The sequence below is a fragment of the Neomonachus schauinslandi genome, chromosome 6, assembly GCF_002201575.2.
Source record: "Neomonachus schauinslandi chromosome 6, ASM220157v2, whole genome shotgun sequence".
NCBI lineage: Eukaryota > Metazoa > Chordata > Mammalia > Carnivora > Phocidae > Neomonachus > Neomonachus schauinslandi.
Window position 1 is genome coordinate 25,275,933 of NC_058408.1, and position 123,240 is coordinate 25,399,172.

Genomic DNA, 123,240 nt, shown 5'->3' on the forward strand with positions numbered 1-123,240 from the left:
CACACACACACACACACACACACACACACACACACACACACACACACCCTTCCTTGTTGCCCGTGTTCCACATCCTCTCTGATTCTGATTCCCTGTTCTGGCAACGCTGCTTCCCCAAACGTGGGCATCTGGAAGCCTCAGAGGAAGAGGCTAGAGAGACGTGAACATACAGGGGCCTCCTCACTGCCTTTCCTGGCCTGGATGCCAGGGACCCAAGGCTGCTTCTCCAGGGCAGGTTAGTGAGGGGAGCCCCGAGGGGAGACACCTTTCTGGGAGGGGTGAGAGCCAGTGATGGGATGTTCCACTCGGGTCTCTGGGGCTTGGGGATGTGGCAGACCGGGTCCCCTCTCCCTGGGCCTTCCTGCATCCCTGGGTCTAACACCCCAGCAGCTACCCACACCCCCTGCCTCAGGTGATATGGTCCCGGCCTGAGCTGTCCCCGACAGGGGGATAGTGCTGAGGACCCCCGGCGCCTCTCCTCTGCTCTCTCGGGGGTGGCTGTCTGCTGCCCTGTGCAGCCTGAGCTCCCCACCCCCGCGGCTCCTCTGGCCCTGGGTAGGGGTGGGAGGTGCTGGGAGGCTCCCTCCGGCCTTTGGGTCAGCCCCATTTCCCTGCAGCCTCACTGATTTGGGGGCAGGCCTGGGAGGCAGTTAGGAGGGAATGAGAACATCTGGAAGTGTGCCAGTGGAGTCCTCCCGGGTGAGACAGAACCTAAAACGGGCCGGCCGCAGTCTTGCAGGGGCGTGGGGCGGGGAGGAGGAGTGGAAGCAGCTAGAACTCTGGAAGGGGTGGAGGACGGGGACGCTTCCTCCCATGGAGGTCTTTACGGAGAAAAGAGGCGTCTATTGATCTGGGCTGGGGGTCAGGGCGGAGAGGCCAGGCAGTCCCAAGAGGCCCCCCAGGGCAGGAGCAGGTAGCGGGGGACCTCCCTCCAGCTCTTGGACTGGCTGGGTCTCCGGCGCCTCCTTCCCCGCATGCTCCCCAGGGGCCGGCCAGCCTGGGTCTGGGCCCCAACTGCCCTCTTCTGCCGGCCTCCCTCCAATGCTCTCCCTACCTCACGGCTCCCCTGGCAAGAGAACTCTTGCCTGGGTCCCTCCGGCCTTCAGCCTCGGCCGCCCCGTGCTCTGTCTCATGTCTTCTCACGTCCTGCGCTTGGTCTGTCTGTCAGGCCGCAGCGTGGCCCTGGGGAGCCCTCCTAGAGTTTTATGGTATCGATCCCTGTCTCCTCATGTCAGAGGACGCTAGAGTGGGAGGATCCGATAGAACTTTCTGTGATGATGGAAATGTTCTATAATCTGTGCTATCCAATATGGTTATTAGCTCTTAAAATGTGGCTTGTACAACTGAAGGACTAATTGTAAAATTTAATTTAATCTCGGTTTTCATAGTTCCATGTGGCTATTGGCTACCCTATTGGACACCACGGCTCCTTAGGGGTTGCAGCTGGAGGACAAGATCATGGAGATCTGATCGTGCCATAATCTTGCTGTGTGGCCCAAGGCAAGTCTCAGCCTCTCTGGATCGTGCTTCTTTCATCTATATTATGGTGGAGACTCATTCCTTCTGACCTCGAAGGGAAGGTAAGATCCACAAATGGGAAAATTTTAGCAAGGAAATGGCCTCAAAAATCTAAGTGCCACAGCAATGCAGGGTCAATGATTTCTGAAGTCATCACTAAAATAATAGCAATGATAGAGTAATAGAATCATCCTGCTGGGCTTTGGAGCCCCGATGAACCCTCATACCTGGAAAGGAGACAAGGACCACAGCGACCAGCAGCAGCAGGTGTGACTTCCTCCTGGTGGGTGTTCCCATGGTGGGTGTCCTGGGCGGCAATGGGGGGCAGAGGAGAGGAGGCTCAGCCCAGCGCGGGGAGAGTCCAGCTGGAGGCTGAGAAGGACCTGAGGAGGCAGAGGATGGGGAGGACTCTGAGCCGAGGAGAGCCCCTCCCGGCTCCTTCCTGGCTCCCCGGTAAGTAGGCAGTGCTTCTCCCCCCTGCCTGGGGAGAGGCCGGAATTGCTCCGCACTCACCCTCCCCAAGCCCCCAGGGGAAGGGGCTTGGCTGTTACAGAGGAGCTCTTCCCGGGCTGAGTGCCTACAAGGGGCCCCCTGGGAGTCTGACTCTGCCCTGTATATGCCGCCCCCCTCCCCTGCAGCCAGCAGGGGTTTGCTCGGGAAGTAAAAGCAGTAACTAATTGGGAGGCAAGAACCCACCTGCCCCTCAGTGGTAATAGCTCTTGATGTAGGGTCCAGAAGAGAACAGGGCCCTGCCTGGGTGGTGGGGAGCATCTTCCTCCTCCAGGGTTTGGGCCCCAATTTCCCCTGCCCCTCCCCCACAGCTGCCAGGGTTTGGGGGTGATAAGCCCCTCTGGGAGCTGCATTAAGTCTCTCAGGGTCGGGGTGCCTGGGTGGCTCAGTCGTTAAGCATCTGCCTTTGGCTCAGGTCATGATCTCAGGGTCCTGGGATTGAGCCCAGCAACGAGCGAGCCCCGCATAGGGCTTGCTGCTCAGCAGGAAGTCTGCTTCTCCCTCTCCCACTCCCCCTGTTTGTATTCCCTCTCTTGCTGTCTCTCTCTCCAAATAAATAAAATCTTAAAAAAAAAATGTCAGGGTCTTCCTTGTTTTTCTAGCAGTGAGGAGGAGTTTCACTGGTTTATTCACACCCTCTCACCTGGGCCCCAGGTGAGGCACTTATGTTCTGTGCACCATGGAGCCCTAGCCTTGGCCCCATCAGCAGCGCTCCCCAGCTAGGAGGGCTGATGGGCCCCCACAGGCCTTCTAGGATCCAAGAGTTAATGTGGCTCCCAGAGGAGCCTTCCTCTTATACAGAGACTTGGTTAAATCCTAGAGCTCTGGAGAACCTGTTCCCTGGGCGGGGGCACCCAGAACAAGTCAGAGCTCCCCTTCATCAGGAAGCGAGATGGGGCCTCATCCTGAGAGGGGCGGGCAGGCCCAGCCTTTCCATCTGCTCCGCATCTCCAGGCTGGCGTTCTGAGTTCTGGGGCTAGTGTGGAATCTCAGGGGTCTGCTTTTCGGTTTTAGAGGGAGCCTGGGTCACTGGGCTCCCAGGGCTCCCCGTCAGAGCTGCCATGGGGAGCAGATAACCCAGATGCAGATTCTGTTTCTCTTCCTTGCGCCTTTCCAGAAGCCTGAAAAGGGGGAGGGGGCTGAGACTGGGGGAGAGCCTGGCGGCAAGATCCACACCATCTCTGGGTCTGAGTGTCTTCATCTGTAAGATGGGTGCTCTAAGGTCCCTGCCGGCTCTGAAACTGCAGTGCCCCCAGAGAATGCAGTGTGGCTGAGGGCCTGGGATGCTGTCCCCTGAAGGGGGGGACAGTGGGGGGAGGGGAAGGCAGGCTGCAGATGACTTCAGAGTCTGCCGCCAGGGCCAGTGCAGGGTCTAAAGACCAAGGCAAGCCCAGGATCTCCCAGTCTCACTTCATGCTCTAGTCCTTTGGAAAGAAAGGGCTCCCAAACCCCTTTAAACCTCAACATCTGGCCGCCTGCAGCCTTTCTCAGCCTCCTTTACAGCCACGGCTGGGGGAGGGAGGGGGAGTCAGGGAGGCTGTGGGCTGAGAAGCTGGGTGTTGGTGGGGGTGGCGGTGGGGCAGTGGTGTTTAAACATCTGGCACTCCCTCTTCTGCCCCACGGCCAGCCTCATATCCACTTCCCTTTGTCAGGAAGGCGCCCAGGTGCCGCCTCCCCAGGCACCCCCTCTCTGTCCTCGCCACTTTCAGTTCCAGACTGGAGCGCAGAAATTCTGCACTGGCCAGGAAGCCCCTCAGAGGCCCCCACAGGCACACAGTTAGACTGCAGCTCTGCTCGAGACTAGACCCTTGGCGCCCACCCGTGGAGGTGTGGTTGCCTCCATTCAGAGCCTGTCGCTCCCCAAGGGCGGAGACGGGCTCCTTCATCTTGGTATGGCTGGTGCCCAGCAAAGTGCCCCGCGAACAGTAGGTGTGACTTGTGGGTCACATTTAACTGATGGCGAGCAGCTGTGACCAGCTCCTCCAGCAGTGGACACAGCTGTCACACACTCCCACTCTCCGCAGAGCTGATTCGGGGGCGCCAGGCTTCATGCTCCCCAAGGGCTGCCCGAGGGCCAACTCCCCAGGCCACACACCCTCACACACACTCCCTCTCTCATATACTCAGAGACTCACGGACACACTCACTCTGTCTCAGACACACCCTCTCACATGCACACACGCACACTCCGTCTCTTCGTCTCACATACTTTCTCAGACACTTTTATACACTTTCACACATACTCCCACTCTCTTACCCACACACCTTCACATACACACTCACACACCCTCACACACACACGCACACTCTTTCTCTCTCACACACACTCAGGTCTTTAAGGTCAGCAGGGTGTTTTGTCATGGAAGAATCTAGAAGTATGGCCCTGGATGCTATGCTCCTGATAGGGAGCCACGAGGGCACTGCGAACCATCACAGGCTTTGGAATCCACAGATAAGAGTCAGTGATATGCCTTCCTTTCCTCACAGCTTTGTGAGCCTGGACACGTTATTCCTCCTGGGGGAAGCTCGGTTTGCTCATCTACCACGTGGACGTCCTAACACTTAGGTTCCAGAGCTGTTCTGAATGCGAAAGGAGGTGATGGAGCGCCCTGCAGAAGTCCGGGGCTGTTTGGACTTGCCTTGGGGTCACAGTTTGGATGGGGGAGTGGAGAGAGGATGGGGCTCCAGATCCCTTCCCCATTTCAGCCAGAGCAGGTCCACTTGTACCGCTTCACCTCCTGGAAGTTCCCTTTAAACAAAGGGTTCCTTGGTTCCAAAAAGTTTGAAAACGCCCCTCTGTGCTGGTGCGGTGCGTCCTGGGGTCTGGCACAGAGAAGGTGCTCCATCATCGTTTGCTTCCTGCCCTTTGTCTGCCTGCCATTCCTGGGAGCTCAGGGAGTGGGCAGGGTGCGCGCGCGGGGAGGAGCCTGGGCTGGGCTCCGGGGCTCATCCTGAGTGTGCCCGAGCAAAGCAGAAACAAATGACCGAGGGAGCTGGGGCTGGGGCTGGGGCTGGGGCTGGAGGCTCCGGGGCAGGAGTCTGGTGCTGCCCACGAGCAGTGCTGGCGAGTGTGTGTGGGGGGGTGTGTGCACATGCAAGTGTGTGATGTTTTTTCGCATCTGTGTGCTGTGTCTCGATGTCCCTGCGTATATGTGTGGTTTGGTCTCTGTGTCTATGTGTGGGTCTGTGTCTGTTTACGTGTATGTCTGGTGTGTGTGTGTGTGTGTGTGTGAGTGTGTGTCCCCAGCACAGGGCATGACAACCCAGTTCCTGCCTTGTTTCTCTGTGACCTGCCAGGAGGACCACTCACCCTGGAGTACTTCTCACCGCAGTGGTCAGAATTACCTGTTAGCTCTTACCACAGGCATACATCATGAATAACACAATCCCACTGCTCATTCTACACTTCAGTTTAATCCAGACTTTTATCAGTCACCTTGGGCTGACGGGCCCTGGGCACCCCCTGGGGACTGAGACCTGCCTCAGAAGGGACATGGCCTGGGGAGGGGCTGGGATAGAGGAGCTCCTGGGGCTGCCTTTGGGGAGCACTAGAGACCAGTCAGGCCAATCAGATGTACATTGACTCCACTGTGTGCCAAGGACTTGTTTGAATACACACACACATGGAACCTGGGTGAAAGTTTGAGCTTCTTGCCTCCCTGAAGGTGACGCAGCCGGCGTCCAGGTTTGCCCCACATCCCTTTCCCTTCCAGCGTGTATTACCACGTGCCAGGCATGGTGCTAAGCCCTGGGGAGAGAGTGATGAACACACAGCCTTTGCAGAGCTTCCTGACCCACTAAGTGGCCCAGTCATTTCCCTATACCATCTGCCCTATGACACATTCTAGAATGCCCAGGGGGGAGGAGGCCTTTTTGTCGGGAGCAAGGCAGGAGTGGAGCTATGCCAGGCCCAGAGCCGGCCCTCTGAGCCCGGAGCCAGCCAAGCCTGGCCCAGGCCAGCTGCCCCAGTGCAGGGGTGCGGGGGTGCAGGCTGGCGCAGGCTGGCACAGGCGGGTGCAGGGACGCAGGCTGGCACCGTCAGGGGCTGGTCCTGTGCGGCGGCAGCACGGGAGGGAATGGGCTGCTTCGGGGTTCGGGGGCACCAGGGGAAGTGGGCTGAATTTCTGGGTGCAGGAAACAAAGGGCCTGGGGGACAGCTGCAGGACAGAAACCTGTGAGCCAGACTCCAGCACGCGACAGGGTTTTCTGGGCTGAGGACCCCTGCACAGAACCAGCTAGAAAATGACAGTTCCACTCTGCCTGAATGCGACCACTTGGGACACCCAACTCCTGGCCCTGACTCTGTCTCTCCTTCCCCTGGATTATGGAGATTTGAGTATCGAGGGGTTTGGCAACTTTCAAATGGGTGCTGGTAGGATAAGGGGAAGTTTGGAGCCCAGTTGAGGGCAGAGACTAAGTGACTTATTATAAGCCAAGAAGTACTGCGGGAGCCCGTCGGCTACCCACCATCCTCCATCCTGCGGCGCAGCACAGTGGTTAGCAGAGTGGGCTCTGTGCCAACCGGCCTGGCCCTTACTAGTTAGCATACAACTAACTAGCATAACCCAACTCTTACATTCATTACCTACCCTCTCCGAGCCTCAGTTTCCCCACCTGCAAAATGGGGATGAGAAGGGGCCCTGGGGAGGTCAGCAGCAGGCCTGGCCATAGCGAGTACTCAGAAGATCAGATCTTACTGCTGAGAACCCTCCCGGGACCTCCAGCATGGGCCCCGGCACACCGAGGGACACACACAGACGCCGCCCAAGGCAGACTCACTCCCACACGGTCATGACATTCGGGCGGCGCTCACAAACGTGTGGGACGCTGACGGATTCCCACGGTCTCCCTGGGCAGGCGCCTTCCTCCGCTCTGCCCCACACGTGCAACAGGCCCGGGCAGGTACTATGTGCTTGTGCCCACCCGAGACGAGGGCACAAGCACATAGAATCACACCCAGAGCGCGTGTGTTCAGGAGGGCACCTGGTGAGGACATGCACATGGGCACTCCCAGCAGGTCCTGCTCCTTGACCACCCCCACCTCCCGCCTGCAGGGTCCAGGATGGGAGGGGCACTCTGCCTAGGGAGGGAACAGCCACCCGGGATAGCATCACCGTCCTCCAGGAACGTCTGAACCACTCCACACCTCTCTGGAAGGACAGGGGTGCGGTGGCCTGGTGGGGCCACAGGCCAGGAAGGGACGGAGCTGCTGGGGGAGGAGGGTAGTGGTGGAAAGGTCTCGGTGGGAAAGGCTGGTGCCCTGAACTGGAGGAGGTCCTTAGGACAGATTTGGGTGGGATGGGGACCTCCTCAGTCCCCAGTGGGGGACAGGGACTGGGTGGGGACAGGGGAGCTGTGCAGCTGGGTCTCTCCCCAGCCCCCTCTATGTGCTCCCTCCCTTCCCACTCCCCAGTTTTCTCCGCAGGTTCTTTGTACTAGCAGCTGGTTCCGAGCCCCTAGCCCCGGCACTGCTGTGCCCTCTGGGGGTAGCTGTGACCCCAGGCTCCCGCATTTGTCTGAGCTTTCAGCACCAGGGGAGTCTGGCCCTTCCTCTGCAGCCTGGAGTCTCTGACTCTCCTGCCCTGGCTCTCTCCCCTGGAGAGACCCCTCAGAGTGGGGAGTGGAAGAAGGGAGAGCTTTGCATCCTCCTGGGAGGAGCTCGTAGTAAGGGGCAAGCCATACCCAGACCCAGATTTTCCCTACTGCCCTGCTAGTGTGGAGTGGGACAGATTGAGCAAGGGTTTTGGAAGGACCATCCCTTTTTGAGAGGCCAGGAGTAGGACGATTGTTTCAACTTGGTTCTAAAGAACCATATTAGGAAGAAATCAGCGGACCAATTTCCCTATGTCCCATGATCTCTGCAGAGGGGAGACTCCCCCCAATTCCTGGACAGTTTCCTGCAGGCTGGTTCAGAGCCAAGCCTGGTGGAGGTGCATTTGGACCTGCTCCTCCCCTCAGATTGTTTTCTGCTCCGGGGCCCAGATTAACTGTGTCTCTTGGGCGGTACTGCAGGAAGGCTACCTTCCAGCCAAATGCAGGATGGGGGGCCTCTTGGTCTAGGAGGCCGGCACACTTTGAGAGGATGTGGGCTAGGACTTGAGGAGATCCAGCAGGTTCATCTGGATGGTTGCAGGGTGGGGGTGGGCTCGTTAGATGAGAAGGGTGCTGAGGTGCACTTGGGCCTGCATGTGTCCTGGGGCAGGGGGCGCTCAGGTTTGGGTGACAGCGTCACACCTTTGCATCATCTTTGGGTAAACATGGAAACATGGGCTCATTTTGCACCAAGAGAAGTCATTAAGCCAAAGAAAGGACTTCTCTACTCCAAGATGGTTACCATCAGGGCACAGAGTCCACGGAAACTCCCATGAACTTTCCAGGTTCGCAAACCCCCCTGTGAGGCGAGTGGGAGAGGTTGGTCTAGATTAGGGTGGTTCAGAAGAATGAGAGATGGCCGGCCTGTGTAAGGGGCTGAAAAGGATGTCTATCTTCTTGTGAGTCACCCCGTTACCTTTTGAAAGAACATAACCTGACGCTGGAAGGAATTTAGAGGGCCGTCCACCCCACATCTGCCTCCAGTCAGGGCTGTCTAGCTGTGGACCAGACCCCAGTCGTCAAACCCTCTGAATAGTCCCTGGAGAGGAGATTGCCCCTCCTCCTCATGGCTCATCTTCCTGGCTAGGAGGTGTCTATGGCAGTCTGACTTCAATCCCTCCTGTTCCACTGGCATATTCTTTGCTCTGGTTCTTCTTTCCCTGTGTATCGCCCACCTCTTCCTCAGCCCCCTGGTTCTGCCCTAGGAATCTTCCCTAGATCACAAATACCACCCACGGTCAGGTTTAGAGATCATCTTTGAGATATGCTTTCTCACAAACATTTGGCTTGAGGATGTGGGGGCGGGGGTAGGACACATACATCCTCCCACCCACCCCAAATGTATTGCTTCCCTCATGGCCTCAGGGTCTGAGAGGGTGCCCTGGGGAGACCCCATTCTGCGTACTCACTCCTGAGGACTAAATTCGGTCAATCAGAGACAATATGTACAACCATCCCATTGAACACAGAAGCCTAACCTACATGTGTCTGTATTTGAACAACTGCCGGCAGAGAAGGTGCTGGAAGAGAGTTGCATAAGGAGTGAAATCTGGCAGGGCAATGGTGTGGAGGGAGGTTGAGACCTGAGGCTGGAGGGGTACACTCGGCCAGGGAAGGCAGTGTGAGCGAAGAGCTTGGCCAGGTGGGGAGTAGAGATGAACGAGTTGTAAGAGTTGAAAGAGCAGGGGACCCAGCTCCAGGCACCTGTCCGCCTGGGTGCCTCTGCTTCCCTTCCCGCTGGGGAGCACCAGAAGGACGGGTGAACCTTACGTGACTTTGATGCCCCCTTCCCATCTGTCTCCCACCTCCCTTCTGCTGGCTGAGGACTCCCGATAGATCCCATGGGAAATTAGGAATAACTCTGACCTTGTGGCAAAAGCCTTGCTTGAGTAGTTTTGCAGCCTGGCTAGAAAGGGGTTAACTGGTGAGGCACCCTGGGGAGGGGCTTGGATGCTGCCGGCTCTGGGGGTGGGGGGCAGAGGTCCCTCCTCCCAAGGCCAGGAGTCAGGGTGCCATTGCCCTGCTCCACCCTCAGGAGCCAGGGTCCCATCAGCCTCTCCCACAGGTGGCCCACTCTTTGCTGCCCTTGATCTCCAGTGGCTCATTTGGTTCCTCCGAGGGTGAATGGGAGGCTAAGTGGACAGAGCATCTCTCTGGCCAGAGGGTCAGGGGAGGAGCCCCAGGCTGCAGCCCAGAAGGAGATCTTGGGAGCCCCCTGAGGGACTGGGTTATTCGGGCTGTTCTTCTTCTGCCCCCCTCTGAACAGAGGGAAAAGGATGCTACCCGGGCTGGGAAGGGGGCTGGGCGTTCTGGGGGAGTCAGGCTGAAAGGAAGGGCAATGGGGTCTGACCAGTCACAGGCTGATTGTTGGAGAAGGGGGAACGTTAAAGGCAAGTACTTTGGGGGCCAGAGAACCTGCCCTTCTCACGGGCCACTCTCTCCTGGTCTGCCTGGATTCCCAAACCTCCAGACAACCTTGACTGACAGCTTTTCCTCCCGGGACACAGGCTCAGCCCCCAGTGTTTTGTGGCTGAAGGGTCCCGACTTTGTCTCCATGTAGCACCTGGACTGTCCCCTTCCACAGGCGCTGTGTCATCTCACCCCCTTTCTTGTTTCCCATACCTGGGAATCCCTCCTGGGGAAGGCAACAGGATTCAGCTCTGGACACCGGCTGAGGCTGCTTCCCCCACCTTTCTGGTGGGTGATGTAAGCCCCATGGTACTCTCTCTTTCTGGACCCTCTAAGATGAGCCCTCCCCCCTTCTCCCCAGGCCCCTTTCCTCTAGGGAAAGGCAAACTTGATGCCAATCCTTCTCTCCCACAGTGAGGAGGAGGGGAGGGATCTGGGGAGAAGGCAAGGTTGGGTGGGGAAGAAAAGGAATTTCAGCCCTGGCTTCCCAGCTTCTCACCCTTGGGGATTTGACTTGCCTCAGTTTCTCCTCCCTAAGTCCCCACTCCTGGACAAGCTTTTGCCCAAACTTGAGTTCCACTCCCCCCTCTCTCTTCCACAGCTTCTAACTGAAGCAAGAATTTGCAAAGGGGTCACCCCACAGAGGTAGACCCAAGGCCATCTCAGGTCTGGATGGTCAGGCTCAATTCCACCCAGGGACTCCTGGGGGAGGTGGCGGCGGTGGGGGGGGGGGGTTGTGCAGGCCAGAGTCTGGGGCTTGGCCTCATGGACCGTCTGGTCCTGTCCTGGGTGCCGGGCAGGCCCTGGGGCCCCTGCCCTCTCTGTAGGCAAGTGTCCGTACGGGCTGGAATTCCTGGACACCTGGACACCACTGGGGTCCAGCTTCCCGGCCAGGCTCGGCCTGCCAGGCCCCTGAGGATGCCACCCACGTAGACAGGGTGGAGGGGACCTCCGGTCCGGTGGCCGGTCCCCCAGGGGCTGGGCGAGAAGTCAGACTGGCCGCCCCGCTGCGGGGCCGGGGCTCCTGCTCTGCCCCTGCCCCCTCCCAAGTTGCAAGGAAACTGAGCGGGAGCCCCTGAGCCGGGGCAGCGCCGGGAAGCCCCCCTCCCCTCCCTCCCGGAGTTGGGGGAGACAAAAGCTGTTGGCACCTACCTGGGGAGAAAGAAGGGTGTTGGCTGGAGCAGGTGGACGCTGCCCGAGGCGGTGAGCCGGAGCCAGCCCGGCCGCTGGCCCCCGGGGCCGCCCTCCTCTCCTCCCCTGCTCCCCTCGGCCGCGGGCCGCGCTCCTGGGGCGGCGGGGGCGGCGGGGACGGCGGCGGCGGCGGCGGCGGCGGCGGGCGAGGGCGCCTGGTGTGCGCGCCCGCCCAGAGCCACTGCAGCATCTCTGCATCAAGATGTGCTCCTCCCTCTTCCAGGCTCCGCTCACTGGCTGGCTCCGGTCCTCAGCCAACGCTCGGGGGCCCCGGAGATGGCTTCCTCTGCCCCCCTCCCACCCCCTTCCCGTCCCCACCCTTCTGGCTTCACCTCATTTGCTGTCATTTAAGGACCAGGGAGCAAGCCAGGGCGCCCGCGGCTTCCATAATGCATGGGCGCTGTCTGGCCTGCCCGCCCCCGCCCCCCACCGCTGCCCAGCCCGGAGCCGAAGGCGCGCGCGAGCAGAAAGTGGCTTTTGCTCCTCAAGCCCTGGACACCCACGGAGGCAAACTCCTCGCCTCCCCCTGAAGTCCCCTTACTACAGGCAGGCGTCCAGATCAGAAATCTCCAGCTTGCTGTGCGGGGCAAGTGGGATGGAGGGGCTCTCCTTTGCCCGCCCCACAGGTTCATCTTTATTGTTCCCCTAGCTTATGAAAGTAACAGGGCTCTGTCAAAATATCCACACACTAGAGAAAATTTAAAAATAGATAGTGAAAGTCCCTTAACAAATCTGACTTATGAGCCCCCGGTTTATTATTTTCATGTATGTAAGTATGTGGGTTACTAGTATCATTTTATGAAAATGGGATCGCACACTACAGCATGACTGGCAAAATATTTTTAAACTGTCTAATAGATCTTGGACAGCTTTCCACATCAGTACTTATGGATCCAAGCCCACTTTTAATCAACCAGCAGTGTGAAGGTCATGAAGAGGTCACTAGATCGAGGGTCTGAATGTCTGAAGGGTAGTCTGGGCGCTGCTACGGACTGGCTGTGTGTGCTCGGCTACGTGTCCTGCCCTCTCTGAGCCTCACTGGTAATGTGAAGGGGTTAAAGACGGCCAAGCTTCCTGCCAGCGCTGAGAGGCTAGGTGCTCATCCAGGTCAGTGGCACACCTCTTCTGCTCTGTTCCTATCACGTGGGGGGCTGCGCCCGGGCAGGCTGGGGCCTGGAGGTGGAGGTACAGCCATTCGCAGCGGCAGTCAGCCCTGTCAGGTTGTCACTGTCGTCTCACTCCCCCCCTCTGCTCCACCTGCTGTCCAGCTCACATCGGCAAGACTAGGGAGAGGTCCAGATGCTGAAATAGCTGGCTGGGCCAGGCCAGCCTCGGAGTTTGAGATGGCCAGACCTGTCAAGCCTGGAACGCAGCTCCGTGGCTTCCGGAGTTGGGAGTGGGGGGGAGGGCGCCGGGGCTCGGGGCAGACCTGGGTTGAGTGAGAAGTCCCGGAAAAGGAGAGGACGTGGAAGGGGGGAGGTTCTGCTGCCCAGACTCCGAGTCGAGAATGCCTGCCCAGGTCCCATCTGCTCTCCCCTCCCGCCCTTCTGCTCCGCTCCGAGGGGCTCTCCCAGCTCAGGGTCTTCTTTGTTCCTGACGGAGAAACATCTGATCGTGCTGATGACGCTTCTCAGGGAACTTGTGCTGTTCATCCCTTCCAGGATGTCCTTCCCTTTCCTGCCTCTGCCCACACTGTCCTTGTCTGTCTGTCTGTCTGTCTCCCTAGGGCTGGCATGTCAGCCCTGAGCATCTGAGGTGAGCCTTGCCCTCTGATGCCATGCAGGTCAACTCGGGCTCTGAAGGGAGGGCCTCAAGTTCTCTACAAGCAGAAACCGGCTGCCAAGAGAAGAGATGGTGCATCTGTGGCTGCGGGGCTGATGGGCCAGGGGACGGGGTGACTCAGGGGCCGAGGGTCTGGAAATGCTTGCAAGGATTGCTTTCGATTGAGACAGCTGTCTTTGTGACTCTATTTTAGGACAGCTGCTGCCCTTGCTGTGAGGGCTGGGTGCTTGGAAAGGACACAGTTCCCTCCGGATCAGATCAGCCCGGTGACTTGGGTCTCAGATTCTCTGATTCCTCTGCCACCTGCCTGCCCCGTCCCAAGGGGGCTTTGCAGCCACAGCAAGAGCGCTTACTGAGTACTTACAAGCAAGAGTACTTACGAAGCTGAGATCTAGATGGGGGGAGACAATTCCCAAAGTTTCATCTTCTTGCCTGTTTCATCAGCTGAGCCTGGTCCTGATGGATTTGGGGGGTTCCTGGGGATTCTCACTGCCAGCTTCTAAGGTGCTCCTGCTCCTGAGGAGAGAATGGGGTAGACGTTTGGGGGTCCAGGCTGAGTTTTGCCTGTGGGGTCAATTTGTCTGGTAATAACAAAAGTATTTCATCGTATTATTATTAATCATTATATACATTATTAACAATAATTCAAGTGTCTCCAATGGGCCAGGAGCTGTGCTGAGTGCTTCATCTGACTTATCCCCCCGAAGGGTAAGTGTCATTATCATTGTTCTCATTTCACGCACGATGCCCGCAGAGGTTAAGGAACTTGCTCAAAGGAAACAGTGAACAATCGGAGAAGCAGAGGTTGCTGGTCTGCTCCCAGCATCCCATCCGTGCTTTAATCACTATGCCGTGTCCTGCAGTCACCAGCGACTGCCCTTCTGGTGGGGGCAGGGGTCAAAGTTGGGGACAGGACAATTTCCTCTCTTTTAGCATCTGCCAGATCCCGGAATCCTCACTGGTTGACTTAGGGGGCACCTCTCCCCTCTGTGGCTAATCAATATGTCTCTGTGTAGCCCAGAGTAGGGCACCGTATCCCCGAGTTGAGTCCCCACAGGCCCCCAGACGGCGCAGAGCGGGGCCAGTTGAGGACGATCAGGTGGCTCATCAAATGAGTCACTAATTTGCCTGTAAACATGTGGTGGCCCCTGGAGGGGGTGCCCCCAGAAGGCATCTTGAGGGCCACCCAACCCTTCCTAGACCATCTGCTCCTTCGCTTTACAGTTCCACCAGATCAATAGTGGAGTCCAGTGCATCTCTAAATGGTCGAGGAAGGCCGGGCTCAGAGCCCAGCCCCAGAGGACAAATGGGGAGGAAGCGGGGACTGATCGTCTTCAGGTCTCTTTCTTCATCAGTCCAAACCTCACTTAGGTTGACTTGGCCTCTCCAGCCACCGGCATCTTTACGTCTGGTTTCAGACTTCGGATCCTTTCCTAGAGCTCCCGGGAGACCACGTGTTTATGGAGCAGCATCTCTGCCTATAGGAGTGGCGGTTCAAGAGCCAGAGGCTGTGGTCTGTCTTCAACGTGCCTGTAACTTTCCGGGAAGCAGTCGGTTAGTGGTAGCAGACTTGACCGTACCCAGCTTTGGGGGAGGGGGACAAGGCAGTTCGGACAAAGCTCTGCAACCAGACCAGCTTGACGAGCAGTCCTGCGACTTTGAGCCCCGTGATCACGGCAAGCCGCTTCCCACCTCGAGCCCCAGGTTTCTCACCTGGAAAAATGGGGATCAAGACTCAAATTTCCCTGAATTGACGTGAGCATTGAATCACGCATGAAGTATCTAGCATGGTGCCAAGCCCATAGTAGGTGCTCAATAAATGCCAGTACTTCCCTTTGGGCCTCTTGGGGACTCAGCTTCCCCACCTGAATCACAAGGGCGTACACCTATGAGGCTGAGTCTTTCTCTGCCGCAGTGGTTGGTGTGGCTCTGGATTTGCAGTCAAGACAACTGGACTGTGTCTCAGCTCTGTCACTCTTAGCCGGTGACACTGGGCAGATCGCTGAAGGATACTTAACTGCTCTGAGAATCCACTTCTTCATCAGTAAAATGGGAATAATCCTATTCCTACTTAGGATAGTTGTGAAGACATGTGGATTAAACACAATGATTTTTAAATTTTTTAAAAGATTTTATTTATTTTGAGAGAGAGAGAGAGCACGAGCAGGGGAGAGGGGCAGAAGGAGAGGGAGAAGCAGGCTTCCCACTGAGCAGGGAGCCCGATGCGGGGCTCCATCCCAGGACCCCAGGATCATGACCTGAGCCGAAGGCAGTCGCTTAACGACTGAGCCACCCAGGCGCCCCCACAATGATTTTTTTGAAAGATTTATTTATTTATTGGCGGGGGGGTGGAGGGGGAGAAAAATCCTCAGACCTACTCCTAGCTGAGCTCAGAGCCTGATGCAGGGCTCAATCCCAGGACCCCAAGATCATGACCAGAGCCGAAATCAAGAGTTGGCGGCTTAACTGACTGAGTCACCCAGGTGCCCCTAAACACAATGACTTTTTAAAAGTGCTTTTTGTGTTGCCAAGAACCATGCAAAATACTGATCATTGTTCCCTCAATTGTGTGGTATCTAAAGGTAGGGCTTATCTCCTGAATGTCTCCATTCGCCCCCCCCACCCTCCTGCTGAGCACAGTGCCTGGTGCAGGCTCAGTAAATACTTGTAGGCTGGGAGTGCAGAATAACCGCCAGAAATTCAGATGTGGGGGAGAGAGGGTGCTGGGAGGGGTGAAGGGTTCGGTGGACGGGGGTGTGTGCCTCTGGGATGGGGCCTGGGTAGACAGAGGAAGTGAGGAGTGCATTCCTGGCAGGCGGGTATTGGGGATTGGAAAGAACGTGATTTGCATGAGGCCGGGAGGAGCCCAGTGGAACTGAGCAGGTGGAGCTGGAAGGGAAAGCTCACTAGTCTATCTACACTTGCCTTCCTAATTTCGCTTGAGGGCCAGAAGGGGTCTGTGGCCTGGAGGGGCCTAATTACTCTTTTAGCCATTTCGACCCAGGGCTCTTGGAGCTTCTTTTTCAGGCTTATAATAGACAATGCTAATGTCCTTATTAATATTTAATAGTAATGATGCTAATAATGCCCTGCATTTATGTGGTCTCTCCGAAGAGCTCAAGGAACCCTGAGTTCTTTTTTTTAATGGAACAATATGGCCAATGTGGGGGGCGGGGTGGGGGCAGGGGCAGTGGAGAGAGACTGAGTCATGGGGAGGGTGAAGCACAGAGAGGTCAGATGACTGAGCCAAGGTCACAGAGCGGGGGAGGTGGAGCCAGGACTAGGATTGGGTGCTTGGGATCCCTGCCTGGAGCTCTGCCCTCAAGTCCACTGGGGCATCGGGGTCTGAGAAGGACATACCTGGTGGGGCATCTTTTGGTCCTGGCAAGACCAAACTGTCCCTGGTTGGGGGCAGCTGTGACTTTGGACATGGGCTGGGCTGCAGGGAAGTGGCCACTGAGTATGGTTTATGACGCCTGCCTAGGGTGGCTAATGGGCAGCCATGGAACATGGGAGCTGGGGCAGGTGAGGACACTGGGGGCCCTCGACCAGGCTCTACAGGCCTCCCAGAGTCTCAGACCAGACCCCAGTTTTCCAGGATCCCTGGATATCTGATGCCTAACCTCTTAAAAGCAGCTTCAGTCAACCCATGTCAGCGCACAGACCCTCCCTCTAATTGCTCAGCCTACTTGTGCTGACTTTGCTATCTTTATGTTCCCCACCATAATTTGTTAGGGCCAAAAACATAACCCAAATCTATAGTTATGCAAAAGATGGTACATTAGAATTTTGCAGCTGTGGTGTGCTGGTGCGCTCCCCAGGGAGCTGTGTTTACGTAAGACCGGTGACTTGTGCCCCCTGGAAGGAGACCGTGCACAGCAGAGTGGAAGCCAATGGGCTTTGGAGTCAGACAAATATTGATTTCAGTTCCACCTACTCTACTGATTTGTTGTGTGACCTTAGGCTTCTCTAAGCCTCAGTTTTCTCATCTGTAAAATGGAGGCGAGACTGTCTGCCTTAAAGGGTTGTGTGGATCAGATGAAGTGACATGTACATGTGTTGGACAGCAGGAGAGGGGGCGGTGGAAGGTTCTGGCACCCTCATAGGAAGTGTCCAGTGTGGGCGATGCCAATGATGGTGTCCTGATCGGGCTGTTCTTGAGATGTGACCTCAGTGAGTCTCTGATGGCTAGTCTCCCTCGGTTTCTGCCCATTTCTGAGTCGTCTTCTTTAGCCATTGATTCTGTGATCCACGTGATAGCTGAAGTTCTTTTCTGCTTATGATGGCCAAAGTCTGCAACCGTTGCCTGCAACCAAGAACCTGGATTGATTCAGAACTTAAAGCTCCTAGTACAGTGCCTGGAACAAAAGAAGCATTCCACTGTGATAGCCAGGAATTATTAGAAAATTATATCCATTCATCCATCCATCCATCATCCATCCATCCACTTAACAAGCAAATATTGAGTACCTTTGTACTAAGCACTATACCAAATGCTGGGGATACGGAGGACAATAAGATATGATGCATCCTCTTGAGAGGCTCATGGTATAATGGTGGGATGATATGTACAAATAATCAAAATACAATCCAGTAAGAGCTGTCACCCAAGTTTGCACAAAATATCATGGAGGGGTAGCTGCCTTGGCCTAGTGAGGATCAGAAACAGAGAAAATATTTAACTTGAGTCCTGAAGGAAGTCTCTGAACTCACCAGGTAGAGGCGGCATGGGCTGGGAGGAGGTAGGGGCGGGTGGGGCTCCAGGAAGCCCTAAGAGCTTGTGCAAAGGCAGCTGCAGAATGTGGAGAGCTTAGAGAGCGAGGAGTCATCACGTCTGCACTTGAAGTTTCAAGGAAGGAAGGAGGCTGGAGGGGTAGGCCAGTCCAGTCCATGAAGAGCCTCATGAGCCCTAAGGGGCTTTATCCAAGAGCAGTCGGGAGCTACTGGGGGGGTCTGAGCAAGCAAGAGGCAGGCTGAGACATGTACTTTGGAAGTCCACTTTGGGGTGGTGGGGAGGGTAGAATGCACAGAGCAGATGCAGACCTGGAGGCAGGGAGGCCAGCTAGTCAGGCATGGGCAGAGGAGAGGTGATGAGCACGTAGAAGGATCCTTGGGGCTTCAACCTGCACTGGCCAGCCGGAAGTCTTCACTTGAATGCCTGTGGGCCTCTCACATCCCAACCCCCTACCTCACTCCCCTTGATGGTCAGTTTCACGTGTCAACTTGGCTAGGCTATAGTAATTTAATCAAACACTGATCTAGGGATTGCTGTGAAGGTATTTTGTAGATCTGGTTAACATCTACGATCAGTTGACTTTAAAGAGATTACCCTCAGAGCACCTGGGTGGCTCAGGTGGTTAAGCATCTGCCTTCGCTCAGGTCATGATCTCAGGGTCCTGGGATGGAGCCCCATGTCAGGCTCCCTGCTCAGCGAGGAGTCTGCTTCTCCCTCTCCCTCTGCCCCTCCCCCCGCTTGCACTCTCTCTCCCTCTCTCAAATAAATAAATAAAATCTTTTTAAAAAAAAAAGAAAATATTATTTAAAAAAATAAAGAGATTACCCTCCATAATTGGGGTGGGCCTCATCCAATCAGTTGAAGGGTCTTAAAAGCGCAACTGAGGTTTTCCTGAGGAAGAAGAAATTCTGCCCTCAAACTACAGCTTCAGCACTTGCCTGAGTTTCCAGGCTTCCTGCTCATCTATGGAAGACAGAGCCAGCCCCCACAATTGGATAAGTCAATTCCTTGAAATGAATCACATCTATGCGTCTATGTATACACTCATATATAGGACACCCGTGTACTAGACACACACATACACATATCCTACCTGTTCTGTTTCTCCGGAGAACCCTGGCTGATACACCTCCCCCGTCTACCTGCTGCTCCTCTTGGGTTCCCTGCCCCCATGAATGGCACCCTCCAGACCTTCCCATCCTCCCCTCCACCCCTGTGTCCTGCCGACCACTCAGCCCTGCAGTTCATGCCCCGCAGAGCCTCTCCTATGCGTGCCCCACAGTCTTGGCTCCGACCCTCACGGGCTTCATCTGAATTCTGACCACCTCGCCAACCTTCATTTCTAGTCTTAGCCTCCTATCCCCCCTCCAGACTGCAGCCAGAGTGAGCTCTCTAAAATGCAAATCAGAGCCTGTCACTCTCCTGCTAAAAATTCCTCAGCTTCTCCTGCCTCCAGGTTGGTGACGGGCTCCGTCCTATGACACAGGAGATCATCGGGTCTGCCCCCTCTTTAGCTCTGCCCTTTTCTCTAGCCTTGCCTCACCCAGCTCACTCCTGCCATGCTGACCTACCTGCCCTTTCTGGAAGGCGCTAGACTCTCTCATTTCACCCTCTTCATGCTGTTCCTGGTTTGGAACAGTCATCTTTCTCCCTTGGGTATACCTGCCCAAGTCCTCCGTGCTCTCAACAATTGATCCAGTGGTCACCGACTCCCTCTTAGGCCCTCGGCGGCGCTGTCCCTTTGTGGGCACACCTCTCCCGGATCTGTCCCGGGTGGCTGTTTCCACCCTGGATCTCCTAGCTTTGTGCTTTCGGCAGAGCGTCCAGTGTGCACTATATGCTTGTTAAATGAACTGATGAGTGGGGCATCCATTCCTCTGCGGTTCAGGATGGGGGTGGAGGAGCCCATGTTGGGGCGCAGCTGACTCCTTCTCTCCCAATCCCGGGTGTCCCAGAGGCAGGGCAAGCACCAGCCCATTTAGTGCAAGCTCCTTTGAATGGAGGCAGCACAGCCCTGGGGGCGCACGGCGTGCAAGGGGAGCGTGAGCTAGTTTGAAGCCCCCAGTCACCACCTCGGCCAGATGTCACGGTGCAGGGCACAGTCCTACGTGCTGGCCCAGCCTGAGGGCCTGTGGGAGAAGCTGCCCCCAGGGTCGGAGAGCCTGCCTGATGGGCCGGTCCTCTGCCTGGCAGAGGCTGCCAGGTGGGTGCAGACCTTCCCGGGAGAAGACTGAGGTCTGGGGCCGCCTCGGTGGGTGTGCAGTCTGTGTGGTCGCACGGGCTCTGTGCTCAGAATGTCCCTGCCGGTTCATGCTCTTCTGCTGCTGTCTTGGAATTATTAATAATTTTTGAAGAAGAGCCTTGCATTCTCATTTTGCATCAGGCACTGCGAATTATGTAGTCGGTCCTGCTGAGCTTAGTGGGGCTGCCCCACTGAAAACGGTACCTGGAGTTACTGGGCCAAAGGGACTGGGGGTGACTGGCTCCCTCCCCCTCCTCGGAGGACTAGGACCCCATTCACACGGTCAGCCTCTGCGCCTGACTTTGTTCATTTTGTAGGGGCAGGTCAGCAGGAACCTCAGTGTTTTGATTCCTCTGAGATCCTTGAAGCCAGGAACACGGTCCATGTGCTGAGAATGAATGCATTTGACGTTTTTAAATGGTTGAAAAAACTAAAGAGGAGACTATTTCACATGAAAATAATATGAAATTCAAATTTCAACGTTCATAAATAAAGATGTATTGGAACACAGCCATGCTTGTTCACTTATGTATGGTCTGGCCGCCTTCATGCCACACCGGGGGCCGTGTGGCTTCCAAAGCTGAAAATATTTACTATCTGGACCTTTACAGAGGAGACTTGCCAAACCCTAGCGAAGCCATCCCTCAGTTGCCTGGAGCCTGGTGGAGGCGTCAGTCACTGATGCTCAGGTTTTGGGTTTCCTTCTTGCCTTAGCTCAGTGGTTCTCAACCAGGGGACCTCTGGCAGTGTCTGGGGACATTTTTGGTTCTCACGAAGGGTGCGAGTGGGGCGGAATGTGTGCTAGCAACATCTAGGGGGAGGTCAGGGATGCCGCTAAACATCCTATAATGCACAGGGCAGCCCCCACCCCTAGGGATTACCCAGCCCCAAATGTCAGCAGTAAGGAGGCTGGGGATCTCTACGTGGAAGCTCAGGATGTGGGCATGGCAGATTCCTGCTAGGCCTTCTGGGCTAAGGAACCAGCCAGAACGTCCACTGCCCTGTAGATGAGCAGCCCAAAGACTGCGTGTACAGGGTGTGTGTGTGGGGGGGGGGGGGGGGCGGTGACAATGAGAAGGACCAAGCAAGGGGCTTCCCTTTCCTTGGCCCCCTAAAGCTCCTATACCTGTTAGGGCCGTCAAAGGGAGGACTAGCTTCCTTCCCTGAAGTCCCCCGAGGCACGGGACTGTGCTCATCTACTTAGGCGGGTGAGTTTGGTCCTGGAAGGGGAGATGGTTACTGAGGCTGTGGGGGGCCAGGGACACAGAGAGGACCTGGAGGTGTTCCCAGGGGACCAGGTGAGCAGGGTGCTCAAGCTGACGGAAGGAGCGTGAGGTGTCGGGAGCCTCAGGGAAGGGGCTGGCACGGCTCCCACCTGACCTTCTGGAGAGTGACAGGAACAGATGCAGTGACTGTCAAATGAGAGGCTCCCGGCACTTGGAGAAATTGCAGAATTAACAATAGGAGGGCTGCTTTCAGGGAACGCAAGCAGGGGCACGGTGTGTACAGCTGGGCTGGCCTCTGGGGACTTGCTTTGCTTGAAGGGCAGGGAGCAGGGGTCGTCCTGCCTGGCCTCTGGGCTGCTTGTGGGCTGGGAAAGGCGGGGCAGAGGCAGAGTTATCAGGCCTGGGGGCAGGAAAGGGTCAGGTTAGAGCCAAGGCCGGGGCCAGGCTGCATGTAGCCTGGAGTCTGGCAAGTGGCAGGGCTGTCTGGAGGTCATCTCATCTATCCTCCTGCCTCTAGGGCCAGCCCCAGCAGATGGCATCTTGCCAGCTGAGGATCCAAGCAGAGGGGCCCTCAGCAGGAATGAGAATTCACCAGCTGTTACTTGCGAAGCCTCCCGAAGAAGCAGCCAGCTCTCTCGGAAACTCCATGGACAAAGAGGCATGTGTCTGAGGGTCTGCAGGGAGCCCACGGCTTCTCCTGGTGGGGGGTAGGCCATGGGAGTGCCCCGAGTTGGTGTGGCCTTAGCCCCGAGGCTTACCTGGCCTGCCCCAAGAGGCAGGATGCTGCGATGTGCACTGTGTGGCCCGCAGGAACTGAGGAAGGTTCCGGGTAAGGCCAGTTAGAGGCAGGAGGCTTGGACTCCATGCTCCTAAAACCTATTAAGATCAGTAAAAGAGAAGGACAATAAGCCATTTCCCAAGTGGGGATGGTTTTAATTGTAAGGTGGAGCTAATTTAGACCCAAAGAAAACTCTTTCTAAGGCTGAGTTATGGGGTGCCAGATAGACAGGGAAGCTGTGGAATCCTTCCGAGGTGTCAGGGACCTGCCTGCTTGGTCTGGTGGCCGGGGCTTGGTTAAGGTTCCCCCAGCCAGATGGTCCTGGGCGCAGCTTTGTCCTTGCTTGGCAGACCCTCTTCTTCCTTGTTCCTGGAGCTGCAGCAGCTGAAGTATAGATGGGGGACCGGGGGGGCAGGGAAGCCGGGGGCTCCCGACGTTCCAGAGGCCCCTGGGCATTGGTTCCGAGAGCCCCCCACAGGAAAAGCCTGCCCTGTCCTTCCGGGAAGTGACTGGAAGCAGGAGTCGGAGCGGGGCTGGAGGGTGGAGGACAGCAGACAGATGCAAGGGGTCACTCATTTGCTGGAGTGCCATCCTTCACCCTGTCAAAGATCTGGGGTGGGGGCAGCCCGCCGACAGATGCGCTGCGGAGGTGGGGAGATGCTGCTGGCCTCCTCCCCACTGGCCAGCCATCCCTGGCTTCTTCCACCTTCCTTGCTGGTTTCCCCGGAGCCTGCCACATTGTTAGCTGGCACCCCAGGGGACAGACTTCAGATGGAGGGAAGTGGGTGTGTGTTTTGTTTTGTGGGGTGGGGAGAATCTCTGAACCAAGAACCTATTTGGCTAATGAAGTCGTAATTACTCCCAGCTCACTAATAGGATGAAAGCAGGGGCGGGGGGCTCCGTTAAAAGCCACTGATGGACCCACGAGAGGGTGCCTGACAGCCCTGAAGCGGGGCTGGGGGATCGGAAATGGATGTCAGGGCTGGGGGGAAGGAGGAAAGGGGACGCAGAGGCTCCCCCCTGGTCTAGGGCCTGCCTGTGTGTCTGGGAACTAAGGTTGCACCTCCACGGTCCTCAGTTTAGGATAGGATGAGATTCTGGAGAATGACCATGTTGCCTCTTCTGGCCCCCAACTTCCCCAGAGCAGCACAGCTCCCAGCTGTCTGCTTTGGAGGGGGTGTCGGCGGGTGGGGGCGGTGGGAGGCTAGAGGGCCAGGGAGAGTCTAGAGCGGCTGAAGCTCTCTAACTATTTCTGTTAGCTTTGGAACAAGTGTATTTGTAAGTTTGTGTATTTCTGCCCCCCTGGGAAAAACTCTGAGCCCTTTCAGATGCAGTCTGGTTGGCCATAGTCTGAAATGGGCACCTGCTCTCCCCGAGGAGCTTAGCTACTGTGGAAGGGAGGGGCGGTGCATTCGCTGGGTCCCTGGGTGGCTGGGGGGCTGGGTCGGGGGAGCCAGTTTGGGATTTAGCATTTGATGTGGGCAATCTATGGAATGAAGGGATGGGCCAGGGCTCACACCAGCCCTACCAGTCTGCAGGTCTGAGGCAGGTGCACGTAACTGAGGAGGGGGAGGGACTGGGCCTACTCCAGGGGGCCTGCTGACTGACCACTGAACATATGCCTTCCCCCCAACCCCTTGAGTCCAGAGCGTGTTCTCTCCCCAGCAGCGAGCCTGCAGCCTTGACCACCCCGGCTGGATCAGGGCTCAGCACCGCGGAAAACGTGGGAAGGAGGCCCAGGTGGCTCTACGGAGGGACTTTCTGTTTTGTGTTTTGTTTTTCAGGGAGGTGGCTGCTGGGCCTGGGGGTGGAGAAGGACGGCAGATTTTAGCCCTTCTGGACCTCCAAGAGGATTGAGTGGATGATGGTCTTTGCCAAACTCCCCTGCCCTGGAGAGAAATGCTGTTGGTGTTGAGAAGGAAGGAGCCGCGTGGCCTGGAAGAGGTGCTTTCTCCTACCCTAAGCTTGGGAGTTGGGCTCTGGAATCCGGGGGAGGCGGGGGTGGGGGGAATTCCTCCCTGACCCACTCAGGTCAGGATCAGGGCTGTGCATGCTCAGGAAGGGGGCGCTGGCTGAGTCCCTGTCTTTCTCTCTTAGGTCAAACCTGGACCTTCTGGATGTCTGGCCTCATCTTCCAAGCCAGGGACTGCCTGGTGGGTAGAGGGTCATGCTGTGTCTTAACCACCAGGCTGGAGCAAGAAGGAACGGGAGGGAGGGAGGTGGAAGATGGACAGTCCTTTCCGATAAATGAGAGTGGGTTCCTAGGCTTTAAAGAGAGACAAGAGCACTTAGGGGACTTTGGGAAAGTTAATTAATGGGGCTGTAGAATGAACCTCTAGCTCTCAATACCCATCACTGGCCCTTGCATCCAGCCACTCAGAACCTTGTAAACGTGCTTTTAGGAAGACAAATACTGCCTGCCCCCTGTGCCCCCTTGTCAATACCACACAGACTGAGCCACTAGCTGGGCAGTAAATACGGTAACGCAGCCGGCCTGAATACAAATAAGGCCTGCTCACTCTGTGGGGGCCACCTGCATGGGAGGGGCAGGGCTGGGTGCCACAAAGGTGCCAGAGGGCATGAGTACCGGTCCTGCCCTCCAGAGCGGATAGACTGGCCGGGCATAGAAGACACAAGTCCCTGCAGTGGCAGCGAACTGATGTTGAAGGCCAAGGTGTGTGAGGGTTGGCAGGGCGGGGGCGGGGGGGGGGGGGGGCGTGGGGAAGGTCAAGAGCAGCTCCTTGGAGAGAAACAGCCCTGGGGGCTAAGCTGGTCACAAAAGGTGGGATTTGAGCCTGCCTGGAAGGATGGGGAGGACTTTTGAAGGAAGCAGTAGAGGCTAGGGAGAACATTCTAGTATGCAGAAGAAGGGGAAAGCCTAAGGGGATTCATTCATGTACATTTAACGCATTATTATATAATACCTACCATGCATCAGGCACTTTTCTTAGAACTTTCCACATTTTAACTGATTTCATCCTTACACCAACCTACGAGAGAGCTACAGTTATAATCCTTGTTTTATGGATGAAGAAACGAAGGCAAAGAGAGGGTACGAAACTCGCCTGAGGTCACACAGCTGGTGCCGGACTTACCTTCAGAGTCCTGGCTCTTCTTTTCCTGGTACTCAAGGCAGACTTGGAGCAGGATGAGTCCCTGTGGCTTCACTGACCCCCATTGCAGGACCACTGAGCGGCCCGGCACCCACACCCCTCTCCCCTGGGCTCTCCCGGGCTGGGGTCGGGAGCCTGTGGGTGCTCCCCCCAGAAGAGCTGAGTAGTGAGGGGCAAATCGTGGCTGGGCCACGTTGACAAGCTGCCAGGGGCTGCGGGGGCACGATGTCTTTGCAGCACCAAGTGCCAGGCCTGTTAGTCACGGAGATGCCCGTTCATACCCGAGTGTCATGGCGCACGGGGAGGTTTTAGAGTCAGACAGGCCTGGCAGCGAGTTCCAGCTTTGTCATTTCCCCGGGCGTGGCAGTCAGCCCTTTGCCGCCGCAACTTCCTCCTGCAGGACCCGACCTGACACTAGCCGCCTCAGAGGGCTGGTGTGGGGGTCACGGGAGAGAATTTGCATAAAGTGCACATCACTCTCCCCGCACAGACCACAGACGGCGGGCGTCAACGTCATTAGTGGCTCTTCTCTGAAGTCACTTAATGTAAATGTATTGTGACCCAGATACCATCTGGTGCCCTCGTGCCTCTGACATGGATGAAAATGGATCAGTCCCCCTGCCAGTTCCATGCTCCGTGAAAGTCGAAGGCTCTCCCACGATGTTTGCTAATGCCTACGGGTTTGTGTTCTGACCCCTACATTCTCCTGCGGTCTCTGCTTCACCCTGCATCAATTTGGATGTAGAATTCACCAACTTGGCTGGTTTTTCTAAAAGATTCGCTCACGTGAAGCAAATTCATCCATTGGGTAGACACGACTGACACTTCGGGGGGCACGGGGAGGGGACGCATCCCAGAGTACCCAGTCTTGTCACTGTCCCTCTCATCTAGAGGTCCTCACACATTAGCCTGCATCAGAATCACCTGCAGGGCTTGTTAAACAGATTCCAGAGTTTCTGCTGCAGTTGATCGGGGCAGGGCCCAAGAATGTACATGTCTGTAAGTTCCCAGGAGATCCAGATGCTGCCGGTCTAGGGACCATACTAACAGAAGTACGAATCTTCCTGCTGCCTGTCTCTGCTCCTCATCTGCCCCCAACTCTCGCCCTGGGGCTCCAAAAGCTCCCCACTCTAATAACGCAGGACTCTCCCACTGCCTATCTGCAAACTCCCTACCCAGATCAGTCCCGGATCCTCCACTGAATTCAGCCTCGTTAGAGGGCAATTGTGATGTTAAATACTCACTAAGTAATTTCATTTGTTTGCTTCGGAGTGACTGTTCCCCTGTCTACACGAAGCCGTGCTCCTCTGCCTTGGGGTCCGGGGCTAATCAGCAGCAAGTTCAGGGGCGGGGGTGGGGGTGGGAGTGGAGCTTGGGAGCGGGGCTGTTGGGCCGCAGCTGTGGCTCCAAATTGCTCTGAGGCCCACTGCCTGGTCCTCGCTCCAGCAGGCGCCAACATCAAACAAATGGGCTCTGATGTATTAAGTGTGGAGGGGAGGCTGAAAAGGCCCTCCCCTAACTTCCTCCACCTAATATGGTTTTGAGCAGTAGTGGTTGCCTTGATGAGAGGGGCTATAATGAATTCCCAGATCCCATCCCTTTGGGGGCAGCTGGGCAAGATGGGTAGAGCCTTCACTCTTAATGAAGATTGGAAGATGACTTGTCGCCTCCCACTGGGTCGGTTAATCCCGCTCCATGCTGGAGATTAGCATTTCTAATGGGCTGGGAGGCACAGCCTTCAGGAGACAGGGATGAGGGATGACAGATACTCTGGGAATCCCTTGGGCCCTGAAGAGAGGCAGCCGCTTTGTTTGGCCTCAGCTGAATTGAGGTTGGCTTTCTTCAAATAAGATGCTTGCTTCATCTCTCCATTTCTATCCCTTTGAGTTGGGGGGGGGGTTCCTGCTCCAAAAGTGGGCCGGTGGACTGCCCACGGCCCCCCAAAAGTCATGCAAATCCAATATCCAAAGAGGATGACACAACTCTTGAATTCACCTAGCCACTTTTTTCAAAGGAAAGATGGTTCACCCATTCATTCATATTCATTCATATTCATTCGCTTTGTCGTTGCTGTGTGCCCGCCACTGGCCTGTGGACACACAGATGAAGAAAATCTCTCATACTCAGGATGTTCACGATTTCGTGAAACAAATAGGCAATACGTGCGTGAGGACTCTCTGGGAAAGACAAAACACAGATGTTCTGGGGGCAGAACAAGGGGGTCTGAACTAGACTGTGCAGCCCGCGTGCGCACACACACATACTTGCATGGGCTACATCAGGTAGTGGGGAAGACTTCACCTGAGCTGATTGTTAAAGATCAGCACTTTGTGACCCAGCACGAGGCCACTGCCTGCCTTCAAGGAGCCCGGGGGAGATGATCTGTAAGGAGAAAGGAGATTGGAGGGGTTTGAAATGGGAGAGAGGAAAAAGCCTGGAATCAGGTGCTGCAGGGGCTGGTTGTGAGCATCAACTCCAGTGATTATGAATTATCTAGAAGAAGGGGCGTATGGAAGGCCAGGAGGAGGGTGTACCAAGCAGACCCACCTTTGGGCCATCATTCATTTGTTGAACCCACATTTATTGAGCCCTTTGTCCTGGATACTATAACATTGATTTTTTTTAAAGTAAACTCTAGTCCCAATGTGGGGCTCGAACTCACGACCCAAAGATCAAGAATTGCATGCTCTACAGACTGAGCCAGGTAGGTGCTCCTATAACATTGCTTTTGCTTACTTGACTGTTTCTCATGACAGTCTGAACTTCCTGAGGACTGGAACTCTATCCTACTTACCTTATAGCATTCTTTGGCACAGAATAGGTTATTAATAGGTGCTTTTGAGTGTAATTGAATTGCCAACGCTGAGAAGTGTGAGAAATAATTGCATGTCAGGGGGAGCAGGAAACAGAATAGAATGGGAATTTAGGATACATGTGGAGGAGTGGTTAAAAACAAGGCTGCCGAAGGAGGGGTCAGATCACGAAAGGTCTAACATGCCAAGCCAAGGCGTTACGATTTTATCCTATTGTAGCAGACTGAAGGTATTGTAGCAAACTTGAAGGTCTTAAGTAAAGAAGGGACAGGATCACATTTGTATTTTAGCAGATCCTTTTGGCTGCAGTTTCGAGCAGGGAGTAGGTGCCAGGAGAGGCAAGGACTCTGTCAATTCAGGATGAGGGCTTGGGTCACTGGTGGGAGGGTGCACATGGACATGAAGGGCAGATTTCAGAGACAGCTTGTGAACATGAGAGTGATGAGAAAAAGATCTTTCACGTATTCTAAGGAGTGATCAGGGAGGTTCAGGGGTGTTACATGGCATACCCAATGAGATACCCAAAAATTCAGGAGGACCCAGACCCGGAAATAAGGCCTCAGGTCCCGATCTGTTCTGAGGACTTTTGAAGGAAGAGGAAACCCAGGTGGGTTGGATAGTTACCTGATGGTCCTTTATCCAGGAGAATGGGGCCTGCATTTTCAGGGGAATCCTTTGCCCTTATTTCCCATTCCTGCCTGTAAACCATCAGTTATCTTTCTACCCGAGCAGAGCCATCTCCCAGCCCTGCCCATTCCCTAACCCCCACACCACCCTGAGGATAGGGAGGGGAGTTACAACATCTGGGGGTCCCTTGCCATTCATCCTGCCTGGGTGACGGCCGATGGGGCACTCCTCAGTGAGAATTAGCCCAACTCAGGCCGAAGAATCAAGAAAGGATGCATAACTGTGGATCAGTACCCCTCCACCAACACAGCCCTCTCTGCCTCGTTCCTTCCCCTATTTGCTTGTTGGTTGAGATTCCTTTGAGTCTACTGAGAGAGGTTTTTGGTTTGTTGTAGGCAGTATTATTCATTCCTTCAACAATATTAAATGTGCTGGTATTCTCCCACCTAAGGGCAGGGGCACAGAAGAAGGTGGGGGGACGGAGAGCTTCATCGCACACTTCTCCCCTTCTCCCAGCATCCCCATGGCAGCACTCCTTAAATGGTTCCCAAGCACACATACCGTTGCGTTGAATCAGGCCATCTCCACGGCTGCACACATATCAGTCACTGTACGGTCAGAACACAAATTGTGCCAACGAGGCTTCCAGGATAAGACCAACTTCACGATGGGCCTTGCAGAATCCCCAAAGTATGCGCTGTCTGGTGCCCCGGAGAAATCCTTTTTGACCCTCTCTGTTTTCAATCCCAACACCCCTCTCCCTCTTCCCGTTAACTAAAGAAAATGAACAAATCACTTGGCCAGAGTCCATTTTGAACAACTTTTATTATACGTTTAGTGTTCTCTATACAAAAGAAATCAGTTGTTTTTTTTTTTACAGTGATTCCAAAAAAAAAAAAATTCTGAATAATTTGGCCTTTTCATTGCTCATGCAGTCAGTTTATAAGTCCATGTATTAGATGGTCCTCCGCGGCCCGGAAGTCTTCCCTGCTGAAGGTCGTGCGTGACACCCTCAGATCTGCATCTGTCGCTGACAACGTTGGTTAGTGCAAAATAACTTGCAAAGAGGAAAGAACATGATGTGAGACGGGTTAAAACAAGGTCTGCCATGGAGAGTTAAATCTTTAACCAATGGAAAAAAGATCAGACCACTCTGTAGGTGTGTGGGTGTGCGGGGAGGCATGGAGACGTCGGGGAAAAAATACCCCCCCCGGAAGAAACAAGGCGGCACGGTGTGTGTGTGGGGGAAAGGGGTGCTGGCGGGGGGGAGGCAGGGCGGGAGGTCCTCTTGGGCCAGGGTGGGCTGGAGGTGGGACCGGGACAGAAGGCGGCCACGTCACAGGCGACTGATGCTCAGCCCAGGAGGAGGGTGAAGGTGGCAAAGAGCTGGGAGCTGGGCAGAGGGACAACACTGACTGAGGATGTCCAATTGGGGGGATCAAAAACAAACAAACAAACAAAAAAACGGGCAGGGTCATCCGATTGGCATCGTTTTTGAAAAAGTAACAGAGTAGGGCACAAAATTCTGGATTTCTTCTCCCAGATTTTTGTGTTTATTGCTTCACTGAACTCTTCATGTGTGCTGAACTCCAGCCCAGTGAGCCCCGGGGTGGCCGAGCCTCCACGGCCGAGGGCCCAAGGGACGCAGACTGCTGGGGGTCCCAAGTATCACGAAACAAGAGACGCCACTCCAGAGTACAGTCGAGACTTCACAGTGACAAACACCAGTCAGCTCATCACTCTCTCCTGGCCCGGGTCTGCCCTGCGAGGCTGGCTTCCCCGTGGGCTGCCGCAGACGGCCTGGTCTTGGCCTCAAAGAAATTCTTTGTGTCTTTCATTTTGGGAGGCGTACGGAGGATGGGGGAGAAGTGATAAGAGGTACAGACAGATGTGAAGTTACACCTCTATTTCCAAGGAGGCCCCTGGGGGCAGGTGGAGAACCCTAGACAAGGACTCGGAGGCCCGGGTTCAAGCCCTCCCCTCACCCTGATTTACCAGCCGAGGGACCTCAGGGAAGTCCCTTCCCCTCCGTGGATTTTAGTGTCCTCGTCTGCACGAAGAGTCCTGTCCATGAGATCAGCTCTGTGATTCCTCCGCGTGCTGCAGTCTGAGGCTATCCAAAGCGACGCACCCTGGGACTGAGCTCGTTTCCAGCCTTAGCATCACAGGACTTCTGTTTAATACTATGTTGATAGAGGTGCGCTGGGTGGGCGTGTGGCGCAAGACACTGCTCGGTGGGGTCTCGTGGCTTCCCTGGGTGGTTGTCCTGTCCCTCTGATCCTTCTCTGAACCTGTCTCGGGAAGGCTGTTCTCAACAGGGGGGAGAAGGCAGGGCGCTGCCCGGGCTTGGGCTGGGCCGGCTGGCAACAGCAGCAACGTTGGTTCGAACTCCCAAGGGCTGGTCCCTGCCTGGTTTAGGGGACGGGACTGCCCAGAGTTGGCTCTGCCTGGGGCACTGTCTCCTCCTGGCATTTCAAGTTTGTTTCATTCGTCTCCTCCGATTTTTTTTTTTTTTTTAAATCAGCGACCTCCTACATGCTACTCCTAAGCCACCATGCGAAGCTCAACCAGGATCCGCCGGGTGATTTCTTCCTAGCAGACGTGTGTGTGTTTGGCAGGGGCTGTAGGAGTGGTGACCAAGGTGTCACGAATGGGGAGCACGCCCTGTGCCAGCATCCGAGGAACCTGCTGCCCACCCCCTGAGAGCCGGGGGAGCCTCCCCGCCTCAGTGTTAGCGAAGCAGCTTTGCTAAGACTGAGGCAAAGTGTTTTAAATCCCCACAGTCCCATGGGCTCTCTGTGACTCTCTGTGGCTTGGCTCGGATCCTGCAAAGGGCCCCATGACCCTTAAAGAACCTCTGCCCTGGGCTGTTCCCGGGGAAGCTTCCCTCTCCTTCGGATCAGACTTTCCCTCTCAGCTCTGCTGGCGGGAATCCCTCAAATGGGGTCCAACCTGGGCAGCCTCTTCCCCCTTGTCCTGAGCTGCACACTGCACCCCAGGCAGCCCTTCACATCTCGTCTCAAGCGGGTCGGGGTGTGAACTCACCCTAAGATGTCATAATCAGTACTGTTGCCCCTGAAAGTGCTGCCCTACTGTGTGGGTCGGCCCGTGCGTGGGTGCTGGGTGTGGGCGGGGGAGGCAGCCCCTTAGCTGGAAAACCCACATGTGTCCTCAGCCCTTCCCGAAGGCCGTGTTGGGGAAAGCTGTGGACGCAGTATCTGGCCAAGGTTACAGATACCCCTTGCAGGGTGAGCAGTGTTGGCACGCGCTGCCTCTTGGACAGGTGGACACGTCTCCAGACCTTGGGACTTGCCAGAAAGGGGTGGACCAGATGCCTCCCACCTCCCAGGGCAAAGGCAATGGACAAGGGAAAGAGCTAGTCTGGTTTTCCCCTCAACCGAACCTCAACCATCTCTTCAATAGCAAGGTAAGGAAAGATGGGTCCCCTCCACCAAAAGCCAGGCAAGGTGGGTGGCAGCTGTCCCCTGGCCCCGCAGCGCTCTACTCCTTACACGCTGGCCTTCCTGCTCCTTCAGGTGGGCCCCTGCCCCTCTGTGGGGAGAGGTATTCAAAGGATGGATGACATAGGGGAGACGGGGGCACCAACATATAGACAAGTTAAGCAACTTGCCCCAAGGGGCAGAGCAAAGAGGCTCAGGAAGCAGTACTTGTCCTCGACCCCACCCTGCAGGCTCTGACCGCTCCATCTTGCTCAGCCTTGTGGACCATGTGCTCTCCCCGAAGTGTCTCCCTTTGAGCCTGGAGCCATCGGTGGCTTAAGCACTCAGGGTGCTCCCAACCAATGCCCTCTCTGTCCTGAGCCTCAGCCCCAGGCCTGTGAGCCCTGGGAGGGCAGGGGCCACGCATGACTATGGCTCCGAGCCTGGCTCACTCTAGAAGTTCAGGAGTGTCTCCTGAGCCCACAGCCTGGCGGCCGAGCACAGCAGCTGGGCCCGCAGCACAGGCAAGGGGCTTCTGGGGTCGCTGCAAGATGCCCCCCACCAACAGCCAGGCAGGCGGAAGCGCCAGTGGTGTCCCGTCTCCTGGCTCCATGGTTGGTAGGTTTTCGGGGGGCTGCTTGGGCGCCCCAGCTGGCCAGGCGGTGTGGGCCACTACTGCTTTCCGGCTACGCGGGCTCGGCTCTGGCACGGGCCCATGGAAAACGGACATCCTCTTCCTGGAAGGGCTGCTCCCGAACCCTGCCAGCCACACACCTCTCTAAGCATCTCTGCTTGTGGAAGACTGCTTCTCCAGGCTCAGGCTGGCGCCCATCTGCCAGGGGTGGGCGGTGTGGTGGCGCGGGCAGCGCCTCTCCTTGTGGCTGCCGAGGGCAGCTGTGGCTCAGAGCCGGCAGGACACACACGAGGAGTGGCCGGGCTGAGGGACCCGCTCTCCTCCAGACCCCGCGCAGGCAGAAGCCCTTCTGCGGTCCTTGGCTGCGCGGCAGGCGGACTGGCGCTGTGACAGCGCACGGTCCCCTCACCCTACGAGCCTGTCTGCGGTACACTGAGCCCACTAGTGTGCGGGGTGTCCCATGGAGTGAGGGGCCCAAGACTGCTCTGCTCCGATCCAGAGTGTTTTCTGGAAAGGCTGGTCCTTTAATTCAGTGCACAGGCACACTTCCCTGACAGTCCCTTGAGGGACGCTGGGCTTGGGTGCAGGAATGCCCCGCTGTATGCAGGCAGGCGTCAGAGGAAAGCCAGGGGAGGGGACCCCTGAGCTCACTCCTAGCCCCCCATTATTCACCCTGTCTCCTTTCACCATGAGAGAGCTGCCCCTCGGGCTTCTGGGCCACAAGGCTGGCCACGGCTGGGGCCAAAGGCCCGTTACTTGCTCTCAGGTTCAAACAACATAATTGGCTCAGCTCTGGGCTATGGTTTCTTACCTGCAGACAGAGTACATGTGTCTACGGGCTTGACCTTCAAATGACTGATTACTAAGTGATGCAAGCATTGCTAATACCTTTGTGGTTTAAAACGTGTGGCAAACGATGCTTTAATCGAGCCTCTGAAGGACACAGCCCCGTTCCTGCCCAGGCCGCCCCGCAAGCAGCTGGAGGCTCGAATTAGAGGCTGTGCCAGAGGCAGGCCATCGCTAGGGGTCAGCTTCACCCTCCCGAAACGGACTCTAGCTGCAGCGACAGCCACCGGCTTGCTCTCAGGCTCAAGATCTCTCTCTGAGGCTAGGTACCTTTGGTTTCAGAAACGGATTAGGTGGGGAGGATGAAGGCCGCGCCTTCGGTCTCAGAGAACTGGAGTCGGCCAGGGTCTCCGGCGGGGGCAACGGGATGCAGGGCACGCGTCGAGTGGTTGCTCTCGTTCTGCGGTGACATTTGCAGGGGCCGCCCCACTCTCGAGACAGACATGGCTGGAGGCTTCGAGGCTTGCGGGCAGGGGCTGGGAACCTGGGAGCTGCAGGGCCAGATCAGAGCTGCCTAAGGCATCCGGAGGGCGCGGGGTCCTCAGGCCAGGCTCTCCGGCGGTCAGCGTGGTGTTCCCACGGGCTCTCCTGATATGTAAATACCCCAAGGAGAGGACACGCTGGTTCGATCTCGGGGCGGGGGGTGGGGTGGGGTGGTGGCACGGTGTAAAACACCACTTTCAGTGTCTTACAGAATTGACCGAGGAGATGCTCTCTGCTAGAGACAAGAGGGGGAGCAGCAAGTTACACCCCCAAACACACCAGCAAAGCTTCTGCATTGCCTGGTTCCATCTCCGTGAGGGCAGCAGCGGAGATCCCTGACCAGGTAGGGGGCACCCTCTCCCCTGCAGGCAGGGGGCATGGTCCTCTCTCCCACATCCTGGGTTTCATTGATGGGGAGGAAGGAAGTCCAAACCCAGCCCTTTCCTTCTCTCCTGAGGTGAGCACAGCTCCCCAGGGACCAGATGCCCGGTTTTCTTCTGCTTGAGGTACTCGGCCACGGGTGTCAAAGCTCTTCCCATCCATGGCCGCTCCTGTTCCTCAGACTCCTTCAGAGCTGGCGCAGCTCTTGTCTGGGACACTCTGGAGGAAGGGGCAGGGTGAGAGCAAGGAGCAAGAGGTAAGCCCACCCCCCGACTGAACCAGAGCGAGGCAAGCAGGCCTGCCCACTCTCTCCCTGCCAAAAATACTGTCATTTTCCAGAAAAGAGCCAAGCCCAGCTCAGCAACTGACAAGGCCAAGGCGCATGGGTTGGGGGCCCGGGGAGGCATCTGGCGAGAAAGGCATCCTTCGGAAATACATTGGCCAGGTGGCGGTGTGAATACGACAGCTTTTCTCGATGTTCTTTTACAGGTCAATCCTTTTGCCTATCTGGGGGAGAATCCACCTATTCTTTCTTTGTCCAGGGACATTTCTTTGAAAGGAAAAGAAAATGGAGATGCTAGGTCTGGATGGGGAAGTTGCACAAAGCAAAAATAAAGACAACATGAAGGGCCATAACCAACAGAAACTGGTGTGTGCGCTGAGGTCAAGGGCGGGCAGTGGGGGTGGAAGGCTCAAGGTGGCCATGAGGCTGAGCAAAGGGCTGGGTTCCCTCCAGCTGAGCTTAGCCTGGACTCTAGCTCTTCCACATGGTGGCACCCCAGGGGTGCAGGGGGGGTCATCGGGAGGGGGTTGGGGTTGGCTGGGTGGTCACTGGTCCTCACAGCTTGGCAGACCCCCTTGTTGTACCCTTCCTTGTCCCTGAAGGTGGTGGTGGCTGTGTGGTAGGTCTGCAGTGGCTTCATCTGCCCCTCTCCCCTCCTCCCACTTGCAAAGTAGTGGCTGTGCCCTGGGTTGGGGGGGGAGGGCTCCATTAGGCCAGAGAATAGATGGCGTTGACAGGCGACGTGGCCTCTGAGCTTTCATTGCCCTCTGTCTCCTCCTTGTCCTTTTTGACCGTGTACTGGCCGATGAAGGACCCGTCCTCGTTGAACTGCCCCTCGCCACCCTCGCCATAGTCCACCAGGCTATCGTCACTCTCCTGCTGCTTGATGGTGCCATCCAGGGACGTCTGGCTGCCCTGCAGGGGCTTGTTGTCCTCGTCACTGGCCAGAGAGAGACAGAGAATCAGGGTCTGGCCCAGTCCAGTGGTGCTTAAACCCAGGCGGGGTAGCACCAGGCTGCTGGTCTCTCACCAGGCATATGTGCTCTGCAGCTCAGAGAGGGGAGGACCTCAGAGGTCACCAGTCAGTGCCCCCAGCCCCCAGGCCTCCCCTGTCCGGCTGGGTTACAGAAGGGAACCCGAGGCCCGGAGAGGACCGTCTTCTCCCAGGTGAGGTGGCAAGGTGGTGCAGAGCTGGGCCTGGAGGCCACTCTTCCGGACTCCTGGGCTGGGGTCCCTGTCATGAGGCAGAGACAGCCACCCCACAGTGAGGAGAGCCAGCTGCTGTAAGACGAGGCAGGATGGGGTGGGCCAAGGAGCTGGGGGGCTAGAGCTGCATGCGTCACTGTGTGGTTCTGGGGTCTTGGGAAAGACTTTCTTCTCCCTGGGCCTTAGTCTCTCCATCAAGAGGGGCTGAACTTGCTTTGACTCTTTGTGATCTGGGTGGCCCTGTCTCGAAAGGCTCTGCCCTTGACTAAAAGCAACGGGTCTGGGCCACGGGGAAACAAACCTCTCCCCTGCCTCTCCCCTCCTCACGTGGTGTGGGTTCTGTCTGCTCTCTGGTTTACCGACGAGCAGATGCTGTTGCTGGGGCCTCGAGTGAAAGAGGGTGGGACGAGCGGAGGGGCACACACAGGAGTGCGAGGCCAGCACCCGGGGACAAAGCTCAGCAAGGCTCTGGCGACCCTGCCCAGCCTCCTCGGAGGCCCCCAGGTCCTGCCCTTGGGCTCCGAGGGGGGGCCAGGTGCTGCTGGCCCCATTTCAGAGGGGAGACGGCCCCCAGGCAGGAGGCAGCCGGGAGGCAGTGGGAGTCTGGGTCCCAGCCGGCGTGGCCACCACGGTGCCAGGCGTGGCAGACACATAATGTCCCCTCCCTGGCCCCCAGGCCGCACTTAGTCCTTCCTGGGTGTGTGTGTGAGCGGGGGGATGTGGAAACAGCCGGCCGAGTTGCCATTAGAGGGGGCAACGCATGGTGGCTTCCAACACTGGTGCTGGGCAGAGAGCTAGCAGGGGAGGACCTGGAGCCCGAGCCCGAGGGGGCGTCAGTCCACGCAAAGCTATGAGCCCTCCCTCTTGCGCCCCATTACCTCGGCCTGTTCTCTGAAGGCAGGGCTACGGGGAGGCGGCGGGTCTGCAGGGCTGCACTGAGTCTGTATGGAGAGTGGGGCTCACGTTTGGAAAATTAGCAGCTTCTTGCTGGTCCTGGTCCTACTCACGGGTCTTTTTTACACACACTCCCTCCCAGGAGCATGAGGATTGTGTCTGTGTGATTCTAGGGGATTCCAGGTACCTAAGCCAAATGCAGCCACTGGACAGGAATGGCCCAGCTTGGGCAGAGGGAGCGTCTCGAGTGTGTCAGGTTTTTACAGAGAAAGAGGATCTAGATCTGGAAAGAACAGACCTCTTCTGGGCGCCTGGGTGGCTCAGATGGTTAAGCGTCTGCCTTCGGCTCAGGTCATGATCCCAGGGTCCTGGGATCGAGTCCCGCATCGGGCTCCCTGCTCCTTGGGAGCCTGCTTCTCCCTCTGCCTCTCTCTCTCTCTCTCTCTGTCTCTCATGAATGAATAAATAAAATCTTTAAAAAAAAAGAACAGACCTCTTCTAAGGGAAGCTTGAAAGGAACCAGAAGGAGTAGGGGGTCCCTGGTCTAGTCACCTGTCAGCCCATCTCCCGAGAGACCCTGGAGACACAGGTGGGCAGATGAGGGAGAGAGAAGCAGAGAGACCCACCAGAGAGGTGCTTCGCTGCCGAGCCAAAACCGAGGCGGGTGTGTGTGCGCGTGTGCGTGTGCGTCCGCGGTGTGTGGGCCCGTGCATGCTCCTGTGTATGTATATCCAGCCTCAGTGTGGGTGGGACAGGGGAGTGGGTGGGGAGAAGGCAGATATTTTTGCCCAACAGCTTCCGTGCCTGGGGGAGGAGAGGTGCCTGAGGGAGCAGCTTCTCAGAGCACAGGGGGCCAGGTTGCACTGAGGGCCTGGGGAAGGGAAAGCCCCATGTTCTTTGGAACTGGTGGCCAGGAAGGAAATAGGGCTCAGCCCCTGGGGAAGACGGGCCCTGCCAGGGGTGCTGAGGACAGTCAGGGGAGGGGCCTCTCCTGCTTGCCGTTTTAGGAGGCCTTTGGAGATGTCGGGACTGGGCGGACGGATTTGATACATAAGTCTCCAGATAGGCTCCTGGCTGGGCAGTGGCTCTGGGCAGCGTCTGCCTGCCAGGCTGCTGATGAGTGGAGTGGTGGAGGCTGAGGGTAGGATAAGGAGAGGTCGGGGGAAGACGGGGTGATCTCGCCCCAGAGAGTAAACAGGGTGGGGGGTGGGGAAGTAGGGTTCTGATCAGAGCATCTCCTCCCGCCCGCCTTAGTCTGGGAATGAGGCCTCTGTGACCCACCCCGAATGATTCCTTAACTCAGGATACACTTGCCATCAAAATGGAGATTACAACTGTGTAATCTGTCTCTCTCACGCCAGCCACAAAGGCCCGTCCAGATCTGAGAGGGATGGATCGTGATGTTGCCCCGCTGGGAGTCAGGCCCTGGTTTCTCCAGCTCTGCCACCAGCTCGCTGGGCAGCAAGTATGGGTGGGGTTCCTGGGCAGGTCACTTCCCTGTCTGGGCCTCAGTGCTCTGATTTGGGACAGGCCCCGACCAGATGCTTCTCCAAGACTTGCTCTGGGCTAGGGCCCAGAGATATCATTCAAGTTCATGAGGAAAAGATCTAGAACCCCCCACCCCTGCCCCTCATCCCTCACTAAGTTGAGGTTTCAAGACAATACAGCTTCCCCAGGTCCCTGTCTTCAGGGTTAGGGTGCGGGGTGGGCAGAGAGGAAGCCGACAGCTCATTTCATGGCCACGGCGTTACCAGCATCTGCTTTCAGAGGAAAGAGATGGAAACACACATCGAAGGAGCTCAGTAAATTGGAGCTGTGCGGTTGAATGAATGGAACAGTGTCCCTCAAATCCATGTGAGTGTGCAGGGCCGTGTCCTCCCTGTGGGGAGGCAGCCTCGTCCAGCCCACTCAGCACAAGCAGAGGCTGTTGGAGAGGCAGAGGTGACGGCAGGATGGATGGGGGGGGGTGGGGACCAGGAGCCAAACAGATCACCCACCTGTAGTCAAAGGAGCCGTCCTCTTCCTTGGGATCTTCGGGGCCCAGGGGAACATCCTTCTTTTCTCGCACTTGGCCGATAAGAGAAGCAAAGACACAGACACAGCGATTATGTCCCTGCTCCACAGGACCCCGACTGTAGAGTTAGTGACACTCTCCCTTTCAACGAGGCACCATCGATGCCTCCCTCGTTCTTGCTTCCTGCACTTAACCAGCTGTCAAGTTGACGCCCCCGCCTCCTCCTCAACCCCGGCGTTTCCACACATCTCCGTTGACAACTGAAACCTCCTCCCACAAGGTCCCCCGCCACCTCTCCACGGGGTTGCCCCCAAACACCGAATGGATGTGATCCTTTCTTTGGCACCTTTCCTATTCTGCTCTGCAGGGTAATTTGTGCACGGTTGTAAAAGCCCCTACAGAGTGCCCTGAGCGGAGGGGGCACTCCGTACGCACTTTCGGGCTGGAAAATGCTCTCGTGTCTGTGACCTCACTAGTGTGTGGGACTCCCTTCTCCCACACCTGCTCTGTGGTTTGCACACACCCATCCCAGGCCTGTCTCCTGGGCTGTGATCTTCCCGCTGTGCCAACTGCAGTGTCTTGAGGGAGAGACCATCCCTCCTTCTCATGTCCTTCGCACCCAGCACAGAGCCCGGCACACAGGGACACTTACGCGAGTGACTATGTATCCTTCCTGAGGTATAGGGCAGGATAATCTCCCCCATTTTAGGAGAGGGAAACTGAGCCCTTCAGAGGTGAAGAACATATCCCAGAACTCATTAGTGACTGACTAAAGTTTAGCGTAAAGTCTAGAGCCCAGGCCTCATGGTTTGCTCATCTTTCCAGCGGACCAGGGCCTTACCTTGCAGCTGGAGGGAAGGAGGTAAGCTGTGAGAAGAACTTTCTGGAAAAGGACACTGTCTAAATGGGCAAAGGAAGCCTCCAAGCTTATCTGATGAGTTGGGGGTGAGCTCAGTAAGGTTGTTCTCCCTGACTCTGGCTTTCTCTTTTACAGGAGAAAAACAATCCCAACACAGCACAACAAAGTGAAAGAAAACGTCATTCGCCAATAAAGAATTATAATTTCCTGCCCTCCCTCACAGACATCTCCCTCACTTAAAGCAGAGGCAGAACTCTTTAGAATCCTAGGGTCTGAGGGTATGCGGCGGGGGGGAGGTGGGGAGAGGAAATGAAAGAGAATCTTCTCTCTGAGTTGAGTCTTAGGGGGACCCTGGAGGAGGTCTTGTTTAGAGGCAGAGAGAGGAGGCATTTGGGGAGCACGGCCTGTGCTTGGCAATGGGGTTTTGGGGGGCAGGGAGCAATTTCATTCTGCAGCCCAGCAGGATTTTCTCTCACTGGGTCATCCATTATCCTGTCCCCTGTCATTCTACTCACCCCATCCCAGACAGATGGCTTTGTTGCCCCTGTTTGAAAAAACAATCAATATTTCCAGAAGCAAGAATGCCAGAGGTCCTTGTCCTTGACCTTGGTCTGTCTGGGCTGGTGGATCTTGAGGCCCCCAGAAGAGCAACGGCTCTTTGGGATGCTAGGGAAGTCCAAAGCTCTTTCCCGATGGGGTCTGTACCAATGCAAGCCACCCCTCAACCTCTGCCTGCTCTTCAAGCAGGAGCTCCTGACCCTCTGCTGGAGGATCTGTCATTACAGCCCAGTCACCGAGAGCCTCTCTCATGGGCGTGCTTCTTCCATCCAGACCCTCCCCTCTCTGTTCTCTCTCATGGTTAGAGAAAATGCCTTTCTTCCTTCCTCCTTCCTTAGGACACAGGATCCTAATGAGATTCAGGCTGAAAAAAGCCAATTTACTGAGCAGACGGCCGGTGAGTCAAGGGGAGGGAAGGTCATTCTTAATAGGAGCCAGGGTTCCTTCTATCCCCTCTTTGGAGCTGCCTGGACCGTTTCATCCACCCACCTCGGACAAACTTAATTAACTCAAGTGCTTTCTGGCAGCTCTGAGATGCACGGACCAGGCGAGAGGACTCTATGTCCAAGCTTGGCAAGGGTTAGGCTCGCTGGGAGAACTGAGCCCCCTGGATCTGGTCAGGGTCCTGGTGGCTCCCAGGAAAGCTTGCCGGCCCCATTCCCCCAAGCCCATTCCTCCCATACATCCTACCTGGGTACTTGCCACCTCGACTCCTCTTGATGAAACAGACGATGAGCAGGATCAGCACCAGGAGGGCGATGGCACACATGAGCCCAATGAACCAGCCCTGGGTGGCGATGTCTGCCTGGTTGTTGGTGTAAGCTGGGGGGGGGGGGGAGGGCCAGAAGCAAACACACAAGTGATTTCCCATGGGCAGAGGTGAGGAGGGAGACGTGGGGGGAAGAATGGCTATTTCATGTCGATGTTCCTCCTTGAGCCTTATGCTACTACCTAGCAGCCCTCTGGCCCGAACCACCCCGCTACAGGGACAAAGAGAAAATAATTAAAGAGCCAAGTTCCAGAGGTCAGAAAAGAGGCACAGGAAAGGGATATAGGGAGCAGAATAAGCAGCAGAAGGCTGAACAGGTCCTTTAGGAAGGGGAAGTTTCCTAAGGATGGGGCATGGCATTCTTGCAAACCAGACGGCTGGTCACAGCCTGGTGGGGATGGAGGGAAGGCCAGGGATTGGCCCTGGAGGTACAGTTCCCCATCAGTGAGCCTGGGGTGAGGAAATGGGACTCTGCTACCCATCAGGGAATGGGGGCCATGGTTACATTGCAAAAACCTGTTCTAAGAACACCTTCACAGGCCTGCACAGGCTCTGAAAAGCAACCTTTCCCACCAATATGGCCCTGAAACCAACCAGGTCTCCTGGCCGTGGGTCCTGGGCAGGGTGTTGTTCCAGAATGCCGTGTGCTTTCTCACATTTCCCCAACTGGATTGTGTGCTCCCTTACAGCAGAGACAGTCCCTGCACGGGTACCCCCAGATGGGCTGGGGCCAGGCCTTCAGCGCACCCCATGCCACTTCAGACCACTTTCACGCATGGAGACCCCCCGCCCCTGTGACTGTGAGTCCCTCCCTAGCCCCGCAGGGAGCGCATGAAGACATGTCTCACCCTGAGCAGACCCCTTCACAATTCAAGGGGCATGTGAGTGGGCCTAGAGGACAAGAGCTCAGCTGCCATCTGACGGTGTCCTGGATGTCCCAATGGTTGGCATTAGGGTTTGGGAAGGGGTGTGGAGTGGGCAGGACCCCCTCACTCTTCTTTCTATGGACTAGAGAACACAAGCACCCACTCTTGAAACCCAGTCTGCCATGGGAACCAAGACTTGGGAGGAGAGGCAGGATCCAAGCCACCCTGAGCAGACCCAAAGTAACCCCGGAGCCCTCCGAGTGCGCCAAGGGGCATCTCAGAGTGCCAGTCGACAGCAGGGTCCCAGAGAGCCCACACAGCCCAAGCCAAGCACGGGGCCTCCTCCCGGGGTTGAGGGGAGCACAAGGAACTTGAGGGGTGACCCAGAGCCCTCGTGCCCCAGGGTCTTTATCCCATGCCCTCTTGTGGGGCAGGTGTCTGGGTGCAATCTTACCCTTTGCTCTTCTTGGACAGAGAAACTGTCTTTATAGCCTTCTCTGTACCTAGGCAAGGGCACGGCACCAGGAAGGGTCTGGACAAATGGGGAAGACTGATGAGCAAAGGCTTTCGTGCTCTCTGCCCTGGTTGTGCTCACCCGATCTGTGGATGTTGTGGGAGGAATCCCATGCCCCCCCCACTCCTGCTCCTGCAGGCCGTTCCCTGGACAGTGTCACAGAGATCCTCCCAGAACCCCACATACGAGCAAATTACTTCCTCGCTCCAACCCTCCAATGCTGCCCACTGCTACTGGGGAAACACCTACCTTCCTATCCTGTCCTGGCAGGCCCCACCCGAGCTGGCCCCGGACACTTCTCTAGGCCTGTCTCCCTCCCTCTCTCCTCCAGCCACACTGGCCGCCCACGGCCCTACCTCAGGCCTTTACATGTGCAGCTCTTCCTTCAGATGGCCGCCTCAGTCAACGTCCCGCCCCCCTCCCCAGACCTTCTCAGCTAAAGCCAAAGCCCTCTCCCCCAACCAGCCACCCTCTGAGGGCTCTCATTCCTCTTTCTCCTAGCACTCGTTCTCAGCCGGAAGCCGGAAGGCTTTATCATCCCCATTTTACAGATGAGACAACTGAGGCACAGAGAGTTTATGTGATTTGCTCAAGGTCACAGAGCTGGTAAGCTATGTGCACCTCAACTGGACCTCTGCTGCTGCCTCGCAATCCCTCCGCTCCCCTCTACCTGACCCCCAAACTGTTGCTCCCTCTCATGCTGCTCCACGCCATCCTTTCCCCATGCCGGCGACATCAGTGTGACCGCTGAAACCTCACAGCCTCCACAGCTGTCCCTGCCTCCAGAGCAGTGGCAGCAGCTCGCCGCTCCTAGGGGGGCTCAGTCCTAGAAGGATCTCACACCCTCCAGAGTCTTCCTCTTTGCTTTCTCCTCCCTCCTGCTATTAAACACATTGAAGCTTCCTGGATCTTAAAACAAAAACCCTGGAGGAACCCACCAGACTTTTCAGCTCTAGCTCAGGCACTGTCCTTTTCTAGGTGAACTCCTTCATCTTCCATGGTCTCCGGGTCCCATCAACTCCTTCCTCCAATCCCGTCAGGCCAACCTCAAGCCTCTCTCTACTCAGCAACTACCACCATGGAGTGGGTCTTTCCCAAACCTGCCTCTACCTCCTTGGCTCCTACCTTCCCCTGTCCTCCAGGCCTGACTTTCCAACCAGCAATCCCTTTACTCATCTCGCATTGTCCCTCCAGCCACGTCCGCAGCTGTAAGCCCAGTGTTCCCAGCCAACAACCTAACATCTCCTTGGATAGTCCATCTGCTTGAAATTCAACCCATGTCTTCCTGCCCCTCGATGCTCTCCACTCCCGCCAGTGGCTTCCCCATTCCTGCCATCCCTAAGGCTTATCCTTTCTCCTTCCAGTGTCCTTCATATTTGCCCCATTGCTCCAGGCTAGAGGGGTCCCCTCCTCACCCCGGGTCTATCAGGTCCCAAGGATACAATGGCACATCATGTCATTATGCTCTCAGGACACCTCCCATCATGCCTGGCCTTCCAGGTGCTCTGCGTGTCCCCTCCCTGCAGCTCCCCCCCTCCTCCGTGCCCAAGAGAGCCTGGCCTGCCGCCCTTCTTGCTCTCCACCTCCACACTCCACTCCTCCTTCCTGAATCTCCCACTCCTCCAGCTCACACCAATCTCAGAAGTCCGATTTTACCCGTTTACTCCGTGAAATGTAACATTCAATCGCTCTGTTTCCTGGGTCTGGATTTTTAATGATACTATTAAAGGCTTGAGAACAGGGGAGTCTTTGGGCCCCCTAGTGCTTAGTACGATGCTGGTCACATAGCAAGCAGGCAGTGACTACTTATTAAAGATCAGTTTAATCCTAATTCAATATGGTTAATTTGGGATACTTGCCGGGGTCACAGGGAGATTGGCTTGACCATGCGCCACAACTTGAGTTTGGATGGTGGTTCCCACCTTCTGCAGAACAGTTTGTTTTCTCCACTACCATCTTCCTGATGCTTGTTCTGATATGTCCTGACAAGCCATCTCCCCGAGACTCCCTTTCTCTTGGGACAGGAAGTCACAACCCCAGGGAGAGCGGCCATATGGGCAATCCGGAAAGTGAATGTAGCTCTCCATTCCTGACAGCACCTGAAGCTCAGATGTTACCTTCAGTCCTTACCAAAAAGGTTCAAAGAATGTTCTGGACCCAGAAGGCTGTTCAAATCCAAGTGGGTTTTGTAACTACGTGTGGTGCTGGTTGTTAACTAAACTTCTCATGGCCATGGCTTTGCAATATATACATATATCAAATCATTATGTTGTACACCTGAAACTAATACAATGTTGTATGTCAATGATATGTCAATAAAAACCAAAACCAAAACCTAAACCCAAACCAGGTGGGATCTGGGGTGAGGTGAGCTCAACAATACTCCAACAAAATGACTTAGTTTCTCAAGAACCAAAAGCAATTTAGGACAAGATGATCTCACTCACAACGTGACCCGACAGAGTGGACTCTGAGAGGCGGAAGGCCTTGCAGTGAGGCTTAAGCGCATTACATTTGTCTGCCAACATCATTCTTAATCGATCTGCTCAACATGTTTCAAGATTCCTAATGGAGACAGTAATGACAACATTCAAAGACTGGGGTGCATTTACACTCGCCACCTTCCACTGGAATGGGGAGCAGAACAGCACCCGCTCCTCCGGCCCACAAGGCCCGGCAAACTCAGGTCCAAATGCCTCTTACTCCCGACCAGAGGCCATATTTTGTGTGCCTCCCACACACCACAGCCTGCAACACTGCTCAGAAATGGGCCATTCATGTGCAAGGCAGGCAGTTCTCATGACTCAAAGGCCAGTCACTCAAAGTCCGCAGGAGAATTGCATTTCAGAAATAAGGGTAGATGAACATGCAGAACAGGGGTGGACTTCCTTCAGATGCATTTGGGCTTAGCTGCTCTTAGAGGCACCATCTGACGCCTCTGCATCACCACCGTGCCCCATGGTGGGATTCTTCCAAACACAACCGACAGAGGCTGACTACGGGGAGGTCCCCTAATGTCCCTCCTCCCGCTTTCCTGAGGTCTGAGGCAGTTCGCAGTCTGTCCTGTTGGCCCACCGTCAGCACCTCCCTGCTGCCGCTTGGCCCCATCCTGCCCACCCCAGGACAGAAGAGCTGGCGAGCCTCTGGAGTCCAGAGTTATGTGTTTGTGGCCCCTTGGGTCTCTTTGCCTTCAAAAGCTTCAAAGAGGTGATTAACTTTCCATGTGGGATCTTCCCGCTGAGGGTCAGGGAGCTGGTTAGCACCCCTAGTGGTTTTCTTCCATATCCCCCCTGAACCACTGCCGCATGTTTGAGTCTGTGGACTAAAGTGATGGCCTGTGGTCACCTAAATGACCTCTGGGTTGGACCCAGAGATGCTCATAAACTCTTGCTGTGATGAGACTCTGGGACCTAGGGGATCTTGTGAACTTGGCTCGGGAGTCCACCCACAGGATACACAGCGTGCATTTTCAAAGAATCCAGAAACACACAAACTTCAGAAAGTGAAAATATTTCCTTTCCCTCTGTGGTTTGCACATAGTAATTTCTAGCCAGCCAGCGATGTCAATGAGCAATATGTACTCAGGGCTAGGGTTGCAAACCTGCTCACCCCAGCTTGCACGGAGAGGAATCTGGGAAAACTCACTCACTCTGAAAGCAATCTATCAGGAAGAGTGTCTCCGAACAACCACAGGAAAAGAGAAAAGGACACTGAGTCAATGTTCAGAAGTGTATTATCAGTCGTCTTATTTTTCTTTTCTTTTCTTTTTTTCCCCTGTACCGCATGTTTTATATGGGGAAGCAGATTGGGATGTCCCCGAGGGCAGGGCCTGGTCCTTTCCTCTCTGGCTCTTTCTCCGCACCCCTCACTCACAGCCCCAGGACTTAGCGCTGGGAGAAGTCAAATTCTGGAAGTAGGCTGCCCTGGCTTTTGTAGCATTCCCTAGGAGGGGGCTCTAGCCTGGGATCTTATCTGTGCTTCCTGCCTCTGTGCTGGACTCAGGTTGATAATGAAGCAAACTCAAATGCACGCACCGATAAGCAACAGCTTGGGATCCTGACTGGGTCAGACAGAGTCCAGCCACCTGCTCTGCTCGATCAACTGTCCAGTTCCCTTGCCTGGCTCCCACGCTGGCCAGGCCACTTGCTCAGATGTCTTGCCTGAGTTGGCTGGGCTGGCCTCAAGCAGGCAGCTGGACTCTCAGACTCCCTGCGTCTCGACAGCCTGGGCATGGGCAGTAGAGGTGGAGGCATGGGGCGAGGACAGGACATCCAGACAGGAGGGACCAGGCCAGAAGGGGTGGAGTGAGACATTTATACAGATGGGTAGTGACTCTTAAGGTGCAGCCTACCAGGATGAGCCTGGCCAGGCGCAGGAAGAGCGAAGAATATTTCAGTCAACATTCAGAATGCCATATAAATCATTGTGTGGTTTTTTTCTCTATGCGTGTGTCTACTAACCCGCATCTGATCAGGACATCCTGGGGGCAGGGACTGGTCCTTTTCTCTCTCTGGCTCTTTCCCCAACACTCGCCCTTGGCCCCAGGGCTTAGCATGGCCACCTGCCTGGCCGACTGTGAAGATACACACGAACACATGAGCAGGTGCCCTCAAGTCTCCAAGCTGCCTGCCCAACCTGACCTTCTCCTGTTTCCAGAGCCCCTGCTGGCCTATTCCTTTGGCACGCTGAGGTTGCTTCTCTAGCGACAGCTGAAGTCCCTTTCGAGCCAGAACTCTGCTCCTACTGGAGAGCTTCCTCCTCTCCCCCAACTCGATGAAGATCAACTACTTTGAAGCCATGGCAAACTTGGGATAAAAATTAAGCCAAAAGAAAGCCCCCAACAGCTCGTGTCACACACTTTGGAATTTTTTTAACAGATGACAGTGGCAAGGCACGATATACATGCCGATGCTGGGAAGATTTCTAGGTCGAGACCCTTGGATGGCCCTATCTCTTAATGCCACGTGAGGAAGCAAGGTCCTGTGCACACGGGGCAGGCTGCCCTGTGCTCCTCCAGCCCCCAGACCCACACACAGGGCCCAAGTTTGCACCTGTGCCAAGCCCTTTTGTTTTAAGCACAGCGAGGAGGGCCAGGCGCCTCCTCCATCCTCAGCCTACAATCCTATTTCCTTCGAACTCCCCACGCACGCCTCGGGGTCAGAAGGGCGCTTCCTCGCCACTGTGCATGCACTCTGGCTCCTCTTGGCTTCCTGGGAGCTGTGGACTGATGTACAATAAGAGCCGAGACACGCCATGCAAGGTGGGGAATGGGTGGGATGAGTCTTCTTTCAAAGGAGGAGAGACAAGCAGGAAGCTGAGAATGGAATGAAATGCCCCATGCTTGCAGGGGGTGGCCAGGCCAGACCCCCTCTCACCTGTACTGGTCATAAAGGTGATGACGGTACTGCTGATGCCCTCGTTGTCCCGGGAATAAACGCGCAACGTGTATGTCATCCCGGGATAGAGGTCTGTCAGCTGTACAGGCTGGGCCTGGGCCTTAACAGGGACAGATTTTTTCGTATGGTTGCCTGGGGAACAGAAACCTCAGTCAGCCTAGGGCCAGGCACGAGGAGCTGGAGAGGCAGTGCTTAGGTTCCTGGTCACCGGTCAAGGGCAGAAGCATGGGGGGAGGGTCAGGCCGCTGCGCAGACCAGGAGGTCACTGGACAGCTCCACCAGCCCTTCCATGCGGTGCCGACTCTCCCACACAGCAGCCTTCCTGCCAAGGGCGCTCTTCTCTCTCCCCAAGCTTTCTTTCCTCACTACAGTCTTAAACACTAAACACTATGACCTACTTCCTGGGTGGGAGCTTTCCCGGTGAGGGTCTGAGAGCCACTCAGCATCCCTCCTGGTGAATGGAGGTGAGGCAGGACTCCACTTCTTGGCTCTCACTCCTGGTTTCACCTGTCTTTTCTCGCTGTGTGGAGGATTCACACAGCAGGAGAGGCCAGAATCCTGGCATCTGGGGTGGGGGGTACAGGTGGCTGCAGGAAGCTGCAATAGCAAGGACCAAAATCGGGGTGCCAATTCAATGGATGTGAACCCCTCCAACCACAGAGGACTGACAGTCGGCTTTGCTCTTTCCTTACAGATCTTTGGGGAGCTCACCCAGGCGGATCTCCTGGCTGGGTGAGCTGGTTTCATTCACTGCTAAGGATAACACCATAGTGGGTCTGAATCTTCAGGGGCAGGGCCCTTCCCTCAAAGAAGGCAGATATCTTGACCACACTCTACAGTCTGATAAATATGTACCCTTGATCCTAAGATCCAATAAAGAGTGAACAGCTCAGCTCCAGCCACCCGCTCTCTGCGACAAAGTGGCCCCGGTCAGTGCCTTGGATGGGAGGCCACTGGTATTCCTCTGTGAGCAAAGCGCAGCTATACTCAAAAAAGTCTGAACTGGCCTAGCCTGCCTAGTGGAGACACCAGAAACATGGATTGTGAGTTAAGGAACTCCAGGCAGAAGTGAGGTTTGGCTCATGGCTGGGGGGCGGGGAGTGGTGGTGCTTTCAGAACCCTCATCCTGGGCAGGAAGCAGACGCAGGGCCCCATAACCCAGGTCCTCCCCAGCACATGCAACCCTAGACCTCCACTAATAGCTTCAGAAGCCCTCTTCCTTCTCTCTCAGCTGCTCTTCCCACCCCACTGCTGCTGGAGCGTGTATCAATTTCATTAAGTCATAATTAAGCCGGGCTAACAGGCCCCTCGGAGCCTGGGGGAGTTCGCAGGATCTCTCTAATGGCGTCTACACTACCCGCCACAGCTGCTGCCACCGCCCCCCCCCACCGCTCAGCAATGCTTACTGTCGGTGTACTCAACCACAAAGTCAGTTCCGGGCCCGAAATTGTGCTTCCAGGTGATGTTGGCCCATTTACTGTTGGGGAGCACCGTGACGTTCCATATGGACTGCCTGTCGGGGGCTGGTGGGCAGGTTAGAAGAGGGGTTAGTGGTGAGGAGGGAGGCAGCTCTGGAGACACACACACGTGCACACACACATATATATACGTGCGCAGCTCGGAAAGGGAGGACTCAGAAGAGGCTGTGCACAGGGCCCGACAGAGCTCCAGGCTGCAGCCTCGGTGGCCAGGCCAGAGGTCACCACCCAGGTACGAGCGGGTGCAGTCAGGAGGACCTGTGAGTGCGGGAGAGCTGGAGACGGTCTGTGTGCCCACACAGGTAGGGGCAGGAACGAAAGAGTGGGTTTCGACCTATGCCACCGGGGGCTCGAACCTGGGCTCTTTCCCTTTTTAGATCCCTTGTCATGGATCGGAATGGGGCGGCGGAAGGAACCCGGAGAAAGCCCCGTTGGCCAGCATACAGACCGAGGGCGAGAGATGTGCCAGCCTCGTTCCCTTCAACCACAGACATTCTACAGGAAGGAGAGAGGGATCTTCCAAAGGCCCTCGAGAGTCGTGATGTGTAGGAAGGGCGGGACCAAACGTTGGAGAGCTTTACGGGGCTCCTGACACTGGAGGAGAACAGTAACCCAGACGGGTGTCTCTGGAGTCCCTGTGGTCCTTCTTGGGTCAGCAAGATCTTGGATTATGTGGAACATGGCCTTGGACTCTCTGAGGGGACTTGGGGTCTACAACCCCAGGGTCCCAAGTAGAGAGGAGAGGTATGAACCCCTCTTCTCCCTCTCCTGGGCTAGGTGGGACCCAAAGAAGGTAACTCCTTCTTGACCCCTCACCCTCGAAGGTTCAGACACCAGAAGAATCCAGTTCTTTTGGCTTCTCAGCACTAAATTGTCTTTGAGGCTTGATCTCCATGTAATACGGAAGACATTAATTATCTAGTGCCTACGAGCTGGGAGCTACTTTATCAAAGCCACGGCACTGTCTGAAACCATAGCCTGTGGACAGGAGAGTGGCACTAATCTTCAAACGTAATCATTTTTCACGAGTCCCAGCAGTCTGATTACCCCATTTCCCAGCAAAGATTTAATAGTGGAGTACTAGCATGAAGCCTTATATTTCAAAGACTTTACAAGTGTGGCTCCTGTATATTTTATTAGCATTCAAGGGGGCACTGTCACCAACTCACTTGTCAAAAATAAATGAATAGAGTACGTTGGTGATGCATTTATTCATTATCTATTTGACATGTGACTGAGTCTGCAGGGCTGGGAAGTGATAAAAGATCTCCTGGTCTTCACTTCAAAGAAGTGCCTTCTCTACTACAACCTTGTCAGTTGCCGGTTGCCCCAGGTGAATATGATTCATGTTAGGTGAGGGGCCAAGAAAGAGACTCCACTGATGGCGCCATGGGGCATTCTCTGTGGGAAGGGCAGAACACAGGCTTCTTTACTTATCTGCCTGGGGTCTCCATTGTACTGGTGGCTTTTAGCCACCCCAAATCCCAGCTCCTTGGAATCTCATGGTTCTTGCGAGTGGGAATGAACTAGGAGAACTCATGATTTGGGAACTTGAGCTTCTTCCTCCTCAGCTCTGGGGCCTGGAAATAGCCAGAGAATTTGGGTTTAAACAGTTTGTCCACCAATACAATACTGACCCAAATTTGACGGTCTCAAAGGTAGTGGAGATTGGGGCACTGCTAGAAAAGGTGAAGTGATGGGGAAGCAAAAGACTTAGAGGTGAGAGCTGGGGGAAGGCAGTGCCATGTAGAGAGACCTAGATATCGACCGCTAAAGAAAATGTTCAAAAAGAAAGACCAGGAAGGAGGGCTATCAATTGCTATAAAGAACAGAAAGTGTGAGAGGAAGTATGGATTGTTCTGCCGAGTCCTGGAATGGGAGAATTAGGGGTTATCCCTTGAAATCTGAAAGAAACAAGTTAAGGACAAATAAAAAGTCCCATTTCACCCTGAAAAAAGTAAACTTAGGAAATGTGGTCCTAAGGCATAAGACATGATAAAGATGAACGATCATTTAAAAAATCATGGATGACAGAGCCACTCTGCTGCATTAAGGGAAGTGAGGACGTTTGAGGGGTGTCCCCAGGCTCTAAGGATAAGTTCAGGGGCACGGGCAGGTCCTCCATGGTGTCTTGGGCAGTTAGAAGTTGCACGTGAGAGTCCATGGGGTTAGTCCTATGTGGCAGCAAGGCCGACCTCTCCAGAGGGCAAGTAACTCTGCTGGGGAGCAAGATCCAGTCCCTTCTTCATCCTTTGTGCATCTCCTCTGTGACCTCACAGCATTCATGGGGACACAGAGCCCTGTTATAAGGTAAAGATGCCTCCCTGTGGCCCCAAAGAACACCCATCACCAAACTACTGGTGGCAGCTTCTAATAGCCTGCCAGGCTTCCTCCTCAGCCAATGTCTTCCTAAAGCCCATATTGTTTAAATTCTAGATATTGTATCTTTAAAGCAAATCGGTGTTTTCAAGGCTTGAAGAACACAGTGTCAGTTATGTGTCCCCTTAGGGCTCATGTATCTCCATGTAACTGAATTCAAGATGATACTCACACGTGCATCAAGCCTCCATCCTCACTGAGGTGCTGAGAAGTGAGGCCCCGGAAGGTAAAGGGACTTGCCCAGGACACAGTGGGGGCCTACTACCCTACAGCTGCTGGCGGAGGGTTCTGGGTGCTTCCTGCCTGCCCTGTCAGCTGCATCATGCTGACTCTACAGCTGGCCTGTGGGCTCTGCAAGCTAGAGGCCCTCCCCTTGATGGTAATGAAAGAGTGTTTGATGCTTGGTTCTTAGAAGTATGGCTGGATTCCTGAGGGGTTGTCCTCATCCTGGAAGAACCGAGCTTCCTGGCCTGGCTGCAGGATGGAGGAACAGCACATTTTGTGGGCTTAGCAGGCCAGCCTGGAATCATTTCTTACCAGGGGCCCCGAGAAAGGCTGCGATTCTCCCTCCATGTGTGCATCTGGGGGTGTGGGGAATGCAAATGGGAAGAGGGACAGAGCACCCTCCGGCATTATGGGTCTCCCTAGCAATGCTCTTTCCTGGAAGCTCTTCTTTAAAAAAAAGGGGGAGGGCTGTAAATGTGCTTTGTTGGGAGAGGGGTGAGGGAAGAGCAGGGCTCTGGGAACAGAGCTGCCCGGCGGGGCCGACCACTCCCCTCTCCTCTATGTTGCAGGGCTGGAAGTGACATGGCCGGGGCGGGAAGCCCTCTCAGGCCAACTATCCAGGGTCAGGCCCCTGCCCTTGCCCACGCTCTCTCCCTTCCGGAGTGCTCAGCCCCAAGCCGCTGCTCCGCATGGAGGTGGAGGCAGCCCTCCCATCCGGGACCCAGGGGTCCTGCCTGAGGAGGGTGGGCCTCTGTCATCAAGGATCTGAGGCTAGAACACGGCTGTGGAGCCACTGAGGGCCACCCAAGGTGGAGAGCGCCTAGGGGGTGCTCTGTGCCCCCAGGCTCCCGGACTGAGAATCCCTGTGCGCTCTCCAGGTGGAAACAACAGGAGGTGTCGGCCAACGGCACCCCAGACCCGCCCTCGTATGCGGGGGGCCTCCAGTGGAGGGACGGGGCGCAGGGACAGTGGGCAGTACCGGATTCGGGCATCTTAGTCCCGGAGGTGGTGGTGGGAGGCCTCTCCGTGGTGGTGGCGGCAGTGGTTGTAGTCGTGGCGACGGTAGTGGTGGCCACGGTGGTAGGTGCGACACTTGGGATGGTGGGGACTGTTGTGGCTTCGGTGGTGGCAGCGGGGGCGCCTGTGGCACCCACCGTGGTCGGGGGCGACGTGGGAGGAGCTGGGAGGGAAATGTAAAACAGCCGCGTCCGGTCGGTCCGGGCGTCCCCCAGCCTGGACTCGCGGCCCCGCGTGCAAGGCAGGCAGCCCCGGGGAGGCGATGGGGCTCAGGGACCAGAAGCCTCCCCCAGCGTGACGGACCGGGTCGGACGGGTCACAGTGAGAGAACACAACCATGGGCCAGGAAGAGAATGAAGCCCTGTGTGTGTTTCATTTTCTTCTCATGGTCTGTGTGGCTCGAAGCACCCAGCATGCACCCCGCCCAGAGTGAGGATGAGGATGGGGAAGGACCCACCCCGAATCGCTCAGGCCCCAGGGACGGCATGGGGTCCCCGACCAGCACCACCCAGACGCAGGCCAGTTAGCAGCGCCTGGGTCCGGCCCTGGAGCTCCCGCCTTGGAGGGGGGCAGGTGGTGGCTGTGTCCTGCAGGAGCACTGGGAAGACTCCCATTCCCAGCCATTCCCTCCAAAAGTACCCTTTCTCACAGCTGTTTGAGTTCTAACACCCCCAAACCCAACGACAGAGCGAGAAGAGTCCCTACTCTGTGGGTCAGCCTCCCAGCGGGGTCTGTGTCTCCTGTCTCACTGTCTGCCCGTCCCCAGGCTCTCATCTCTTGTCCATGGCCCTGCCTCTCCTCCCTTCTTCCCTGCCCGGTGATGCTCCTTCCTGCAATTACCCCACTCCACCCTAACTCCTCTCTTCCGAGGACATCTGGGCTCCAGGAGTCCCAAGTCCTTTCCCTTCACGTTAAGACGTGGGATGGGCACTAATGCAGTCACAGCGTACTCTGTGCTCGGTTGCTGGAGAAATCCCAGGACGCAAGTGACACACATTTGTGGGCCTCTTTGTTGCATAAGTCTTCAGGGAGATTCGTTAAAATCTGTGCCCTCTCTCACATTCTCGTCTCCCACCCAAAGCTACCCGGGGTGTCAGTCAGCCCTGCGGGGCTAAGTCTATCCGTGTGACACTGTCCCCACAGGCCCGATTTCCTTCTACAGAAGGGTCGTGGAAGCTAACCGAGGGTGGCCCTACTACTCTCTGGTTCCATTATTACCAAAAGCCGAGAGGATGAGAAAGATGGGGGCAAATCTGAGAGAGGCAGAGCCCCTCTCCCCTTGCCATCTCCTGTCATCTGATCATCGTCCACTTTATGGGGCAGAAGGCAGGGACGTTAAGACATAAGAAGATACTTGTAAACCCCTGAGGAATAGCCACATCCCAGCCCTATCTCCAAGCTCCAGAAGTTTAGGAAGATAAGATCCCCACCGCCCAGAAGGGGGCCAGGGCAGGGAGGGAGCCAGAGAGCTTTCTCAGGGGGGGAATGAAGAGATCCGAGGCCTTTTCAGTAAGAGCCTGACCAACAAAGGCCCTTTCATTCCCCTGGGTCTCCAATATTACAAGTCCCCACAGAGAAGGAGGGAGTGTTCTGGGATCCCAGCCACTTCCCTAGTTGCAAGATCAGAGGCGGTACTAGACCCTGAGGGTGCTGACCACAGAAGTCACACTGGGTAGCCAGCTATGTCCCACGCATTCCAAACATTCCTGCGCAGGGTCAAAGCAGACCGCGCTCTAGTCCCTATACCCCAGTCAATGCAGACATCAGGAAGGTGTGGGGTGGGGACAACTCTCCCTGTCAAAGTCACTGTTCAAGGATGTATTAGTCCAAGGTGGCCCCAGGCCTGGAAAGCCCAGTGCTACAAAAGCTCTGCACGAGGGAATCCACCTATCCCATTCACCAAGACAGACAGACAAACACACAGAAAAGCCAGAGAGACCCACAGGGCAAAGGTCAGCTCTCTCCCAGGCCTGGCCCCTTGCAGCTCCCTTGGCCACCGACACACATGGGCTTTTCCCATGCTGCTGTGCTGCAGGAAGGACTCTGGAGAGTCTACCTGTGGGCAGGACCTGCTCTGACTTGGCTCCTTAACAATGGTGTATTTTCTAATCATTTCTGGCAAGTACAATGTTCACAGGGCCCTCCTTTTCTAAGACTATTTAAAAGGCATCATCAAAAAGCTTTGGCGGGGGTGGGGAGGGAGACTCTTTTTGAGTTAAAACCATCCCGCTCTGTGTAGTGCACACCTGGGCAGTGGTGTTACATTTCGTGGGCCCCCAGAATCAGTGGCATTTCCCCCCAAAGCTATACACGCTCTCACATGCCCCTTGGTTCTCGTAAAGCAGAGACGCACACACTACAGTCCCACAGGCCCACAGCTAGGCTCACACACGCTTCCCTGCGCATTCCAGCGAGCAGCCCTGGGAACAGAGATGCTAAGAGAGGCTAGGTTAGGGTGACTTACTGTACTTACAGTAAGAAGGGAACAGGAGGCAAGGAGTGGCTTCCCAAGTGTCCTCCCATTGGAGTCACTGTGGAGCTGGCAGCCTCAGCTGGCTGAGGTCACAGATGGAAAACCAATGCTCTCTCTGACCCACTCATTAGCTGTGTCTGTTGTCCCATGGCTGGACAGGGCAAGAGAGACAGGGAGACTGGGAGACAGGGAGGGCAGAGGCGAGACAGAAAAGCTCTGAGTCAGGGGAGTGAGTTGTTGGAGGCTCACATAGGCGAGAGGGGAAGGCAGGTTTCCATGGGGAAACTGTCCGGTGCTCAGGTCAAAGGGGACCCAGAGGATTTCATCCCCTGGGGCGGGGTTTGGGTAGAGGACAGAAGGGGACAAAGGGCTTAGAGACAGAGAGGCCCACAGGCTGGACAGGCACGTCGCTGAGCTCGGATGTCATCTCCAATTAAAGCAGGAATTATGGGCTGGAGAACCACCCTGGTCAATGATCGATGGAGAGCACCAGCCTGGCAACTGAGAGGAAGCTGGGGGTGGGGGGGGGGCCAGGGTGGGCCTAGAGCTGGAAGCACCTACCCAAGAGCCATGTCAGCCTAATGGGTTACCTCATGCACAATGGAAGGCACCCCAGCCGTGGCTGAGGGTTTGCCACCAGACTTTCGGGGAACACCACAGAAGAGATGGAGAAAATTGAGGAGAGAGGACTTGTCTTATTCATCTTCCTGACCCCAGAACTTGCCACGGAGCTGCCCAGCAAACATGTGCCGATCTGAGTCACAGAGGAGGCCAGCAGTTTCCAGACATTCCAAGGTGGAAGGTTCAGTCCAAAAATGGCCACATGGCGCATGGACTACCCTGGCCAAACCACAGATGGCCAGGCCAGATGGGCAGCCATCCTGAGAGGCTACAGACACGGGTGCGCGAGAGGGATTATTTTCAGTGGGTTAAATGTGAACAGAGTAGTGTGGGGAAAAAACACCCAGGCTCGGGGAAGAGGAGAGGGAAGGGAGCAGTGGGCTGGACAACAGACCCACATCAGAAATGTCGGACCTGGGCTCCATTGCTTGGCACCTGCAGATTGTGCAGAAGGTTCTAGAGCATTTACAGCTGAGAAGAGCCGAAGCCACGAGCACATCTCATTTACAAAGACGTACACCGTACCTCTACCACCATGTCACAGGGAAGCTGGCGCCCAGGAAGCACATTTGATGGAGGGTCAGAGACCGTGCACACATGGTCATGCCATGATGGGCCTGGATCTTTTCTAAATGGGCGGCAGAAGGTGGGGGGTTTGGAATGATCACCTCTCCCTCGCAGGTGCTGCTCATGAGAGGGGCAGCCCAGGCTGGCTCAGATGCTCGCTGAGCAAGGCGGACTCCCTGCTACCCGACCCACCTGCCTTGGGTCCCAGGGTGCCAGAAAGGGGGAGGCAGGCTGGGAGCTGCTTGACCAATGAGCTTCCGGAGGATTCTCTTGGTGTCCTGTGTCTCTACCTTCTATGTTTACTAAGCCTGCTTAGGCTACCCTGAGCACCTGCTAGAATAGTTCCAGAAGAGACCCTCGTGCCACGTTGCATCGGAAAGCCAGGGCAGCCCCCAGAGTACAAGGATGGCTTTCTCCACGGTTCCCAGGCCCAGGACATCTCTCTACCTCATATGCCAGTGGAGGTGTTCGGGCCCTGTGGGGAGGCACTGGGACCCACCAGCCTGGGTGATGATGTGGAGGGGGGATGGAGAGCTGGAGGGGTGGGGACAGGGAAGGATGATGACTGCGCACCACCCACAGATCTGGCAACACAAACACAAATTGAAGGAAGCAGGGTGTGCAACAGAAATAGAATCAACCTAAAATGGGGGTAGGAGGAAACCAGATCAGGCAGTTATCTTCATAAGCCAATCCCCCGGTTCCTCACCTGCTTCTCAGTCCTCCCTGCTGCCTAGAGCTTCAGGAGGCTCTAGTGATCCCCTGCCCCCTAGCCTTTGCTCTGCCAGGGTGCGCCTTGCCCTCAGCGTCAGAGGAGGACAGGGGAAGGAACCCTGGGGTTCCCTGCATAGCACCTCCAGCTTGAGGATAGGCCTTCTGCGGTGACACGCCCTTTGGTGTCCTCAAACCCACAACATGAGGGCTTGAGAGGACTGTGATCAGCAGGCCATTTCCTAAGCCGGGACCTGCCCGCCCACTCCTCACTTCTGCTATGCATTTACCTCCCAGACCCCGAGAGTGGAGGCTGTTCATGCTGAAGACTCTGAGGAGCTGGGTTTCTAAGGGGCGAGGGAACAATCAGCCCATGGTGCCCACTAAGACTCCAGGTCCTGGAGCACCTGGCCCTATCCAAGGACAAGATCACTCACGGTCACTGACCAGAACCCATGGTAGATGGCAGAGCTGGTGCTGGGCCCCCATGCAGCATGCATGGTCAACATGCACAGTGTTGCACAGTGTGCTCACCCATAGGTCACCCTTTCAGGGGATGGCAGCCTGACCAGAAGACAGGAGCCAGCTGCCTCCACTCACGGTACAGGATTCCTTCAAGGGACACGGCCGGCCACCCAAGGGCTGCAGACCCTCATCTCTCCGAGATGTCAAAACTAGGCAAGGGCCCAGGTCGGTCCGGGGAAGGAATCACTCAGCTTCCAAGAAAGCTGCAGGTGCAGAGGCTAGGTCTGGAGCCCATGTGTGTGTGGGGGCCCCTCCTAAGCCATCCGAGGGGGGCCAAGAGTATGTGAAGGGAAGAGGGGGAGGGTTTGAGCTCCTCTGGTCCCGTCCTCCGCATACATCCCTCTTGACAGTCTGGCTTCCCAACCCCTGAAAGGGTAAGTCTGGAGCATGCTTTCATCCCGAGCTTCTCCCTCCTTCTCCACCCTGGCAGGGCTGGGCTCCACCTGCATTGTCCCATGCCATGCCCATTACCTCTGCTGCTGGTACGGTACCTGCAGTTGGAGTAGCTTCAGAACACAGCGCCCAAGATGGCCAGAGAGAGGGAGAAAGGATGAGAGAGGGAAGACAAAACAGAGCACAGGTGAAACCACAGGACAAGCAAGCAGAGAAGCGTCTGGCTCAAACCTGACCCAGACAGGGTGGCCAGGTGCTGGCTACTGCCCCGAGGATGCTGACTGGTGTCCAGGGTTCGTGGTCAACTCCATGGGGGGTCTGGTATGTTCCTACAGAAAATTTTCCACCCGGATCTTGGAGACCTTTCTAATACACTCTGATTCTACCTCCACTCAAAGACTATCATCTAAGGGGTGGCCGTAGGGACGGTCTACCTAGAGTGCTTTTGTTTCCAGGTCTTTCCCCAAGAGTGTGCCCTTCCATAGCCAGGCTGATCTTTATGAGCAGGTTGGGTGACCTTTCAGGATGCCAAGAATTGAGGGCATAAGGTGTAGGTGGCATAGGAGGACATCAAGCGCAGTCAAAAGAATGGTTCCTGTATCTTTGGGGGAAGATGGTGAGTAGTGTTGGGGTGGATGGAGGAGGGGCAAGTGTATTTCGTGAATCCTCTCCCACACCATCTCGGCCTTGGAAGGCCCGGGAGCTGTCACAGATGGCAAGCCTGAGGCCCCTGCCTGGAGGGTCTGCTGCCCAGTTTTTTCCCACCAGCTGTACTTTATGAAATAAGAAACCCAGCTGTGGATTGGGAGCCCTAAAAAGAATTCCTGAATTTACTGCAAACCCCTAAATGGAGAAGAAAGTCTCCCTTTGTCCTCTTGTCCCCTAGGGCCCCAGAACGTACCCTGTGGTGGTCACCAGGGCTGGACAATGGGGTATTTGTTGATCTGATGTTCTGTATTGGGCTGGGGATGGGGAGGGACAAGAGGCTCTCTTTATGTCTCTCCTTATAGAATTAAGGAATCGGAAAGTGCACTATCCCCTGTCTGGCCAGGCTTTTGGTAAGAGGCATATTATCAGCCACTTACCCAAAGTTCCCCAGCCCTAATAAACTGCCCGAATGCCCAGGGGGGTTGATGAGCACACAAGGAGGGGAGCTTATTGTGTGGCTCACGCCTGGTTTACAAGACCAGAGAAGGAAGGACCGTTAGCCTTTCTCTAGTTTTTGCCTGTCCCCGCTCCCGCCTGCCTCAGCACCGGCCTGCCGGACCTCGGGGGCTAGGGGAGGCAGGGCTGGGGAGGGGATGCAGTGCAGCTCCGAAGCTGAGCTGGGAGCCCCGGCAGCAGGCCTGGCAGCCCCAGTGAAGGAAGCCCTGAAGCTCTCCTGGGGTGGGGAGGAGGTGCTCAGGAGGTCCAATCTGGGCCAGGGTCAGGCCATCGGACCTCAGCCTTCTGGGACAAGCACCGCACTGAGTAACCTGTTATCTGCTTCTAGAATCCCAGTTCACACTGCCTCTTCCCTTGCAGAACGGACCCCTCCTCTGCCCAGCCTCTGCCCAGCCACTGCACCTGCCTCAGCTAAACCTAACATTCCTCATGTTGAACAGCAAGGAGATACTCTTGTGGATGTCTCCCCTTCTAGACCTTATCCCTCGTTTTTGGCGCAGCATCCAGCACCTCATGTTGCAGGTGCTCAGGAAATGGCTGTTGAATACACCACTGCTCCTCCGAAGAGGCAGGGGGTCCCCTCCTTTGGTAGGGGGCCTGCCAATATCTAGACTTCTAAACCTGATATCCTGGAGCTTCTGGGCGCCAGCACGGGTATGAGTGGGCCTGGAGTCCCCCCTAGTGGACTTCTCAGGCAGGTGCACTCTGGTGGGGACGCTCTGTGGCTGGGAAGATGCCAGGAGCCAAGAGCTGAGCGCATTTGCTCTTGGGGAAGCTGGCTTGGTCAGTGGCTGTTTCCCAACACCCCCCCTCCCCACGGCCTGACACCCCACCAGCTCAGGCTGCAAGCAGGGACAACACCTCCGGCTCTGCTCATGATCCCGGCAGGTAGCCTCAATCAAGGCTGCTTCCCTCCCTCCTTGGCTCCATGTGTCCTCGGGAGAAGGGGGATCCCAGAGCCCTCCCCAGGCACCCTCAGTAACCCTGCTGCCCCTCTCGATGGGTGAACACTGCTGCAATTCTCTGAAGTTCATTAGCACGTTTACCTCGCACATGCTTTCCCTCATGTCATCTCTACTATGGACTTAGGCTCTCTTTCCTATCCCCCCCACGCGCCCCAGGAGGACAGATGATAGATGTTAGGTAGCTGGGCAAGTCAAGGCAAAGTGGCGATCAGGTCTGACTGCAATCGTCTAAGAAGATCTGAGTTTTCCGGATACATCGTCAGCACCTACCTCTCAGCACAGGAGATGGGTTCTCTTGTATCCTACTGGGGGGCTGGAGGACCTGCAGCCTTATTTTCTCTCCATCCCAGAAGGCCGTCTGGCCAGAAGGCCAGGTCAGGGTGTTTCTCTAGGCATTGGAATTAGCTGGGACCTTCCACCCCCAAGGCGCTGTGATGCACCTACCTTCGTTCGGGGGTGCCGGTGACTCCTCTGTGACTGCTTCCCCAGAGCCCACCTGCGTCCTGGCACTGAGGGTAAAGCGGTAGCGCGACACGGGGTCTGCTCTTTGCACCGTGAACTTGGTCTGATTGGGAGAGAAGTTTTCCACTATCTGCTTTCCTAATTTGGTTCCATTAACTGGGGAGAGATAGGTAAGTGAAATTGAACTTCAGCAACACTGACCATGGTGGGTTATATAATCTGCAGCTGGAAGGAGAAAGCCTTCCAGTGGAGCCTGCCCCAGGACCTTAGTGACCCGGGGGATTGGAGACTGGGGTTCAAGGGCAGAGACCTGGGCAAGAACTTTCCAGCTCTTCAATGACACACCAGTGTTAAGGTTTTTTCACTGATCTCATTATCTCCAGCTCACTGCAAAGTTATGTGGCTGATTCTGAAAGATTTAGTTTATAATCCCCAGGCCTTTCCAACAAGGACAAAAGTTTTGAGGTCCTTTCTTCCTTTCAAACAAAACTAGGGCAAAACCACTAGAGCTTTTGATCATTAATGCCTCCTTCATAAAAGGCCTGTTCAGTATACCTCAAAGGGGGACAGTCAGGTCCAGAGATCATTCAGAACAGCGTATAAGGACACAGCTGGCTATTAGAATCGTCAAAAACACAACACCTGGCCCTTTGAGCTTCCCAACGAGGTACAACATCGCCTACTTTAGAGGCTTTTCAAATGTAACGACATTCATGTTGCAGGGTGACACTAAGCTCTTTCGGTGAGGTCTTCCCTACCCAGGCTCCTGACCATGTCATTCTAGATACAGCCGCCTTACCATAAATGACACCTTATTTAGCGTCCCTGAGTGTTGTGTGGATTCCCTTGCATGTAGTCTACCCCATAGGATGAGGTGCAGAACTGTCTTTCCTAGACTCACTTGTACGTGTTGGAGACTCTAAGATCCTCGAGGGGCCGGGGTTGAATCCCTCATTAGATCAGAAGTTCCCTTTGTCTCATGAACCAACTAGAAGCTCCCTGCAGAAGGAGCTACATCAGGTGAGCGGGGGGGGCTGGGTCTCACCTGCCTCCCCTAATCCTCTGGGGAACTTTCTCTGTGGCACCTCCATCATTCTGCACCCATAGGCTTTCTACCTCGATTCCTTAGTGAAATGGTGAGAATGGGGTTTCTGAATCCCGGATTAAGAGAAAGAAGGGAAGAACGTACAGGCCACGTATTTGAGAGTGTATCCAATCAGGATCCCATTGGGGTGTTCTGGATGATCCCATTCCAGGTTGATTGTCTCCAGGTTGGGCTGCCGGACTCGGAAACGCCTGGGGGCGCTGGGTACTTGGGGAAGGAGGAGAGGGCAGGGGAAAAGAAGGGGAGGGCAGAGGCAGGATGAGGAAACACAAAAAAACAAAGCACAAGTGTGAAGGCATTGACCTCGGGGCAAGCCCCATGCTGGACAGCTGCTAAGCCAGAAGCCAGGAGAACCACAGGAGGGCCGGAGCCCTTTGCCCATCCAGGATGCTGTTCTCCCCACCTGTTTAGGACAAGCATGGCTCAGACTCCGTTTAAATGGGGAAGAAGTCAGTCAGGTTTTCCTTTAGCAACTACCGTGGATTCAGCACACGGTAGGCTCTGCCCCTGCAAAGATGCCTTCGAGCCAGCCGGGAACCAACCAGAGCTGTGGGCACAGAGGATGTGGTTCCCAGTCCTCAGGCGAGGAGTCTCAGCCTGGGGCCCAGCAGCAGGCCCAGGCTTCCGAGCTGAGAATGCGGGGCTCAGGGGTGAGGAGAAAGAAGCCCAAGATGGGGCTCATGGACAGGGCACCAGGAGCGGGGGTGATGGGCAGAGGCTGGAGGTGAAAAGCAAAACGAGGGGCGGGACAGATAGGAATAAAGAAAACAAGAGGGAAGAACAAAGAAGGAGGAAGAGAAGAAAAAGGGGAGAAAAAGCGGTTAAGAAGGGAGGGAGGAGAAACAGAAGAGGGCAAAGCAAACGCAAACGCAGAGCTGATAAAGGAGGATGTGAACTTCACAAGTGTCTGCCTCCCAGGCCTAGGGGGACCTGGAACAAGCAGCAGGCAGAGCGCCCCCTGCAGGGCCACCGCGCACACGGGCCAGCTGTCCCGACAGAAGCTTCTGGATCACAGTGCAGAGAGAATTCTGAATGAAGGTCCTGGGTGCTGGGGAACAAGCCGGGTGCTTCTGGTGGTCAGGGTGACCGTGCTTCGGCCTCCAGAGGTGGGGTGGCCCGGGCTCCCGCAGTGCCCTTGGCAGGGGGTGGGGGGAGAGGATGTCAGTCCGCTAGCCCATCTGGAATTTTGTCAGCGGGCGGCCCAGGTCTTCTCTTGAGACACAACGTCCTGTCAGGGCAGGCCACCCCGGTGATGGAGCACTCTGGGAATGGCAGGAGCTGCTCGGCTCGCAGGACTTCAGCGCCTTGGGGTCACGCAGAGGTCACCTTGTGCTGTCGGGCCCAGGCCCGCTGGGGCTGCTCTGGACCCACCTGGCTGTGCTGCCCTTGTCCTGCCCCACCCCGAAGAGCTGCAGGTCAGACCTACCTCCTTCCGGGGTGGTGAACTCCTTGGTTTCACTGCGAGGCCCATCGCCTCTCCCATTGACCACAACCATCTCCAGCTTGTAGTTACTGTAGGGGAAGAGGCGGGACACCACGCCCCGGGGGCGGTCACCAGGGAAGCTGGCTTGCTGCCTCTTCTGAGACACCCACAGGTTCTTCAGCAAGCTGCTCTCCCTCCAGTAGTAAGCCTTCGGGACAGAGGCGGGCCGGTGAGGGGACGGGCAGGCGGGGCTGGGTTAGTTGTTAGTGCCGGTGGTGGTGACTGGTCTTCGCTTTGCTTGCCACAGGCTCCAAGTCCCGAATGCCCTCAGCAGCCCCTCCTAGGGCTGGGGGAGCGGCCCGAGAGGCCCCGTTCATTAGCCCCTAGCGGGGACCAACTGACGTCAAACAGGAAACAGGGGCTTGGGGTTTGATCATTTTCTGAGCCACATGAGCTCTCTGGGAAATAGGCAAGTTGGCCAAAGTTACTGATGGAGTGGACACTTATTTCCAAGCTGGGGAACAAGGGTCCAGGCACGGAAAGCTCTCTTCTGGGCTCAAAGGCCACATCGCCTTGAGTTGGATTAGTATGGTTTAGATCGGCAGGAGGCAGGAGTTGAAAAGGAACAGGTGTCCCTCAGAAGTCTGAATAGGGGAGTTGATTTAATCCTTTGAAGTCAAATGATTTCTTTTAAAATTGTTTGAAGACCTTTAGAATGGGCTAGACACATGTCCAGGTCAGTGGACACCAGGCTGCCTGGTGGCAAGAGCTTGGATGGGATGGCCTTCAGAAGGTGGTGGTGTTAGGGGTAGAGTTGAGAGAGTTTGGGACACAAGGTACGGTTAGCAGTATGTAAGAAGGCCCAGGTCAGGCTGCCACACCAGCGTCACCTGGGCCTCCAACGGCAAAGGAAGGCGGAAGTCAATACTTAAGAAGGGGACCCCTTAAGAAGCGGACCCAGTGGGAGCTTTAGCCAGAAAAATCTCCGGGCAAGTAGGTTAAGGGTGCAAGTGCTGGGAAAGAGCTCATTCAAGTGTATACATCTTCTTGCCTTCCTTCTCCTACCTACCGAATTCGCGTCCCCAAAGAGACCGATCCCTTCCATTCTGCCCACAATTGTCCATCAGCCAACTCTCAATGACCTCTAAGTCACAGAACCTGCAGTATCCCATGCTTACAGCAGCCGTCACCTCCCAGACAAGTTTTAAATGAAGCTACGTGTAAGGGAGAGCCTAGCGTGGCCTGGTTTTCTCTCCCCCTTGCCCACCTCAGCTCCCCCTTGCCGAGAGGAGAGATACGTGAGCAGAAACTGCCCACAGGCAGGGAGACCAGAAGCCAAGGGCCTCGATAATCCATATGCCAGGTAATCCCGAGTTGGCTGTGACAACAGGGAAGATGTTTACACCTTTTGGTGGCTCTGCCTGTTAGTGAAGGTTTCATGAAACCAGACTGGGTGAGGCAAGCAGCCCAGTGGGGGCCATTAAGAGAGGGGAGGGGTGTAGCTCAGTGGTTCCTCAACACTGCTCCTAAGATCCCTGTGTGTCTACTCACACATGAATTATGAGCATAACGTGCCATATGGAGCATCAGCCCACCGCCCTCCGTGTGATTCTACTGCTGAGTAGAATCTCTCAGCATATCTGTTGCAGAACACACCTGCATATATACAAATAATTTTTTTTCTGGGTGTATTTTTGGACAGCTAATACTAGACATCATCTTCTTGAATCCACTCTGGATCCAACAACTATCCCTAGGACCCCTTCCAAGTAGCCTATGGCCCGCATCTGCTACCCCCTTGCCCTGGTTAGCAAGCTGGGTGGTTAGGCGGGGCTGAGAGCTGGTTTCCTCACTCGGTACTCTCTGAGTTGGCCCTGCACTGTGTCGGGGTAGACGCGGTTCCACTGAAGGCTGATGGCTGTGCTGTTCAGGACTCGGATTTTAACGTCAGTGGGTGCAGCCCTGGGATCTGCAATGTGTTGGGACAGAGAGCTAGTTAAGCAAGCAGGGCTGGCCCCTGGACTCTAGGGTCTCCTCAGACTTGTTCTCTGCTGGCTGGTGCCTCTACCCCACTCTGGACACGGGGTACTCCATGAGGGCAGGGGCTAGGACTGTTCCAGGAGATTGCCCTTGGGGGGATGGGGGAAGGCCAGGACAAAAAGGCGGCCATCTGGGTGGAAGGGATCTGCCTACATGTTTAGAGGGCAATTATTTGCTATCCTCCCAGCTGGGTGGAAGGGATCTGCCTACATGTTTAGAGGGCAATTATTTGCTATCCTCCCAGCTGGGTGGAAGGGATGTGCCTACATGTTTAGAGGGCAATTATTTGCTATCCTCCCAGCTGGGTGGAAGGGATGTGCCTACATGTTTAGAGGGCAATTATTTGCTATCCTCCCAGCTGGGTAGCCTCTGTTTGCCCCTCCATTCCATGTGCTACCCTTCTCCACCTGCTCTGTGTCCCAGCAGGCTGCCCTCTCTGGACTGTGTGGGCTGGCCCCCTGTTCACAGGCCAACAGATGGGTTTGCTCAATAGGTAAGGTCAACAGGAGGAGAAGGAGGGTGGGTACCTAGTCCCTGGCCGCGTCTGTGTGGGGCTGCAGGTCGACAGCATTGCACTTTGCTACCCAAGGTTCTACCCCTTGGTTGTGGGGACTCCCCTGTCTGCTGCCCCTTCAAGGCTCAGAATGTTATGCTGGGGTCCTGCTGTTGTTAGCCCTCTGGGTGATTTCTGATACCTTGCTGTTTTCCCTTGAACCCTGTCCTCACATTAGAGATAGTCCCCTTTGAGTGACACTCGTTTCCCACCAGGACCCTGCTGGAAACATCAGCCACAGGCTGAAGATGCCCTAACCTTGTTCAGGAGGGGATTCTGATCCTTGACTCCCTGAAGAGAGAGACCCACTCCCTCCCCCAGAATGAATTCTCGCCTCCATTTTCTCCACTCTGCTGCAGAAGAATTCTGCCCCACCCCTTGCGTCCAGCAGAGCACAGGCCCAGGGGGGGACGGCAGGTGCCACGGAAATTGTGGGCGGGTCCACGGAGTCCACGACTAGACACTGCTCATTCCATACTCACCAGCCGGTAGTTCCTGCCAGTCTCCTGTCTGGAAGTGTTTGCCACCACAAGACAAGAAGCAGGATGGACAGAGAGTCTGCTGATAATATCCACTTATTCCCGAGTGGGTCCAATCCATAATCACCTCCAGGAAAGTGGTGCATGGGGCCCACCCCTCACTTCTTCCTGTCTGTCATGCACAACACGGGCCCTACTCTTGACCCCAGCATTGGCCTTTGCAACTCCCTAAGACCCTCCTCCTCCCTGCCTTCTGATCACCCCATCCGCCTAAATGATCTTTTCTTGGGTCACCCTGACAGGGAGGAGCTCCACTGACCCTCCTGCTTTGCTCAGTAGCCTACTGATTGATGTGCTGGGAAGAGGGAGGCTGCCACCATCTTAAAAGCCAGGCAGATACTTCCACATACATGCCCAGAATCTTGTTGATTTACCAAGGCTAGCCTCCAAAGAACTTCTCTTTGCATGCTCAGTTCCAAGTGTTAAGAGCAACACTGGGATGCCAGCAGGTAGCTGGTCTGGATCATTCCAGTCTGGGGCTCTTCTCTATTTCTCCAGGTCTCCCCTGGGGAGCCAAGGAGGAGTCTGGCCTGTGGCCCTGCTTCCTGTGGAGGAGTCTAATTATGGCTCTTTGGGAGGGAGAGTCCTGAAGTCTTGGCACTAGCAAGTCTTGGCATTAAGGTAGATTAGAAGGCCTGGCCTCTGTTTTCAAGCCTGACATTTGCTATTGGGTAATATTGGCAAGGGTGTTCCTTTGCAGGGTCTCAGTTTTCACACCCGTAAAATGGGAATATTGGACCAGGCGATGATTGTTCAGTAATTCTAACTAGTGTTCGGGTGATACAGTTTGGCTCCTGACATTATCAGGGGCCTGTTTGCCCGAGGTCACCATAGGGGATTTCTCTTTCCTGGGGACCGGCTGTCCTCCCAGGATGTTCTTGGCAGTCCCATGACCCACCCTGAGGTTCCTGGTCTGTGAGGCTGGCTTTGTGCCGCCCGGCTGTGAGGATCCTTGCTCGGGGATGGGGGAGGGTACTCACAATCTTCCCCGGAGTAACCGATGACAGTGTCTGGCTCAGGGCCCTTCCCAAAGTCATTTTCGGCCTGGACTCGGATCTCATAGGGCACGTAGACGGGGGTCTGCCCCACCACGTAGCGGGAGCCCCATACTGTGACGTTGTTCCACGTCTCTCGAGTTTCTCTCCGCCGCCACTTGACGATGTATCGCAGGTTGGGGCCAAAGGCGGAGGTGGCGTTCATGGGCTGAGCAGGGAGAGATTGAGGGCAGGGGTGGAGCCCAGATCCACCCACAGCCTGCACTCTCCTTCTGTGCCAGGCACCCTGCCCCGATCTGCCCAGCACTGGCCCCCTTGCGGCATTGGGAGAGCATGCCACCCTCACACTGAGTCCCCCGAAGCCCAGAGTCTTACGAATTCAGCAGCCTGTAGATTTTCTGTGACAAAGGCTTCACCCGAGACCTAGTCACTCTGACTCCCAGAGCCACCCACATTTGTAAGTGCACAGGGAGCCAAAGATTTATTTTCAACAGGACTCCCCTGTGACTGATCGGTAAGCAGAACAAAACAAGAAAATCATAGAATATTCTTTAACATTGGAGAGGGATGAGTTTTGGTTTAGCCACAGCATGCTTACTGCTAATGAACTCAAAATTCCAGAACTGGCTTGGGTTCTACCGAATCCATGCGTGACTGTCCTGTCCTGTCCAGTAGCTAAGGGTGGGTGCAACTCTGTTCTTCATTTCCTAAGGGCCTAGTCCAGGAAGCTGTCCTCTACAGAGCTGTAGACCAGGAGCGGGTCCTTGCAAGGTCCTGAAGATGAGCCCCGGTGTCTTGGATCAGGGCTCAGCCCACCTGCCCAGGCTGCTGTGAGATTGGGCCCTCAGAAAGATGGGGACAGCCATGATCCCACACGTTGTAGCTCACTGCTTCTGTTACTCATGGTGACAGCACAGAAATGTTAATATTTCCATGGCTGAATGTGCATCTCTCAGACTTGGAATTGGTTTATAAAAAAAGTCATTTTGAGACCACATATCCCAATTCTGGTTTGGAAAACATAGTCAGTGAGCCAAGATGAAGATGGAATTTTTTTCGGTCCTGGCCCGGAGAGAAGCTTTTACATCCTCTCGTTCATTCTTGGACTAAAAGAAAGCCTGCACTCAAAGCAGCTCGAGTGCTGGTCTCCTCTCCACCCCCAACCATCCCCAGTGGGAGGACCCCAGAACACACCAACACTAGGCACCGATGTTTAGGCTAAATCTTTTTTAGACCCCTCCTTCGCCTAGAGAAGTCCATTTTCGTTTGCTGGTACTCTCTGATTTTGCCAGACTAGCTGTCTATGTTCCTCGGTCACCTCTGCTCCCATCTCCTGTCTGAAACCTTGCTCTTAGACAATGCTCCTGTTTTGTCCCTGGATGTCCAGTGCAGAGAGTGGCCTTGGGGCCTCAGGGGTGTAAAGAGCAAAAGGACTCCCAGGCGCTCAAGGCCAAGAGAGCAGGCCCATCGAGAGGTGGGCTGGGAGGGACCCTTACCGTCCACGTAATCTCCATGTTGTTCTTTCTGGTGCCTTCTCCCTTCACGTCAGCGGGATTGGACTCAGGGGCTGGAACCCAAGGGGATGCAAAGTTCAAGCCCGATGTGTGTTATGGGCACAGTGAGCAACTTCTCTCCCTTCTAGCTGACCAGCCCCTTCTGTGGCTGTCTTTCCTCAGCATTTCTCTGCACACTATCCCATAGGCAACCGAACTCATTCTGTGGTTTTCTCATGAGGAGGATGTGCCTTCCTAGCTAAGACCGAACCTCTCCCCCCTCCACCAAGCAGGGCTAATTTCTTTTGAATTTTAATCCCTCACTAGACAGCATTTATCATAAGGCTTTCCATACTTTGGGTGGTCCCAACAGCCAACTCAATGTGGATTAATTATCCCCTTCATGGATTATCCACTAAATAAGTTTAATGCCAGACCGGTTTATCCCCGGCATTCAACATTTTGGGGGAGCAGCTCCACTCTCAATGGGCTGGTATATTTTCGGAAATCTAAACATTACCCAAGCGTGATAGGAAAAGAAATCTGCCGTAACACCAGATTATATATTTCTACTACAAATCTTTGCCATAGCACTTCCCTTTAGAGCAGATGACCAAGAATTATTAAGGCTATTAGTAATAATAACCACAGTTAGCGTTGGCTGGGTGCTTACAATACGCCAAGCACCACGGGAGGTACCCAAACAGCATTTTCACACCCAAGCCTCCCGACGGCCCCGTGATGGAGGCAGTGTTGCTATCCTTCCCTGTCTCACAGCTGAGGAAGCCCAGCCTTGGAGCGGTTAAGTGACCCGCCCACGCTCGCGTGGCCAGGAACTGGGGGAACTCAGTGGGGCCTCGGGGCACCCGGGTTCAGCACGCTGGCCGTCAGCCCTCGGGTACTCACGCGCCCCGCTGGTCCGGTAGCGCTCAGAGGGGAGGCTGGGGTGGCTGCTGCCCACCTCGTTGATGGCAATGACCCGGAACTGGTAGTTGACATATGGGGACAGCCGGAGGACGGCAGAGTTGACACTGCCCGGGAACTTGGAATGGTCATGCCAGACCCCGGGCTGGAACTGGTCCTCTTCAAACTGGACGACGTAGTCTGAGTGGGCAAGGAAGACAGCGCTGTTTGGGAGCTGAGGTAGCGGAGTTCTGCGACGTACTCCCGCATGGTTGCCGCTAGTCTTTACACTCTCCCTTGGGTGGACAAAGGCACAGGGAGAATTCCTCCCCGGACACGGAGAGGGGAACCAAGGCCTGCATGTGCTCCGTGAATAGCCTGGGGCACACATCAGGTGAGGTGGAAGCCGGACCAGAAACCGGGGCAAGGCCTCTGGCTGCTACCACAAACCAGGCTGCCATCCATCCCTCTTTTCTGGACTGGAGTGCAGGGCCCCTGGCTGACCTGTGATGGGGCTGTTGTTATCATCCCCTGGGATCCAGGTCAGCCTCACGCTCCTCTCGGCCAGGTCCGTGAGCTCCAGGTCCCGGGGTCGGTCTGGCCGTCCTGGGAGCAGAGGAAGAAGACACCACGCGGGACTCCCCAGTTAGAGCCAGCCTGTCCCTGTGCGGGCCCCAGCCTTGGACACTGCCCTATGACAGGTCCCTGACGGGCCGAGGTCGGCACCCGCAGGAACCAGCCCTGGCCTGCCTAGAAGGGCCAGCACAGGGACCACCCCATTCCCTCAGGGGGCCTAGGAAGAACAAAGAGGAGACTTCAAATTCCACCACCCCAAAAAAGCATGAAAGGATGTAGGTAGGGCACAGAGAGGACCAGGACCAACCCATCCCATTTCTGTGGCTGTTCTTAGGGGGTGAGCATTTGGAAAACGCTGCCCTTTTCATGAGACCCATGCTTGCCACCTATAGGGAAGCTGGTGAGGAAGTGTGGGATTTGGTCTCATCTTCTCGGGATGATTACCTTCTACTCTACGTGCCAAGGCTTTGAGGGGGCAGGAGCCCAGGGGTGTGCTTGGAGCTGAGCAAGGCAGACCGGTTAGGAGTGTGGGAGGGACAGAGGCAGAGGACCAGGCCAAGGAGGACATAGGGACTTAGAGTTTCAGCGATGGACAGCAGGATAGAGGAGCCCCAGCAAGCGTCCAAACAGGGCTGGGGCAGCACCTTCGGGGGCTCCAGTCTCACTGGACTTCCTCAGTGGGTGTAAGGGCCATCCTGGCCTGGGGATAAGGCCAGCTCACCTCTGCCTAGTGGGGTACGTGGGATGTCTCCCCATCCCGGCTGCTTGAACCAGGTATTTCGGTACTCTGGCTGGTTACTGGGAGGATCTGGAAGGTGGGTCACGTGAGCCCACACTTGTGTATGTGTGCACGCGTGTGAAGGCAGACTGTGAGGGGGTGTGCAGCAGCAGACTCGGGGAGGCTGCAAACAAGATGGGCCTACAGGTAATCTGAAGTGAGTGGGCTTTCCCGACTGGACCCTCCATATTTCTGAGGCCAAAGCTGGGGAGAGAGAACAGGCCCCCACAAGGAAGTGGTGAGTGTGGCCAGAAGTAAGGGATGGGATGGATCGGCAGCCGAGGACTTCCGAGCCCAGCCTATGAAAGGCGCAGGAAGCCCGAGTGGGGCTGTGGCAGGGCTGCGAGGTGAGGGGTGTGACCCTTGAAAGGAATCGGATTTGGCAGCGAGTGGCCTCCACACGGTACGTCCTGTCCTGCAGCACCTTCCTCCTCAGACCCCACCCTCCCAGCCACCTAGAGAGGGCTTTGGCAGGGGTCCTGTGATTAGTATGAATTACCTTTGGGCAGGGCAGCCAAACGGTTAGTTGGAGTGGCCTGATCAGCTGCAAAGGTAAGACGGGTTATCCGGGTTAGCAAGTTATCCAGGGTTACAGGTGTTCTAAAAGGATGGGAGCAGGTGGCCGAGGGCTGAACAGCTGCCCTGAGCAGAGGTGTACTGGGCACAGCTTCACCTTTGCTTCCATGGAGACCCCCCCCCACCATGCTTCCTCCACGGCTGGCGGGGTGGAGGGGGGACTTGTCTCCTTCCCATCCCGATGCCCCTGTGTGCCTGGGACCACCATCCCCAGAGACCATGCACTGTCGCCACCAGAGAGACGGAGGGTACCAACGGTAATGGCAGTAGGGTGCCCAGAGAGAGGACAGAGGTGATGAGGGCACAGCAGGGGATGTGCGTCCCTGGATGGGCAAGACTATCTTCCCCTGGCGTTGGGATGGCTCAGTATTCACAGTCTGGCTTAGACACGGGCAGGACATGATGGAATCAGTTTGCTAAGTGCAGAGCGCCCTATAAAATCCCATCAGGCAACAGGAGCAGGGTGGCAGGGGGAGGGAGGCTAGCCGAGGGTGCTGGCGGGACAAACTCAAAATGCAGTCTTGCTTCAACAATGCGTTCTTTTAGCTGGTACAGAGGTCAAAACGATCACAAGAAGAACCCCCGTCCACCTTCCCTCTCTCGTTCACCCATCCGTTGAGGATTTGGGCGAGTTAATGGTTCCACTCAGAGGTGAGGTGCCTGGCCCACCTTGCTGGGAAAGGAGCGGCTTCCTAACCCTTAGATAGAAGCGGGGAGATCACCATGGCTGCCCAGCTCACTGGCCGCAGGCGATGGCCCGGGACCTGCCCAGGGCCCACGGCTCCTCTGGCCTCGGGAAGGGGTGGGGTGGGGGGAGTTCAGAGCACGCGTGAGCAGCGGCAGTTACCTAACACAGTAAGGGAGGCCTTGGCCAGGTCCTGGTCCAGCTCAGTGCTGGCAACGCAGGTGTAACTGCCCTGGTCCCGCTCGGCCACACCGAAGATGGTCAGGGAGTCGTCTTCCTTCTTCATCCTGCAAGGGCACCAGGGAGGGGTTGGGAGGAAGGCGAGTGGGCCGACAGTGGGGGGGGCGGGGGGTGCTCTGGGCACTGCCTGCTTTCTCCCTGGAGTGGGGATGGCGAGTGAGAGGGCAGCCACAGCCCCTGGCAGGGGCCACGAGGCTCCCTCCCAGTGGTTCGAGAGAGGCACGGTCTTCACTGTTACCTGGAGCACTGTGGTGCTTGATGGAGGGGAAAAGGCAAGTGGGTGAAGCAGAAGCGGCTCCGACTCTGTTCACTGTCCTCAAACTCCCTAGTGTCTATCCTCTGTGCCTTTCTTATGCTGCGCCCCCCTCCCAAATCAGGGCACAGTGCGGTCCACCGCCCGAAAGGCAGGCTGGTGTCCCTCCTCTTCCCCTACTTCCAGTTCCCCCTTCAGCCCAGGCCAGTCTGTGCACCCAGGCTCAGGCCAGGTGTCCTGGGCTCCTTTGAACTGTCTCTTGTGGAGGGGGGTGGGCACCACAGAGCAGGGTGGGCTGCGAAAGCTGTGGGTACCCACTGAGTGCACGGATACCTGTGCCTGCCTGCAGGGTGCACCCCTGGAAAAGCCAGATGAGCGTGCAAACAGCTGCTCCCTGTGCTGCCCTCAGGGCCCTGCACCACCAGCCCCCGAGACGTGAGGGGCTACGACAAAGAGCCCTGTGGAGGGAAAGGCTCGGACCAGCCCTCCCCATCACTGACTGCACATTAGAGACACCTGTCGGGACTTTTCGACACTACAGGTGCCTCCCCTCGCCCCACATCACTTAAATCTGGACAAGGGAGGCCGGTGTGGTCTAGTAAAAGCGTCCCAGGTGCCTCTCGGCTGAGATGCCCCACTGACACCCTGGTGGCCGGCAGCTTGGGTCGGCCCTGCCCTCTGCTGGAGAACAGGGGCACTGCAAGCGGGGCTGAGGCCGGAGCGCCAAGGGGACCCGGCAGCAGAAGAGGAAGGGAGGAGGAGTGCTCAGGGAGGAGGAAAGGGGTGAGGGGAGAGGGGGAGAGAAGTGAGGGAAGAGAGAAAGGAGTGGGAAAAAGAGGAGAGGGAGCGAGAAGAGAAGGAGAGAGGCAGAGAGCACGCAGGGTGGGGGAGCCGCTGGTGCTGCCGCCACCTCCGCAGCAGCTCCTGGGGGACATGCGTGATGCAGGCTCCCTGTCCCCGGGTTCCCTCAGTGTGTCACCGAGGACAAGCGAGAAGAAAACGGGCCCAGACTCGCGCCTGGAAGAGAGAAGGAAGGAGCAGAAACCTGTTTCCAATGTAGAGAGGCTCGTCGTCCTTCAGCCAGGAGACTGTGAGCTTCAGGGAGGGGTCGTGCTTCACCCGACACTCCAGCTGCACCGTGGTGCCCCGCTTGGCCACCTGGTCCTCAGGCATCCGGTAGATCCTGGTGGGGTCTGTGGAGAAGCCGAGGGAGCTCATCATTGGCATGGCCTCTGCCCACCACCCAACGTGGCCACACGGCGTGATGCACGTTAGACGGACCATGGAAGGTGGCAGAAAGAACACTCAGTTATATGAATGGTGGCGGGGCGGGTGTGGGCGATTCTAAGGAGGAAACAATCCCCAAGTCCTTTCTCTCTGGCTTGGGAATCTATGATGCCCTTCCTGGGCTGGTAGTGGGGTGTGGGTGGGGTCTCAGACTTCCCTTTCCAATCCCACGTGGACCGGGCTCCCAGCACCCAGGCCAGCCGGAAGCCCTGTGAGGACACGGAGGCCCACGGGGAGGGCCCCATTAGTGGTGCGTTTTCAAAGGGAATGGCACGCAGGAATCACTTTGAGGAGATGGCTTCCTCGGCTGTCCCACCCCTCACTCTCCCTACCAAACTCTCCTTTACCTTTGACCTCCAGGCGGACCTGGTTTTCAGCTTTGCCCAGGATGTTGGTGGCGACACAGGTGTAGATGCCTTGGTCCTCTTTGCGGATCATCTTGATTTCCAGACTGCCGTTCTCGTAGACGTGGTAGTTACCACCATCCAGGTTACTTCCCTGCCCGTTCTTAAACCTCACAACAGAGCAGCAGAACACACAGCACACTGAGACAGGACCGGCCCCCTCGAGCAGGGGTCTGCCTCCCGCTGCTGGGTGGCCCTGGCAAGTCTTTGGCCCTCTCTGGGCTTCGGTTTTCATCTCTGCACAATAAGGGGGCTGACCTCGATGATCAGGCAACTTTCTCCCAGTTTCGACCCTATAAGGTTACCTGGTCTTGCTGAATACCTATTTTGGGCCGGAGGGGAATGAGGACTCCTGGGGGTGGGGCTGGTCTCCTGGAACTTACCATCGGAGTGTGGGGATGGGGGACCCAAAGAACGGGCAGTCAAGCCGTGTCCGGTTGTACAGGATCACCCTAATGAGCTGGTTCCTGGGTGACAGCATCCGGGGCGGCACGTCTGCAATTCCCAGAGAACAGACCTTGGCTGGGGGGCCTACCTCCTCCAGTACCCCCCGACCCAGGTCTTCCACATGCCCTGGCAGCACAGTAGCTTTCCAAGCGCCCCGTCCCTTCCCCCATCAACCTCCCTCCTTTAAGAAGCCTCCCAGGGTTAGGGGAGGGAAGAGGAAGCTCACCCGTCTGCCTTCAACCTACCCTGTGTGCAATCCAGCTTTTGCAAAAGGTCTCCCCGGATTACCTAGCAGGTTCTGAAGCTGCCCCTCCACAGCCCCAAGGCATCTCTGAGCTGCCCCCGCCCTCTCCCTGATCTAGGAGTGACCCTAGTACTCAGAACCACTTCCTACCCTAGGGCCACCGAGAACGCAGGCAGAGTTGGCCTGGATATGCGGAGGGGGTGAGACAGGCCCCTCCCCCTCATCTGGAGACGTGATCCTAGCATGGAACTAACCGTCTGCACACCCAGCTCCATGGATCTGAAGTTCCCTACCCTCCCCGGCAAATTCATCTTCAGTCTCCATGCTTTCTCCGTCCCACGCTCTCCTACCCCTCCCAGCCTGGCTGACCTCCCCACGACAGGAGCAAGCCCCAGGGAGGCTCACCCAGCACGCTGACGAAGGCGTTGGCCAGCAGGTAGCCGTGCTCGTTGGAGGTGTTGCACTGGTACACAGCCCTGCTGCTGATCTGGGTGTCCCGGAAGATGATGGTGTCCCCAGCCACCTCGCGGTTTGGATTGGGTGGTGCCGCTACAGACGGGAAAGACGCCCCTCGTGAGAAACGGGCAGGGCGGGGTGGAGGGCACTTGGGGCTCTGGCCAGGGCTCCCTAAGACAACTGGAGTGCTGTGGAAGCAGCCGCTCCGGGTGGCTCCCAGGAGACCCGGCTTCTGGCTCTACCGCTGCCCAGCTGTGTGGCTTCAGGCCCATCATCAAACCTACTGGGGTTTGTTTCTCAGTCTGTCCAATGGGACTGTGAGTCCCTGCTGGACCTATGTAACAGCCAGGCAGGTGTGGTTGAAAGCATAAGCTGTGGAAACAGAAAGGGGTTTGAATTCCAACCACATCACCTGCCAGGGTCATTCAGCTCCTCTGAACTCCAGCATCCTTGTGTGCAGAATGGGGATGACATATCACCTTGCAGGGTTCTTATGAGGATAACCTGAGATTTTAATGCATGTCTAAAGTCATCAGCAGAGGCCCGGCACACACTGATTACTATTGTTGTTATTATTTTAATCCACTGTGTCTATACTTAAAGGTTTTGAAAAGGACAAAGGAATATACAACTGGATGAGACCCACCACCTTCCCATCCTCGGAGCAGAGCATTCTTCAAACATTCACAGAGTTAGACCCATAAGCCAATGCCTGTTGAAACTGAATGAGTCCTTAAATTTGCCAAAGCTACCTGATCGTCCCAAGAGATGTGTCCTAAACTGAGAGACGATATTTCCTCCCACAGCTCTCCCAGCATGGATGGCTTGGGATGCAGAGAGCAGAGGCTGGGGAGTGGCTGTGGGGTCTCAGTCCTGTTCACACGTCAATCTGGGACTGGGACAAATCAATAAATCTGGGCCTCATTTCCCACATCTGTCAAGTGGGGGAGAATTACTCCCATCCTTCTCCCACTCCGAGGAGCTTTATTAAAAGAATGACGAGCGGTATAAAGTTTTCTGGAAATGTAAAGAATCGCCACTTTTTTCATCTTTCACTGGAAGGTGACTTTCCTCTGTAAGGTTTCTGGACTGAGCCAGGTGACTTGGTTTGGATGGTCTGTGAACACATCCAGGATCGCTCAGACCAATAGCAGCAGTGGGCAGAGGACCACCTTGGGTCTGGTCCCCGAGGCACCACTCCACAGATAGCAAGTCTGAGCCCGGAACTGGGGAATCAGCAGGAGGTAAATGAAGATGAGGGCAGCATCCTTATCACCCGTCCCCAAGTCCCCACTCGGCAAAAAGGCACGAAGAAGTCCACGCCAGCAACTTCAATGCCTCCTTCCCTGGCAATTCTCATGGAGCCAACTTTCTTCTCAGCCACTTCCCTAAAGTGACAGGTGATCTTTCCAGGGCCAAGGCTCAGCTGCAAGTCCTGAGCACCATTTATTCAGTGGTGCTGTGGAGTCTGGGCCTCCCCTCAGGACAGGGAGAACAGCAGAGGGCAGGCAACGTCCGTATCTCTGCTTGTGCCCAGGGCAAGGACACGGACTGGGAGGGAGACCGTGTAGGTGTATGGTATTCTCACAGACACCCACAAGGACATTTTATAAAGTAAATGCAACTGGAGAGACTACGATGGGAAAACCTGACCGAGAGCCCTGGCCAGAGGGGCCCTGGAGTCACCTACTCCAGCCAGCGGGCAGGACTCAATTTCCCCACATCTGGGCATACCCAGTAACTGCATCAGTGCATCTCTGCTCTCATAGGGAAGTTCTTCCTTCTATCCAGCCTGGCTCTCATTTTGCCCTCAGCAGAGAGTGGGGCCTGGGTTACTGAGCTCTGTTCTACCTTCCACGCCCCACCCCCACTCAGAGGCCGGCTCTTCACAGACCTTGAACTGGGCTGTGTGGTTGTTTAGGGCAGAAAGCAAGATTCAAGAAAAACCCAAGGGAGTTTTATGCTCCCTAAATATGAGAACATAAGCATAGATTTCCTGTTCTCACACACAAATGAGGCAGGTTTCCTGCCTCTTGAGATGTCCAAAGAGCTGGGCTGCTCCAGAAGCAGTGGCCAAGGGGCTATTCTTTAACCTCATTCTGGTACAACTGGGGCTGGCCCATAGGGATAGGGATCTGGAGCCTCTGACAGGAGACGCAGCAGAGTCAGGTGGGACAATGGCTTGTTACTTACATTGCAGAGGTTCCCCGTTTACCATCCACTGGACAGTGGGCTTGGGGTTCCCATTGGCTCGACACACCAGTCTCCCGTCCTCGCCAGGAGCCAGGATAAGGTTCTTGGGCTCGTCCAGCCAGTAGGGAGCAGCTGGAAGACAAGCAGAGTGCAGGCAGCCGAGTTAGATGGCTCGGGGCGGGCAGGAGACAGCAGACCGGCTCCCGCTAGGAAGACAGGAGCCCCTGAGTGCCAGCTCCAGGCCCTCACCAGCTGCCCAGGACTCATCCTCGCGGGATGACTCCGTCCAGCCTGCCTTTGGCTGGCTTGGCACCACGGGGGCTGCCTGCTCTATTTTGAGTTCACAGAACAAGAGTTCTAAACTGGGGCTGCTCGTTAGACTCCTCTGAAGAGCTTTTAACAAACATGGACACTGGGGCCCGTCTTAGGCCTACTAAGTCAGAATCCTCAGGGGAGGCTGGGGCAGTGGATGCTTTTAGAGCCCCACAGGTGTCCACGATGGGCACCCAAAGGCAACAGCTGATGCAGTTGGTAAAGAGCGCCCAGGGCTGGCCCCTCTGTATTCCGTTGCTATTGCTGTGACATCAGACCATTTAGAAAAAGGCCTCATAGTCATTCTTAGGCATTGGGTTTGGTTAGAGCAGAGCTGGCTATCCCTTCCAATTGTGAATATGTGTATATGTGGATTTTTTTTTTTCCTGAGAAGTTCCTATGGATCAGATTCTCAAAGATCTTGATACCCCCAAAAAGGTTAAGAACCCCTGGTTTGAGTGTAGTGCCGAAACCAAAGTCATAAGGTCAATGGAGCATGCTCTTCGAAAGTTCTTGCACTCTTGGTATCAGACCTCATCGTCCCCATCATCTGGTCAGCCCCAGGCTGAGAAGGGACAGGTGTACCCCACCACCCACGGCCAGGACTCATAACGGCACGTGCTCTATTGCTTGCAACAGCTCACAGGGGCCATCTGCGCTGCAGAGGGAGGGAAGTGATTTAAAAAAAAAAAATAACTTGTGCCATGATAACTCCCCATTTTTAAGAAAGAACCACGCACAAGCACACAAACAGCACAGGGCTAAGACGACACACCGTGAACGGGAATGCAAAATGGAAGAAAGAAAAGGTGCTGCGTGAAATCTGAATGGCCCATGGGGGTACATTCACCTGCGGAGGGAGCCCCAGGCACCACAGAGAGGTGGGGGATGGTCAGGGTGGATCTCCTTCCCCTCATACCCATGGTGTGTGTGCGCGCGCGTGCACACACACACACACACACACTCACACACACACACTCACACACACACACTCACATCCAGAGGGTGACACTATCCCTGGCAGGTCACCGCGTGCACACACACACACACTCACACACACACACTCACATCCAGAGGGTGACACTATCCCTGGCAGGTCACCTTGGCCACTAACCTGTGTGTTATCGGCTCTCCCCTACTCCCCCTGCCCCTCCCCCACCCACAGACGGAAAGGTGGTCGTGGCGTGTAGGGCTGGCAAAATCATCATAATGAGAAATACACACAACGTACCCTTTACTCTCACCGAGATCGTGTGCCGGATGCTGCCCATCTTGTTGGAGGCCAGGCAGAAATACTCCCCAGAGTCTTCCTCGGAGACGTTGGTGATACGGAGAGCCTTGTTAAAGTTCTCAAACTTGGCCTTGTCAGATGGGAGGTCCCCACCCTTCTTGTACCACGCGATATCTGGTGTTGGGCTGGGACAGAGACCGAGCAGGAAACAGGGATTAGCACCAACTGCGGCCCTGCTCTTCTTCTACAGAGCCCTGGACACCCGGGCGTCCTTGAAGTGTAGGTGCAACCAGAAGGACCCACGTCCTCTGAGAGAGGCCCTCTCCTGTACACAGGGGATGCTTGGCCATAGAGCCCCAAGGGGCTGTTGTAAAGTCACACGGGGTGTGAACACACGTGCGGGACGCCTACCTGTCTCCCTTCCTGGTCTGTTACCCATAAAAGAGACAGCCAGAGTGGGATGGGAATGATGATGCTTTGCAAAGGCCTTGCTAGGGGCTGTCTGTGTCTCTTTTTGCCTCCCCATACTGTGGCAAGAAGAGAGCCTGTGCAAATTCCCAGCCCCATCCTCCCGGGGAGGGACCAGAGTGGGGGTGCAAGCTGTACGTACACCCCGGAGGCGATGCACTCCAGCAAGAGATCCATGCCACGCAGCACCATCTGACTGCTCGCCGTGCCCTGGGGATACATGAAGCTGGGTGTTCTTTCTGCAACTCCTCGCGCTGAAATAGGATAGAAGACGCTCTCATGAGCCTCCTGCCCAGAGCTGATCCAGCTAGGCCCAAGCAGTCAGGCCAGGAAGAAGTGTCATCACGCCCCCTACTTACCCCCTTACCCTCAGAGGCACCAAGTCCCAGACCCTCCCAGCTGAAACCGCCCCCCCCCCCCACCAGGGCCAGGGCATCATTAAGAGAGGTGTGTTAGGAAGCGCGGGGCTCCCCGGCCCCATTGGCACATGTGTGTGAGCAGCTCTAAGATCTGAAAGGATCTGCCAAGAGGAGCCCAGCTTCCTCCCCAGTTCAGTAAACCCCACCTTCCTGGGAAAGGTGGAGGGGGTTGTCTGAGCAGTGAGCGGTTTATTCCCTGAGCATCTTGTGTTGGGACCCCAGAGACCAATGTGGTGGCCCCCCGGGAGGCCGTCTCAGCAGCAGTGGATGAATGAGAAGGCACGTACTGGGGCCACAGGACAGACAACCTGCTCTTTGGGACCCTGGAGACAAGGAGCTGGGATGAAGCCACAGAGACCCAGATGAACAGTCAGAAATGCAGGCAACATTATTAATGGTTTAGCAAAGACATGGAGAGAATGAATGAGCAGAAATGACAGGAAATCACTCTGGGGCCAAGAGCATTCTGCTTCTTCACTATTGACTCGGGAAGGGGGCTGGGAGGAGGGTGTTAATTGGATGTGAGAGACTGGGGGAGGGGGAGTGGAAAGTGGCAGCCGAGATGGGGGAGGTGATCTACAATTCAACTAGGCTGGAGCAGCCACGTCCACAAACAGTGCCATGCACACAGGGTTTGAAGGCCAGGTGGCTCACAGAGGTTGACACGGCCAGGGTGGCTGTTTGGCTGTGGACGGGGTCATGCAAGTCTGGGCACACCCCCAGCACGGCGGACCCCACCTTACCTGCGCCTCACCTCTCCTGGGGAGCTCTTTGCACAGTTCTATGGACATGGGTAAGACGGAAGGGAGAAGAGCAGGGGTTTTCCAACCAGGAACCCCAAAGCAAAGGGAAGCTGGAGGAGACACCCCTGCCCAAACGTGTAGAGTTATAAACAAGAAGAGTGAAAGCTAGAAGCTGAGTCTACCCAGGGGTGCAGTGGGTCTTAGGCTCAGTTGGAGAAGCGAGAGGAGGAAGGCAGGCAGAGTTGCCAGGAGCTAGGAGCCGTCAGATGCCTGGAGTGGGGCAAAGGCATCTTCCTGGCTGGGGGCCATTAACGGGTCCTGGCAGTGAGGACAGGGTGGCAAGGGAACTCTTGTCTCTGTGACACTGGCGTCTCCTAAAAGAGCTTGTTGGACAGGCTGGTGCCTGGCTGGATCAGCAGGGCTCCTGTCTCAGAGGCACTCATCTTCTCTCCATTAGCCATCGGGGAGTGCGTTTCATAGAGCTGGGGTCTATTTTATGCTTTTGTCAGGGGAAGAAATGATGATACGTACGCGGAGTTAGTGAGGCGGTCGCACAACGCGTGGCACATACAGCAAGCGTTCCGTAAGTGTTGTGGGATGAATGAATTCAAGGGGAGAAGGGAACAAAAAAGAAGGCGACAGTGTACCCCATGTGTTATTTCTCTTTCTGTAGATGTCCTCATGTGTCCCACCAGCACACACATATACAACAGTGGCTACTGACCGGGTTAATCCATTATGTGGTTAATCGGTTACCATCTATGACCCTTGTAGCAGCCAGCTCTCAGTACCAAGGAAGCCTGATACCAAAGCAGCAGCTTCCTCCCACCCATTATCATGGAATCACCAGAACAGTCCAGATAACACAAGGTCAAGGGAACTATGAGGAGAAGGATATTTCAGGGCAGGAGGCCCTGGTGTTAGGCTGGTGACTCTGACTGAGTGCTGGGAATGAGGTCCCAGCTCAGTTGGCATACTCCTTCCACGAAGTGACGAAATCTGCAGAAACCAACCTGTGACCCCGTGGACATTTAATTCACACCATAGCAGGAAGCACCTCGAGCACACTTGACCAGCAAAGCACCAAGTATGGGAAGGAGGAGAAAAGAGCTGAGTCTCGCTGTGGGGGCCCTGACATGCTGTCGCTGTGACTATAAAAAGGTTACAGCAATACTTTACTTGTAGGATGTGGGCTAGCAACCATAGAATTATCCCAAAGGAAGAGAAGCTACTGGGAAACAAGCCTAAGTTCAAAAACATAGGGAAGAACATCCTAAAAGTCAGAGGTAATAATCAGGGCCACCATTTGGTGGGCATTCAGGAGGGGCCAAGCCTCTGCTAATAGCCCTCTCTAGATATCATAGTCATGCTTAATCCTCACAACAAACCTGGGGGGTACCACCTCCATTTTCAGCAGAGGGAACTGAGGCTCAAGGAAATGCATAGACTTGGCAAGGTCACAAGCCAGTTATGTTTTGGATTCTGGACCATTTGGCACCAAAGCGTGTACTCTGATAGTTAATACTATCTCGTCTCTTTAAAGATGGCTACCCCACCTGTCCCTCCTTCTGACAGTCAGCTTTGGGAGCATCAAACCAAAGAAAACCCAAATCCAAGGGTAAAAGAGGTGAAGGAAAAAGACATAGTATCTTGTTGAGCTGCTCTGGTGAACCTCTTCCACTAGGCTAAATCTCATCCCTCCCTGGTTTCTAAGGCCCAAGCTGGAGAGAGAAGCTGGGCTGGGAATTAAGAGGTTCCAAAGGCATTTCAACTGGATTCTTAAGGCCATGGAAAGCTTGAAGAGGAGTCAGGGTGACATGTGGTTTCATTAAGGGATGAGAAGCTGAATCCAAAGGGGAGGTTATGAAGAACTGTGGTCAGCTGCAGCAGGAGGGATTTACATGAAAATTGATGAAGAACAATCCAGCTGGTGGCTTTGGGGGCCACTGCCCCCAAGGGAAGGTAGCTAATTTCTTTCCCTGGAGTAGGAGACCCAGGAAGAATCTCCAGGACAAAGGTGATTACTCTCTAGGACTCTGCATGGTAGAGGATGACAGTCTCCTAGGGTCATACGATCTCACCCACCCTCTTAGAGATGGGGATTCAGCCTGTCCAGCCTCATGATGCTGCTCTTATTCTCCCTGATCTTCAGGGCTGGGGTTGGACCTAATATCAGATCAAACTCAGAACCCAGACACCAAAGCTCACGTCAGTGGATTCAGGAAGAGCTTCCCACGTGGGCCCCTCTGACCTCTAGCCCAAGGACTGTCTGTCCTTTCCTGCTCTCCCTGGCTCATGGGTGGGATCATGGGTTTCCAGGGGAATCTGGGCAGCAGGGAGACATCAAGATATGACACTGCCTCAGCCACCTTGGCTTTAAAGGGCCAATGAAAAAAATGTCTTAATCAACTCCTATGAGAGGAAAGGTTAAGATTGCTGAAAACCTGAGTTACTCCCCTCTGTTAAGCACTGTGGGTTAGCGGAAGAGAGTCCAATGCATCCGATGTATCTGAGAACCTTTTCCAAAAACAGCTTTTAGGGGCAGCTGGATCCCACATTTGCTGCTTTCCATTCTCAGAATTAAGAACTGGGGTTGGATCTGTGGCATCTCATTCACCTCTCTGGCTCCAGGAATGGCTGACGAAACAATCCCAGAAGATAAGAAAAACTCTCTGTCTAGTAACATTTGATACCCTCCACTGTCAGGAAATCTCTCCCGTAAGTCTAACCCCAACCCCTCATGCAATAGTTGGAGCTTTTTTCTGATCCAGGTCTCAGCAGAGCTGAGGATCTGAATAGCTTTCATTTCTCTAATCTGCCCTAAAGTCCCTCTCTCCATAGTAATTTCTTCCCACAATGGTGCTCGCTGAACCCCTTGGCTTCTCTTCAAGTTCTCTGTGTCCCTCTTAACTTCAGTCAACACTAAACCATTCCCTTCAATACCAATACTGTCATAACACGTACTAATCATTGATGTGTCTGACACCATGCTAGCGACCAGGTGCACATTATCCTGGTTATTCTTCATGACAACCCTACGGGGCAGGTCATATACCCATTTTACAGATGAGGAGATTAAGGCTTTCACACACTAAATGACTTGCCCAAGGTCACTCAGAAGCCTGCATTTAATTCAAGGCTGTCCACCTCAGAGTGCCCACTCTTCTCTTCCTTGTTTCCTTGCCGGGTGAATTCTACGTGGCCAGCTACAATCTCAGACCAGCTGCCCCCCTGCCACTCAGCAGGTCCGGGGACATCTGGCATAGGTTCAAAGGATACTAAACCACTGGAGAAATCACTAGAACAAAGTGTAGTTATGGGGTGGCCCTATCGCTACAAGAGACATGCCATATTTCAAAGCCAAGCAGACAGATGCACTGGGCATTTTTCACTGCCTTGTGTCTCAATGTCCAGCCCCGTACTCAGAAAGGACCTTATCTTCCTTCCTTCTCACTTTCTGTTTCTTTCTAGAAGCATTCAACCTAGCTGCCCTTTGTTCAGCATGTGTCTCACTTTGACTTTATATCCCTTCCAGCTGGCTTCATGCTTGGGTCAGCAACATTCATTCTACCCTGGATCGAGGAGAAGGGGTTCTTGTGAGTTCTTGTGAGTTCTTGCGAGCTTTGCTGGATTTTATAGCCCTGGATGGTTCTTAGAACTCCCACGCATTCACTTGTAATCACATCTACCACTGGCCACAAGTTTAAGTGGCTGGAATCACTCAAATTTATCCCATTGAGAAAATAATTCTACATGCTTGTTCCCCTGAATGGTTTATCTAACACAAAGGAGGTGCTTGGACCAGATGGTCTCTAAGGGACCTTCTGGCTCTGATATACTCTAGCTTCAAGAATACTTCCATAATAGATTACCTGAAATCCAATTTAGAGAAAGGCACATTCCACACCAATGCTCTGGGTGGGGCTCTTGACACAATGGTGGTTGGCCCCATTATTTTGAAAACAAACAATGCCCCTGAATCCAACAAAGATCCCCTGCCTCCTTGGGCAGTAAATCTCTTTGGCAGAATCTCAGTGTGGCTCTAGGGGCTTGATGCCAAGTTAGAGTCTTTGCCTCTCTCTGGGGCTCTCCCTCCCTCTTCCCCTCCCCCACCCCAGACACCGATCATTGTTTATATTAGCACATCACAATGCAGACACTTCCTATCTATTGGAGGCCACAATGCTGGCCCTGGGGACCTGCAGCCTCAGCTTCCGAGGCATAACTGATGATGGGGGCCAGCTGCCTCGCCAAAGCCAGCAAATGACTGTTCCCTCTGGCTGCTCAAGGAAAACAAGACATTCTTGAGCCGTGGTGGGGGGGGCAGGGACTCAGGTGTGGAAATAGCCAATTACTCTACTGATCAGCTGAGCAACCAGTTGTGCGATGAGTTAGAAATATGCCTCATGGAAACTGTTCCAAGTGTGTGGACAGCTGCGCACTGGATTTGTACACGCCACCGGAGGAGAGAAGCAGCCCAGGCAACAGAGACCAGGCATGGCCCACGTGCATTTATACTTACCTTCAAAGAGAACTCAGAGCTGGACTCTTACTCATTTTTCCCAGAGGGATTTTAAAGAGACATGGGGCTGGTGAAATGGTACCCCCAGTAACTAAGGTTAGATTACAAGGTAGGCAGGTCACATCCAGACATGTACAGGTTAACTAATTACATCACAAAGCTCTCTGAATCCTTTAAACCGCTAACAGGAACCAGACTCCCTGCTTCTTCCTCACTGTGTGGACTCCCCTCTCCTCAGATATTCTCCGTCCATCCACCACAGATTCCTACGTTTCTACAGGACCCTCCAAGAAGCTCTTTTGGAGTCCTACCCTGGTCTGACCAACCTGTCCAGATTTCAGCAACTGGCGGCTTGCCTGTTCCCAGAAACCGGAGCACCACGTGAGTTACCTCAAACTCCCACACTGGCCACACCGTCCTCCCGGAGAGCAGTGTCCGGAAGGGGGCCCCTTGGCACCCTGGTCTGGCCGACTGTCAGCCCTGCCACCCAGCATGAGTTAATGAGACACGGTATCAGTCAAGTTAGGCAAACTGGGGTTAGGACAGGCAAGGTTACTCCCAAGGTTACCGCGGCGACTCACCACTATACATGTCAGGGTGGTTTCTTAAGGACGAGTCATTATAGGGGTTGTCTGCAATAAACAAAAGAGGGTGAGCAAACAGGAGGCCACGGACAGCTCATGGAGGCATAAACAGGGAGAGAACAACAGAAATGCAAAGCCGCAGAAAACAACCGGGGATTTTGCAAAGGAAAGACACAGCATATTTGGAAAGGAAATGTGCTTGGTGAAGAACAAGCAACATAAAACAGCCCAAAAAAGGGAAGAAAAGGTTAAATCCTGCAAAAGAAGGCAATAATAAAAGAAATTTCTTTTTAATGAAAGAAATTAGGCTTGACCTTTAATGGCTTGATCCTACTGTATTTCAAACAAATGAAATAAGGATTAGTGGCATCCCGTAGCCGTCTTTTGAACAACTTCCCATCAAAATCCTCAGTTCCCAGGACTCTGGATCAGGCCAGCTCCCGGGGCAGCTAAAGAGAAAGGAGTGTGAGTGAGCCCTGAGGAAAAGAGCAAAGCCCTCCCTGGGCAGAAGCTAAGGTGCAAAGGTGGGAGGTCAGTGAGAGAAGACAGTCCAAGAGATATAGTTCATCAGCTGAGAGAGAGGGACAGAGGGACCCTTGGCAAGCACCCCCGCCCCCCCACCTGACCAGTGGGCACCACCCTGGTCTCTGAGATGTCTCTGGTGGAAAGAGCGTATAGACTAAGTTGGAGATTCCGAGCTCCTAGACTGGCTTGGGCTGAAGTCATTCCTTAAGTAGCAGACGGGTGCCTTTGGTTCCAATGTTAGGTAATTAAGACCGCTGGGCATTTAATCCTCAGTGAAAGACGTTTTGGAATAGGGCACTTAAGCCTGCCAAGGCTAGGCTTTTCATTCTTCTACCGCCATCCCCGTCCAGCTACTGGGTTCAAGTTTTGATGGTACCCACAGCGGGTGGGGGGCGGTACAGCTGACTGGAAGCCAAGCAGACAGCCTTGAGAAGCCGACCTGGTCCAAGCAAGCGCCTGAGGGAGGCGAGGTGCTGTGCCAGAATATTTGCATATTTGAAGACAGATCAACTCCTGTTAAAACGGATTGCAGAGGCTGTGCGCACTCTTTGCTGGGACCCCTACTGCTTCCCAAATGTGCTTAAAGCCTGGTAGGGAGATTTGCATTATTCAGAACTATCCCTTAAGATGGGGTATGTTGTAAGACCGAGGCTGTGTGGGAAGTCAGCTCGGGTTTGTCTGGTGCTAGGGGTGGGAACCAACCTGCAGTGGAATGGAGAGGCAGGGTGGCAGAAGGGACGAGGGGCTGAGGCCGCACTCAGGAGGGGACATCCCTCTCTGTGGGGAGGACAGGGGCACACAGCTTAAAGGGCCCTGGCTTCATGCTCCTAAGCTCCCATGCCACCAGGTGAAATAGAACTGCTCTCTTTCCAGAGAAGTGACCCAAGTTTGGAACTGATCTTACAGTTTGTGGATTCTGCAGCACATCTGAGCAATTCAGGGAGACTTTCTGACTCCCTAGAGTGCCACTTAGATAGCAGACATTAGGAGGAAGCAGGGTTAGTGCTCCATGGTCTGCCTCAGGAGAGACTCCTTCTCCCTCACCATGGTCACCAAAGGGACCTGTTCTGGCATGGACAAAGTGGGACAGGCACATCACCTCTCTGTGAGGCTGACTCCACTGTTTGTCTTTGACTGCATCCCAAAACAAATTTTAAAAATGGTTTCAGATCGCCCAGCGTTTTGTATTAGATATCTTTCCCCCCGGCCCTTCCTTAAATGTAGGTAACGCACAATCAGCCATGATGAGATTGGTGTCTTCTCCTAAGGGGAAAACTGTGACGGAAACGCGCGGTCAGGAGAGACTTGGAAGCTGTCCCGGCTTGGCTGTTTTTCCTCCCACCCCCAGACCTGGTTCTGAAGGTACAAGAAAGAGCCTGTGTCCTCTCCAGGCAGGAAAGCAAAGAGAGCACAACTGTGCTATTTTAAGCAACTGTACCCAATTCTGGGCTGGCTCAGATGCCCAGAACTTGCTCCTGGCCAAAGCTGCCCCTGGGAGAACTCCAGGAAGCAGACAGGGCTCTGTTCCCATCACCTGGGGGGGTTCTTGGCATTTGGTGGAAAGAATTTTCAGTGGAGTAGGGGACCCAGAAATGAAGCAGAAACAAACAGCCCTTACCTCCTCTGGTAGACAAAAGGATATTTCTGGAAAGCCCGACTTCTAAATGTTGCTGAACATCTCTAACTGCCTAATTCCACAGAGAAAGGCTCTTTAGCACCTCCACCTTCCTGCCTCTACCCTGTGTGAACTTGAGGGCCTCTGCCCAGGACCGCAGAAGGTCACCTGACTCAGTCCCCAAACAGGAGTCTGACTTTAAGCATCACACTGGGCAGGCAGAGGAAGCCAGGTGATGGCACTGAGGACCATCCAGGGATTGGCTCAGTGAGCATCCTGCTCGATGCTCCCGCCGCCTTCACTGCCCCATGCTGTCACCCTGTCCTGGCTCCGGAGGCCACTCTGAGGTCCTGGGCAGACCACACTGTCCTCTGCAGCTCAGCCAGCTGGCCGGGGATCCCTCCTGACGTGTACTGAGACACTTCAGACAACCCAACTTTCTTCTCCAAGGGTCCCCTCTGGGCCTGGGTCTGGAATAGGAAGGCTAGTGAGGGGGCAGCAAAGTAGACTGAGGCTGGGTCTACTGCCAGGAGCATGCGGGGGCTTATCCCGGGTTTTCCAGCCATCCTGTTGGTCAGCAAACTGTGGGCAGCCCGACTCCAACTCGGAACAGCGTGTGGAGAGCTGCAGGAGCGGGGGTGCTGGAGGAGGGTAGATGGGGTTCCGAGAGAGAGAGAGAAGATGAGAGGCGGAAAGAGGCAAGGAAGAAGGTGGGAGGGAAATAGAGAGGAAGGGAGTGAGAAAGCAAAGAGAAGACAATGAAAAGGAGAGGAAGAACCCCCACACAGGAGAAGGAGAACAAGAAGGAAGCTGCTTCTTGTGGGTCCACCTCAATGCCAGGTGGAGACGGAGTGCGGGGCTGGGGTTCTCGGCACCACCTGCTTCCATCACTGGCAGGGGCAGCTGAGGAAAGAAGACCAGGCCCCCAGCTGTCCTGAGTGAGGAGCAAGCTCCCTTGGCCTCTCCCCGACGCCCCCCAAGAGGCACGTGGGCTCGGGGAAGCCGGGGTTCAGGCCCTCTTCTCCAACCCGGGGCAGCTGTCAGTATCCACATAAGGCTCTTTGCTTGGCTTCCCCCACAACCATCACTGTCCCCAGTGTGGAAAACAGCATCCACAGCTGAGTCACACAGACCAAGGTCTTTTGGGGGTGGGGGGCTCCTCTATAGAAGGCCTGTTACAAATCCATGGTGCAGACGAACACAGCCCCTTGGAAATCAATGTCCTAGGCAGGCTGAGGACGTGCAGCCAGAGCTCCAGGCCGGTGGGGCCCCGGCAAGGAGCGTGTCTGGGAACTGACTACTCGCTTCTCTCCTCTGCGGGGCCACCCACGCTATCCTGGGTCAGGCAATGCTGACCCATTTGGTACCAGCCAAACAGAATACGGAAATAAAAATGAAAACAAATAAAACAAGAACATAGATCTCCAGCTTGCAAATGTAGTCATCCCATGTGGTCCGGCATCAAACACAGTTCGTGTTGGGGTCCCTGCTAAAGCGGATATTCTGTCCTGTGGCTTTGTTTCTAGAAGTACAGACTACCAGGCAGGGACTAGATGACCACTCAAAGCAGTGCTGCTGTGTGTCCCGAGCACCCGGAGAGCAGAGGGAGGACACGGAGGCCAGGGCCGTGGAGGCAGGCTCGGGCTGGGCTGGGGATGGCTGCCCTGTGGGCCAGGTGATTCGGACTGCCCCAGAAGCTTGAGAGGCATTGACTCAGAGTAGGACCGAGTTTAGCAAGGCTTCAGAATCAAGCGATGTGGTTTCAGAGCCGCTGAACGAGCTCAGGCCTCATAAGCTGGAAGGATTTCTGGGTCAGCGTCGGGGACAAGGCTGCCCCAGACCCAGGTACCCGGGGCTCCTCGGGCTCCGTGGGCTTCCGCCCCTGGCTCCCAGCCCGGGGCCGGGACCTGCACTTACTGGTGAGGACCTTGAGGGTGAAGGCATTCTTCTGCTGGATGGTGTGCGTAAAGTGGAAGCGTGCGTTGCAGCTGTAGTCTGTCTGCATGTCCTGCAGCATCACGTTAGAGAAATACAGGTCGCCGTTATGGCCCTGAGAGACGCGCTTGTCTTGAGTGATGGGCTCCATGGCTATAAGGAAGCAGAGGTACAGATGGAGATTAGCGGTCACAGTAACAGGAGTGACGGTCGTGATTGGTCTGGTGACTGAGCACCAACAGAGAGCCAGGTGGGGCCAGGAGTAGAACATGATTTCCTCTCATCCTCTCAACTCTGAAGGAGGGCTTATTCCCATTTTGCAGATAAGAAAGCAGTGGAGTTAACTTGTCCTGGGTTGCAAAAGCAGTGAGAGAACAGGAGGATTTAGATTCGGACCCGCCTGCCCACCACGCCCATGCTCCGGGACCAGACTTTTCTAGCTCCTGTTCGCATCACACAAGCTCCGACTGGCCCTGAACCGGAGGGAGGGAACACAATCCTTCAGATGCTCCCCAAGTCAGGAGTCAAATTCACTTGTTTTCTTTTTTAAGCCCTCACTCCCACCAGGAAAGGGAAAAGCACTGCCAATTATAATTGTAAGATACATACTAATCAATGATGCACACCATCAATTTTAGGACGCTTTCTACTTTTAGAGATGTTAAAAGATGAAAATGGTGTTTTTTAGAATTAATGACATCATGGGAGTGGCAGTGGATACGGACTACATTTGAAGCATCAGATGTCAATTCAAATGACCACGTCTGCAGGTTATTCGACTTGTAAAAGCATATTTGTCAGGCTGACTATTCATTGCTAACTCCTTCCCATCCCCCACAACGGTTTATTAAATCACCATTTCATAAAGTGCAAAGTTAATGATGCCATCTTTCTAATGAGGGGCTGGGCAGTTCTTCAAATGACTTATTATCAAAGATTTCCTGCAGGCCTACTGTGTGCCAGGCACTGTGCCCGGGATTGGTGAAAGGGAAATGAGTAAGACAGTTCCTGCCCTCAAGGAGCCTTTGGCCTAGAAGAGGCGGTAGATAGAGAAATCGTTGCTATGCAGTGTGGTGAGTGGGAAGGGGATGAGCTGAGAGGAGGAGCACCGAGTCCCTGCCAGGGGCCCTGAGCTCTACCTTGGAGGCTTCATGACACCAGGCAGAAGAGACAGGGGCCCTAGGAGGTTTCCAAGCAGCAGGAACAGTGGGTGCTAAAAGTTAAGAACATGCAGCCGGGGCAGGGGTAGGAGAAAGGCCAGGGAGGCAGAGGGAACTAGATCAGGAAGGGAAAGGAGTGTGGACTTTGTCCGAGGTGATGGAGGAGCCAGTAAACGGCAGGGAGCATATGAATGAAACGATCAGATGTATGTTTTTAGAAAGACCGGGGAGACCAGTTATGGATGATTACTGCCACCTAGGGAAAAGCTGATGGTGGCCTACACTGGGGAGATGCCAGTGATGATGGAAAGAGGAGGGGCATGAGATCTGCTCAGGACGCAGCATGGACATAAGCTGGTGACAGGTGTGATGCAGGGACGAGAGAGTGTGAAGAGTTAGCAAATCAACCAACATTCCAGCCTGTGGCCAGGCAGCCCTTCCCACGCGCTTGCACTGAGATGACAAAGAGAGAGACAATGGGTGAGCACAAAGCCGCACTCTCTCTGCAAAACAGCTCACAACCCTGCCTCTTTTGGAAACAGGCTGGTAAAAACTCAGGGATGGACGGATGATTGATGCTAAGCAGCAGGCAGATCTATAGATTGACCGATGGATGGATAGACCAGAGGTGGGGGTGGGGGCGGGGGGGGCAGGTATGGAGGGGGGGGAGGGGAAGCCAGGAATACACAGACAGCTAGCAATGCTCTAGGCCCCTTTATAACACGCCCCCACTTACTTTAATTGACAACAGGAAGAAACTGAGGTCCAGAGTGGTTAAATTAATCTCCAAATGTCCAAAATGAAACAGGGCAAGCTCTCAGTGATGATACTCTGTCCCCCTGCTACAAACATCCTGTCTCCCTGTCGCTCCTTCATCAAAGGTTTCATTCCTGTGCCCCTCTGTCCTAGAAAGGCAGCACTTAGTAAATCCAGACGGACCAAAGATTGAAAGGAGGCTTGGTGTCAACCCGCCTTCCTCCTCTTTTCTTTTCTCTTGCTCTTCTTCTTCATCATCACAAATATTACTCAGCACTTATTGCGTGTCTGGTTCTGTTATAAGCACTTTGGATGTATTAACTCGTTGATCCTTACAATGATCCTATTAGATAAGTACAATTATTAGCCCTATTTTTTTCCAGAAAAGCAAACTGAGGCCCAGAGATGTTAAACAACTTGCTCAGGATCACACAGCTAAGAGCAGCTGGGCTAGGAAATGAGCCTGGGCCACCTCTCGATGTGTTCTCAGCCATGTGGCTCCCTTACACCTGCTTCTCACAAGTCAACGTCTTCCAACCTCGGGCAAGGCCCTCCTATTTAGTACACCGGCCCCACTCCCTAAGATGAAAGCAGAAATCGAACACCGGGCCCCCAAGACTTACAGCTGCTCATCCAGAAGATGACTGGGGATGGAAGTCCGGGCGGGGGGTTGCACTGGAGCGTCAAGGGAGCGCCTTCTTGAACCACGACAGGGTCTAGGTTTTCCTTGGGCCACAGGGGAGACTCTGGGGAGAATCAGACGGAAGATCATGAAGTGAGGGTGATGGAGGGCAAGGAGCAAGGAGCTCGGCTACAGGCAGGCATACAAGGAGGAAAGGCAGAAGGGCAAACAAGAGAACAAGGGAGCGGGCAGAGAGGGCCCGTGAGTCTAGGCCAGGTGCAGCAAGAGAGGAGAGGCCTTCTGTCTAAAGAGATACACCTCTCCAAAGGCTCCTCTCCTTCCTCTCCTCCCGTGCCCAGAGTGTCAGTGCAGTTGTTCAAGACTCTGGCTTGGAAGCCTCCTTTCCAAGGAATCTTTTTGAGCAGGGCGAGGTATACTCCTGCTCAGGGGCAGGAAAGCAAGAAAGATATGCAGGGCACCAAGGCACCCATTGGCCAAGGACAGGGGTGGCCCTTCTGGAATGATCCTCCATGCCTCCCCGCCCCATGCACCCAGGAGCAAGGCATGCCAGTCCCACCGTGTGCCACTCACTGGACACCTGCAGACGGATCCTATTGGATAGGGCTGTGCCAAATTTGTTGCGGGCGAAGCACTGGTATTCCCCCTCATATTCCTCGGGCCGCCCCCCGCTGCGGAAGTCGATCACCAGGGTCCCAGATCGCCTCCTCATTGACACTCGGGGGTCCTTGGCGATGTTGAAGAACCTGCTGTTTCGAGTCCAGTGGAAGCTGTGGGCAGTGGGGGGGATGGAGGGGAGAAGCAGGGGCAATAAGGAGGAACACGGTGGGCTCTGGGTTCCAGGCAAGAACCTCAGGGCCCTGGTCCCTGGCCCAGTCCCATAACCACACCTCCATACCACCCTGGTTAAGTGGCAGAACTGGCTGGGAAGCTGGATAAAATGCAGAGTCCCAGGTCACAGCCACAGGTGAAAGGTGAAACTCTGGGGGCAGGCTCCTGACATTAGAGCTCTTACCCAGCAAAGGCTGGGAGTCATGGCTGTGAGAGGTACCCAAATAGCCACTGGGTGTTTACATTCTTTGCAGGAGCAGGCAGGGACTTTGAGTTTTTTAAAAATCCAGAGTCAGCTGCAGCTTCCCCCGCAGGGCATCTCAACCTCCGACTACGAATGCAAACCCAAATTCATATTTCACCCGAGCCAAGCACATTAGGGAGTTAGCTCTGGTCCTCCTGTCTCCTTGTTTGAGAGCTGACTCTAAAGCCAGAGGGCAATGGCTCAGGTTATCTGCTCAGTGGGTGCAGAGTATAAAGCAGTGGCCGCACATTATAGCCCAGGAGGGGCAGCTTTGAAAGAACCAGCAGCCTTCAAAAGGTCCCAGAGGTGAAGAGACTAGAATCTCCCTTTGCTTCTGGGGGTGGGGGATACATCTGCAGCGGCCCAGGACATAACCTTAAAAGAAGCCGGAGCACTAGTGGCTGCTCAGTGTCATGGAATCATTGTCCCTGCAAAGGAACCATGGTGGAAAGGACCAAACTTCAGAAGGCCATCTGTGTGCTGCCTGACCCTTCCAGGTGACCCTGCTTCTTCCAGCCTGGATGAGAGGGGCCGTGCTTGTTCTCAGGCTCATGCAAACTGGGTGGGGGGTGGGCAGAAGGAGGCTACCACACACCCGAGGTTCCGCCCTGCCTCGTTTCTCCTGACAGATGCCCAGCATGGGGTCCTGTCATGTCTGGTCTGAACGGTCCAGCCTGTGGATGCTGCTTTGAAGGTGGGGGACAAAGAGCAGAACAATCTCTAGATCTCCAGTGTCTTTCGTTTGGTAGAAACAAACTGGCCTGGGGTGGGGGGCAGAGGGGGGCCGTCAGAGGTCTGGGTTTAAATCCAGGCTCTGCCCTCTTTCAAGCTGGGTGACCTTCGCAAAAGTACATAATATCTCTGTGCTTCCATTTCATTTCCTCTTCATGAGGACATGGGTCCGTCTATGAAGGGCAGCGAGGTGCTCTCACGAGACAGTGAGGAGCAACACTGAACTCAGCCTGCACACTGCAGGCCTTCAGCTCTTGTCTGCTGACGCCTCATTTGATGCTGATGTGCTCACAAGCCGAGATGTGCTCAGAATGGAAGACTCAAGTTAGCCAGCAGGAGGAACTTCCTATAAGCTAGGCATGGGGTGGGGGGATGTTGGGGACATAAGGCATTGGAAAGAATGTGTGACACCAACAGTCAGAAAACTTAATATCTAGTCCTGGCTTCGTGGTGTGACCTTAAGCCACTTAAGATTTCTGGATCCCAGTGTCCTCATCTGCTAAACGTCTTAGTTCTCTGAATTGTACTTTCCACCAGGTAGGTATCCAAGAGATGTCTGCTGGATAATTTTAATTTTCCAGCTGCTTCAACTATGCTCAGAGCCAGGGCCAGGACGTGGTTTCAATACCTCTTCAATACCCGCACTCTTTGCAGGGGTGGGTGGGGGGCTTGGATTTACCTGCCAGTGCACTCACCTGGGGGCAGGGTTCCCCTTTGCTTCACACTCAATCAAGATGTTATCACGGGGATCCACGATGTGGTCCTTCACTGACTGCTTGGTGATGGTTGGGGGCTGGGATACTGCAACAGCACAAACAGGGGGTGGTCAGGGCTTCAGGGCCCTGGCTTGGGGAATGGCTGAAATGAAGGGCTTCAGGAGCCACGTGTCAAGCAGGCAAGCAGGGGGTGGGCAGTGCCCCATGCCAGGGACCCAGCTCCTTAAACCAGGCCGCAGGAAAGGGGGTTATGTTAAGGACTGAGCGTAAGAAGAATCCCTTTAAGATCTCATGGAATCCCTATGAGAAACTTCTGTTTTACCCATTCTTATATCCCAATGCTTAGTAAATGCTTAGTGCACAAGAGTTCTTGAGATACATTTATTGAATGGATCAAGGAACACAAAGCAGCTAGCTTTCCAGAACCCAGTGGCCAGGATGGTTCTGAGCCCTGGAGAGTCAAAGGATGGCCAAACTGCGGTGAGGCTGGAGCTGAGAGGCTTACGTCCCCAGGGACTTGTCTGCATGCCGAAGAGCCAGCTCCTCTCACTCTTGGCCCCCATCTCCGATGTTCATGGTGCTCCTGTGCCAGCCACCAGAGCATGGGGAGCCGCGGCCCTTCTTACCCACCTGCTCTTCTGCCGTTCCCAGCAACAGGATGCTCGGGGTGAGCCGCTTCCCTTCCCGTGTGGCAAGGGGCCGCACTACAGGGGCTCCGGTGTCAAGAAGCCCCAGCAGGCAGGATGGAGAGGCGGTTAATCCCCCCTCCCCGTATCTCCTCACTTGACCTTCTCCCGCCCCTCCTTGCTGCCCTCCTACCTCCCAGAGGCACGAGTGCAGAGAGGTGCCCGGGGAACTTACGCTCATTCTGAATGCTTGCTGTTAGTTCCGGTGGGTTAGCATTGTGAGGGGAGAAAAGAAGACATTGGTTATAGGTTATCGCATATGACTACTCGCCCGGGTTGCTGACGCCCCAGCCTGCGGGGAGAACGCTGAGGCTGGCCTGGGCAGGGTGCGGTGCCTGGGCTCTCTGGTCCCGGCGGCAGAGCTCAGTGGGACAGCCTCACAGAGGGGGGACAGACCCAGCGAGTGCTTTGTGGAGGAGGTGACACCTCCACAGGGAGCTCAAACCACGCAGCTGAGCAGAAAGACCAGCCTCTGACCAAATGATGTCACCAAGGGAAGTCCAAATATCAAAAGTGACAAGGCTGCTTGAAAGAGACTGGGCTCTGAAGATGCTGCCCATCCTTCTAGATGCTATTGGGAAAGTGGGCTCCCTGGCCAGAGGTGTGGGGCTGAGAAGCCTGGGTGGCAGCAGATCTGAACCAGGGCTTCAGAGCAAAGCCCCAAGGGCCCCAAGCAGGGTCCACAGGCTTTACCCCTCCCACCGCACCTTCCTCTCTGTCGCACATGCCAGCACCTTCTTGCCTACCCTTTGGAAAATTCTAGGGACCGATGAATCACTATGGCTCTGCTCATGGCAGAAGTACATTGCCCTACAGAATCCTTCTTCCAAACAACTGCGGGGATGAAGTGAAGCCCACCACTCCTTTCTGCACTTTTTACGGAAGAGATAAAGAGGCAGGTAGCACAAATCTCCCCCATCCCTCACCTGAGACGTGCGCGGGCCTGTGTACAGGTATGAGCCTATTTGAGGTCGGGCTTCTCAAACTCTGACAAGTATTATGAATCACTTGAGGGGTGGGTCTAGTTAGAATGCAGGTTCTAACTGAGCAGATCCTGCATTTCTTTTTTTTTTTTTTTTAAAGATTTTATTTATTTATTTGACAGAGAGAGACACAGCGAGAGAGGGAATACAAGCAGGGGGAGTGGGAGAGGGAGAAGCAGGCTTCCCGCGGAGCAGGGAGCCCGATGCGGGGCTTGATCCCAGGACCCTGGGATCATGACCTGAGCCGAAGGCAGACGCCTAACGACTGAGCCACCAAGGCGCCCCATGATCCTGCATTTCTGACAAGCAGCCAGGTGGTGCTGATGCTGGCGGTCTGGGTACCACGCTTCACACAGCAAGACTTTCGATGGTAATGAACTTTCTGGGAAGGGCGGCCTTGGTTTAAAATTTGCAGAAAAGAGAACAAGTGTTTCTGTAACTTTGTAAGAGGCCTTTTCTTTATGGCTCTAGCATGAAGTCATATGCCAAGCTTCTTCCACGTTGGCGCTGATGTCAGGGACGTGTTGGTGTCGCAGGCTGACTTTTTCAGGGGAAAGCAGAGGCTGTGGGTGAGCCCAGGTGACCCCGAAGCTTCCTGACTCAGCCACCACGAGATGGCTGAGGAGATGGAAGAGGAGCTTAGGGGCCCAGAGAGGGGGCAGCATGGAGAAGGCAGAGTTAAGGCAGGACCAAGAGGTGCCAGAAGAATCCCAATAGAGAAGACAGACATCAGGGAGGAGAGGCTGAGTGTGGCAGGAAGGGGTCCCCTGCTATGCACACTGTCAGTAAGTCAAAGTCTTGATAAGACACACTAAAAGGTCCAGAATAATTCTTTCAAGTGGGCCAACGTTGTGTGGCCTGCTGGGGCACCGAAAAGTAATTTTATCTGCTTTACCATTTACCTGGGTGCAGCCTTGGCAGGAAACAAAAAGAAATGAAAAGTCCTTGGGAAAAGCAGAAATCTGTGGTTTCTGAACACATGCTCCCTGGAGATCCCCACAGTGGCATCTTCACCCATATAAGATTTTCCTGCCAGGGGCCCAAGAAAGGTTAATTCTGGAAAGCCAGTGTAGTTGGGCCTAGAGGGCAGGTGGGGAGAAGGGGCCATTTTCAGGAGAAGCAGGGCTGACACTGACCTACTCCTTTGGACCACTAACCCAGGCCTGCGGTTTCTTCATCTCAAGACAGAGTTGATGCTTCTCGGGTCCCCACGCACAGTGGAGGGCTCTGACCTTGCCCTGGCCGAGGCTCTATTTTGCCCACATGGCCTTCAAGCCTCTCTTATAAAATCAAGGGCTGGCTCAATGGAAAGAGTCCTAGACATTATCCAGGGAATCTCAGATTCTTGGAAGGGAAGTCACTCGGTTAAGATCACATAGGAAATTTGCTGCAGAACTGGAATGAGAACCAGCTCTCCTGTAGTCTGGTCCAGAGCTCTTTTTACAAATCTATCCTCGGCCAGAGAGGTGGGTTGGCCAGGTGGGGCCCCAGCACGCTCTTCTCCTTGACATTCAGGACAAAGGTGAGTAAGGGGAGAGACCATGGGGGAGTGGAGACTCTCAGAGCTGGCCGGATGCTGTCCCCAACCCCACGATGAAATCAGGCCAGGGGCCTCTTGAGAGTCTACTTCCCTAAAGAGGTCATGACATCTGCAACCACCATTGTGTCACCAAGGAATTTATTACAGAGACACAACCAACCCAGAAGACAAGCCAGCACAGGGAGATGACAGTGAGGACCACCTGCTTGGGGATAAGGGCAACCTACCTTGTCCTGTGACACCCCGCAAGCCCCATGTCATGCCACCTGCCCTTCTCCCCATCTACAAAACTTACTGCTGATGTCAAGTGGAAAATGAGTCTGCTCTTGTGGCTTCCGAGGGGGAGGGAAAAATCTTCCAATGAGCTCTGCAGCGGGTAAGGCAGAGGCCTGCCCCGTCTGTAAGGTTTCTGTATGCCTGCATGTCTTCTCTTTCCCTGGCTGATATCCACAGCCCCTGGCACCTGTCCCTGGAGGACGGAGTGTGTGTGAATGTGTGTGTGTGTGTGTGTGTGTGTGTTGAGGTCATCTTGCAGCACTACTTGGGATGACAGTGAGGACGAAATGTGTCTTCTCTGTACATTGCCCTACAGAAATCCTTCTTGCAGACAACTGCAGGGATGAAGCGGAGCCCACCTAGGAGAAAAATGTTCCTAGGAGAAAAATGCCGAGTCCCTCGATGTGGGGAGGGGGGCGGGGGGGCAAGCTGCCAGCAGACTCACTTTTTGGCAGACCCGCTCTTGTTGATGAGGCGACCCTTTGCTTTCTTCAAAGGTCATGTTGTTCTCCTTGCGGCGGGCGGGGGGGTGGGTGTGTGTGACTCTGTTGGCCGAGGAGTAGGGGCTGGAGGCTGGTGTTTCAATGAGGGATTGTGTTGCAGCCTGGGGCTGTTCCAGGAAGGCCGCGGGGCCCAAACTCCCCAGAGCAGAAGCAATGCCCCAGTCCTCAAGGCACAGATACTGCCCCCTGAAGGGGCAGGCGAGCGGAAGGGCGCCCCTGACAGGGCAGTCTCCAGCCTCCAGCCTCAGCCCCCTCAGCTGCTCCCGGGCAACACACACAGAAAGCTTTGAGTGCCTGATCTTCACTTGCCCCACACCTGGGCGATCGCAAATAATGCTGCAGGGAACACGGGGTATAGTTATCTCTCTTGCCTTTTGTGACAACATGGGTAGGCCTTGAGGACCTCATGCTAAGTGAAATTAAGTCAGAGAAAGCTCTGGTATGTTCTCACTATATGTAGAATCTAAAAAAGTCAAACTCGGGGGCGCCTGGGTGGCTCAGTCGGTTAAGCGACTGCCTTCGGCTCAGGTCATGATCCTGGAGTCCTGGGATAGAGTCCCACATCGGGCTCCCTGCTCGGTGGGGAACCTGCTTCTCCCTCTGACCCTCCCCCCTCTCATGAGCTCTCTCTCTCTCTCATTCTGTCTCAAATAAATAAATAAAATCTTTAAAAAAAATATATTAAAAAAATAAAAAAAATTTAAAAAAAGTCAAACTCGAAGAAACAGAGTGGAATGCTGGTTGTCAGGGGCTGGGGCGTGGGGGGAGGCGGGGAGATGCTGTTGAAGGGGTACAAACGTCCAGCTATAAGATGGACATGTTCTGGGGGCTGAATGCACAGATGGCAACCATAATTAACATACTGTACCATACACTTGAGAGTTGTTTCGAGAGTAGATCTTCCAAGCTATCGCCGCACGCACACAAGGTAATTATGGGAAGGGATGGACGGGTAAACGAACCCATGTGGCAGTCATTTCATAATATATACGTGTAGCAAATCACCCAGTTGTCCGCCTTACACTTACACAGGTTGTATATCAATAAATACCTCAGTAACTCTGAGGGGGAAAGGAAAAAGAATGTGTGATCTTTCCCCAGCCCATCCTCCTGGGCCTCAGCCCAGGGTAAGAGGGAAGGATGGGCTCAGGTAACTTGGGGGGAGGGTGCCTGTCATGCTTGGCCCAGCAGGAGGGGAAAAGCTGGCTGAAGAGGACCTGGGTCCCCTCTGAAGGGCTGGCCTTCTCTTGTCTTGCGTTCAGCTGTAGCAGACTCATTCTGGAGAGGTCGCCATGGCCACTGTGCCTGCAGCCACCTCAGATGCACTTCCTCCGGGAAGCCCGCATGGGTTTCCTGCTGTGACAGAGCCGGGGCACCAGACACGGTGTCATAAAAGGATCCCCTTCCTCATTCAGAGAGGGGCTGTGGTCATGCGTCGGCCCTACCACTTAGGTGCTAGAGAGTGTACCTCCACTTTCTAACCTGTCAGCAAAGGATTCACTGGGAGAATCACAGGAGATGCTCCTAAAGCACTTAGCTCTCGGCCGGGCGCACAGCAGCTGCTACCCTGATGAGTTCCAAGAACTAAAAGAAGGCGGGATTACCGGAGGTCAGGGTGAGGTGTGTCGAGTGCCAACCTGGTGGCAGGTCAAGAGACCCGGGATCTATTCATGAATCCAATTAGCAATAATTGCGCCTCGGATAAACCTCATTGGCTACGATACTGTCACTGCACAAAGCTGTCTATTCATGAATCCAGCACCCGTTTGCTGTGTCGGGTCTCCGTGTCCTTGACGACAATTCCAGAAGCGGGGACTCTCTGGGGCCCTCCCTCCTCATGGACACTGAGGAGATGGGGAGATGGTGCTGGGGAGGTCAGGGCACCTGCAGCTCTCTGCCCCACACGCGGTACTTTGGAGACACCCACTGCTGGGTCGCCTGCCCACGGCTCCAATAGTGCTTTAGAAATCCAGATTCCTAACATAGAGGTCAAAGCCATCTATTTATAAGTTCATCTTGGAGGAACCCCTCACCCACTAGCCCCAGGGACCAAAGTGGCAGGTGAATGAGTGAGGAGAAGCAGCAGAAGAGAAATGAGCCTTCACCACTTCCTTGATAACCCAATTTCCTCGGCACACCCTCTCCTCTCCAGGGACATGGCCTTATCGTGCTCCTTATTAGATTGTCTGCCTGGGATTGTTAATGAGACACTCTTCTTTGAGTTAGCAGTGCAGATGGTCTCTATGGGAACAGTTCCTTTCACGACACCCACCCCCCCTGCCCCACTGAATACACACACACACACACATACACATGCGTACACACACACACACAGGGCTATTGGGAGGGCAGCAGGGGCCTTGCCCATCTTGCTTCTGGGTCCAACTTATAGTTTCTGCTAGTCTTCTCTTACCCAGAAGTGCCTACTCCTCTGGGCAGCTATTATTGGTAGGGCTGGGCGGGAGGGGGCTGAAGTATGTGCAACTCTTCTCCAAGCTGGGCTAACTCCAGGCCCCAGGCCCTGGCTTAGGAGAGCTCAGTGGGCACTCCTTGGAGGCTGTATCACTCTCCCAACCCTCCCCAGACATCTGTCACCTGGATAGAGCCCAAGTCAGGGTTGGCATCATGTGGGTCCCATCTATTTCTGGAAGCAGGGAACAGGCGACAGAGGTGGTATGCCCACATCAGAGCACTGGAATGCCAAGACATTCTGATGGAAGGGCCAGAATTGTGGCAAAGGTGGTACACATCTAAATGCGGGGCAAAGGAACGGGGCTGCCAGTCCATGGGCCCCTTCTGAACATAACAACAGAATGGCTGCTAGAGATGGGGCTATTAGATCAGCATCCAAAGCCCCTTGCCTGATGATTCTGATGGCCAAATAACACCCCCACCGTGGGACATAGAATGACACAGGTTTTACTTCCCAACTTTGCCATGGGAGAGCTGAAAACAAACACAAGAAATCAGCTCCTGGTTTTCCCACAGTGGCATTATAATGGAGCTCTATTTTAATGTTTCATTTAGCCCCGGTCTTTTGCAGAAGAATTCCCTTCCCCAACCATCCCCAGGCCATCCATCCTGATTCAGTCCAGCCAAGACAGCCCAAGGGTCCAGCTCAGATATTAGAAAGGCAAGTAACTATCCACTACACTGGGTCCTTGGAAGCTCCACGTCGATGGGCAAGTCAAGACTGCAGAGGGCCGTGGGAGGGGAGTGGAGGGAAGAACTCCTGAGTGACACACAGACTTGTAAACCCTGCCACCTCCGGTCCCGCTCAGCAGGCTCCAGACAGCGCAAGCCTCAGCTCAGCCACAGTCCTCAGAAATCGTGCTACACGATTCATCTCACGGTCCCAAACACAAGCCTGCCAGCCTCCATCCAGAATCCACCGCTACCCTGCTCTCCAGCCTCTTCGAAAGCTGATCTTAACTCCCCCCTGACCATCCCTCCCCTCCAACTCCTCTGCCCCAAATCAGGAGAATTAAAGAAGAGGATGGAGCAGGACTCACGATCCATAGGAATCTCGATGGCCCCAGTGAGGCTGAGGAGGCAGAGCAGGATGGCTGTGTGGACCCAGGGCGGCGGCTGCTGCCTGGCCATCCTCAGCACGGGGTCCCGCTCCCTGCTCCCCGGCCTGCAGGGTCTTGCTGCCTCCAGCCGCTCTACCTGGGCCTCCTGGACAGAGCTCAGCTGTGGAAAGAAATACAATGCCAAGTGAGTTTTTCTTGAACTTGCGGTTTGTTCTAGCAACCCTACAGGGCCTGAAGAACTCAAGGGTTTGGTCACAGACCGATGTTCTTAAATAAGGTTTCTTAACCTTGTGCTATTGACATTTGGGACCCACACCTCTTTGTGTGGGCAACGATCTTGGGTATTGCAGGATGCTTAGCAGCATCCCTGGCCTCTATCCACGAGATGCCAGTGGAGCCCATTTCTGCCCCCAATCAAAAATGGCTTTAGACATTGCCAACTGTCCCCTGGAGGACAAAACCACTCCCAGTTGAGAACCACTGTTCTAGAAGGAAGGGCAACTCTGCATGGAAGAGTCATGAAAAAACACTGTCCCACTGGTCCAGCACCTAGAGGATGCCATGCACTGGGCCAGTAAGCAACACACCAATCTCAGAGCTTCTTTGAACCCTATGTATTGTGTGGGGTTAGGTGAAAGCTGGCTGCTTAAAGGACTTTTTTTAAAAAATGGATTTCTGCAGATATTTTGTGCAGCAAAGATACAGTGGTCCTGGATGTTGTCCCTTTAGAGATAATGGGCAATGCTGAGACTATGACCCAGAAGAAGGGGAGTCCAGCAGGTTGGCAGAATGAGAGATATTATGACAGCCCAATGTTCACATTCTCAAGCACAACAAATCATTCCAGGCCCTCTAAGGGGAAAGATTAAAAATGACTGTCCAAAGGGCCTAGAATGAGTCTTTAAGAGATAAACCCTTTTCCCCACCTCCTGAGAGAGAATGGCCTATGGGAGGTGGGTGGAGGATGAGTGAAACAGATTAAGGGATTAAGAGTACACTTATCCTTATGAGCACTGAGTAATGTCTGGAATTGCTGAATCACTATATTGTACACCTGAAACTAATACAACCCTGTATGTTAACTATGCTTGAAAAAAGAAGAGAGTGGCCTAGAGTAGGCACTGAGATACAGTGCTTTAAGATTGTCACGGGTCTGAAACGTGGAGTCTTCAAACTGGGTGCAGTGTGCTGTTCTGCCCTGAGGCCGAGTCAAAGAGGGTGGCAGGAGGAGGTTCCCCCAGAATTCTTCTCTTCTCTGTATCCCACCACATCTCCCATCTATCCTGCCTGAGGCTGTTGGCAAAAGGAGCAGGGCTCCAGGGCTGGCTCCTGGGAGACAAGGTTACCCTTCTGAAGACCTGGAGGATGAGGCACCTCCCCTGGGCTGGGATATGGGGCCAGCTAAAGGATTCGGATTCCGACTGCAGCAGCTTCTTTCCTGGAAGCTGGGCCCAACAGCAGCCCCCCAGACTCATGTGTATTTCTGGACTCCATCCACTTGCTTTCCTTCCCACAGCTTCCACCCTGGTTCTGGTCACCATTGTTTCATGACAGTGACCACAACAGCTTCCTGAGGGCTCTCCCCACTTCTACTCTTACCCCTCTGACTCATTCGCCACCATCACCAGAGTTTCCTTCTCTAACGTGCAGATAAAAGTGTGCCGCTCCCCAATCAAACTCACTAGCTCACAGTTGCCAGAGAGCTAAATCCTTCGACGTGGCTCAGATGTCCTCCCGAGCACAGCCCCCTCTGCAATCTTGCCTCCCACCACCCTCTCTCTGTGTTCTGTGTTCCAGCCAACACAGGTCACCTGCCAGGTCCCCTCATGCGTCCTGCTCTGTGACTTCTGTGCAGATTAGCTTCTGTCTAGAACATGCTTTGAATCTGCCTTCTCATGAGGATCTGCCAAGTATGACTTGTGTGTCCCTCGTCTGTACTCCTGAACACCATTTACGACCCCCTCCCCATTATATAGCACTTGTCACTTTTGTTTTAAAGATTTATTTATTTTGGAGAGAGAGAGAGCTCATGAGTGGGCTGGAGGTGCAGAGAGAATCTCAAGCAGACTCCCTGCTGAGCGTGGAACCTGACGGGGGCTCGAACTCATGACACTGAGATCATGACCTGAGCTGAAATCAAGAGTTGGATGCTTAACTGACTCAGCCACCCAGGCGCCCCAGCATTTGTCACTTTGTATTCATTGTATTCATTCCAAAAGCCACTCGTCTGTATGCCCTATTAAAAAAGGAAGGCACCATAGGGAAGGTGCCTCATCTTGTTTATTCCTAAAATCTAACGTGGTGCTGAAAACACAGCAGGCACTCAAAAGTATCGGATGGATGGATGAAAAATGAGCAAATAAATGGCTGGCCGAATGAAATAAACCACTTGGATCAGATGTTTTTTTTAAAACCTCATGCTTCCCCCAGAAAGCCAGCAGGCAGCTCAGGAGAACACATGCTTTGGACCTGGATGGCATACTGTGGAGGCTATCGATTAGTGGAGGAAAAACTCCCTCCCTACCGAGGCACTGCACTCGGGCCAGGGAATCAGTCAGCTGGAAGAGGCTCAGGAGAGTAGAAATCCCCCAAGGAGGAAAATCTCCTGGCTGGACAGTATCAGAGGAGGTCCTTGGTTCTTCCTCCCAACCTTCTAAGATGGTCTTTACATGGACTAAAGAAGAGTCTGCTAACTCCTCTCCTTGGATCTGACATCTCCAAAGACCAGACTCAGGTGATCCAGCTGACACCTTAGTGATGAGCGAACTAGCAGGGGAGGAGGCTCAGCATTCCTTCAGAGAGGACAGTGGGGATGGGATGGCTCCAGTCTTGGCATCATGACTGCCACGTTTTGCTCAGGAGCTGCCAAGCTGTAGGAAGTGATGGGCAAGAGAAGGATAGCTTGTTCTGGGAATCTTGATGGAAATAAGAAGCCAGAAGCTATTCATTAACTAGAAACACATAGGCAGGGGGGAAAAAAGCCCAATTACTTGGGGTGCTTTTAACTCACAATTTAAAAACACAGTAGAGAACGCATATAGAGATAATCATGGATAGTTGTTTGGCAATTCTCTCTCTTCTCTCTGGAACCCATTTTTTCCAATAAAATCTTAAAAGACGAAGAGAATTGAAAGATCATTTAGCTTTATGCAGTCCCCTTACTTTTCAAATGAGGAAACAAGAGCCCAGAAAGGGGAAATGATTTGCTCAATTTGCTGGTTAGTGGCAAGGCCAGGAAAAGAACCCAGATCTCCTGACTCCTCACCTACTTCCCCTGTCTCTCCATATGCAGGAAAGTTCCAGAGCAGAGTTGCTGTTTAAAAAAGAAATGTATAGCTTCCTTAAAAAATTAAACATAGACTTATCATATGACCCCATATTTCTACTTCTAGATATATGTCCCAAAGAATTAAAAACCAGGACTCAAACAAGTACATGTGCACGCATGTTCATTGCAGCATCATTCGCAACAGCAAGAAGGTGGCAACAGCCCAAATGTCCATCAAGAGAGGAATAAATAAGCAATACAGCAGTATGTACGTTCCGTGAAATATTATTTGGCCATGGAAGATAATGAAGTACTACATATGCTGTGATGTGGATGAAACCCGAGAGGGTTATGCTCAATGAGAGAAGCAAGACACAAAAGGTCCCATATAGAATGATCCCATTTATATTCAAGATGCAAAAGGTAAATCCACACAGCCAGGACACAGAGGGGTGCTCACCAGAGGCAGAGGGGAAGGGAGAATGGGGAGCGACAGCTTAATGGGTATGGGGTTTTCTTTTGTGGTGAGGATAATGTTGGGGTGAGAAAGGGATTGCACTGGAGTAATAAGCAATAGTCGATTGAGGTGATGGTTGCACACACTGTGAATGCGCTGAATGCCAGTGAATTGTTCACTATACATTGGTTAACTTTATGATATGTCAATTTTACCTCAATAACAAAGAAATGTAAGCACTGGTGTCTATAAAGGGCTCATACAGATAAAACAGCAGAGGATGAGGGAGGAGGGTTATTCCACATGGGGATAGAGGCACCCTCAGCTCCCTGAGCCCGGTCCACTCAGCCTGGAAGATAGGTACATGGCTTGCAATCCTTCCAGTACATTTTGAAGGACCTTCCACCCACATCTAAGGAAGGGGAGTGTCAACTGGTATCTGGGCATGGAGCTTCTAATGCTGTGCTCAGAGAACCCAATGTGGAGCGAGGAGGGAGATGCCCCGCCTGAAGCTACCCCCACATCACCGAGGCTTACAGTTCCCCGATCCTGATAACCAGGTAGAAGAGGCCAAGGGCAGGGATGTCTAACCGAAAACAGTTAAATGCATGCTTCTAACCAAATCTTACTTCTTACACTATCTTGCTGTATGGCCCAGTCACATAATATCTCAGGTTCCTCTCCTGCTAGGAGTAGAGAAGTACATCATCCAGATGCGGGTGTGGGGGTGGGTGGAGTGGTCAGGACCCTTCAAGGGGAATGCCATCTAACTACAGAGCATCCTGGGGAGGAATAAGGAAAATCCCATATCCTGTGAGAGGGCAGATGGGGGCTGCAGAAGAGGGACCATGATGACTGTCTTGGAATGGTGGGAGAGGGTGTGGAATTTTTTTGTTTAGCTCCACGAGGGCAAAACTAGAACCGAATGGGAGAAAGTTCAGAGAGGCAGCTGCTTCTCTGAGATGCAAGGAAGAATAACCTAATAAATATAGCCATCCTACAATACCGTCCATGATAATAAAGACTCTACCCGCACACACTACCAATACGATGTGTTTGAAAGATCCTTTTAAAAAAAATGTTTTTTAAGATTTTATTTATTTGACAGAGAGAGACACAGCGAGAGAGGGAACACAAGCAGGGGGAGTGGGAGAGGGAGAAGCAGGCTTCCCGCGGAGCAGGGAGCCCAATGCGGGGCTCGATCCCAGGACCCTGGGATCATGACCTGAGCCGAAGGCAGACGCTTAACGACTGAGCCACCCAGGTGCCCCTGAAAGATCCTTTTATATCAGCTTGAACAGGTAAGAGGTGGATTGCAAGGATATAAAATACATTAAAGGGAGGGCGATTGCAGGGGGAGAGAGTGAGGAAAAGAACAAAAATAAAAAAACCAGAAGAGAAATCTTGTGTGGACTAATGGTGTACTATGAACTGGGGAAGAGGATGAACTCAAGTCTTGTATATCTGAAGTTCTCCCCCCCACCCCGCAACCCCTGTGTGAAAAGAGAAGAAAAAAAAGAGAGAGAACAGAGTTATCCAAACATGAAATGTTCTGCCGTGTGAAGTACTGAGCTCACTGTTTCAAAAAGAATCCAAATACCATTAGGTCAGGTGCTGTGATGACAATATACCCACACAGGAAGGAAATTGGATGCTTATCAGAATCTCCTGGGTGCTACTTAAACACACAGATCCCTGGACCCTCAAACTCCTAAGCAGCGGCCAAACCAGGCCTGCAGATTCAAAAAAACCTTTTTTTGAATTCGAATGCCCTTAGAACCTCTATTATCTTACACAGAGATGCTTCATTCACTTACGCAACCTCCCTGAACTGAAGCTTTCAAGTTTCCTAAACTTTAAATTTGCAAGCCTTGTGGGAGATTCGGACTCAAAATGTCTAAGACGGGGACCAGGATGGGTATGTGAGTTGGGTGATGGTCAGCCATCAGTGGGGACTGCTGGACATGACAGCCTCCCTCAGTGAAGCTCGAGAGCATGGACTGTCTGGGTTTGAAGCTGCCCCCCACATACAAGGTGGGGATCATGGGCAAGTCCTGAACCTTCGGAGCTTTGTGTTTCTCATCTGAAAAATGCACACAGTCATATTCCAGAGGGCTTCTGGGATGACTTAACGCACAATTCCCACATAGAGCACATGGCAAAGCATGGGGCACAGAGTAAACCTTGGTAAATGTTAGCTGCCGTCACTGAGCAGGCTTCGAACTCACAGGGATGAAGGAAGAATCCTGGTTACATACATGAGGTTACTGGTAACAGCAGCAAGGAGTAATAATTAGCCACCCTGCATCAGTCTGCTTTCCTATTTTTCCTTCTCTCTGCATCCCGGTTTGCTTTCTTTCCCCAGACTGGGGGGCCCCTGGTGTTGCTACCACAAGCTGTCCCTGGCAGACGGAGGAGAGGCGCACGGCTCCAGCAAGCTGTCATCATGGGGAGCCCCCCACATTCCCGCAGCCCCGCTCTGGGCAGGCTGCGCCAGTGGTCACAACACATCTGTGATGATGGGAGGAAAGACGGATAGTGCTGGAACACGGCTCAGCGGGCAGCCCCGTGCCTCCACGAGCAGAGCCCGCCTGGCACTTGTGGGCGGCAGGCAGTGGGCCATTCATTCATTTCACAGACCTGGCAGCAGGGACCGCTTTAGAGAATATACAAGTTCAAGACACAGGGTTTCTCTGCTCTCATGGAGCCTTCTTTCCAGTGAGGAAGACAGGAAATAAATGCTGAACAAAAACAAATTGGGTAGCAATAAGCACAATGAAGAAAACACAATCCGACCCGCAAAGGGGTGTTGAGAGCAGCCTCATCTGTAGTCGCTGCAACGTGGGAGCGACTGAGATGTCCTCCGTCCTTCAGTGGGTGAATGGATACACGTACTGGGGTCCATCCACACAATGGAATACTATTCAGCACTAGGAAGAAATGAGCTATCAAGCCGTGGGAAGACACGGAGGAAACTTAAATGCCTATCACTAAGTGAAAGAAGCCAGTCTGAAGAGGCTACGTACTGTATGATCCCAGCTGAGTGACCTTCTGCAAAGGGCAAAACTATGGAGACAGTAAAAAGATTAGAGGTTGCCAGAGGTTGGGCGGCAGGGAGGGATGAACAGGTGGAGCACAGAGGATTTTTAGGGCAGTGAAACTCTGTATGAGACTCTAATGGTGGGCCCATGTCTTCACACTTTTGTCTAAACCCACAGAATGGACAACCCCGGGAGTGAGCCCTCATGTCAACCATGGACTGTGGGTGATGATGATGCGTCAGTGTAGGTTCATCAGCTGTAACAAATGCACCCCTCTTGTGGGGATGGGGATGGTGGGGGAGCTGTGTGTGGGGGGGCTGGGGGTAAATGGGAAATCTCTGTACCTTCCACTTAATTTTGCTATGAATCTATAAGTGCTCTCTAAAAAATAAATTCTATTAATAAAAAAAGAAAAGAAACCACACTAGGGTGATGAGGGAAAGGCAAGTGAATGGTCAAGGCCTCTGTGAGAAAGTGACATTTGACCAAGATCTAAATGGCAAGGAGTAGCCAACTTTGTAAAGATGGGTCAGAAAAACATCCCAAGCCAGGGGAACCGCTTGTGCAAAGACCCTGTGGCAGGAAGCAGAGGGGTAGGTGCAAGGAACTGAAAGAAACCAGCATGGCCGGAGCCTGGGGGGCACACGGGGAAGAATGGAATAAGTCATGTGAGGGCATACTCACAGAGGGCTCTGAATGCCAAAGCAGGGAATTTATTTTTTTATAAAGATTTTATTTATTTATTTGACAGAGAGAGACACAGCGAGAGAGGGAACACAAGCAGGGGGAGAGGGAGAGGGAGAAGCAGGCTTCCCGCCGAGCAGGGAGCCCGATGCGGGGCTCAATCCCAGGACCCTGGATCATGACCTGAGCTGAAGGCAGACGCTTAATGACTGAGCCACCCAGGCGCCCCCAAAGCAGGGAATTTAAATTCTATTCTAAGCACGTCAGGAGGTTATTGCAGGGTTCTACATGGTGGGGTATCTGATGATATTTGTTCACAAAGACCACCCTGGCTGCTTTGTGGAGGGTGGCAGGTTGACGGGCAATGGTGGAGGCAGGAAGACCCTTTAGAAGGCTCTGCAGCCTCTGGGGACCTTCTCTAAGGGGGGAGGGCATTTGGGGAGGAGGAGCAGGTGGGGCTCAGCCGCCGCCCTACACTTGACTCTCACCAGGGCTGCCTCAGAGTCCCTGTTTTCACACTGGGTTTTGCCTGAGGTTTTATTTGAAGGATTCTATTAGTAAAACAAAGAACGGAAAATCCCAGTACAACTGTCTAACTCTCCAAATGCAGAAGCCCTGCACCACAGCAATAATGCATGGGCACGAGAGCGAGGCACGCCGGCCAGGAAGAACACACCAGGCTGGGGTGGCAGCCGGACTTGGAAACCCATCCGTCCGGCTTCCCAGCATTAGCATTTTTGCCCTGAGGCCTGGGGGGCTTCTTGGGACTGCTTCCCGATCCCTGGTATACCCCAAGTGGGTGGGAGTGGGGGGGTGTCTCCATGTGTCATATGAGGATAATGGAACACTGCAGAAGGCAGAGGGAAGATGTGGGAAGACATGATTCTTCATGCCACTGTTTGTGTCGCTGATGGAGCGTTTGCTGAAGCAAGCCCTAACTGTGGGTTTTTACGTTGCATATATGCTCACATTAAAACTTCCCTTTAATTTTTAAGCCGTTTGGAAGCGAGATTTCTATCACTAGCAACTGACTGTGCTGTTGATCAGAAATGCCCCTGGAAATGTTGGTTGGATGCCTAAGCTTCCCATGGCCTCCACTTTCTGTGTAAGAAATGTCCCTCCCTCCTCCTGTCTGCCTCTGCTGGACCCAGCCCCACCCTTCTGCAGAGACCTGCCCTCGACCACCAGCTATCCGCTTAGCATGCTCCTCAATTTCCAAACTCTTCTCAACTGGCTCCAGGCCTCAGCAGAGAAACGCCTTCAAGTTTCTCTCATAACAAAACCAAAAGAATCTTCTCTGGATCCCACAGCTCCTCTATATATACCTGAACTTTTTCCACCTCCGTCTTGTCTCATGCAAGTTCCTTTGTTTAAAGAGTGGGCTATGGCTTCTGCCTTTACTTACTGAGTTCTCTTTCACTCCTCCAACCAAACTCTGGAACGCTCTCTCCAGACCTCCTGTTGGCCCCCCAATGGCTGACTCCAGAGTTCCCAGTCTTTATCTTGCTAGACCTCTTGGAGGCATCAGCAATTGTCAAGCACTCCATCCATCCCTCCTCACCTTCTTCCTCCTTGGCCTCTGAAACAGCACTCCAGAGCTCCTCTTCTTTCTGGCCCTGCCAACCTCCATGGCAGCACTGATCACACTGCTAGATCCTCTCCTTCTGCCTGATGTTCTCTGTGTCTCCGCTGGGGTCCTGTCCCTCTATCTCTATTCTCTTTGTTGGTGGTACCCACCCGAGTCACCCAAGCGAGACACCTGGGAATCACCCTGAAATCCCAGCTCTTCTCATACCTCACACCAAGCACGGAGAACCTTGGACCATGCCCTCCTAGTGTCTCTCACCCCCACTCCCTTCCCCACACTCCCACTCTCTTACCTTTAATACATGCCATGTCTCATGGACTGCAGCAATAACCTCCCAACTGGTCTCTGTCCAATCCATTTTCCACGTCGCTATTACAGTGATTTTTCTAAACCCCCGTCTAATCCTGTCAGTGCTGGTGAAAACCCTTCCATATCACCCCAATCAGTCTATACAATCAGATCCAAACTCCCGAGTGCAGCAAGGCTCTGGGATTTCAGGCTCCTGCAGGGCTCTCGGACCCTACCCAAATGCTGAACGCTCCCTAAGTGGCATGCCATTTTCTAAGCATGCCACACCATTTACAACCTCCACACTTTATGAGTGCCATCCTCTGTGCCCGAAAGGCCTTCTCTCCTTGTCACGTGATTAATTCCTACTCAGTCTGCAACATCCTGCTGCTCAGGCATCTTCTGCTTTGTGACTAATTCGTTGTGCCTCCCACGCCCAACCCACTGCCCACCCCCAGCAGAGCTGAGAGTGTCCATCTCTATCCTACCTTACACCTGCCTCTCTGGGGCACTTAGCACGCTGGTAAAACTATATGTTTAAACTAAGGATTGGAGACCTTTTCTATAAAGGTCTAGATCGTAAGTGTTTGAGGCTTTATGAGAGCTTTGTGAGACATACAGCCTCTTTCATAACTGCTGAACTTTATTACTGTAGTGAAAGAGCCACCACGGACAATAAGTGAGTGAATAGGCATAGCTATGTCCCAATAAAACTTTATTTACAAAAACAGGCAGTGGGCTGGAATTGGCCTGAGGGCTGCAGTTTGCTTGCCACTGGCTTACCCTTTAAAGCTCTTTTCTTTGTGGCTTTTTTTTTTTTTTTTAAGAAAAAGAGAGAGTGCATGTGCATGCACAGCAAGGGGTGGGAGGGACAGAGGGACAGGGAGAGAGAATCCTAAGCAGGCTCCACGCTCAGCACAGAGCCTAACCTGGGGCTCGATCTCACAACCCTGAGATCATGCTTGAGCTGAAATCAAGAGTCGGATGTTTAACCGACAGAGCCACCCAGGGACCTCTGGAATTGTTGAGGCTTAGACCATGTCCTGATCATTCTTGTGTCCCAGTGCCTGGCATGGTGCCTGGTAGGGAATATTTATGGGATGGAAGATCCAAGTAAAGGCCTCAATCCTGTCACTTATTTTTTTGTAAATTACTTGTTTCCCAAGCCTTTTTAAAAATTTCAAAAATGGAAATAAATATTCCTGCTTCTGATGGTTGTTGTTGGAGAATCAGATGGATAAAGCATAAGAAAGTGAACCACAACACCAATTAAGCTGCTTTTACTATTCTTATTGTGTTCCTTCCTGACGACCTCAAATGACTCTGCTCCACAGAAGACTTTTCTTCTCTTTTCTTTCCTTTTCTTTTCTTTTTAAAGATTTATTTATTTATTTAGAGAGAACACCAGCAGGAGGGGCAGAGGGAGAGAGATTCTCAAGCAGACTCTGCTCTGAGCACTGAGCCCGATGCAGGGCTTGATCTCATAACCCTGAGATCTCGACCTGAGCTGAAACCAAGAGTTGGACGCCTAACTTACTGTGCCATCCAGGCACCCCAAGACTTTTCTTTGAACACTGGGTAAACCTAAGTCCAAGAGAGGGCCTGTGACCTGCCCATCATTCTGCCCATCAGATGGCTGGTCTGGGCTTAGCTGCAGGCCACTCTCTGCTCTACAGCATCCTCCTGTTCTGGCAGGAAACCCCCAGGGTGAGGTTCCTTAGGCCACATCTCCTCTCCTTGTCACTCCACTTATCTTCTCCCAGATTCCAGATACCACAGGTTTCTCTGCATATAGTGTGAGAGCGTGTGTGCAACAGGCTGATGGCTTAACAGTATCCAATGACCCCTGAGATGTGAGGATATTTCCTGAGTTAGAATCACCAGAAGCTGATGATTGATTGGTAGTGGGCAGTGAGAAGAAGGACGGCATCAAGGTTTCTAGGTTGGAAAACTGGATTAGGATGATGCTAATGATTGGTATCAAAACTACAGAAAGGGGAATGAATCCGTTAGCGGTTGGGGAGCAGGGAGAGCATGAGCTTGGAACTGAATATGTTCAGTTTGATGCCTCAGAGCCATGAACGAAGCAGTTCTGTAGGTACTTGGAGGCTGTGCTCCTGAATGAATAATGCCTAGGATATACCAACAAATTAGAACCATGAGGCCACGTGCCAGCAATTAGTTCTCAGAATAAATAATGAAAATGACTAGAATAGTACTACAAAAACCAACTAAGGAATACATTCACACATCACTGCCACAGGATATTGTGAGGGAACAGAGAGATAATAAAAGCCCAACAGAGCCCACATAAAACTCCACCATTCTGCATTAGATTAAAAAAAAAAAGCAGTACGGCATATTACTATAACCATCCGGAAGCAACCTGTTCGGAAATCAGAGAGGGCAGCTGAAAGACAAGAGATGATAAAGACACCTCAAAATAAGAAGTGGGGCAGGGCCAGGTGTGTGGAAGCTGAAGAGCTCAGAGGTGTCCCACCCTGGGCCGGAGGGCTCACGCAGACAGGCAGGCGCCCCTTAGCTGGAACTCGGAACTCAGAGCTAAGGTATTTCTCAGCTAATTTGTTCCCAATACAAACCAGTAATAGTTGCAAATGATTTATGCATAAATATAAATCAGTGGCTCAGGGGGAGGGGGGCGCCTAGGTGGTTCAGTCAGTTAAGCATCCGACTCTTGATTTCAGCTCAGGTCATGATCTCAGGGTAATCAGACTGAGCCCAGCTTCAGGCTCTGCGCTCAGCAGGGAGTCTGCTTGAGATTCTTTCTTTCTCCCCCCCCTCCAGCCCCCATTTCCCTTTGCTCTTTCTCTAAAATAAATAAATAAATCTTAAAAAAAATTCAATGGCTCGGGTTCCCACTATAATAACCACATTCTCACTCACTTCCCGTTTTCTTTCTTGAAGAAGAGACAAAGAGCCAGTGTATGTCCTGCCTGTGGTCATCTCTATCATATCTGTCTGGGCAGAGAAAGTGGTCACAGAGCTGGCCTGCACTCTGTGGCCAACACTCAAGCCCCTGTGATCTGGCTCCTGCCCCATGCAGCCTCTCCTCCAGCAGGACCCAGTCCAGCACTAGGCCCCGCGCCACTCCCCAAACAGGCCAAGTGCCTTCTGTACCTTCGGCCACCTTTGCTCCTGCTTTGCCTAGGCCAGAAATGCTATTCCCTTACTTCTCTCCAGTGCAGATCCCCTTCTTCACCAAGGCCCTGAACGGTGACCCCCGCTCCCCACCCCAACACTGACCCTGCTTTCCCACCAATAGTAGCCTGCATTTCCCTTGTATTCCCCAGGATGCCACCAACTCTGTTCCAGAGTCATTTCTTCCTGCCCATGGGATTCCCATGTCTGTCTCCTGCATCAAACTCTGAACTTCTTGAGCTCAGAGTCCATGTCTTGCCTCCCTCTGTAGTGAGACAGTATAAAAAAATACGTGTGGGATGAGTGAACAGCCATCTGATCAGGTATTTCCTATTACTGGGAGATATTTATCCCATCAGCAAATCAGTATATTATAAATCCTTGGTTAATATCACATATGACAAAGCCATTGTTACAGTATAAGCCTGAGTCATGAAAACAACAGCAATAACCGAATAGGAGCATCTATCCAGCATCCTCTTAGCAGACACTCTCATCTCCTTTTTTCTGAAATCCTCCCCCCAACCCCCTTCTCAGAGCTTTCTGTCTGATTTGTCAGGGCTACCCTGTTTTCTCTATCCCACAGACTGGTCTCAGAATCCAGGGACTCAGCGGCGCCAAGCACTAGTCCCAGAACTGCTATCCCATCCATTCCCAGCCTGCCTACTCCCTCATCCCCAGGGCTTCCTTGTAGCTGTTCTGTGTCCTGAAGTCCACCTGCAGCTTGGTGTAGCTGTCCTGGGTCCTGAAGTCCACCTGCAGCACAGGGACTGCCCTGGGCGCTACAGCGGACCTTCCTCCCCATTCCCCCTCCTGTTCTTTGATCCCCACCGCCACCTCCCTTCCATCTCTCTCATGCCAAAGAATAAACGATGCAACAGATGGTGACCCGAGCCTGCTCCGCTCCCTCTGCTCACGGGCATCTGAAGGCTAGGGGGTGGGTTTCCTAGGAAACTGGAAATGCCCCCTACTGACAATCATCAGCCTGTCCCAGAGACAGAACGCCAAGCAAGGAGGAGAAAGACAGAAGGATCTCTGGAGTAAGACAAGCGTAGAAAGGGGAGCATCAGGGAGGAGTCCTTGGCTTCCTCTCCTGGGAACACTTGCCAAAAGATTACATCTCCCCACATCCCCCTCCTCACCCCCACGGAATGACCGCATGTCTCAGCATCTTTAAGAAAAGTGTCTGCCCAGACAATGCCCCCACCTCCCACTTTAAAGTGCTATCTGCAACTACACCAAACCCTCTGGGGCACCAGGGCTTGACAGCCTAAGAAATCACTCACCAGCCTGCTTCTAGACACTGGCCTCTCCCCAGTCCCAGGAGGAGAGAGACCCAGCTTCCTCGCCTTCGTGGAGTTGAAACAGTTGCCTTGTAGGATTTTTCCAATAGCCAAGGAAACCCAGTATATGGGTTTCGACTCCCCCCTTCCCCCACCTCCCTTCTCAGGGTTGGAGGGGGGTGGTCTCCATCTGCTCAGTGGCTGTTACAGCCTTGGCTCCCTTTCATTGTCACAGGGAGAGAACAGGGAGGAGTAAGGGGCTGTGTTTAACTGCTGTTAGCGATCCATTTGGTGGCAGTGGCGGGCACAGGCACCTAGCAGACCCAGCCCCTCCTCTTCTTGCCTCAGCTAAGTTTACAGAGGCCACAGGGCTCAGCAGGAGTGGGGGTGGGGGAACAACTGTATCAGGTGGCCCTTGATTCCCACCTGGGGAGGGAGCTAAGGGGGACACCTGGGTTTAAGATTAAGGATTTGGCTGAAAACAGCTGCTTCCTGCTCAACACCTAGAACTAATCTTGGGTTGAAACCTGAACCACTTGGCTATTTATTAAGCTGGGTCGAGGGAGGGAGAGAATGGAAGAGAAGAAAGGGGTAAGAGGCCCTTCCCTCAAGGGGACCGCCACGAATATCTAGTGAATATCTACTTTTCGCATCAGGCTCTACAGGGGCACAAAGTACTTACAGGGCACCCTGGTATTCATAAGCCACCAGGCAGGCTGGGGCCCCACAAGAAGGCTGCACCCACCAAGAGAGTGTAGCCACTTCCAGGGGGGCGGGGCAGTGCCCTCATCTGACTGCCACAGCATAAGTGGTTGGGTCACCAAGCCAATGGAGCTTGGACACGGAGGCCTGCAGTGATTCTCTTTCCTAACTGCACCGTGAGGGTCTACCACACAGCTTTTAGCCATCTCCTTGTCAAAGACCTTTTTAGGTTGTTCTTCCTTATTTTTTCTCCATTACAATAATGCCACAATGAACATCCTTGTACATATAGCCTGATACGTGGAGGAAGTGCAGTTGCTGTATCTCTCATCTCTCCATCATCTCATCCGGGCCAGCTGGAGCCTGGCCCATCTTAGCCTGGCCTGGCAGGGAAGCCCAAAGTATACAGGTGGCCTGGTCCATAGCCTGGTCCTGCTGACAGCTCCCAATGGGCCAGGAGTTCGCTGGCCACGCGGGGAAGGACGATGCCGGTGCTATAATCCAGCCAGCTTTCTGAAGTTCTTTGGGGCTGCACGTTTCCTCCCCCTATTATTATGGCTTATTCGTTCATCCTCTAGGAGGCAGGGCTCGGAACCAGACGTGGAATGGGATAGGCTCTCCAATGTTGTCAGTGTAGCTGAGGACTAGCTGGGCTAACATGCTGTGCAGGGGCTGGCTTAAATAAGGTTTGTGGCCATCTGTGAATTTCCATGTGTCAGGCTCCACTCACTGGCCCTGCTTGTGGTTAACTGAGCTCTGGCCAGTCTCCTTCTATATAAAGATTAGCAGGTAAAGCAGATTGTAAAGGAAACAGAAGCTAACATATATGGACAGCCCCCACCTCGGAGCCATTAGCATAAACCAAACTGACGCCAGGAAAGGTGGCCTGGGAGGCTGGGTAGGGAATAACCCCCTTGGGGAGGAATTCTGGTACCTCCAGGAAGGAGAAAGGAGTTCCACCTCTTTCCAATTCAGCAACCTAGCTTCTCACTGTCTGGCTTCCTGTCTTCTACCCTCAGGGACAAAGTTTCACAGCAATTAGGCGCACATCTTTCTTCACAGCTGGAGAGAGAGGGTTGTGAGGCCCCCAACCCCTTGCTGAGGGGGTGGGGAAGACATCCACAGTAGCAGCAGCTGTCTCCCTGGGGCGTGTCATTAAGGGAAAGTGGCTGAGCGTAAGGCTGGAGGGGAAGTGATCATAATCCTATGTGACAGGTCTCCAAGGGTGGGGTCCAAGGTTTGGGTAGGGTAAGGAGGAGGGACCCAGGAGAAAGAGAAGATGGACATGGAAGGTAGAAGGCCAGAAAGAGAGGCTTGCATTTAGTATGAAAAGACATAGGGTCCTTCAGAAGGTGACATAGAGTGATCCCATGACCCAGCAATGCCACTCCTGGGTAGGTACAAAGAGAACGGAAGACATATGTCCACAGGAAAATCTGCACAGGAATGTTCATGGCAGTGTAACTGAAAATTGCCAGGAAGTGGAATGATTCAAATGTCCATCACCTGATGGATGGATAAATAAAATGTGGTACATCCATATAATGCAATACTGCTCAGCCATAAAAAGGGGTGAGGTGCAGAGGCATGCTACAACATGGACGCACCTTGAAAACATTGTGCGAAGTGAAAGAAGCCAGTCATAAAAGATCACATATTGCATAGTCCCATTAATATAAAATGTCCAGAGTAGGTATATCTATAGAGGTAGAAAGTAGATCAGTATTGTCTAGGGCTAGAGGAAGAGCACAGTGGCGGAAGGGGAGGGACCCCTAATGGGTATGGGGCTTTTGGTGGTTGGAGGGCAAAGGCAATGAAAATGTTCTAAAATTAACTGTGGTGATGGTATGGGAATTATATCTCAATACAGCTGTTATTTAAAATATCAATAAGAAAAAAGAATTACATAAGGAATGGGAAGGCTTTGTTAGAGAACTGTGATATTTCAGAATGGAAAGTGAATGATAAAATTTACAAACAGTTTCAAATGTTGAAAGGGATTTAATGAACTAAGTTTCTTTTTTCTTAAGATTTATTTATTTATTATAGATAGAAAGAAAGAGAGAGAGTGCATGCTTTCCCACAAGGAGGGGCAGAGGGAGAGAATCCTCAAGCAGAGGACCCTGAGACCATGACCTGACCTGAGCCGAAACCAAGAGCTCAACTGACTGAACCATCCAGGCACCCCACTGAACTAAGTCAGTTTCTTTCTTTCTTTTCTTTTTTAAAAAGATTTATTTATTTATTTTTGAACTAAGTTTCTTAATGGGATCCAACAAATTCTTGTTAAAATGAAGATAATTGTAAAATTTGTCAGTTGAAAAGTTTAAGGAAGAATTTGGTTTGGGGACTTGGAACTTTCATATATTGGATATTGATTTAAAACAAATGACGGAGGGCTACGAGTTTGTATATGCCACCTTTGGCAAGTCACAGTTCTGTCCCTCAATCCATAGTAAATTGCAAATACTGTACAGAGGGCATGCTACAGAGATAACAGGTAGGAAACTCAACCCCTCTCAGAAGCTTTCCTAAAGGAAGACCACTGTACATCTAAGCCCTAGTCATCTTTCTTTTAAATGCAGCTTCCTGCACCAGGCACTGACCGGTGGGCTCCCAGGTTCCCTGAGTGGGTTGCCCCATTTGGAGTCCAGTCCACTGTCCATCTGAGGACCTACCATCTGGATCCATCTGCTCACACATCACTCATGTTAAGCTGCTTATTCTGTCCTCTGTTTGTGGGATTCTAAGCCTGGTTTCACAAACCAGGGTTCTGAAGCCATTTGAAAAGCATAAGCTTTTGAAAAGACTGAGCTCAAACAGGAAAAAAAGAGGGACAAGGTTAGAGGAGAAGCTTGTTTAGGATGCAGGAGAGAGGACCTTCAGCCCCTTAATCAGACTGTGAGATTCCTGAGGGCGGGGGCAGTGGCTTCTACTTCTTTCCTGTGTCCTTCACAGGATCAAGAGCCTGTTTGTTCAAAGCCAAACAGGGCTGGGTTTAATCAGTAGAGGTGAACAATGAACTCCCTAGGACATCATGCAGACCAGGGGAAACACACCAGACATAGATTCAGAGATGTGGCTTCAAGAGGAAGTGACACAGAATGCCTCTGGCATGTGCCAAGGTCATGGGCTTGGAGCCACACACCCGGGCTTCAACACCCCCTAGGCCATCCACCTGCTGTGTGGTTTTCAACAATGTGTTTACTCTCTCTTAGAGCCTCAGTTTTCTTGTCTTTAAGAGTGGGATGAAGACACTTACTAAAAGGTTGTTGCAATGATTATAAATTAAATGGATTGTTTTGAGTCAATTCATTTTACATCAATTAGTGAGCTAAAGTTTATGTACAGCATCTAACCCAAGGCCTGGCACAAAGTTGGCATTCAAAAACCACTGGTCCTACATGAAAAAGTGCTCAACATCGCTCAGCATCAGGGAAATCCAAATCAAAATCTCAATGAGATACCACCTCACACCAGTCAGAATGGCTAAAATTAACAAGTCAGGAAACGACAGATGTTGGCGGGGATGCGGAGAAAGGGGAACCCTCCTACACTGTTGGTGGGAATGCAAGCTGGTGCAACCACTCTGGAAAACAGTATGGAGGTTCCTCAAAAAGTTGAAAATAGAGCTACCATATGATCCAGCAATTGCACTACTGAGTATTTACCCCAAAGATACAAATGTAGGGATCCGAAGGGGTACATGCACCCCGAAGGTTTATAGCAGCAATGTCCACAATAGGCAAACTGTGGAAAGAGCCAAGATGTCCATTGACAGATGAATGGATAAAGAAGATGTGGTATATATATACAATGGAATATTATGCAGCCATCAAAAGGAATGAGATCTTGCCATTTGCAATGACGTGGATGGAACTGGAGGATGTTATGCTGAACGAAATAAGTCAATCAGAGAAAGACATGTATCATATGACCTCACTGATATGAGGAATTCTTAATCTCAGGAAACAAACTGAGGATTGCTGGAGTGGGGGGGGGGCGGGAGGGATGGGGTGGCTCGGTGATAGACATTGAGGAGGGTATGTGCTATGGTGAACACTGTGAATTGTGCAAGACTGTTGAATCACAGATCTGTACCTCTGAAACAAATAATGCAATATATGTTAGGAAAAAAAAAAAGAAGATAGCAGGAGGGTAAGAATGAAGGGGGGAAATCAGAGGGGAAGATGAACCATGAGAGACGATGGACTCTGAAAAACAAACTGAGGGTTTTAGAGAGGGGGGTGGGAGGATGGGTTAGCCTGGTGATGGGTATTAAAGAGGGCATGCACTGCATGGAGCACTGGGTGTTATGCACAAACAATGAATCATGGAACACTACATCAAAAACTAATGATGTAATGTATGGTGATTAACATAACAATAAAAAATTTAAAAAAAACCCAGTGGTCCTTTCTCCTATTCCCCAAGTTACAGCTGGTGTATTGCACTGTTACATGGTTTTGGATGAGCTGGGCTTTCGAATCTACAAGTCTACTTTGTAGATCTACAAAATGCACGATGCCTGTGCAAATAACAAAACGTTGGCTCTGTGGCCAAGGAGTTACTATTCACTCTTAAAACCAACATATGGTTATCTGCATAGGCATTGTCTACTTCAGACCAGAGAGAAAGGGAGGCTCCTGTAAGATCCCAGACCAGCCAAAGCAGCTCTGGGCTCTCCTCTTTCCTGCTTCTGCCAGGGTCTCCTTAACCCAAGCACTTCACACCGCCGGGGACCCCTACTCTTTATTCATGTCAGCTCCTTCCACCGACGCCCCATGACCTGTGATGTCAACTGCGCCTGGCCGGAGTCAGCCCCAGAGAGGGAGAGCCGCGTCAGTTCTTCGGAGGTAACTTCCATCCTGCTCTCCTTACTGGTGTAGCCGCTGATATTCCAAGGATAGCACATCCCCAGTTGCATTTTTAAAAATTCCCGTCGGACTGATAAAGGGGCACTGGGAGGAAAGGACTAAGACAGCAGAAGGGAGTGGCTTCTGCCACCCCCCTCCGGTCCCCTCCATTTACACCCTAGACAGACATCAGTCTGGATCCAACTGCCATCCCGCAGGCTTCTGCAGGCTGGGGGTGTGAAAATACAGGAGCCTGGAGGAGGGGAGGTGGCACAGACAGGGAAGGTGGCTGCCTGCATTAGAAGATGCGCCATGTGTCTGGGAGTCTGGTGCAAAGCGCTGGCAGCCACAGTGCTTACACCAGAGACCGGCTCCAGCGGTGCAGAGGAAAGCTCTGCGTCCTATGCCCTGAGAAGCGCATCCATCCGCAAGTAGAACCGCCTCTCTCTTGGCTAGAGAGAGGCGGTTCTCTTGTTAGAAATAGAAACTCAGGGGTGACTTGCTGTCTCACACTCACCAGCCCCGCTTCTGCTAAAAAGGTGGGTTTCTCGGGGTGGCAGCAAAGGCCGAGGGGTGGAGAAGAGATTGCATCACTTCGGGAGAAACGAGGTAGACAGCTGTTAGGGGTGTCTCTGTCACTGACTTCGCTGCTGCAGCTACCACGTCCCCACACCTATAGCCTGCAGATCTCAGCACCCCAGGAGAAGGTGGCTAAGCATGGGTGCTGCCTCAGGGCCCGGGAATCAGTCTTGGGGCAGGGGGTGGAGATGCAAAACAGCTCCTAATGAAGCTCCCGGCCCCTCTCCAGCAACCCACAGCTGTGCGTCCTGAGCTTGCGCTGTCCGAGGTGGCCTGTTAGAATGTTTCTGGACAGAGGAGGCCCAGCTTCTCCACAACGGGCAGAAGGGCTTGGGAGTGTGAGTGCAATTAACCGAATGGATCCATCTGGGAAGCGGAAGGCCTGGGGAACTGGGAGGTTTCTCTGCCTTGCATCAGAGGGCAGGTGTCTGCTCCAAGTGCCTCGTGAGGACCCGGAGCTGCAGCCCTAGGGTGGGGGAGAGGAGGAGGGGAGAGATTAGGCTGTGCTCTGTTCTTGATGTAGCTCTCCCAC

The 123,240-nt window shown here is 54.1% G+C and overlaps 2 protein-coding genes and 1 pseudogene across 6 annotated transcripts in view; all 3 read right to left on the bottom strand.

The window, feature by feature from the left end:
- The window catches only part of CNTN2 (contactin 2), an 18,532-nt gene extending 16,717 nt beyond the window's left edge, over positions 1-1,815 (bottom strand). The window contains exon 1 of the mRNA XM_021686609.2: positions 1,746-1,815. Within this exon, the coding sequence (XP_021542284.2) occupies positions 1,746-1,815 (70 nt within the window). The remainder of the gene's footprint in view (positions 1-1,745) is intronic.
- Positions 1,816-35,274: 33,459 nt separating this feature from the next.
- NFASC (neurofascin) lies at positions 35,275-102,873 on the bottom strand. 5 transcript variants are annotated; one of them, XM_044916318.1, is made up of 30 exons: positions 102,783-102,873; positions 96,144-96,161; positions 95,262-95,367; positions 93,333-93,529; positions 92,743-92,865; positions 90,186-90,356; positions 80,003-80,114; positions 79,393-79,577; positions 77,850-77,981; positions 75,606-75,749; positions 74,893-75,004; positions 74,453-74,619; positions 73,864-74,011; positions 72,488-72,612; positions 71,564-71,608; positions 70,215-70,316; positions 69,714-69,911; positions 68,811-68,881; positions 67,300-67,522; positions 65,041-65,156; positions 63,191-63,395; positions 61,849-61,971; positions 60,642-60,815; positions 58,167-58,181; positions 52,741-52,941; positions 49,086-49,202; positions 47,659-47,811; positions 40,825-40,956; positions 38,701-38,770; positions 35,275-35,543 (listed from the first exon to the last, which is right to left on the bottom strand). In XM_044916318.1, exons 1-30 carry the CDS (start codon positions 102,871-102,873, stop codon positions 35,312-35,314), a joined length of 4,008 nt encoding a protein of 1,335 aa, XP_044772253.1. In that variant the 3' UTR covers positions 35,275-35,311. The 5 variants fall into 5 exon arrangements, with proteins under 5 accessions (XP_044772253.1, XP_021542280.1, XP_021542283.1 ...); XM_021686605.1 differs by lacking the exons at positions 63,191-63,395; positions 65,041-65,156; XM_021686608.1 differs by lacking the exons at positions 47,659-47,811; positions 49,086-49,202; positions 52,741-52,941; positions 71,564-71,608; positions 96,144-96,161 and adding an exon at positions 86,126-86,176.
- On the bottom strand, positions 100,893-101,011 carry LOC123325131 (annotated as a pseudogene).
- Positions 102,874-123,240: the final 20,367 nt, after the last annotated feature.

Bases quoted from the DNA above. Each gene is read 5' to 3' on its own strand.
- NFASC (XM_044916318.1), bottom strand. From the start codon at position 102,873: ATGGCCAGGCAGCAGCCGCCGCCCTGGGTCCACACAGCCATCCTGCTC. The intron at 79,578-80,002 runs GTACGTACAGCT...TCTCTGTCCCAG, and splicing joins GAGTGCATCGCCTCCGGGGT to CCCAACACCAGATATCGCGT. The intron at 77,982-79,392 runs GTACGTTGTGTG...CTTGTCTTCCAG, and splicing joins GATCTCGGTGAGAGTAAAGG to CTGCTCCCTACTGGCTGGAC.